Source organism: Ursus americanus, chromosome 23 (genome assembly GCF_024610735.1).
Source record: "Ursus americanus isolate L20-20 chromosome 23, mUrsAme1.1.p, whole genome shotgun sequence".
Lineage (NCBI taxonomy): Eukaryota > Metazoa > Chordata > Mammalia > Carnivora > Ursidae > Ursus > Ursus americanus.
In genome coordinates this window covers 4652445-4774340 of record NC_142149.1, presented here as the reverse complement: position 1 = coordinate 4774340, position 121896 = coordinate 4652445, and the positions used below count along the sequence as shown (strand labels likewise).

At 54.4% G+C, this 121896-nt stretch overlaps 1 protein-coding gene across 1 annotated transcript; it reads left to right on the top strand.

The window, feature by feature from the left end:
- Nucleotides 1-14388: 14388 nt before the first annotated feature.
- On the top strand, nucleotides 14389-83416 carry MGAT5B (alpha-1,6-mannosylglycoprotein 6-beta-N-acetylglucosaminyltransferase B). The gene is made up of 17 exons (XM_045814373.2): nucleotides 14389-15049; nucleotides 18718-18830; nucleotides 27674-27821; nucleotides 41348-41463; nucleotides 41980-42053; nucleotides 43031-43201; nucleotides 43967-44131; nucleotides 44867-45036; nucleotides 59799-59930; nucleotides 61284-61417; nucleotides 65342-65472; nucleotides 72939-73094; nucleotides 74074-74220; nucleotides 74382-74498; nucleotides 79840-79914; nucleotides 81132-81388; nucleotides 81854-83416. The coding sequence occupies exons 1-17, from the start codon at nucleotides 14982-14984 to the stop codon at nucleotides 82050-82052; spliced, it is 2373 nt and encodes a 790-aa protein (XP_045670329.1). The 5' UTR covers nucleotides 14389-14981; the 3' UTR covers nucleotides 82053-83416.
- The last annotated feature ends 38480 nt before the right edge of the window (nucleotides 83417-121896 follow it).

Sequence of the window (121896 nt, the reverse complement as noted above, 5' to 3'; positions counted from 1 at the left end):
GGGAAGCAGCACTATCCTGATTCCACAGATGGCAAAGTGAAGCCCCTGACAAGGTATTTGCTCTTGGTTTCACAGTAAGTGACTGAACCGGGATTTGAAAAAATTAGTCATTAAAGACAACAGTTAATACATACTAACTGTAAAAAAAAAAAAAATTGGAAAATGAAAAAATTGTCATTTAAGATTTTGGAATATTTCCTTTGCCCCCAAACTTAATTTATATAATTTGGATCATTACAGTGGGGAGAGGATTTGAACCCAGAGCTGGGTCACAGCGACAGCCTAGGCTGTGTCTGCTGGTGGCGGCGGAGGGTGATTCCTTGTGAGGAAGGGGCGTCTGCCTGTGCTGCCTCCTGTCTCCGGAGCGTCCAGGAGCAAGACCTGTAGACTGTTACAGGCTGAGCTATGTCCCTCCAAGATTCATATGCGGAAGCCCCAGCCCCCAGGGCCTCAACTGTGACTATAGCTGGAGACGGGGTCTCGAGGAGGTGACCGCGCTCAAACAAGGCCCATGGGGGGGGGGGGTCCTCCTGCCATGTGACCGGTGTCCTTACAGGAGGTGAATCTGGGAGACGCCAGGGGTGCTCGTGCTCACGGGAAGGACCCTGAGAGGACGGGGCGAGAAGGCTGCATCTGCATGCCAGAGAGAGAGGCCTCCAGAGAGGGCCACCCTGCCCAGGCCGGGACCTTGGACTTGCAGCCTCCAGGAGCACCAGAGAATAAATGTCTGGTTAGGCACCGCCCCCCCAACCCTGGTCGGCGGTACTTTGTGTGGGAGCCCCAGCAGAGGAATCCACTGTGTCTGATTCCCTCTGTGGGAACACGTACGAGTGGGGTGGGGACCTCAGCTGACCCGGGCTGTTTCCCTGTGGGGGATCTGTGGGGTGATGGCTGTGACGTCACAAGAAGCAGCAGGGGCCTGGCCTTAGAACCCAGCTCGGGGCCTGCCCCTGGGGCCACCACCTTTGCCCTGAGCTCAAGGTGCCAGGAAGCAGCTCAGAGCCTTCCAGGCACGGGGCCCGGGGCCCGGGAGTGTGTCCTCCCCAGCTACAAAGCTCTGACCCTGCCGAAATGGCTGTGCTGGCCCAGACCCCTGAGAGCAGTTCTATTCCCACTGAAGAGTTCAGCCCGACCTTGGAAGTGGGCCAGTGCCGATGAGACCTGGATCTGGAATCGGCAGAAAGCCCATTGCTGCTCTCACTCCTGGTCCAGGCAGCCGGCTGGGGTGGGAGGGTATGTGTGCGGAGGGACAGGGAGCCCCCTCCCCTTGCTGCCTCCCAGCTTTTCAAGGACACCTGGGAAAAGGCACGGTCATGCAGCCTACTAAGTGGCTGCTGGGCATTGTTCCTGGCTCCTGGCTCTGCCTTCTTAACGACCACATTGACCTGAGCTGAGCGTCCTTCCTGTCTCCTGGTTATCGCGTTGAGCTACTGCCCATTTCTTCCCCCTTGTGGTCTACACTTCCGCGCCTCCCATTCTCTCCTCAGCCTGCTCCAGTCCCCTTCAGCCTTCAGTGGCTGGCCCTGTCAGCGCTATCTCCCACGGAGACTCCTGCTTCTAGAGCACCACGTTTTCTGGGTTTCCTTGCTGGCCACGCCCTCCTTCCATGGTTCCTGGTGCTGGCTGCCCCAGACTTGGCCCCTGACAGGCCCCTCTGCCCCCCTAGCACTGCCCCATAGAGCTTTCTGCGATGCAGGGGGAGATCTCTCCCCACTGTGCATGTCGGAGCCCCGAGCCACGTGTACACTTGTGAGTGGCCACAACTGAGGTTTTCTTCCCACTTCATTTGAATTAATTTAAATGTAACGAGCTGCAGTGGCTGCGGCTCCCCTCGTTAGGGACAGTGCTACTCTAGGGGTCTTTAAACACCCGCTGCTGTCTTCCAGATCTCGACTCCCTGCACTGACGCCTGCCCTGGGCTCCCTGGCGGGCACACAGGGTTTACCAAGCCAAAACTCTCGATCTCAGTCCCTTTTCTCAGATAAGCCACCGAGCACCACACTGCTTACTGCCATGCTCAGGAGGCGTATTCGTTCCTTGTTTCTCTTGCTCTTAACATCTCAGCCCTGAGAGGGGCTCTTCCCTCCAGACATATCCTCAACCACCACTTCCATCCTCCCCAGCTGGCCTCCCTGTCTCCCTTGCGTCCCTCCTCTACCCAGCAGCCTGAGCGATCTGTCTAGAGCATGAATCCTAGCTCCTCGCTCCCGCAACTCCAAAGGCACCAGAAAAGTCCACCTTTGGACCATGGCCGACAAGCCTGCCTGGGATCTGGCCTGCCTGCTTCTCAACCCACCCCACCTCCTTTTACTGCCCCCCTTGGGTGCTGTGGCCTTTCTTTGTGCCAGCCTCACGGCCAGGACTTCTGCTCAGGACCCTCTTCCCCTCGCTTCAGGCTGAGGTCACCTCCTCAGGGGGAGCTTGTCCCCCCAAACGCAGCCCATGGCCTTCTTCAGAGAGCACGCAGGCCCTGAGATGGGACATGTGCCTGGCTGCCCTGTGGGGAAACTAAGTCTGAGCTCTGGCTCATCTTTGGGCTCCCAGTAAAAATATTGGAGTGGCCCAGGGTCCAGTTCCCACTCTCTCTCCCTCTCTGCACCCCTGCTGGCTTGGCCCTACCCTCACTGCCCGGGGATACTTCCCTGGTCCCGGTTTCTTCCTGGTTTCCCTCTTTTGGGCAGAGGGTAGAAGGAAACATGGAGGCTAAGGTTCCTGAGTAAGAGAAGTCCGCATCGTCATTGTTCCAGAGCTGAAGTTGGGACTTGCCGTTCATGCTGGGTCCTGCAAGGGGGTCCCACTCTGCTCTATTACTTGGCCTGGCCCCACCCCGACCAGACACGTCTTTGGGAGTATTTCCTGTTAGACCCAGTGGGTCCAGGGTGCCTGGATTAGTCCTTTGGTCTCTTTAGGTTTCAGACACCTCCTCTTGTAGCTCAGGGAACAAAGTCAGCTGTTCTTGGGGAGCAGGGCTGACCTGCCCTCACCAGGTTGGAGCTGGTGGCCAGCTCTCCTCTGTTAGAGGGCGGAGTGGGTGTGCTTTGATCAGGGGCCATCTGGGGCTTTAGACCCAGGTCTGTCCTGAGCCAAATGTGAGGAATTTGGCTGCAGTCTGCCTGCTTCGGCTGCCCCCTCCCCTCATTACAGAGCCTGGTAGCAGCAAACCCAAACTTCCCTGTGAGCACAGTCCCACCCTAATTATAAGGCAGGAGAGTGCCTGCTCTCCTCAGCTCTGACTTTAATTTCTCTAATTATAGCTGAGCCTCTGAGCAGTATTTCCCCTTTAATCTGCTTAATGCAGGCACACACTCCCCCCTCCCCAGCCCCCATCCTTGGCTTCTAACTTTAACCCCTTTGCTGCTGGGGGGCAGTTTCCTGAGTGGGCACCTGTTATGGGCTGAATCGTGCTCCCCTCCCTGGATTCACATATCAAAGCCCTAACCCCCAGCACTTCAGGGTGTGAAGTGGAGGTGGGTTTTTAAAGAGGAGATTAAGTTAAAATGAGATCATTAGGGTGGGCCTGAATCCAATATGACTGATGTCTTTGTAAGAATGAAATTAGGACAAAGACGGACACAGAGGGCAGACCATATGAAGGTCCTACAAACCAAGGACAGAGGCCTCAGAAGAAACCAACCCTGCCCACAGCTTGATTTCAGACTTCTGGCCTCCAGAACTCTGAGCAAATAGATTTCTGGTTTTTAAGCTGCCCTGTCTGCAGTCCTTTGTTATGGTGGCCCTAGGAGACCGATCCAGCACTAGAGGCCACTGCCTGAGAAGCTTCCTCCCTCTAAGGAAGGTCACCCAGGAGGGGCCAGGCTTCAGGACCCACCTGTGGTCAGTTGGTCAGATGGAGCTGGGCCTTCTCCTCTGGCCTGGCCTCAAAGTGCCAGTTCAGAGAGGAGACGTTCAGTTATGCATCCCTGCTGGTCCATGCATGCAGGGGTGAGGCGTGCCCGCAAGAGTATGCATACAGTGTTCTGTTCCTTTGTGTGTCTGTGTTGGCGTGTTTACCAATGGGAAAGACAGGTCAAGCTTAGCGTTAAGACCAAATTCCCCGCCTCTACCCCACGGAGCATGCAGGGCGCCCTTGCTTGCTTTCTTAAAAATACCAAACAAACCCAACTTTATTGAAGTATAGCTTTCAAAATGAAAATGCACACGTTATAAGTGTGTCAACCAATGTATTCACCTTGTCACCAACACCATAATCAAAATATATTTTTCCAGCCTTATTGAGGTATAATTGGCAAATAAAATTATAATATTTTTAGAGTGTGTGGTGTAATGATTTATTTGTACATTGTGAAAGACTTTCCGTTAATTCATCCCGTCACATGTTTACCTTTTTTCCATAAGAACACTTACGTTCTCCTAGCAAATTTCAACTATACAAGACAGTGTTACCAACTAGAGTTACCATGTTATACATTAGATCCTCAGACCTTATGACTTACTCATCTTATAACTGGAAGTTTGTACCATTTACCAACCTCTCCCTATTTCCCCCACCCCCCGGCTCTGGTATCCACCTGTCTACTCTCTGTATCTTTGAATTCGGTGTCTTCCTTCTTTTCTAGATGCTGCATGTAAATGATACCATGCCGTGTGTGTCTTTCTCTGTCTGCTTATGTCCCTCAGCGTCATGCCCTGAAGGGGCACCCATATTGTTGCAAACGGCTGGATTTCCTTTTGTAAAGGCTGAAATGATGCTCCGCTGTGCGTGTCTATGTGTGTATAGATATAGTAGTTTCTTTCCATTCATCTGCTGATAGACGCTGGGGTTGTTGCTACACCTTGGCCATTGGGATTAGCGCTACAACGAACATGGAGTATAGCCGCAGTGATTTCGTTCCCTTTGGAAGTGGGATCGCTGGATCATATCGTAGAGAGGTTTCATTTCTTGAGGACTCTCTGTACTGTTTCCCAGTTTGCATCCCCACCAGCAGCAGGTTGCTTTTCTCCACGTCCGGGCCAGTGCTTGTTGTCTCTTGTTGGTGATGACCACACTAACAGGCCTGGGGCGACGTCTCCTGTGGTTTTGATTTTCATTTCCCTGACGATGAGGGATGCTGAGCACCTTTTCATGGACCTGTTGGCCATTTGTGTGTCTCCTTTGGAAAAATGTCTCTTCGGGTCCTTGGCCCATTTTTAAATTGGGTTATTTTTAAATTGAATTAAAACATTTTCTTTTTCGCTCCCGAGTTGTAGGAGTTCCTGGATATTAACCCCTTACTGAATATGTGGTTTGCAAATATTCTCTCCCATTCTGTAGGCTGTCTTTTCCCTGTGTTGACAGTTTCCTTCGCCGTGCACAAGCTGTTTCAATTGCTGTGGTCACCTTGCTTATTTTTGCTTTTGCTGCCTTTGCTCTCATAGCGTGCCATTCTATAAGGATGTCAGAAAATCAATCCGTGTCTGGTCAGGGCAGGCGCGGCCGAGCTCGGCTGGCGTTCCTCATGCTTCCTTGAATGTGGCTGTCCCAGACAATCTGTTCCGTGATGAGAGAATGAGGAGCAGAGATTGTGTGGAGCTGAGGAACGAGGCCCGGCACCCGGCAGGCCAGGTGCTGTCTGGGACTCTGAGTCATACGGTTGCCACCATTCCCCACGGTCACAGTCGTGCCCGTTGGGTACTCCCATTGGTGGAGACCTTCTGGAGGTCACTGCCAGATTGTTACGCTCTACTTGCATCGTGGGTCAAGAGGAGAGGAAGGGAGTCTCGCCCTTGACCGTGCACTCCCTGGTGCACTCACCCTCAAGACGAATCACGGGCGACCAGATGTATGACAGAGGAGGGGAGGGGGTGCGGATGTGGCGGCAAGATACCAGGCAGACTTCCCGTGGGACAGGTTGGAAGCTACAGCCCTGGGAGAGGGTGATGAAGTGAGCTGGGAAGGCCTAAAGAGAAAGGGTGTGGCCGGGCCCATAGCCTGGAGCTGCCCACAGTTACCGTGCGTGGGGAGCACGGTTTTTGCCCTGGGGCACTCCTGTCCTAACAGTGGAGAAAGGCTGGGTGGCCCCCAAAGAGTAGACTGTCTACCCCCTGCCTGACTACTCACTGGGATGTTGAGCAGTTCTGTGAGGGTGACTCCCTACGATGCCCTTCTGAGACGGCATTCTGAATTCTGCCACTGCAGTCCTCACCTGGACAGCCCCTTCTGGTCTTCCATGACTGGTCTGCTAAAGGGGGTCTAAGTTTTCAGACCATTGGCAGCCAAGGGAACCCATAAATACAGCACACACCAATTCCTGTTTTGGATCCAGACAGTTTTTACTGGATTCCCATTTAGTCTCTTTATTTCTCCTGGGTTCTCCTGGGGTTTGGGATCCCTGAGACTGCCCCCACATTCGGCGACTCCCTGGAAGGACTCGCAGGACTCAGCATGTAGTTGTACCCATGGCTAAGATTTATTGCAGCAAAAGGACACGCAGCAGCGTCAGCAGAGGAGAGAAGGCCCAGGCAGAGCCCGAAGAAATGTGGGCACAGGCTTCTGCTGCTCCCTTGCTCCTGGGAGGGGGCACAAGAGCAACGAAAGACACAGCAAGGGATGTGATGTGTCTGCCCAGGGATACCTACCGGAGACCCAGCTCCCAAGGTTTTTACTGGGGGCTGGTCATGTAAGCATCTCTGCTGAGCAACTGCCCAAATTCCAGCCTCCTATAAGCAAAGCAGGTGTTCGTCATAAACCACACTGTACAAACAGTGTAGGCACAGTAAACCACCCTTATCAGTTAGGGAAGGGAGGGAATGGTTCAAGCGCTAAGTGCCCAGAGGCCAGCTCCATACCACCTTTGCAAGCAGGACCTTCTAAAGATAGCTGCAAGCACCGAGTCAGGCCCCTCAGATGGCTAATCTCTTCTGCCCTAGTCTTCTTTCTCTAACAACAACTGACTGAACCTCAGCTCCCTCTCTTCCTCAACCAGCCGTGACCCCGGCTGCCCTGCTCTCTGCCGTGGAAACCTCCGTCATACTTTAGACACAGCTGTTGAATGGGGATTGCAGGGGGATTGAAAACTTCCCCCTCTACTAGTTATTCTTCTGTCTTCAGTGCCGGCTGTTAATTTACAGCTGTATGCATACCATTTCTACCACACTGGCTACATTTCCCTAACGAATACCTCCGTAACAGGGTCTTTGCTTTGGAGGCTTGGAGTCTTTCTTGAGGGAGGTTCTAGCCTGTGAGAGAATGACTCCTTTCTCCATCTCTTCCAGATGCCTTCCCCAAGCCTTCAGGTGACAGAACTGTAAGGTGCCTAGGTTAGTTTTCTATTGCTGTGTGTTCAAACAACGTGCAGAATGGAAGGAGACACAAGAAACTGGTACTGTCAGTTGTCTCCGTGGAAGGTACAGGATGCCTGGGGGGCAGGGCTGGAAGGGAGATAATGTGTACCCTTTGAGATCCTTTTAAATTTTGTACCATATGCAAATATTACTTTTCCAAACAAAATTTTAACTGCAACAATTAAGAGGAAGAGGAGGAGGGAAAAAGGAAGAGAATAAATAGGAGAAGGAGAAGGGGATGAGGAGGAGGAAGAGGAAGAAGCAGAAGGGGGAGGGAAAGGAGAAGAAGGAGGAGGAAGAGAAGGAGGCAGAGGAGCAAGAGGGGAAGGAGGAGGAGAGATGGGGCGCCTGGGTGGCTCAGTCGGTTAAGTGTCTGCCTTCAGCTTGGGTCATGATCCCAAGGTTCTGGGATCAAGTCCCTCATCGGGCTCCTTGCTCAGCAGGGAGCCTGCTTTTCCCTCTGCGTGCTGCTCCCCCTGCTTGTGCTCACATTCTCTCTGACAAATAAATAAATAAAACATTAAAAAAAAAAAAAAGAGGAAGAGCAGCACTATTCCCAAGTGTCCATCTACAAATGAATGGATAAACAAAATGTGGTCCATCCATACAATGGAATATTATTTGGCCATAAAAAGGAATGGAGTTTTGATACACACTACAATATGGATGAACTTTGAAAACACGCTGAGTGAAAGAGATCAGTCACAAAAGAGCACATATTGTATGATTCTGCTTGTCTAAAATATCCAGAATAGGCAAAGCCATGGAGACAGAAAGCAGATGAGTGGTTCCTGAGGGCTGGGGGAGGAGAGAATGGAAAGTGACTGCTTAGAGGATATGAGTTCTTCTTTTGGGGTGATGAAGTGTTTGGGAATGAGGCAGAGATGGTGTTTGTACCATGAAGTACATGTACTAAATGCCACTGGATTGTATATTTGATACAGTTATAAGTGGCTAATTTTATATCATGTGAATTTCACTTCGATTTCAAAAAGAAGAGAACATAAGCCAGAAAGATCCAGCTCAGCAGGAAGGGCTCTGTCCATATACCGTGGATTCTGGAGGGACCGGATTCTGGGTGCCCTGACCAAGTGCACGCTGTAGTCCAGTGTCTCTGCTCATTGCCTGTTGGGCATCTGGCTTTCCTGGGTTCCAGAGGCTAACTGGGGGTATGTCAGTAGGACACCTCTACCATGCAAGTTAAATGTAGTGGTGTCCCATGGTCAACCAAAATAGCACTTAGGGGCAAACTCTGAACAATGCCCTACAAATAATGATTTTCAAAATGCACATGGGAATGGTAAGGTCTGTCATTAACCTCAGGCTTGCAGCATCTTCAGGCTGGGTGGCTTGCAGATGGATCGTGTGGGGGGGTGCCAGCATTGCTCAAGGAGCCCACTGCAAGTCTGAGCCTACCTCAGTTCCCTCAGCTCAGTGCCTGCTTTCTCTAAGAGACAGGAAGAAAGAGTATATTCATCTCCATTGGTGAGGCTGAAGGACTATGTTGAACCTGGTTGATAAACTGATCAAATTAGGAGAACGGGGGCATCAGTGCCAGGTGGGCAGACCCTGCTGGCTGCAAGAAGGTTTCCTGCCATCCAGGTTTAGGTTCTAGCTGTTCAAGGGAGAGACGGCCCTCGAGCCCTCGGGCCCCACGATCTTGTCGACTCCTCCCCTGGCCAAGGACAGACGTACTCTCAGGGCACCCTGGGACAGGGATGCATTTTTTTGTGGAGGCTCTGGGGAGAGTCCATTTCCTTGCTTTTTTCAGCTTCTAGAAGCCACCTGCATTCATTGGCTCGTGGTCCCTTCCTCCATCTTCAGCAATGGCCAGTACAAGTCTTTCTCATGTCTCATCACTCTGACACTGACTCCGGCTGCCTCCCCCTTCCGTATTTAGGGACCCTTTTGATTACATTAGGTCCACTCAGATAATCCAGGGTGATCTCCCTATTTTATGGTCAGCTGATTAGCAAACTTTTTTTTTTTTTTAAGATTTTATTTATTTATTTGAGAGAGAGAGCACAAGAAGGGGGGAGGGCAGAGGGAGAGGGAGAAGCAGGCTCCCTGCTCAGCCTGATGCGGGGCTTGATCTCAGGACCCTGGGATCATGACCTGAGCCAATGGCAGATGCTTCACCGACTGAGCCCCCCAGGCATCCCTAACATCCTCAACTCCATCTGCAACCTAAATCCCCCTTTGCCATGTTATGTGACATAATCACAGATTCCGGGGATCAGGATGTGACCATCTTTGGAAGACTGTGATTCTGCTAACCCCGCGTGACTGCTCCACTGATCTGTGGTGCAGGAGAAACTGTCCAGAAAGAAAGGGGGTCATTTTTTTCAAGTTCCCCTGTGCAACAAATTTAAGTTAAACAGCCATGTAAATATGGTAACATATTTAAAATCCCTGAGTCACTTCCTGGCACATAGTAGGTGTTCAGTAAATAAGATCTCATGATTATGTTCAATGAAGGGCTGGCCTGTGTCTCCAGTGCTGGGATGGGGCCCATGTTGGAGGGTCCCCTGTCTCATCTGTCTCCAGCTTCTCTGCCTCCCCGTGCACTTGTGCACACACGCGCGCACATACATACACACACACACACAGACACACACAGACACAGACATAGCAGCTAACTTCCCCGCAGAACAGGGAAAGTCCCATAGCTCTGCTTCCAGCTCCCACAAGCTGTGTGGCAGAATGGCCTTCTGGCATAAATAAAAATAAACCCCAGACGCTGCTTTTCAATCAGAGGATTAGCCTAAATGTTGTGAAACAGAAAGCATGAAATATGCATTGGAGAAACAGCTCTCCCCGCTCCTCGGCCTCCTTGCATGGCTCCAGGCGGCTGGCGGCTGTGTGGGGCTGCTTCTTCCCACCCGACGAGGCCGTTGATGATTTGTGCACAGTGTCAGTAAATGCTGTTATGACATTATTAATGCTCCGCACTCCGGCACAGGACAATGGCCTATTGCCTCTTAATGTGCTGTCTGCGGCTGCGGTCGCAGCGCATTAAGTGAGGATTTCAAACACCGTGAACTGTTTGTTTCCTTCTTTCCTCTTCCCGCCCAGGCCCTGTCTGTGAGCTCAGAAGCAACCTTGAAGCCTTGAGAAGGTGGGGGTGGCGGTCAAGTCTCTGATGCCCAAGAGGCTTCGGCGGGGCTGGCAAGGGGCCTGTGGGGAACCCTCGTGTGCACCCTGGAGTGTTGACCTTCCTCCAGGGGCAGCGAGGGGTGTTGGTAGTGGGGGCTGGCCCCGGAGAAACCGGGCTGGCTGGGCTCGCAGGGCTGGTGGGCTCCCTGCTTTGCCCTCTGCCGACACCCCAGGAGACCCGGATGGCACACCTCCAGTGAATCTTATTGGTCTTGCATAATGTTCTAAAAATATTGAGTCCACATTTTACAATTATGCGACTGCACGTGGGAAGTCCAGATTTCTTACTCTTGAAATAACTGGGCCCACACAAAGCAACAGTGCATATCCCTCTGGGGACCTCTAGTCCTTGGCACTGCCTAACCACTGTGGCCACTTTCTACTAGGTTCCTGTAGTAGGCGGAACAGTGTGCCCCCCCCCCCCATTCAGGTTCACCTGGAGCCTTGGAACATAATCTTGTTTGGAAAGAGGATCTGTGCAGAATGTAATTCATTAAGATGAGGTCATACTGGAGTAAGGTGGGCCCTAATCCAATGACTGGTGTCCTTCTAAGAAGAGGAGAGGACGTGGAGAGACACACATGGAGAGAAGGCCGTGTGATGTTAGAGGAGAGATTGGGGAATGCAGCTGCCAGCCAAGGAATGCCAAGGATCTCTGGCCCCCTCCGGACACCAGCAGAGAGGCACAGGCCAGACTCTCCTTCAGGGCCTCCACAAGGAACCGACTCTGCCAAACCCTTGATTTAGAACTTCTGGCCGCCAGAACTGTGGGAGAACCAGTTGCTCTTGTTTTAAGCCCCCTGACTGTGGTAGTTTGTTATCGTAGATCTAGGAGATGACTAGAGCCCCTTCCCTTCTTTGCCTGGCCTACCCTAGGGGTTTTGAGTACGACACCCCTGCACAGTGTACATCACATGCTTCCCCCAAATCCCTTCTCCAGAGTCCTGCTCCCCCTTTCTGGACAGAGCCCCTCCAGCCCGGCCAGGACCTCCTGCTGCTTGGGGCTTCTGAGCCTCCAGCCAGGCAGGCCCATGCAGAGGGCAGCGGGGGAGAGCCAGGAAGTGCCATATTCTGAGTGCCCAGGCTGATGCAGTCTGTGCCCTGATGCCCACGATGGGCTAGCCCATGGTTCTGTTTGTAGCCTCAAGAGAGAAAGAGTGAAAAGGGGATGTTTTTGGAATCTGGCATGACCAGCCGCATCAGTCCTTGGATGTGCCCCCAATTCCTGCTCCCCTAATCTCTTCTAGCTTGCGTAGGGTGACTCTGGTTTCTTCTCAGAAGGTCATGGCTATTTATCTAGAACCATGTTCCCCATCCTGGCCAGTTATGTTGGCAGAACCTGTGGCATTAAAAAAACAAATGTGCCCAGGCCCCAACTGTGGTACGGAATCAAGGTAGGAGTTTCTGTCCTGTTAGGTTCTGCAGGGGGTTCTGCTGAGTCTGGGCTGAGAACTCTGGCCTGGAGGGCAGGGTCTTAGCTTGGGTTCCCTGGAAGCAGGTTCTCAGACGAGGATGCAAATGCCTGTAGTTTATTTCGGAGGTGACCCCAGGAGCGTGGATAGAAGAGTAGGGGCTGAGGCAAGGAGGGGAAGAAAGCCAGCACGGGGTGTGCAACAGAGCCAGCCGCCACAATGGGCAGCTGGAGCTCACTCTTCACTGGGGAACCCTGGGAGCCAATGTGGAACGTGCCGGAGCCTCCCACCTGAGGGGGAGGGAAATGGGTCTCTGTCTGTTCCTCGAGGGCTGCTTCCGGGGCGTTAGTTCCCTGGCACTTCTGTCTTGCTCTTGCATGTTCGAGCATATGCCCACAGCCAGCAACAAAGCCTCAGGCAGTGTTGCATGTGTCGTCGGTGTCTGCCCTTTAGCCCGCAGAGCTGGATGCCCAAGGAAAGGGTGGGGCACCGACAGTGTCCACCGCAGGGAGACAGTAACAGGAAAAATAGCAACTGCTGCCGTGCGAGGGCTCATAGGCGCCAGGCAGCGGGCTGCTTACACACCCCATCCGGTGCCTTTTCATGTCCCCCTGGGAGTCAGGCTCTTAAGAGCCCAATTGATGGCCAAGGAAACTGAGGCACAAAGACAGTGTACTTGCGGTGGCACGACTAGGGATTCACAAACTTCCTCCTAATGTCTACAACAGACAGCAAGCAGGACCACTTACGCTGATCTTTACCATAGATGAGAGGCCGACAAGAGGGGAACAGTCTGAAAGGAGGCAGCTGGGTGGTCTGGCTCGGAGAATATCTTACTGTCTGCCCCATGCCTCCCTGCCTGGCCGCTGCCCGCTGTCAAATGTCAGCAGGCACCTTCCCCTGCCTACCTCACAGCCCACGTGCTAGAGGGCAAGGCCCAGAGGGCATGGAGAAGACCCACTCCCACCTTCTGAGCCAAACCATGAGAGGCACATGGCTGTGCCTCTTCTCCCTTTTGGCCTAAAGTGCCAAAAGCACGAACACCCCGTCCCCCACTCCCCCCTGCCCCGAGGTTATACAGAGACACACAATTGGAAGGGCCATTTCATTCCCGAGGGTAGATATGACTTTCACCTTGACATCCAGGGTTTAAATTAGTGCCTGGGTGTGTGGCAGGTGTGGGCCCGGCAGAGACCCCTGCCCTCAGATAGCTCCTGGGCCAGCCTGCCACGATGCCCGTTTCCCGCCACCATTCGTCATTCCTCTACACGGAGGCATGGTCAGCATGTCCTTGTTCGATGCAGATTTGTTACCTAGCTGGAGTAACACATCAATCCACCAACACCAATCCCTCATCGGTTTTCACATTAGCAGAGAGCAAGGCGAGATAATGGAACACGGGACAGGTGAATTTTGATGAAGAAGGAGCGGGAAGATCAGGAGCATGAGTCATCGCTGGTGAGAAATGGCTCAGAAGTGGGGCGAGGAGGTGGGCTAGCAGAGGGGATGGGGGTGAGGGCCCCAGCTGGATGGGGCCAGGGCCAGGTGGATGAAAACAAAGGTTTTCTCCTCCAAAGCCAGGCTGCAGAATCACTGCTGGGAATGGAAAGACCCTCAGGGTCATCCACGTCCTTTTACACGTGGCCTGAGGCCTTGGGCTCTTCTTAGCAAAATGCTTCCATGTCTGTGCTTGGTTAAGCTCTGGTCCGGCAAGTGCTGTTTCTGCCTGAGTGCTTTCTCAAATGCGGGCCTGGCTGTGGTAGCTGCCCTGCTTGGTGCGCCCTGAGAAGCCGCTGACCCCCCTCTGCAGTGGCAGGCACCTCTCCAAAGTCAGGAAGTGGAGGAGGTTGGGGTAGAGGGCATGCAAATGCTTTGTAGAGTTGGAAAGAGCCTTAGCTAACTTCAGGTCACTCTCATTCCATAGAGGAGAACCCGAGGCTCTGTAGTCTCCCTGACTTGCAGGCGTCTGCCACTGGTGAATGGAGGATCTGAGACTAGAACCCGGGTCCACACAGCGCGCCCTGGCTTCTGGGCTCAGTGGAAGAGCCCGAACAGTGCAAGAGGCGGAGTTGGAACTCAGCTCAGTAAGTATAGGGGAGCCACGGCAGTTTCTTCCAGAGAGGGCCAGAGGAAGCTGGTGTGAAGGGACGGGGCAGAAGCCCACGGGGTGGGGGGGTGAGAGTGAGGCAGCGACCGGAGGAAGGCGGAGGGTCTTCGCCCAGAGCTGAACTTTTCTGTGCTCCGCAGGGGCCAAAGCGGCCCTCGGCCCTTGGGACTGGTGGCACGCGGGTTCCCCCCGAAAGCGGGGCTGGGGACGTTACACAGCTGGAGGGAAGCACAGGGACCCCCGCCCCACGGTACACGGGCCGGGAGAGCGCGCTACCGGGCCGCAGCCACGGGGTGGCGCCGGCGCGCCGAGGAAGCGCGGCGGCCGCTTCTGGGCCGCCCCAGCAGCGGCTCGGCCGCCTCCTCCGAGGAAACAATGCGGCGCCTCCCGGCGTAGCGCGGCGCGGCGCGGGGCCGGACGCCGGACGCCGGACGCCGGACACCCGACACCCGAGCGCGGGCAGCCGAGCGAGCGGGCGGCAGAGTGGGCGCGGGGCGCCCTCGCCGAGAGCCATGGGCGCGGCGCGGTGCCGGGCCGGGGAGCGGCGCGACCCGGAGGCGCGAGGGGCCGGGGCGCGGGCCCGGGGCCGCCTCTAGCCGGCACCGAGGGCGCGGGCCCGGGGATGAGGGCGCCCGCGGCGGGGAGCCCGTCTGCGCGTCGCGGCGCCGTCCCGCCCAGCGAGCGAGCCCGAGCAGGCAGACGCACGGCCGGCGGTCGGGGGGCGCGCCGCCTCCCGGCCCCAAAAATGTGAAGCGGGGAGGGCGGAGACGCAGAGACGGCCCGGCTGGGCGCCCTCGCCGCCCTCCGGCAGCCGCGCCGCTCCCCTTCCCCGCCCGCCGAGGCCGTGTCGACCCCGCGGGCCGTGACCAGAGCAGCGAAGCCGCCGAGACCCCGCGCCCCACCCCCGCCTCGCTCGGACCCGACTTCGGCCCGCAGCGGGTTCGCGGCCCGGACGCGGCGGGAGCAGGGGCCGGGACGGTGCGTCCGGCCTCGCCCGCGGCTCCTCGCCCAGACAAGTTTGAACAATGATCACAGTCAACCCCGATGGAAAGATAATGGTCAGAAGATGCCTGGTCACCCTGAGACCCTTTCGGTAAAGTTCTCTTCCGGTTGGTGTGGGGAGGTCTTTTTCTCCGAGGGGGCGCGGGGTAGGGGTGGGAGAGGTCGTTCCCCGGGAGGGTACCTGTCCCAGTGGCAGAGGGGACGGTTCGGGCTTCAGCCCTTGTGGTGGCCGTGGGGCTGTGAAAGGGATGGAGCCGAGGTTCGGGTTCGGGTGGGGAGGGGTGGGCGATCTGAGACGTGTCTCGAGTTGCTCTAGGTTGGAGAGGACTCGGGATGTGAGGGTGGAAATGGGGGCAGAAAGCGCTCAGGTTGTGGTGCTGGGCCTCGGCCCAGGGCGCCCTTTTCCTGCCCCTTCCCTCTTTGCAGACGGCCCCCCGCCCCCGGCGGCGAAGTTAGTGCGCTGTGCAGGGCGGCACCCCTGCCCGGCGCGCGCGTTGAGCCCTGGCTTGAGCCCTCCACCCGTGCCGCCCCTCTGCCCCCGCCTTCTGCTCGCACTCCCCTTCTCGCCGCGGGGTGCAGGCCTGGCTCCAACGGGAAGGTGCCCGAGATTGGAGCAAGGACCGCTCCCAGCCCTTCTGCTGGGAATTCAACCCTGGATCGCTGGCCCTGCAGAGTTGGTAGCAGGGGCGGCGCTGTGGAGCGCCAGGGCAGCGGGAGCCGGGACCTCCCGAACCTGGAGGCGGGGTGGAGGCAAAGACCGATCTCCCCCACCCCAAACTCGGAGGCCAAGGCTAGGCAGGGCTGGGGCCACGCGGGGCTGGCTGCTCCCTGTTGAACCCATCCTAGCCCTCCACCCCCCCGCCCCCCGGGCAGCTCCCTCCTTTCCCTGGAGCCCGCCTGCTGCCGGGGTTGGGGAGGAGATGCTAAGCGATGGGTGCGTAGCGGGGTGGGAGAACCACCTTGCCCAGGGGGCTGGGTGGCAGAGGGTGCTGAGGGAGGGGTGGGGGTTGCACTCTGGTTGGGGCCACAGGTGGGGTGTGGGTGCGTTCCAGTCCGCTGGGGCAGGAAGTGGGCTGGCAGAGGCACTGGGGTTTGGGCTGCGGAAGGGGCAGGTTTTGAGGCCCCGCCCCTGCCAGGCCCCCGCTGGTCTCCTTCTCAGCCCCAGCACCTCCTGGGTGGGCTGGGCCTGGTGTGTGGAGCTGAGGAGACAGCTTTCACAATGGCCAGGGTCATGATGGACCGCCCCGGTCTGGAGGGTGCGGGCGGAGAGGATTGTAGAGCTGGCGGTGCCGAGGGTAGGGCCTTGGACAGGAGACAGGGAGGTGGCTGGAGCTGACATGGGAAGTGGGGCGGTAAGCGGGCTTCTCTGGAAAGGGCCTTACTTCTCCAGGGAAATCCTCGAATCCCAGGCTGACGCTGACCATTTAGAGGGTCTTCTTCCCAAGTCTGCCATGCCATGTCGACCCCGCCCTCCAAGTCATGGGAGGGCCAGCCAACTGGGGTGTCCAGCTTTGGCTGGATATTTTTTGGTGCAACTGGAGGCGGCGGCGGGAGCCAGCACCACGGACAGCACCCACTCCCCAGAGCTGCTTCCCTCTGGGGTCCTGGCTCTTTTAGGCTTTTATCTGAAGGCAGGATTCAGAGGGGGGATTACATAGGTTCCCCTTCTCTCAAGTTGTGTATCTTTACCTAGGGTCTCCCTAGGCTGCCCAGAGACCCACAGCCACCAGTGGAGTCTTTGTGTCCCCTTCAGATGGAGGGGGACCAGCCTCCCACCATGTCACCTCTACTTGTTAGTTTTTAAGAACAGACTGGGGGCCCTGTTCCCTCTGTTTTCCCTCTGGCAGGACCCTTATTCTGTAGTTGCTCCTAGAACGTTGCTTGAATAGATACATGGGTGGACGAAACCATTTTAATTTGGATCTACTGTCAGTGGCCCTTGGATCGAGGTCGGGCAGAGAGAGATGCCGATGAGGTGTGTTGGGGACTTCAGATTCCGGGCTAAAAGTGTAGACCCCTTTCTCATAGCAGGTGTTTGGACCTTGCAGCCCAGGTCCCTAGCTCTAAATATAGTCCCATAGCTATGGAGAGGGTTTGGAGTGTGAGGGACAATAAACTTGAGGAATCCGTCCTTGTCCTCAGGCTGGGAGGACGAATAGCTGATTCCCTCAGGATCTTCCTCGGTGTGCCACCACCGACCTCCTCCACCGTTTTTCTGGCTGCTGTCCTGAGAGCAGCCTGGCTTCATCTTGGGATCCCAGGGCCCTGTCCCCAAGAGTGGTGGACTTCAGTGAGGGGGTCCTCAGAGGTGAGGGAGCAGTGTCTCTTGTGCTGTCTCGCCTGTCCTCCCTGTCATCTCCCGGGGGAAGCCCTCAATGCTTTCTCTGCTTTGGGGGTTCTGCACACTTTCTAGTTTAATCTCTAACAGCTTCATTTAAATATGGGGTGGGAATTTTGTTGTGCTTTTATTTTCTCCTGCAATTGTGTGTTTTCTTTAATGGGCCAAGTTTAATTAAATACTGCTTTGCCGGCTTCAGAAATGAAGATTAAAGTGCATAAAGTGGATCTTGCATGGAGATACAAATGAATGTAAGGTCGAGGGTGGCGGGTGGAGGTGAGAGGGTTGGAGGCCTCTCGCATGATCTGTGGGGGCTCCTGTGGTTCGCCTGGCTCCATATCAGATGGGCTTTCTCACCCTGACCAGGATGGGGGGCTGCCCTTTCAGCCCTGACAGCTTTGCAAGTCCTCTGATACATTCAAGGTCCCAGAACAGCGTCCACCTCTGGCCTCCCCAGAGCGGTGCTGGTTAGCTCAGTTCTCCTGTTTGGGACCCAGCACCTGGTATGGAAGCAGCAGGAGCCGGGGATTCCCTGGTGTCCCCCTGGGGCTACCCCAGTGCCCAGCACCTGGGACATAATCAACTGTGTGTTGAAGGAATGAGCAAGAGTCCTGTTTTGGCCGCTCTCCTGATCCATGCCCCGGATGACACCCCACGCACAGGTGTCCACTCACTCTGACCAGTCCGGTGCAGACAACTACTATGTGCCTGCATGGTAAAGATGTGGGTTAGGGAGAATCTGGGCCCTGCCCTTGTAGATCTTACCCTCTGGTAGGGATGGGGGCGCACCCACCACCCCCCTCGAACATGATAAAGAGGTGTTCAAGCCAGCTCATAACTGATCGCTGTCATGCAGGCAAGACCTGTGTGCACAGTGCTGAACCAGACCCAGGTGACTGATGGGATCCAGGAGGGTTTTGTCCGGACCAATTACTTGTCCTCTGGCTGGCATCAGCACCTGCTGTTTCCATCTATACCACTGGTTCTCAAACTTCAGCATGTATCAGGACTGCCTGGAGAGCTTGTTAAAACACGCTGCTTGTACCACCCCCAGAGTGTCTGATTCAGTAAGCCTAGGATTGGAGCCCAAGATTTTGCATTTCTAACAGTTCCAAGGTGATGCCAGTGCTGCTGGTCTGGGGATCACACCTTGAGGACCCCTGTTAATGAGCCAGGCTCTGTCCGAAGGCTGGAGCTTGCCCGAGCTATGCCTGTCTCATTGTCCCTTGGGGTTTTGTGTGAGACTCATGGCCAGCTCCTTGTAGTCGAGCTCTCTTCATTCTGAGCTCAGCCCTGGATGTTTGTTCCCCCATCCATCCACTCCATCCTCACTCCCTCACCCACTCATTGGTACAGAGCCCTTTCTGGATGGGGGTGCATGCCACTGACCTGTCTCTGACCTGCCCTGTTGCTCTCTGCAGGCTCTTTGTCCTGGGTATCGGCTTCTTCTCCCTCTGCTTCCTGATGACGTCTCTGGGAAGCCAGTTCTCTGCCCGGCGCCCGGGGGACTCCCCCTTCACCATCCGCACAGAAGGTATCTCGGCGGGGAGAGGGGAGGCAGAAACGGATGCAGGCATTTGTGGGTTGAGGAGAAGAAGGCCTTTGAACCTAGCATCTCAAGGGACTCTCTGGGGCTCTGTCCCAAGGATCCAGGTCACCTCATCTATGGACGTGGGAATGGAGAGGGGCCTTGGCTTAGGCTGTGTGACCCTGCGTGCTGCTTTGGCTTTGGTTCTGGCTGTGATCGTCGGGCTTCTTCTGGCCCAGACTCTCCGTCCAGGGAAGGGCCTCTGAGGCAGGGCTTCCCAGGCATCAGAAGAGGCTGCTTGAGTTGAATGTGGAGAGGAGTGTTCCTGAATATGACACTTGTCCCTTTGAGACACAGTACTCTGTGCTTTTGACCCAGGCTGTGGCCACAGCCGAGGGGGTGGGAGAAGAGGGAGAGGGCAGGCCTGGCCATGGGCTCACGTGTCTTATCTCTGAGCTCTTGGGACACAGTCCAGACCTCTGTGGCTCCTTGCCCACGTGACACTTGTGAGGCGGTGGAATGGGCTTTCAGAGCACGGGCTTTGGGGACCAGATGGACCTGGTTTGTACCCTGGTTCATCATCTACCAGCTGTGTGCCATTGGCCAAGTCACTTAACTCACCTACAGAGAAGGATTGAATGAGCTCACAGCATGGGGGTGTGATGGGGTCCAGGCCTGGGAGACCTCCTGAAGATGGGCCCTCCTCCCTTCTCTTTCTACTCAGTGAAGAACAGCAAACAGTACAGAGTCCTGCTTAGCGGGTCATGGGGGCTCTTCCTGTCACAGTGGGAACGAGGGACACAGGATGGTGGGACAGCTGGGGCAAATAGGGTTTCTAGAACTCTTCAGTGGGCTGGCTTGGTGGGTCCTCCCCTGCTACTCTGGGGGCGTCTCTGGTTGAAGTCCACTTTCTCAAGCCCCCAGGTCCCAGCTGTGTGGCTCCCCTGTTTCCAGTGGCAAATACACCCTCAAGGAGCATGGGCTGTCATCTTGGGTGGGTGCTCTGAGGGGCTCTTGTCGTGCCATCTGCCGTCTCATCATTAGAATCATTGCTTTGGCTTAACGTGTACGTCTTTAAACTTGCAAAGATCCTGGCAGGAATTTCACATTTATTAGTCATTCAAGCCTGAGTGTAACTTAACATACCCCACCTCTGACTCGTAGAGGCGCGTCAGTCTCTCTGAGCTTCAGTTTTCCCCTCTGATAAATGGGGACGGTACCTCTGTGCCCGGGATTGTCACGAGTCGTGTTAAGATAACACGTATGAAGGGGCTTGAGCAGCACCTGGCAAATAGTACAGGCTCCATCAATATTTATTGGATGTGTTCAGTCCGAGATGGGGACACTGCAGAAAAGGTTGTTGAGGGAAAAGGACTGAGGAGATGCTGGGATTTCTGGATAGGAGATGGGTGTGAATCGAGGCTAGGAGAGGGGGTGGGGCAGTTGTGAAGGCGCACTTGAGGGGCAGCTTGGGGAGGGGTACTGGGCGTCAAGGGTGGGCGGGTGGATGATGGGGGACGTGGAGTGTGAGGAGATGGGGTGTAGGGAGCGAGACTCAAGCCACTTATGGAGGGGGGGCGTGTCTGCCTGGGTGGCTGCTACGGGGGGCTCGAGGAAGCCGGACCTCCAGAAAGGTCAGGGATCCAAGGGATGGGAATTGGGGGCTGGGGGAGGAGGGGTGTCTGGCTGGGCTCTGGTTCTTGTGCTCCTCTCCCTGTGGGGGATGGGGCCAGTGGCCCAGAGTACAAGGGGCTTGTGGGAGCCCTGCCAAGCCGTGCACGTGCAGTTTTGCCTGGTAGTGGAGGTAGGAGTCCAGCTCCAACCAGATCTGTGTCTTAAGGGTGGGCAGAGGGGAGAGGCCTTGCCCAAGGTCACGCAGTTAGATGAGAGGCATGCGTGTGTGCATGCGTGTGTGTGCGTGTGTGCACGTGTGCCCGTGTGCCGTGTACGTGTACAGCGTAATATCCACAAACCGAACGCATCAAGAAGCAGAACCTGCCCTGGACCGAGAAACAGCACGTGATCCACCCCCAGAGGTGCCCTCATGGCTCCTCCCACTCGTTACTTCCCCAGGATGTGAGGACCGTGACTTCTCACAGAGCTCTGCCTGTTTGTCAGGCTTTCTGAGAATGGTATCACGTAGTGGCTTTTCTTTTGTGTGTGCCCTTTCCCCTCGCAGTGTTACGTCTGTGAGTCATGCATGTCGTGCTGTGTGGTTGTGGACATTTGTCTTCACTGCTGTTGTGTGAATTCCATAGTGAGATGCGTCATGTGATGTTTATCCACTCGACGGGTGGTGGACATTTGGTTGTTTCCGGTTTGGGGCTGTGTGGCTCGTGCTGCTGGGAGCGTTCTGGTACCCATCTTCTGGTGGACACACGCAGGCCTTTCTGTTGCGTACGCAGGAGAGTGAAGTTCCGGGTCTCCTGTCTGTCGTGACATCCGTTCTCAGAGTGGGTTCAGCCAACTCAAAGCCTTCTCGCATTTCCGGGTCCCTAGGCTGGAAGCTAAGCGCCTAGGATGTGGAACTAAAGGGGGCCAGGGGGAGACGGACGGGGAGGAAGGCCTCAGACTTCCGGAGAACTGACCCTGTCTCAGTCCAAATCCCAATTCTCTTCGCCCCCCACCCCCCCAGTTTTTTTCATGCCGTTGGATTAAGTCGATTTTTTTTGGAGAGACCCAAAGCAGGGACTTGGAAGAGCCCCACGTTTACATTGTGGGTTTAAAATCCTGATCCTGCAAAACACGCCTCCTCCAGAGACACCCCCACACTGTGCCTGGAGCAGCCCTGCAGGAAACTGGGGAGGTGCCAGCATTTCTGCCTAGGAGGCACCTGAGCGAGGGACTAGTGCTGGAAGGGGGGCAGGTGGAAGGGGCCTGGGGAGGGAGACTGGAGGTCACAGATGGGGGTTGGATTGTTGCATTGCATTAGTTCGCCATATCTGTGCTGCCCCAGGGCAGAATCGACAGAAGGAAACTCAGGAAGTCCCTGCCATCTAGGAAAACAAAACAAAAAAATGCTTGCATTGGTCAACAAAACCATCTGAGCACAAATGGGAGAAACAGTCTGTCGTGTCCTGGCCTGTCAAGCTTGTGAGGGAAGTGGGTCCCCCCAGGACGAGGCTGGGGAGGGCTGGGGAGAAGAAGGGTGTTCTCTAAAGGGAGGAGGACCTACCATAGCCTCTGTGGACTGTAGTCTCCCAGAGGAGACTCTGGATTCCCCTCGAGGCCAGTTTATATTTGGTGATAAAGTTCTCTAGTTTGGGGATAAAAATGTGACAGACATCTTCTATACTCCACACACTTGTCTTAAGATTCCGGAGGGGGAAGGAGGCTGACAGGAAGCATGGCTCAGAGAAGTCTAACCTAATTCCCTCTTGCTGCAGGTCGGCCTGACTTGGGCCTTGGGGGAGGGTTTTCTCTCCCAGAGAGGGAGGGCTTTTTGCATGCCCCCTCACCAGACCCCAGTCCCTCCTCCCTGCCTCCTGGCTCTACTTCCCCTCTCTTGTCCTAAGGAGGAACTTGTTTCCCTCTTAGGGACAGGGAGTGGGATGTGAAGTTGTGTCTGAGGCCTCTCTCCTGATGTTGCTGCAGATTCCCCGAACTTGCGTGCTCGGCTGTTCCCGGATCTCTGTCTTGTCTGGAAGAAGCAGAGGTCAGAGGCTGTCTCTGGGGAGAGGCCTGCAGGCGGGAGGGCCTTGGTTCAGCTGCACGTGGCTGCCCTGACGTTACCCTGTGGCCTGGCCTTGCCAGACCTTCCTGCCCGCAGCTGGGATTCAAACCTGGGGAATATCAGAAAAAGATTTCCTTGCTCTGTGGCTGTCTCTGGCCTTGGACCCTGGTGCTAGGGAGCTCTTCCCCTCAGAGGCTGGTGATGGATGGGTAGGTCAGGGCCCAGGGCCTGTCCGTGTCTCCTCTGCTGCCCAGAGCCCAGTGGCCTCAGCTGGCTTCTGTGGTGGCTGTGTGCAGAGGGACAGATGTGCTCATTTCTCCAGCTGTGCAAACACTAAGTCACAGCCCCTGCCTCAAGGGCCAGGGAGGTCTCTCTTACCTGGCGAGGTGGGGGCTCCTTCAATTTCTGGGAACCAACAAGAAAGGGTTGGGGTGGGGACAAGGCAGGGGACAAGGGAGGATTGGAGAGACAGACAGACAAGCAGGTCTGTGTCTGGAGGGGAGGGGCCTGGGTGGGCAGTGAAGCCCCTCTGTCTGTAGGGGGGGGTGAGGAGTGGGGTGGGGGTGGGGAGCCATTTGTATCTCTCGGTGCTCCGGCTTTCCTTATTTATATGGAAATATGGAGGGAATGCTTGTGAGTCCTGAGATGTGTTGCTGGGGCTTCACATTAAATACATTTCAATTTAGCCGACACCAGGAGCGGTGAGGTGACTCAGGGCAAGCCACGGTGAGCTTGCTCCGCTGACAGTCAGGGGCGGGTGGTGGCCTCGGGGAGCACGTCCTGCGGGAAGCTCCTCGGGAGGAGGGGGCAGCTTCCAGCCTGCGCCATCTGCAACCTGCAGGGGCCGCCCTGAACCCCGGGGAACCGGGGAGGGTCTCATGGTCTTGGTCCCATCTGATGGAGGTGTCCTTACAAACCCATCCGAGGGGGCAGTGCGTCTCTTTAGCCGCGTCCGTAATCCCTTGGGTGTTCTCTTTCTGTTGACGTTTTTAAAGAATTGGCTTAACCCCTCCTATGAGGGGCGATCCAGAGCCCACGTAGCTCCAAGGACTCTCGGGGGGGGGGGGTTTGTGTGTCCCTCTCGCTCTCAGCTCCTGCTTCTATGAACTATCCTGCTCAGTGTCTCCCCTCCTGTGTCCTCTGTGTCCCCAGCATTGACCTAGTGGGAAGGGCACCCTTTCCCCCAATTCCTGGCACAGAGTGGATATGATAGCGTGGGGGCCGGGACCACTGCTCAGCACAGCAAGCAGATGCCAGTTCCCTCTTGCATCCCTGCAGCTGGAGACCCTCCCACCCCCACCCTGCATGGCCACTCTGGCTGCCCTGCCAGTCCGGGCCTCTGAACCCCTGTGCCTTGTTCTCTCTCCTCTTCTTCCAGGTTGAACCAGGAATCTCCAGTCTCCCTACTTGAATATGCAGAGTCATTTAACTTTCTGTTTGTCTCACTGCTCTGGGCATCTAGACTCCAGATTCTGCTCCGGCCCACCCAGGGTTTAGTAAAACAAAACTGAGCTCCCTCCCTAAGGGGATTCTGCCAGCTTTTATAGAAGCAGTTCTCTCCTCTCATGGTACCCTAATCTCTAGAGAGGCAATTAGGGCAAGAGGCAAAACAGGAGTCCCAGCCCAAAGAACCTCAGGGTTCAGTAAGTCCAGCGCCCTCATTTTATAGGAGGAGGAACTGAGGCCCAGAGATAGAAAGTGGCATGTCCATCCATCCCAACCCATGTGGCTCATGACAGAGCTGGTGGAGTGCCGGCTTTGTCACTCCCACTCCAGCCTGTCCCAGGCCCAGTCCTGCCCCAGCTCTGCTTGGCTTCTGGGGTCCTGCAGCTCTTGGCCCGATGGGGCCGTTATTGGCCCCCGCAGCTGTTTTGCAGCCTGTGCTGCGGGGCTGGGAGCATGTGTGGGGCGGGGGGAGGCTGTGTCAGTGAGGTTCCAGGGAGGGGCTCAGGCAGTGAAGGGGAGTGAAGGAAGCTGGAGATGAGCTCAGACATAGGGGCAGCAGTGTGGCAGGGCAGGGTGCCAGGCCTGAGACATTCCAGGGGGCATAGCATTGCTGCAACAGCAGCGATGTGGGCTCAGCATCGCCGGGGTGATGCATCTGCAGGAGCAAGCTGCTGCCCAGACTCTGTGGTCCAACTGGGCCTGGGTGCTCTGGCTCTGACTTAGGGTGTCTCCAGCTGTGGTCTCACTCTCCTTTTCTCATGCCGTGTCTTTGGGGAAGGGACCACCCCAGCCTGAGCTGTGAGCATTGGCTCATCAGGGCTGCCCAGGGAGGCCGAGCAGGCTGTGCACTGCACAACTCCAGGAGGGTTACCAAGCAGAGGCCAGGTCAGATCATCTGATGTTCCCCTACTTTTCTAGCTGAGATGATGGGAAACCCCCCCGCCCCCACACGTTGTTTTACTCTGTGCTCCAAGCACTAGTTGAAAGGCAGGTATTACATTTGGATGGATAATGGGCTTGGGTGGGGGTCTCAGGGTTGAGAATGATTTGAAAGACTAACCATCACCCCCAACTCTGTGGAGTTGAAAGAGAGAGGGAGCTATTTATATCTTCTTGGATTGATTGACTAACTGGTTGAGTACTGAGCAAGTGGGGTGAGGCAGAGCAGTGGGAGAAACTTACTTCACTTAACACAATGATGAAATTTCCCAATCCTGACTGGTTTGTTAAAAATCTACCCTGTTTTCTGAGCAGGGAAAGTGGGAAGACTGCTAGTTATTTCAGCTACTGATGTGGAGATGGGGTAGAGACAGTGTTTCCGTCCTTCCTCTAGTTGTGCATTTTTCACCAACACCTGACCCCACCCCTTCTCATTCTTGGGCAACTGAGTGTGTGTGTGTGTGTGTGTGTGTGTGTGTGTGTGTGTATGTTGGAGCCAGGGATCCTAGCTTTTGTAAGGAAACAGCAGCCCGCCCCCCATTGCTCCGGATTCTGTGGCATGTAAGTGGGCTCCTGGTGGCCTCCCTTCTGACCTCAGGTGGACTCAGTTGGCAGGGGAACCCAGCCAGGAGGTGACTTAGTCAATGAGAGAAAGTGGTGGTAGCCACTGGACCGGGCTGGACCCAGAGCCAGGCGTATAGGGGACAAGCAAAGCGGAAATGTCACAAGCAGCCTTGGTGACGTGAACCCTGTATTTGCCCCCCCCCCTTCAGCTCAGTCCTAAGCTTGGAGCAGGGGAGACCAGCCCCTCGGGCCTCCTCTCTTCTCCCCACCTCTGCCCCTGGGTCCCTGTGGCTTGCCATGCTCTCTTCTGCCCCTTCCTGGCACTGTGACAATGGACGGCAGACAGGACCTGGTATTGTTGACTTGAGTTAGGGACCCAGAGTCTGATAGCGTTGCCATGACTGTCCCTTGGCCACAGAGCCTCATGGGGGGTGGGGGTTGGTGGCAGAGGCAGGCGAGAGCCTCTCTGAGCTCACTGGGCCCCAGCCCCTTCTTTGCAGAGAAGTATATGGGGCTGGTGCCCCAGCCCTTGGCCCCCGTGATTCCTGTGGGCATGGGCCAACTTGTGGCTGCTGGGGATGGTGGTTCTTTACCGAGGGCTTCTTGTAGCCACTGCAGCTGGCTGGCCACCCCGCGGCAGGTGGGAAGTAGCAGGAGCCGGCTGTTTCTGTGAGCTACCCTGAAGCAGTGACGGCAGGAGACCGTGTGTGTGGCCCAGCTCCCTCGCCCCCAGGGGGAGAACTCCGGGGCAGACTTGGCACCAGCTGGTCTCCCCAGTTTGGTGACTTGCCCTCTCTGGGCTGCCTCCCCCTCCTTGTGTCACCTCCTCACTCCCTCACAGGGTTTTCCTCCCAAATACATGACTTGCCCTCAAACCCTTGTCTTGGGGTTTGCTTCTGGGGAACCCAACCTAAGACCCTCCTCCCCCGCCCCGCCCCGAAGCCATTGGAAGCATTCAGGTCTCCATGACATGGCTTATTTGCTGTGAGAGGTTCAGAGCCAGCCCTGGGGGGTTGCAGGGAGCCAAGTTGGGGATTGCAGGGCCTGGACCTGAGTATCTGTGGACCATTTGGAGGGGCTGTTAAAATCTTCACATGAGGGTCCCTGGGTGGCTCAGTCAGTGAAGCGTCTGCCTTTAGCTCAGGTCATGATCCCAGGGCCCTGAGATCAAGCCCCACGTGCGTCGGCCTCCCTGCTCAGTGGGGAGTCTGCTTCTCCCTCTGTCCCTCCCCCCTGCTCGTGCTCACTCTCTCTCTCTCTCTCTCTGTCTCACAAAAATTAATAAATAAAATCTTTAAAAAAAAACTTCACATGATTTGATTGAAAAGAAAGACAGGGACCACTCTCCCACCCTGGCGTGCGTGGTGCCAATGGTCAGGAATGACTAGAAAGGAAATCATGGAGAATCTCGCTGCTTTATGCGATCTTGGTTGAAGCCCCTTATTTTCATTTGATTTTATTCTTCACAAGGTCTCCCTTGCCCCTCAGCCCAGGAACCGATCTTTGGGAACCCAGAGGCCAGCTCAGAGTCTGGACAAATTCACGATGGTTTTCTATGCTGGTGGGTCCGGGAGAGTGGAGTGAGGAAGGAGTCTGGTGGGGCCCAGAGGCTGGCAGGAGAGCAGCAGGGCCCGGAGAACAGCCCCTTGAACATGGATTCACAGCCTCTCCTGTGCATGCACACCACGCGGGTGGCGAGAGAGTGCAGGGTCCTGGGCCCCGGGCCCTAGAGATGTGAATCGGCAGATAGAGACTAGGGCCTGAGAATCTGCATTTTAACAGCCTGGCCAGGAGATTCAGGTGCGGAGTGGATGCTTGACTGCACTTTTGGAAGCCCTGATCCAGAAGTCCTGTCTGGACCTAGGCGCTGGGGGGCCCTGGGGTTCCTGCCCGCTCCCCTGCCCTGGCCCTTCCCTGTCTTCTCACAGACTTGAGATTAGGTCTAAGACTTCATTTTGCAGGGACGAAACAGAGGTCCAGAGACGTTAAGATGATCTTAGTGTCACCCAGCTGGTAGGGAGCACGGTTGGCCCAGGGATCTGTAACCCAACACAACAAATGGGGGATTTCCTGTCTTGCAGGGGTGAGGGGTGGGGTGGGCTCACCCTCCTGACCCCTCCTTTGCCTGGGAAAGTGGGAGTGGGGCTGGATTCGGAGAGCCAGCAGGCGGCTTCAGGTGGCCCGCAGGCTGCGGCTGAGCCTGACTGTGCCCGCGCTCTGTCCGCAGTGCTGGGAGGGCCGGAGTCCCGCGGCGTCCTGCGCAAGATGAGCGACCTGCTGGAGCTGATGGTGAAGCGCATGGACACGCTGGCCAGACTGGAGAACGGCAGTGAGCTGCACCGGGCTGCTGGCGACGGGCACTTCGCTGTGGACAGGTCAGGGGTACACGGAGGGGGAGGGGCACCTGGGGTGGGGAGGGGGGACCAGGTGGGTGGTGCACCTGGGTGCAGCCTCAAAATGCACTCTCAGAGTTGGAGGGGCACTATCGGTCAGCCCCCTTTTTTCTAACCCGGCGAAAACGTTGAAGAGCACAGAAGGCACGCAGTTAATACAACCCAGAGCGCATTTCCACCGCCATATTTCACGGCTGTCAACATTTTGTCATGTTGGTGGCCTGACGTCCTTTCTCCCTTTTAAAATAAAAATCACAGACAAAAGCTGGAGGGCCCTTTACCTGCTTCCCCCTGGAGACAAGTGCCTTCTGAGTTAGGTGTCCGTTCTTCCAGTCCACAGTAACCGTTGGCGTACGCGTCTTTTATACGCAAACACCATAAACCCGCGGTGGGGGGTGTTCACGGGCTGCACACGAGTGGCCTCCCACAGTGCATTTCCTGCACCTGCGTTGTTCACTCGACTCGACAGTTTTGAGCTCTGTCCACGTCGACAGTCACGTGTGGGTGTGCGTGTGGTTGGGATGGCCCAGCAGTTGTCCGTCCTCTGCCGATGGGCCTGGGCCATTTTTGCCGGAAAGAATTTCTTGGTATTCGTTCTAAATGTTCCCATACTGAGTCTAGGAGGCCCAAAGATCTCCAAGCGTTGGTGCCATGGTCCCACGTGCCTTAGCAGTGGCCCCCGGAGCCCTTGGTGTGAAGCCAGTGATCTGGAACCCCGGAGAAGGAGGACGGGTGAAGTCAGGGCCATCCCGATGGGGAGTCTTGGCTGTGGAGGGAGGGGCTTTCCGCCCACCCACCCCAGGGAGACGAGCTCCACCGGAGCTCTTTTCAATGTCGGGGTGCTTTCTGAGGTGGGTTTGCTCCATGTGTCCTGACCGCGAAAAAGTAAGTTTGAAACCCACACTTTACACGATTTAGGAAAAGCTATACCTTGGCCGGTGTGACTTGTTAGAAGTGTTCTACTGCTGAAAATTATAGTTGAAATCCACACCTCTACACAGTTTGTAGGAAAGCTGTAGCTTCGGCCAATATGGAAAAGCCAAGGCTCCAGGCCTTCCCTGTCTGGAGTTTGACGGAGTCAAGGTTAAAGTGTTGGCGGCCAGTCCTGGTCATGGTGGGACCCTGGCTGGCATGGGGAAGGGGGTGTGTGTGACAGACCCCTCCTTTGGACCGGCGGGGGGGTCCTTTGTCCCGTAGCCTGCCTAGGCTGGGCTGCTGGCCATGGCAGCCACCTGACACTGGCCCTGCTGATCGGATATCCTAGAGGCCCAGTCCGGTCGCCGGATGTCAACGTGACTACCTTCATATTAGTGGCATCTACCAAAAGCTCACCGAAGGCCTGGCGTCATCCTTACTGCGTTTCCTCCGTGGTGTCATCGGTCCCACCCCCGCTTTATGGGCGCTTCCATCTCCGCCACATCGAGGAGGGAACTGAGGCCCAGAGAATTCAGGAACTCACCTGAAGTTGCCCAGCTGCTGAGGGGCTGGGCCCGGTTCTGGGCCGAGGCCGGCAACTCCAGAGCCATGTTTCTAACCGCTGCGCTCGTGGTAGCCATCCACTAAACTCGCAGCTGTGGGCGGGTTAGTTTTGGTTCCTTTGCAAGACTTTGCAGATCAATTAATTCACAGCTCAGGGGGGATACCCTTCATTAGCTCTTTGCCTTGATTTTCTTGGTTTGGAAAATGTAGGCCCTGACATGGCGTTGTGGGGCCTGGATTACACGCGACGATAGTGTCAGGAACCTCTCCCCGTGCTTGGCTCCTGAGAGGGCTGCGTGGCCGTGTGCCAGATAGCTGCTCTCTCACCATCCCAGGATGAGTACCTGACAGAGCAAACTAAACCCATCCATCCATGAAATAGGTCTTGGACCTACTAAGTGCCAGGCACGGCCACTTGTGTTGGGGGCCCAGTGATGAGCCTTGTCCTCACTCCTGTGGAGAAGATGGGCAGTAACCGAGAAACAGAAATGAGTGAGACAAGGTCAGATACTGATGCCTGTTCTGAAGGGTTAGGGGCGGGTGCCAAGGAAGGGACTAGTCGCACAGGGCAGTCTGGGAAACCCTTTCTGAGCTGGTGATATTTAAACTAGATTCTAAATAATGGAAAGGAGACAGCCACACGAGGAGCTGGGAGTAGAGAATTTGAAGTAGAGTGTGCAACAAGTGCAAAGGCCCTGGGGTAGGAGTAAGCTTGGCATGTTAGAGGAAAAGACCAACGTGAAAGCCAACATGGCAGAGTGGGGTGAGGGACAGGTGGCGTAGGGCTTTGTCAGCTGTGGCAAGTACTTGGGACACTATTCTGAGAGGTTTGGGAGTTTGCCAGAGGGCTTACAATCAGGGAATGATAGGATTTGGCTTCTTTTTTTAAAAGATAGCTCCAACTGCTGTGTGAAGAAGGGAAGCAGGGGAGCTGGTGGTAGAAATGGGGAGAGGGAGGTAAAAGGATTGGGCTCCCCTGAAGTTCCCTCTGGGGCACGAGATCATTTTCTCCTCTGTGTGCAGAGTCCGTCTTTCTCTCTGCTGTCTGTGTCCCTCTAATCCAGCCCCTCCTCACCCTCATGGCATCCTTTGCCCTCTCCCACCTGCCCCAGCTGTGCTGCCACCTCCCTGGGCTGCTGACCCAGCCTCAGTCCACAGGGCTGCTCACCAGGGTGAGGGCGAGGACCAGCCCACTCTCCATTCACGAACCATCCTGCTGTGGGCGGCAGAGCTGAGGGTCAGGTGGCCCGCATTTTTGGGTGGGGAGAGCTACTGTCAGCTTGTTCAACCGCCGCCGCTCTGGTTTCTTCCAGTCCTGGCCTCTCCCTCCCTCCTTCTCCTGCCCTGCCCTTCATCTCCTTCGGAGGGGAGTCCGCACCACCTCCTAGCTCCATCCCGGGAAATCGCAGCAATCCATCAAGAGCAGCAGAGCCCATCAAACCCCATAGGCAAAGCCATAAATTTCAGGGACATTGTTGCTTCTGGTTTCAGGGACAGAAATGGTGGGTGTGTCCAGGGCACGTGGGGGGACTGCTTGCTCATTCCTCGCCTGTGTGCAAACGCTCCAGCCCCTGCCCCACCTTAACCCCCTGGATTGACCTACCTGGGCTAGGCAGGTGGGAGTCCTGCAGTGCGTGCTGCTGTGTTTCCAGCAAACTCTGTTCACCCGCACTTGGATTCCTCACTTTGAAATGATCCGTGGCCTAAACAACCCCCACTGTCCTCCTCCTGCCCTGCTGGAAGCTTCTGGACTGTTGCCTCCTACCGGTGGTTGCTATGTCCTCAGGGAGAGCAAATTTGCCTTTTTAGCCTAGGAGAACCTAATTAGGGGTTATTTGCAGATTTGCTGCAAATGGCATCATATTATGTATCCTAAAGCCAAACAGTAATGATCTCTGGATTTCCCATAAGGCTTTTCTGTAGCAGCAAAGACGACTTAACATTTCAGGCTGTTTTCATTCGAGTCAAATATGAGTCCATATCTGCTGGACACTTCTGTGTGTGGAGTCCGGGCCAGGGTTTCTGGAGCCCTGTTCTCAGAGGGACCCTGCTGGGGAGGGGCAGCCGGCCCCTGGCTGTGTGCTCAGTGAGAGAGTTGTGACAGCAGGGCTGTGTTGGAGTATCCGTGCTCTCAGCAGTGAGGGACGGACTCGGGTCTGAATCCTGGCTGCTAACTGGCTGGGTGGCCAGCGGCATGTGATGTGACTTCTCTGAACCCCACTGTCCTCATCTGTCAGTGAGAGAGAACACTGAGGAGAGGGGGGACCCTGCCTCCCCCTCCAGCCCCCCGCCCCAGCCCTGTGGTTTCTCTCCCTTCCCCGCTGGGGGAGCAGAGAGAGAAGGGGCGAGCTGACCATGTTTGGGAGGGCCTAGGACCCCCAGGGAGGAGAGGGAGTTTGGGGTGAGCCTGCTGGAAGGGGGGGGCATTTCAACAAAGTAGAATGAGCCAGGTGTTCCAGACAGAGGCAATGAGCAAAACCACCTGTAAAGCTCAGATGTGGGAGGAGAGGCTGGAGGGCCTGGTGAGTGAGGGAGAGCGAACCCCAAACTTGAGGGCTGTGAAGACTGTCTTCAGACTCTAGACTCCCCGGTTTGTGTCTTCAGTCTCAAATATCCACACGCCCACCTACCTGGGTGTCCTGGGAACAATTCAGATGCAGTGTCTTCTGGACACACCTAAGCCTCACTTCTCCCCAGCCCTCCCTCCCCAGGCCATGCCAGTCCCATCATTTCCGTTGCCCAGACCCCCGACTTCAGAGTCAGCCTTGACCCTTCTGTCTCTCATTTGTCCCCACCTTCAGAATGTGCCCAGAATCCCACCTCTCCCCACTGCCCACCATCCCTGCCCTTCTCTCACTGATTCCCAACTCAGCAGCCAGAAAGATTACTTTAAAATACCAATTTGATCAGAAACCTCTCCTGTTCCCCACCTCCCCCATAGCTCCCTATCACCCAGTGGCCTGTGACCCCCATGTGCCCAGCCTGGTTGTCTGTCTGGCTCCTCCCCTGCTCTCTTCCCACTTGCTCCCTGGGCTTTAGCCCACCAGCCTCCTCATTGTTCCTGTAGCACAGTGGTCTCCCTCTGGCCACGGGGCCTTTGCACAGGCTGTGCCCTCTGCCTGGAATGCTCTTTCCTCAGATCTGGCCAGGTGAAATAATTAGTTTTCTTCCTCTCATGGTTTTCTCCCTCCCCTTCCTCCAGTTTTTGCTCAAGTGTCACCCACGAGTCTTTTCCTGAGGACCTATTTCAAATTGCACCCCCTCGCCCAGATTCTCCATCCCTTTTCGTTCATCACCACCTCACTCTGTGTGTTTTCATGATTGGCTTGTTCACTGTCTGTCTCCCGAGCTGGGACGGGTGCTCTGCGAGGGCAGAGATTTTGCCTGTCTGATTTCTGGAGCCCAGAGTTCAATAAGTACTTGTGGGAGGAAGAAAGGGAGAGAGGGAGGAAGGGAGGAGAGGTAGTGCACGCCCTTGGGTGCTCTGTTAAATGTGAATCTGGGGAGTCGTGCCTATGCCACCGTGCGCGGCAGGACAGCAAGACAGAAGCCAGGTGCGTCCTGGTCACCCCTGCCCTGGACGAGTTTGTGTTCTGGAAGAGGAGGAGTCTGGCCCATCCGGGAGTGCCGGCTACTGCTGCATGGCCTGTAACGACCTGGTTGTTTCATGCTGGAAATCCATCTTAGGAAAAGAATCTTAACTTAGAAACGGGTTTATGAACATCTTGATCATTGATGCCTTTTTTATAGTGTCCAAAAATTTGAGCAGCGGGGCTCCTGGCTGGCTCTGTCGGTGGTGTGTGCAGCTCTTGATCTTGGGGCTGTGAGTTTGAGCCCCATGTTGGGTGTAGAGATGACTTAAAATAAAATAAAATCTTTAAAAAACCCCACAAAGTTGGAGCAACAGTTTAAATGTCCACCAGCGAGGAACCAGCACGCAGACCGTGGCGCCTCTGCTGGGCGTGGCTTATGCCACCACGAATAGGATGTTGGCAGGGACACGCGGGGATCGTAGTGGTAAGTGCCGATGTGAAGAGCAGGTTATGTAATTGTGAGCAGAGTTGAATTCCAAGTGGACAGAAGGCAGTGAAAGTAAAGTAACAATAAACAGTGCAGCAAATCGATTCTTGTCCGTGGGTAACGGGATGAGGGTTTTTCCAATTTTTTAAAAAAACTAAAAAATGCTTCTAGACTTTCTTGGCCACCTGTGGCTTGAGCGAAGAGCCTCTGGGGTCTGCCTCTGAGAGTGGGGGGCGGGGCAGGGGACACGTAACATGGGAAGGCAACTTTGGGGGCTGCTTTGAAAGGCTTGCCTCAATTACATCACACCCTATGCAGGGCCCCTCCCTAACAGGACAGCCTCTGGGTGGAGGTCGGGGCGCTGGTCTGGCCCCCGCGCTGGAGAGAGAGCCCAGACTGGTGGGGAGGGATGGGTGTAGCTGGGTGACAACATCAGTTAGTCGTCCAGGGTGGAAACCTAGCAAATTTGAGGGTAAATGTGAACGCGTTAAACGTCCTAACAAAGACAAAGATTTTCCGCATCCAACTATTCCCCGCTTGTAAGAAAGGCAGGGCTCACCTGTACGGTAGGATGTCAGTGTGTCTTAAGTAAAATATACATACGAGATGTTTAACAAAATCCTCCAGGGGAAAGCCAGGCCCTGGGGTGTGGGGGCTGCTGCCTGGCTCCTGTGTCCCCCAGCCCAGCTTCAGTACCCGGCTTTGTCCCACTCGTGGGGCACTGATCCCTTCCCCAAGTGCTGCAACCGCACGTGGCTCGACTCTGGCTGTGTTCCTGTCCACACTGGGGAGACGACCCCTCTAGCTGTCTGTCCGTCTGTCTACTAGAAATGTGTACGTATGGTTGTGTATGTGTAGGTCTCGGTACAAGAGAGATAAGTGCTCTCTGCTCTTGCTTGGGGAGGGGCTGGCAGATCCCCAGTCGTGTTCGGAGCCCCCCACGGCCTCCCGGGCTCTGGGTGGGGGTGAAGGGGGCCGAAGAAGCTGAGGAGGAGAGCCGCGAAGTTGCAGGGAAGGCTGGACACTGGGGCTAGAGTTTCTTACGTCCCATGTGGTGTGTGTGAGAGAACAGACAGAGAGACAGTCACAGAGAGAACATGTCTCCCTGCCCACAACACTCGTGTCTGGGTCTCCGGTGAGCGTGTCTGTGGGCACCTGTGTGCAGAGTGTCTGTGTTTTAAAAGGAAAGCGAATGGTTTCATAATAAAATAACAACTACTCCCAGCAAGCATGCTGGCCAGCTGTGCGGAAATCGATACTCTGTTAATTGAATGCAACCCTCATAAATCATGGGAGGAGCACGAAATTAAACCACCTTCCCCCAGGCATCCAGGAGAGCTTGTTCAAGGGGCCCGGGAATGAGGGCCAAGTGGGTGATTGCCTCAGGGGCTAAGTGGAGGGGATGACTGGAGCCGGGCCCAAGGGGAAGGAGCCACGGGGCCCTGGCCCTGGGTGGTGGAGGGAGCAGAGCATCCTTTGACTGACTGTGGTGTTGGCTGCCTCTTTGGGGGGCCCTGGGGCAGTGGCCAGAGGCTGTCTGCAACAGGGGTGGCCTTGGGGGCCAGCCAGCTCCAGGAGGCCACCTGTGCTCGGGCAGGAGGGGCTGGTGGTCCGTCTGTGGGTGCACGGTAAGGGATGCTTGGGCAAGAGAACTTTGAATACCATGGATACTAGAGTATCTCTCTGAGTGGCTCCCCAGGGGTGGGGAGTGGGGTGACCAGAGGTCTGGCTTGGCCTTCTTTCACTTCTCAAGTAAGAAACGATTGGTGGGATGCCTCGTGTTTAACAGGTGTGCAGAAATCACAGGCCCATGTCCCGAGCTCAGGTGTGCCTCACTACTTTGCAAATGCAGCAGGACGGAGCAAGGCCTGGCACAGAGGGTCAGCGTCTGAGTCCCTGCCCTGTCCCCAGCCCACACGTGACTTCAAGGACATCACCGATGTCATTTGGTCTTTTCCTGGCCAGTTTCCCCTCCATACGATAAGAGGTGGGGCTGGCAGGGCTCCGAGGTGTGCTAATCCCTAACCCCAGGCCGTTCTCAGGGCCACCGTGCCCCCATAGAGGCCACGGGATGGCTTTGGGTGCACCGAGGGGGTGGCTCCACCAAGCCAGGCAGGTAAGAGCCCCTGGTGTGGGGGGCACCTGTTAGCCCTCTTCCTGTGGGGCCAGGGCAGGGGTGGCCTCCTCAGGAAGTGCCAGTGCATCCCGGGACATGGTTTTCCCTCTTCCCACCTCTGTCCTATCCGCTCTTGGCAGACTTTGTGTCTCAGGCCGGCTCGGGCTACTCGCGCACGTTTGCTGGGAGAGAGAGGGCAGGGTCTCTTCCAGCCAGCACCATGCCTGGGTGGCCCTGGCTTCCAGGGGTCTGTGTTGCAGAGCTGGCCGAAGCAGCAGCACTAATAGTTCATGGCAATCATGTATAATAAAAGCAGCCCCTCTCTATTAGGGACTGACTGTGTACTTCGACCTTGACCGGCGGTCCAAAGAGGAAGGTCCTAGCCAGGCCTGTGATGCACAGACGAGGTAACAGGGCTCAGGCAAGGAAAGGCCTGGCCCAGATTGTAGACCTGGAGGGGTCAGTGCCCAGCCTGTGCGCTGTGCACAGCCCTGTGTTCCCGAGAGCCGTGGCAACCACGGGACTACCACGTTTGTTGGGGGTGGGGTGTGAAAAGGTCCTGTGATTCTTCGTGGAGTGTCTGCCCAGCTGGGGGGGATGGGTGGGACCCATCTGACCAGAAGCCCCGCTGGCCCTAAGAGCTTCCTGATAATGCAGAAGGCCCCCATCTTTTCTGCCCCTGCCTGGCACCCACGGCTTACAGGTTGGGGGCAAGAACCTCACTCTCCTCTTGCTGACCGTGCTGTGGGGAGCAGCCAGGCCTGGCTCAGGAACGACCCATGGTTATAGGGTGAAGGGCAAAGACAGCCGGCCCTCTTCCCGCCTCTCCCAGACATGGCCCTGGGTCTCCGCTACGCACACTCAGGCCGCCCCTTCACCAGCCCACCCGGGCTTATCTGGCTTACCCACCAAATGCACTCACCAAAGATAAAACAGGAAAGGAATACAAACAGGTAGGAAGGATTAGGGGCCCTCAGTCACCTGCACCAGCAGGGAGAAGACTGGGTGCATTGTTCCCGCGACCCCCCTGCCTGGCAGACACAGTGCCAGGTCTGGACAGGCCTGGAATAGGCCCTGCAGGTTTAAGAGTGGTGTTGACCGGGAGATGCCTTCTGCTGGAGCTCTTGCAGCCTTTGCCGCCTGCCAGGGGTACTGAGGACTCCACCCCCATGACGTCACTCCCTAGGTCAAGGCCGTGGTCCTGCTGTCCTGCCCCCGCACCCATCCTTAGGCACAGACCCCTTGCAGGTGAACTGGGACCTGATTTTTCAGGTGGCCCTGAGCAAGTAACTCAGACTTGCTGTGCCTTGGTTTCCCCCTCTGGACAGTGGGGCCATTAGAAAGAACCATGACGTTGTTGAGAGAATTGCCTGGGGCCCCATCGGCTGGAGGCAGCTGCACCCCGACTTCTTAGTCTAGTCCCCTTCTTCGATCTTCCCAGGCCATGGCCCTGCTGTGGTCTGCGGTCTTGCGGCACCTGCTCTCGCCGTCGGTTTTTAAAGAGTATTCCGGGAGAGAGAACTAGTCACAGATTATTTGAAAGTAGAAAGTGCTGCCCAAATGCTAAGTCCAGTGTAATCACAGGGACGCAGGTCATTCCGTGTTGATCAGGCTGAGCTCGTGGAATTGGACAGATGCCAGCTGCACTATTCAGAGCCCCTACCAGCGATGCTCCCCGGGAAATGCATAGCGTGTGAAAACCCGCCAAAACCGGAAGTGCTTTGTTCTGTGGTCAGACATACGGAACTCCCTTTTGGGGACGGGGTGACTGCCGTAGAAAGGGAATGAACGCATCTCGAGTGTTTATTGAGCGTCTGCTCTGTGCTGAGCACGTGATATTCGGCCTTATGTCTATTCCTTGGAGTCCCTCTGTGAGGTAATTGAGGTTATTCCCCTGTTACAGGAGCTGACCCCTGAGTTCAGAGAGGTTAGGTAACTTGCTCAAGGTCACACAGCTGTCCAGTGGAGTCAGGATTTGAATCCAGGACCTCTGACTCTGAGGCCCTCGCTCTTCCCAATCTCTGAATAACGTGGAGAGTCCCCCGCCGGGACTTGAGATGTCAAGGGCGTCTCCAGCTGTTCTTCGTCTCCGGTGAAAGTAGCAGCAGGTGAAGCTCGGGCTTCAGCAAGTGGCGCATGTTGGAGAGAAGTTTCTGACAGCAGGGGCCTTGCAGAACCTGGACTTGCTCTCTCTCTCTCTCTTTTTTTTTTAAATTTTATTTATTTACTTGAGAGAGAGAGGGAGAGAGAACACAGAGGCAGAGGGAGAAGCAGGCTCCCTGCCAGCAGGGAGCCCGATGCGGGGCTCTATCCCAGGACCCCTGGGATCATGACCTGAGCCACAGGCAGACGCTTCACTGACGGAGTCACCCAGGCACCTTAACCGTCTCTCCTTTCGTGATGGACTAAAAACCGTTTTCCCTCGGTTCTGCAGACCGTGATGCATTAGTTTCCTCAGGCTGCTGTAAAAAATGGCCACAGACTGGATGTTTTAAAACAATAAAAATGATCTTCTCTCTCCGTGCTGGGGGCTGAAGTCTGAAATCCGGGTATCAGCAAGGCCCTGTTCCTTCGGAAGCCTCCAGGGGAGGGTCCTTCCCTGCCTCTTCCAGTTCCCGGTGGCTCAGGCATCCCCTGGCTTGTGGCCGCATCCCTGCAGTCTCTGTCCCTGCCGTCCCGTGGCCGTGGCGCCCTTCCCCAGCGCGTCTTCTCATGGCCTTCTCCTAAGGACACCAGCAACTGAACTGAGGCCCAGCCTGATTCAGCATGACCTCATCTCAACTAATTACATTCCTAAAGACCCTATTTCCAAATAAGGTCACATTTTGCGGTTCTGGGTAGATGTGAATCTCGGGGGACGGGGACGTTACTCAGCCCAGCACAGGGATGGAGCTCTGGGCACATGGCCCATGCTGGGCAGTGCCAGGCTCCATCCGAAAGCGTGTTCCTGTCCTTGAGGACTCAGGACTCTACTGGGGGTTTCGTTTCCCCTTCCGTCCTTCCTTCCTTCCTTCCTTCCTTCCTTCCTTCCTTCCTTCCTTCCTTCCTGATTTTATTTTTGGGACAGCTGGGTGGCTCAATCGGTTAAGCGTCTGTCATTGGCTCAAGTCATAATCTCAGGGTCCTGGGATTGAGCCCCACGTCAGGCTCCCTGCTCAGTGGGAAACCTGCTTCTCCGTCTCCCTCTGCCGCTGCTCATGTGCTTTCTCTCAAATAAATAAATAAAAATGTTTAAAAGATTTTATTTCTAAGTAATCTTTATACCCAATGTAGGGCTCACACCTACAGCCCCAAAATCAAGAGTCACATGCTTCATCGCCTGAGCCAGCCAGGCGCCCCAGGACTCCACTGGGGGTCTCAAGCCGGCCCCTCACAAGCACATCCCATCATGGAGGGAGACTCAGAAGTGATCTGGCTTCCGAAGGGTGGATGGAGCAGAGTTTCCAGAGAGAGGCACCTTCAGGAAGCTTGAAGTGGGGTTCCTTCCAACGTTTCCAGGAAACTGACAGAACCCCCACTCATCCCTGACAAGGGTTGTTTGTGCTCTGGGGTCTCTGGTTAGAAGTTGGGAGGGGTACCTGCCCCTTCCCTGCTCGGGGGCATCCCCGTTGCTCCTCGACCGCCCATGCTCAGCACCAACCTTGACCTGGCAGTCGTGAGCTTCTGGCCTTCCACACGGTGGCCGCCTCCTGCGGTCAGTGGAATGTTCTTTCCAGGCAGAGGAGTGTCCATCCTGTCCCTGCAGGTCAACAGGGAAAGCAGCTCCAAAACGCTCGCTTGGGACTGACCGCAGAGCCCAACAGACATCAGGGACGTCGGGTTCATTCTCTGGCTCAAGGCAGGCATCCTCCGCGGGTACCTATCACCCCCCACGGGTGAAGTCTGGCTCTCGAGGAGAAAGTTCCCTTGGACGTCTCAACAGGCTGTGGCCCTCACAGACCACAGTGTGTAAACAGAGCAGCAGCATGTCCCTGGTTTTAACTTTTCACAGAGGAGCTGAGTGGGGGAAATATGTCTACAAGCCTCCTCCAGGGGCGATAATGAGGAAAGGTAGAGAAGCCAAACCCCTCTGGCTGCAGCTTCATCACACCAAGCGTTGGCAGTAGGGGCCTGCCCGGGCAGGACTCCATTTTTAGAGGAGGACACTGAGGCACAGAGAGGCTAAGTGACTTCCCCAGGGTCACACAGCTCCTAAGAGGCAGATCTTCAGCTCTTCTCCCGTTTTACCATAAACTGGAGAGATGCTGACCTCTCTGTTCCCCACAGCATTCCTCGGCTGTCTGAAGACCAAGGAAAAGTAACCCTACTTTCTTCTGTCTGAGGACTTTTTGAGCAAAAGAAGCATCATCTTTTAGTCCCCTCCTACTTATTTGTAATCTCATAGAAGGCTGCTGTGGCTGAATTGTGTCCTCCAAAAAGATATGTTGACATCTGACACTGCCTAATCCAGTGACAGGGTCCCTTTAAAATGAGGGAATTTGGACGCACGCAGAAGGCCAAGTGATGGCAGAGATGGGGTGACACACCCCACTAGCCGAGGCTGGCTGGCCCCACCAGAAGCTGGGGAGAGTCTTCCCCCCTCCCTTCCTCCCAGAAGGAACCCACCCTGCTGACATCTGGATTTCGAACTTCTGGCCTGCAGGACTGCGAGAGAATAAATTTGTGGTGGTGTGTTACGGTGGCTACAGGAATCCAGTACAAAAGCATATGCCGTCTTCCATTAGTTTTTTATTTGTGTTTGAGAATGTTGACGGGATTGTGTGCGTGTGTGTATGGACATGCATGTATGTGTGTCGAGGGCTCATCTGCCCCTTCCTGCCACTTTCTTCCTTCTGTTGCCACCCAGCCCATGTCTGCCTTGCCCCACCTGTCTCCCACACCCTCTGTGGATGGGGCCACCGCCTGTCCTCTCCTCTCGGAAGGCCGCGGTGGGAGGGCACGGTGGCCCGAGGGTGCAGGCGGCCGTCACCACCGTGCTTTCCCTGGTGGACAGATCACCCGAGAGGAGTCCTCCCTCCTATACTTCCCATTTTGTGCGGCGATAAAGCCCCCATCCTTGTAAAGTGGTAGATGGAGCCTAAACAAGGCGCGCAGAGCCAGACGGCGCGGTGTGAATCCAAGGAACGGAATGAGTGTGTCGGGAAGAGCAGGCAACTTCCGGAGAAAGCCCACGCAGCGGCCGAGTGGGGACCTTCTCGACACGGGCCTTCGCAATGAGATAAATCCTGCATATGATGTCTCATAAACGTCTCTGAGAGTTGAGTAGTAATCAACACCAGGAAATAAATTCTCCAAAAATAAAGGCAACGCGAGTATCGGTGGTGGGTGGAGGGCTGTGATGTTTGTGGCAGTAAATGCTTTTAAGATCCTGGGAAGAATTCATGCTCAGGAGCCCAACAGTAATTTCTTAGAGGCTTCATAGCTGGCAGGTCCCCAGGCTGCTTTGGGTGGAATTTATTTGGGCACAATATAGCCCCTCTGGGAGGAAACAGAGAACAGGCTCAGGGCAGCCGGCCGTGCCCGGGAAAGGGCCCCCATCGCCTGGGGGGGGTCCCAGCCCGATCCCGCCCAGGCTCTCGAATAGAAGCCCTCTGCCTGCTTTAGCCTCTGTCGCTGCCCCTCAGCACGCGGGGCGCACGCACGTGGGATGAGCGTGCAGACACGCCTGGTGCACGCGCGTGTCGTGTGCAGTGGGTGGTTAGGGAGCCCCTCCAGCTGCGGGGGGGCCGCGCCTCCAAGCCCAGCATCGTCTGTCCATCACTGTGTTTTGGTTCGTGGCAGAGCGGCGTCTGGGCGCTGGGAGCGCTCACACCCGCTGTCCTTGCTCATCTGCTGAGGCCCCCCAGCATGAGCCCCGTGGCGGCTGCGTGCTCACCCTGGCTTCTCTCCCCAGGTTTCCCCCTGGGGCCGGCCTCATGGAGCGGATCCAGGCCATCGCGCAGAACGTGTCGGACATCGCGGTGAAGGTGGACCAGATCCTGCGCCACAGCCTGCTCTTGCACGGCAAGGGTGGGGCCCAGGGCACCCCCTGCCCCCAGGAGGCCAGTGTACCGGCCCTGACTGCTCCCCACGCCACCTCTCCCGGCTCCGGCCTCAGGCTCTGAGCCGGGTGACTTGGGGTTCACCCCACTGTGACCTGGTGTGAGAAAGAGGTCCCAGAGTCCCCGGGCCCTCCCCTCCTTTTTTCTTGACGTGGGGAGCAGTAGGCTGGGGTCCCCCCCTAAGAGGGTAACATTTGGGTGGGTGTGTGACGTCTGCCTATCCAGACTCTGGTCCATGGCCATTCAAGCCGGCTCCTCACTGGTTCCAAAGCTCATATGGAGGGTGGGGGCCAGTGGCAGAGGGGGGAAACCCAGGCTTGGGGACTCCCTGACAGGTGGCCTTTTAGGTGAGAAAACTCAGGGGAGGGAGGGCAGTGTGAGCTCCTGAGCTAACCCCTCCCATCGCAGACCAGGCCTCTCTCACACTTCCCTGGGCTCCTCTCTAGACCCAGGTCCTCAGCAAGCTGACCTTCTCCCCCTGCAGTGTCTGAAGGCCGGCGGGACCAGTGTGAGGCTCCCAGTGACCCCAAGTTCCCTGACTGTTCAGGGAAGGTGGAGGTGAGGCCTGGGGCTGAGGGATGGGGGTAGAGGTGACTGGGGGGGTAGGCTCCCCTTTGGGGACCCTGCCTCCAAACTAGCTCTGAGGTTCTGGCAGGGATGTCTGCTGGTGAGGACTTCTCTGACCAGCCCCTAACCCTGGTTCCTGCTGGCAGAGGTCAGCTTCGGGGAGACTGCCTCTGTGCTTGGGCCATCTGCCTGGCCCACAAACCCACATTGCCTGGGATGATCACATTCCAGTGTTTTTAGTACTTTCTTACAGCAAACTGTTAATAACACCAATAGCAACCTGCATCCCAACAAATTCAGACACAGACTGGATCTCTTGAGTGGGCCTGACTCCCCATCCCTCCCCATCCTTGCAACCAGCTGGACTGAGAAAGCCCCCTGGCCCCTCCTCTGGGGGCTCACTTCCAGGGGCCTGTGGCTGCATGAAGTCTGTCCATCTGGGAATGCAGTCCATGGCATAAAAGCCAGCTCCTCTCTGGTTCTGAACTCCCTAAGAGGGTGGAGCAGCGGCCCGGCGCACCCCTTCCTCGGTGACATGTGGGGATCACTGTGGATGGGGCCCCTCTGGCTCCAGCCCTTGTGTCCTGACCTTGGCCTCAACCAGATCCTGCTCCCGATGGAGACCAACCAGGCCCCGGGCTGCTGCATCCCCCACTGTTTGCCCCGGAGCTTTCCCTGAGTGTCGTGACCTGGCCTGGTTCTGCCGGGGTCCTCCTCTTTCTGGGCCTGGGGGACGATGGTCCTGCTCAGCCTTTCCCGAGTTCTCAGTGGCCAGGACACAGGGCCAGGTCGTGGGGCTCTGGTGCAGACTCTGTCTTCTCTGCTTCTGGCCCTTGCTGCATCTAAGTGTGTGCCCCAGAGGCCCTGTTCTGAGGGACCTGCAAAGAGCCTGCCGTGGGTGTGGGTGTGGGTGTGGGTGTGGGTGGGGCTGGTGCCAGCGCCCTGGCCTAGGCTGGCCCTCTCCACAGTGGATGCGTGCCCGTTGGACCTCTGACCCCTGCTACGCCTTCTTCGGGGTGGACGGCACCGAGTGCTCCTTCCTCATCTACCTCAGTGAGGTTGAGTGGTTCTGCCCCCCGCTGCCCTGGAGGAACCAGACGGCCACCCAGATGGCCCCCAAGCCCCTCCCCAAAGTCCAGGTAGGCCTGGGAAGTGGGTGGGCCCGTGAGGGGCTGGTGGACAGGTCAGCTGGCCTCCTCAGGTGGGGCATCCTTAAGGGACAGCAGGAGGAGCCCTTTGCCCCTGGTAAAATGAGGCCAGCCAGCTGTGCCTGGTGGGGGGCGTCCCAGCCTGCCAGCCTTCTGGGGCTGCTGCAAAGCTCGGCCTACTTGAGGGGCAAGCTGGGGCCCTGGAGGCACCCCCTAAACGGACTAGAATAATAGGAACAGTAGCTATCGCTCCTGGAAGGCTTCCAGATACTTTATTTGTACTTAAACCTCCCCGCAGTCCCTTATGCGACCACACTGAGCAGATGGCAAGTCTGAGGTCTGGGGAGTGCAGTTAATTTGTTCAAGGCATCCGGTTACTCCAGCTCCACTGAAAGGTGGCCTGGCCTCCCTGCTGTCCGAGCGCCAGCTCTGACCACCACCCTCGCTGCCTCTGTGTAGCAGCTGAGACCCCTGGGGACTGTCATCGCTGACCACCTCCCAAAGGGCTTGGGACAGAAGGATGACCAGAGCTGGGCCAGGACAGACCAGTTTGGCTTGGGGGGTTAGTGTTGGTGGGTGAGAGCAGGGCTCCCTGACTGTGGGGGCCGGTGGGCCTTTAGAAAGGGCAGGAGAAGCTAGAGTAGGCCCCAGCCTCCCGGGGAGGGTGTCAACCCCTGTTCCCAGGGCAGCAGGTGACAGTGGTGGTGTGGCTTTGGGCCTGAGGGCCAGAGAACCCAGGTCTGGGCCCCCCTCCAGGCAGTTTTCCGGAGCAACCTGTCCCACCTCCTGGAGCTGATGGGCAGTGGGAAGGAGTCTCTAATCTTCATGAAGAAACGGACCAAGCGGCTCACGGCCCAGTGGGCGCTGGCTGCCCAGCGGCTGGCACGGAAACTGGGAAGCGTCTGGAGGGACCAGAAGCAGGTACTGGTTCTCTGTGCATTCAGGGATCTGTGCTCTGAGAGCTTAGGAAATGAGCTCAGGGCCCCAGGCCTCCAAGTGGGCACCAGGTCTGCCCTTGAAAAGGTTTTATTGAGTTTATTTGAATTTCAGCTGGGGCGAGGGAGGCAGAGTCAGGATAGATGTATGTGGTGGCCCCTGGCCCTGTTCAGGTTTGGGGAAAAATGTCTACATTCTGTAGACATCTTGTTCTTTTCAGGCAGAAAAGTCATGGCATTTGCCTGGAATATTGGGAATAATATAACGTGTTTTGGGGAGGTTTGTAGGTCCATCCATCCATCTGTCCATCAATCCGTCCACCCACCCACCCATCCATCATCCATCCATCATCCATCCATCCTCCATCCATCCATCCATCCGTCCATCCATCCATGTAATAAGTATTTACCTGACTCTCACATCACCCTGTTTATTTCTTTCAGAGTCCCTATCATTTCATGAAATTATCTCTTGTCTGTGTTTACTGTTGTCTACCTCTTCCATCTGGAACGTAAGCGCCTTGAGGGCGGGGTGTGACCATCTTGTTCACTTTGATCCCCAGTGCCCAGTGTGGTCACTCTGCCTTTTGGTCCCCCTGCTGGTGCCAGAGAGCGCCTGCCCAGGCATAGCCTGGAGACAGTGACTGCTGCTGGCTGGGTCCCCCTGGGGGTAGCAGGGCAATGCTGCTTCTCCTCCACGCTGACCCTTTGTCCTCCCCAGATCCTTGTTCACATCGGCTTCCTGACGGAGGAGTCTGGTGACGTGTTCAGCCCAAGGGTGCTAAAGGGCGGGCCTCTGGGGGAGATGGTGCAGTGGGCAGACATCTTGGCTACTCTCTACGTCCTGGGCCATGGCCTGCGGATCACAGTGTCCCTGAAGGAGCTGCAGAGGTGAGTGCTGGGGGAGGGGAGGAGAGGAAGGGGAACCTACCCCAGGAGCCCCTGCTCTACCTGCAGGTCCCTGGGAGGCTTCCTGGTATACTGTGGATAGTGACGTTCCTCATTTCCTCTTCCTCCTCCATGTTGATGCCTGGTCATAGTTGGGATGTACCAGGGAAGCATATTTGCATAGTGCTGTTCAAACGTCCTTTTCTCCATCTTGGGCCAATAGGTGTCCTAGTGTTTGTGCTCAGGGGCTGACAAATACTGGTTTATGAAATTGAGCCATGTCATGTAGATGGCATCCTCTCTGCCTGTCGTCTTGGTGGGCTTGGTGCAACCTTGGGGTTTTTCTTCTGGAATTGGGCTCCTTCCTGGACCTATTCTGGGAGCTGGTAAGACCTGGAGGGTGGTGAGGTTGGCCAGTAATGCCTGTCTCTTCCCTGATGCTTGCCTTTCCAGAGTCCCCCTGATGTTCTTGGAGGAGGGAGAGGGGGTAGGAGTGTGTGTGTGTGTGTGTGTGTGTGTGTGTGTGTGTGTGTGTGCACGCACACCTGCATGCAAGTCTGGTCAGGTTTGACTGCTATATTTACAGGATATAGAAGTACAGACAGTTTTCCTTCATTTACTTATTAATGTTTATTATATGTTATTTGATACACACAAAAATGTCTGTAACAGGTGTTATTAGGAAGTGCAAGAATAGGGTGTTCTCCCATAATTTGCCATCCAATTTAAAGAAAGAATATTCCCAGGACTCTTGTGCCCACCTGGTGCCCCTTCTCTCATCAATCCCTCTGCCTCCCGCTAGAGGAAACTTGCAACCTGGATTTTGTGTTAATATTTCTTTGCTTTTAAATAAGATTTTTAAAAAAAAATACTCAGGTATCCATAAACAGTATGTGGTTTAGTTTTATTTTGGTTTGCTTTGAGCTTTGTATAAATGGCATCTCTGCTATGTGACGTTTGAGACTTGCTTTCTTCACCCATTATTATGTTTCTAAGATTCATTCGTGTTGTTCCCTGTAGCTCTATTTTATTCATTTTCACTGCCGTTTGAGATTTCATTTTGTAGATGGTCTGTCATTATTTTTCAGTTTTTCCTAATTGTGGACATTTCCCCCCTGCTTTTGTAAGTTATTTTGAGTGACACTGTGTAGGCATTCCTGTACCTGGGGTACCGCTGTCACAGTTTCTCTTGGGTAGAGACGGAGTCTCTCTTCCGTATAGACTAAGGTGCACAATTGCTTTGACTAAGGATGTGTGAAAATTCAACATTATAAGCTAATGTCACTTGTTTTCCTACGTGATGGCACCAACTCAGCCCCACCACTTGGAGGTTCCCAGTGGCTGTGTTGTCACATGCTAGGGTTATTACACTTCCTAATGGAGGGTGTCGTGATATCTCGTTATGTGATTAACTTAACTTGCATTTCCCTGACAACTGATGAGACCCAGTGTTCTGTCCTATGCTTGTTCTTTCCTCTTGATGAAATGCCCATTCATGTCATTTGCCCACTTTTCTGCTGGGTTGTTTATGTTTTCCTTATTGAGTTGTAGGTGTTCTTTATATATGATGGGTATAAATCCCTTGCAACTTATATCTGTTTAAAAATCGTCTCCTAATTTGTGGCTTGTCTTTGTCATTTCTTTCTTTCTTTTTTTCCTGAGGAATAGAAGGCCTTAATTTAATGTAATCAAAGTCATTGATTTTTTTTTCCTTATGGTTAGGGGTTTGTGCTTTGTGGTTTTCTATTCTTCTTTCTCACAGGGCATGACTCAGGAAGGCCCCAGAGTTGTTGCCTACAAATGGACTTTTCTTCATCAGCCCATTAACTTACCCGAGGGTGGTTTTCAAGCTAAAATGTGATTCTTGTCCAGAGCCCGCCCGTCATCTTGATGGTCTGTTGGTTCTAAATGTCTCTCTCTGATCAGCATTTTGTCCTGGCCATGAATGCTGATGCTCTGTAGCACAGGAGTGTTGGAGAGAGGAGGATGCTGATGGGGACAAAGCCATTGACAGTCTTAGGCAGCTACTCGGCCTCTGCAGTTTCGCTCTGCAAGTCAGAGTCTGCCAGTAACTCGAGTAGCACTTCTCATGGCCTCGATCGGAGGGCAGTACTAGGACCAGCTATATTGCATAGGGGGAGGCCACTAAATGACCTAGTGGTTTGAAGGTTTTTATTCCCGTGGCTTGCAGTTCATACCACTGGAGTCATTCTTTCAGGCTGATGCACTTCTCCAGTAGGCCTAGGAAAGCTGAAAAGTGTCTTCAGAGAGAAACAGTATATATATAAGAAGATCCACTTCGAAGGGGGAGAAGGTGACAGGGACTAACTCGGGGCTGCACGGTTGCGGCCGTGTTGGGAAGCACAATCCCAGGTTGGGGGCAGCAGGTTCTGGGGGAAGAGGTGCCACCTGGGAATAGCACATCCCCTTCCCCCCCCAGTCTGGCTGAATGTCACCTGAGTGGGAAGGAACTGGGCAGGGAGCTGTCCCCATGTGCTGGTGCTGAACCTGTCGAAGAGCTACTCAGCGCTGGGAGAGGGAACCAGCATGTCCCTCCCTCTGGCTCTCACCCTGGTGGCGTTTTGTCGTCAGACCAAGCTGTTCACATTGTGCAGGTCACTTCAGCGCTGAGTGTGCCCACTTGCCACCCGCCAGCGCACACTGTTGCTCACCGCCAGCTCCCTCTGAGCAGAGGACACAGATGCATCAATACTGTGGAGTAGAGTGCTGCTAATGTTTGCAATGATGAGAAGAAGCATCTTTGCCTGGCCTTGAAGCTTCCTACAGGAAAGTCAAATAGGGTGAGGGTGAGGAGGAGAAAAGAGAAAAGGGACCCAGGGTCTGGGAAGTCAAGGAGGTCTTGGGCATAGTCCGGGGCTGTGGGTAGCCACAAGCCAGACCTGCCTAGGGCAGAGCAGCAAGCAAGGGTCTAGGGGCCCTTGTCCCCTAGGTCACCAGGGCCCCCAAGATGCAGTGGGAAGACGCCTGGGGGTGAGGGCTGTCTGGACTCCTCATCCCAGGCTCTGCCACACACAAAGTCCCCTGTGAGCATGGAGCGTCCTATCAGCATTGCTGACACCTTGACCTGCCTCAAGGTTAGATGAATTCATGTTTATCAAACTGCATTCAGCTTGATTCCTCCCTTCTGGCCACGCATTTTCTGGGGCCAGAGACGTGAGAACTTCCTTCCTTTACTGCTCCCTGTGGGAAGGCTTCTCCCATGCATTTGTGACGGCCCAGCCACCACACTGAGAGAATCATCCCTCTGTGAGAGAGCAGGTATTCGACAAGCCTCCTTAAGAGATGGGAACTTAACTCAGTGACTCAGCTTCTCATCCCATGCTGGGGTGTCTCCTGTCTCAGCCCTCACCCCGAGTCCTTACCTGCCCAGAGCACTTCCTCCTCTGGCCACTTCCAGGGTGTGGCACTGAGCCTGTGTTTACTGAGGCTGCCATTGCTCATAATGGGGCCAGAGCAGTGAAGATGGGGGTCACTGCACCCAGGAGGTCTTGAAGGTGAGGCCCTTGTGTAAAGTACCAAGATCTGAAATACCTCTTGCTGCTTTTCCTTTACAGCACCCGTGTACCCACATATACACACATGCACATGCGTGCATGCACCCATGTACAACCACATATGCATACCCATGCTTGTGTGCACTGCTCATGCGTGCAAACACACGTGCCCATCCCTACACAAGGCTCCCACACACCCCTGTGCACGACATGCAGCACACTGCACATGCACGCACAGGTGTGTGCACACACACTCTCACACTCACACACCCCACACAGACTCCGCATCTTCTCGCCAACATGTCACTTCATGCCAGGCTCATGTGGGTCTGAAATTTCCAGAAGCAGGGGCTCCAGGGAGAGGTTACCTCATCTCTGATTTGCAGTTTGTTGAATGGGCAGACCCTGGGCTGTGCCCAGACAGCTCTTTCCTTGGTCCCCAGTGGCGTGTGGGTGCGGGTGAATGCTCTTGCTCAGACAGGGCAGAGTTGTTGTAAACAGCCCAGATACCTCAGGGAACAGCCTCATGAAGGGGTTTCTAAATCTGTATCTGAAGCAATTTCAAGACAACTAAAAGAATAAAAACAGAAAAAAGAAAACCACCTTCCCCAGGAGACATAATACAGTTATGTCTACAAAATTAACAGCATCAGCTCTGGTTGGAATACATTTCAGGTGGGGATTCTTACCCCCACTCCAGCTGCAGAGCAGCCTTAGAAAACATACCGACATTTGGGTCCCGCTCTTGGTGTCTCTATCTAATGGGTCTGGAGTGGGGGCCCACGTATCAAGCTCTCAAAGCTCCCCAGGTGATCTAATGAGCAGTGAAGGTTGACAAATGGAAAAATTGGTGCTGTGGCTTTTATAAGCCTCCCCTGGGATCCCCCACCCCCAGCTTCTGGGCTGCTGTGGGGTTGGAACATTGGCCTTCTTGGCTTGTTCTCAAGAGCTGTCCTCTGTGTCCCTGCTGCAGGTCCTGAGAGTGGGATTAGGGCCTGGGGTTTGGGCTCAGGTCCCTAGAAGACTCATAGAAAGCATGTGTGGATCCCTCCTAAGCCCACATTTGCATACCTGAAAGCCCCCAAAGTAGCCTTGGTTGCAGGGAGTGGGCTGAGGAGGCACCCCTTGGAAGTGGCCCAGATAGTGGGGCCTCTCACGCCTCACCCAGGGCACCAGGGCACCAGGTTCCATGCCCTTTCTTGCATGTACTCTTCCCCTGCGACAGATGTAGTCCAGGCCTGTGAGCTCCTCAAGCTCCTGCCAGGACCACCCCAACGCTACCTAAATGCAGTCCTTTCCTTCCAGTGGAGATTTCGATATAGGTGTCTATCAGTTAGCTAGGGCTGCTGTAGCAAGGCACCACATACTGGGTGCTTGACAACAGAAATGGGTTGTCTCACAGTCTGGAGGCCAGAAGTCCAAGATCAAGGTGTCAGCAGGGTTGTGCCTCCTGAGGCTGTGAGGGAGAATCTGTCGCGGACTCTCCCCTGGCTTCTGGTGGTTTGCCGGGGATTTTGGGTGTTCGCTGGCTTGTGAAGCGTCATCCCGCTCTCTGCCTTCGTCCTCACGTGGCCTTCTCTCTGTGTATGTGTCTGTGTCCAACTCCCCCCTCTTATAAGAACGCGCCGTATTGGATTAGGACACATCCTAATGACAAGAACGCGCCATACTGGGTTAGGACACATCCTAATGACCTCATTTCCATTTGATTACCTCTTCAACGGCCCTGTCTGGGGATAAAGCCGCATTCTGAGATACTAGGGGTCAGGACTCCGACCTAAATTCTGGGGGGACACGATGCAACCCATAGCAAGATGGTGACCTTCTGAGCCTGGAAAGGGGTCACGGGCAGAGATCCCACTGAACGCACTCATGGCGTTGCTGTGGGTGCCGCAGGAGGAAGAGAGTCATCCGGAGCCTCACCTCCCAGCCTTAGGGAGCCATTGCGTGCAGGCAGGTTAACTGGAAAGTAGGTCAATGAGAGATGATGGCGAGCCCAATTTGGAGTCTCAGCCTGGCTTCTGTGACAGAAGCGTCTCCCTGGTCTGGCTAAATGACCTGTCCAGGGGAAGGCAGCGGGACAGAGATGCTGCCGCTGGGCGTGCGCTGTGGTTTGTCACAGATGTTCACGGCAGATGTCTTGGCCACTGTCTAAGCAACAAGGCTGGACAGATGAGACGCCTTTCTCTGTTCCTCGTAGTTTGGTGTTTTAATTGACCAGCTCACTGGAGTGATGTTTGGGGCAAAGCACAGAGCCCACATCTGGCTTTGCTGCTGCAGGATGTTTCTGGGGTGAGAGGTGGTAGCGGGAACAACGAGCTCAGTGATGGGACTGGGACTGTGGGGGGGAGGGGCGGGGGGGCAAGGGGGACTGCAGGGGCGGGGCTTCAGGGGCGGAACTTCAGTGGGTGTCACAGCCCTGCCCCCGCCCACCGCTCTCCTGGAAGGGGAGGCGGGGCCAGATCCCTTGTCGGCTGCACCCCGACTGGGCCCTCAGGAATGCCCCATCCACAGTGGGCATTTTAAATTAAGCCTTTCCTGCCTGGCCAGAATCGGCGGTGCTCATTAATTTTATTTGCATAATTTCAAGCATCATTAATAGTACATGGCATGAGGAAAAATTACTGAGCTCTTCCTCCATCCATGAGTGAAATTGGGTTTAGTAGAAAATTAGTTGACTTAACTGGCAAATGATGAAAGCTTGAGAGGAGAATGTTTAAATAGGATGAGGAGGGAAAACTCTTGGTCGTCAAGCACGGGGACCTGGTGGAAATCAGTCTCCTGGCGTTTTTGTTTGATCGGTGCTGTTGTTTGTCCAAGGGAAATACTGGGGAGGGTCCCCGGAGAGTAAGGGAGGCAGGGACCACATCCCCGTCCTTGAGTGCAGCCCAACCCTCTGGGAGCCAGGCCGGCAGGCCTCTGGGTGTCACCAGCTCTGACTGGCTCAGACTGGCCTGAACCAGGCTGAGCTAGCCGGCTCAAAGCAGTCACCGGTGGACAGCGCCCGCCCTTCTCAGAGGGGGGAGGAAGAGAACAGCGCAGGGGGAAGACCTGGAATTTGTGGGTTCAGACACACTGAATTAGAGGTGCCCACGTGGAGGCAGCTGGTGATGGGCCTGCCACTCAGAATGGAGACAGCGCGTTGGCAGGTGGCACCGCTGAACACAAGTGTGATTAAGTTGCCAAGCGATGGGAAGGCCTGAGAGCAAAGCCTTAAGGAAGGGCAACAGAGGCCTGGCAGAGGAGGCTGGGGAGTGGCCAGAAGGGTGGAGCCGTGGGTGCCAATGGAGAAGGAGGTTGTGGCCAGTGATGTCAAATGCTCACGCCAAGTAAGAAGGGGACTGAAAATTGCCCAACTAATTTGGCCACGTAGAAGTCATTGTTGACCCTAGAGTGACCCAGCTTGGTTGAGTTTTGGGGACACATGCCAGAGATGGGTGGGTTGTAGGCTGAGGGGGAGGCTGGCGAGGTAGCAGCAAGGGTGATGAGAGGCTTCGGCCTGGGGGAGCCTGGCTGCAAGGAGAGCAGAGGCCCAGGGAGGTGTGTGAGTTTCCTGGGGCTGCCAGAACAAAGTGCTGCAAAGTGGGGTGCTTTATTGTCTCAGGGCTGTGGACGCCAGATGCCTGCCTTGCTGCAACGGTGGGCTGGCTGGTCCGGAGGCTGTGAGCAGAACCTCTTGTAGGTTCCGGCGGCCGCGGGCTCATCGGTGGCCGCCTTCTCCTGTGTGTGTCTGTGTCTGTGTCCAATTCCCCTCTCATTGGGACACCGCCGTACTGGATTAGGGCCCGCCCTAAATGACCTCATCTTAAGCTCATCATCTGCAAAGACCTTCTCAAAGACCTTCTTTCCAAAGAAGGTCACACTCCCAGGTACTGGAGTTAGGACTTCAACACCTTTTGGGGGAACACAGTTCATCCCGTAGCAGGAGGTTTGCTTGTTTACTTTCAGGGTGGGAGTGCCGATGTGTACATGCTCGTGCAAAGGAGCCCGAGAGAGGGCAGGTGACGATGTAGGAGGGGGATAGCGTGGTGCCTGGCGGCGGCCCCAGAGGAAGGCCCCGGGAAGACGGGGAGGAGAGCCTCATGGGGCGGGGGTGCTGGCATCTGCAGGGAGTGACGTGGAGGGCGGGAATGTGAGGACAGCGGACAAGACAGACACATCCCCTGGGGCTCCACCTGGATTTGTGATGTGTTATCCCTTGGGAAAAAAATTTTGAACCAAATATGGCAAAATGTTAAGACTTGACAAGGCTGGGCAGTGGGAATACAGGGCATTCATTATATCGCCGTATTATTTTCTACAATTTTCTGGATGCTTTGGAACATTTTATAATATCTGAAGTACATAGATGAGAAATAGGGAGGACGAGCCCATCTAGCACGTTTGCGCTTAGCATACTCCTGTAAACAGTGGTTGCTTCTCTTCGCCACACATTCCAGCCCCACGTTCCAAGCAGCAGCATGAGAGGCAAATGCTTAATTTATGCTAAAAAAACTCCGTCTCCTCTCCCCTCTCCTTTTTCCTTCTCCTTCCTTGGATTCCAAGGAGGCGTTTTAATCTCCTGTGTAGCGGGATCAGGGTCTGCATCGCTGAACGCCATGGAGGTGGGGACCTCTGCTGGGGGGCCTAAGCCGCGCTGGCCCCCATCCTTCATCCCCCCTCAGAGTCCAGGGGAGATGTTTCCTTGCTAGCCCCCCCCCCCGCCGCCTCCCCCTCCATGCTGCACTGAACCACAGGGAGTGGGAATCTGTTTCTTACAAGTCTGACCAAGTCTTGACATTGGCCAACAAACATGACTGCACAGATGCAGTGGCCCAAGTCACCTTTCCCAGCTCTGGCCTTGTCTACACCAGGGCGAGAGGGCTGCAGGGGAAGAGATATTTAATAGAAGACCCGCGGGGAGTGAGGTTAGAAATGAGGCACAGGCTGCCTTCTGAGGCTTTTGAAGGAAGGGTAACGAGGCAGGATTTGTTTCTGGGAAGAAGCATGAGCATGTCTTCAAGTCCTGGGGGCTATGGGTTCTCCCAAGGGAGGTGGGGTCCAGTGTTCTCTCCCCACCAAATACAGAGAAAGGGGAGATCTTGTCAGGCAGCAGCTGGAGAACAGGTAGGTGGACCGGGCTGGCCTGGGCATTAGAAGCCGTCAGCTATCTCGATTATAACCTGCACTGGGCCTGGAAACCACCGTCCTGCTACCTTTAAGGCAGAAAAACGTGTTTTGCGCTCAGCCTTCATTGGACATTTGTTATGTAAATTGGGGCCTGTCTGCAAGGAACAAGGCAGGGAACAGCCAAAGGGATGTGTTCCGATTCCCTGACCACATCCGCGCTGCGCTGGGAGCTGGAGGGAGTCTGTGGTTTCATCTAGCCCCCCCGCCCCCGCCCCCCCCCCCCGGAGCGGCGGCCCTATTCTTAGCCCTGACTTTGCATCGTAGGAAGGAATGCTGGGGAAGAAGGTGTCAGCTTTGGACACTGGTCCCAGTGCAGGCTGCGCGGGGTGGGAGGAATATGCTGCTCTCTGCGTTTCCCTTTTAGAAACCTCCGGCCTCTGCTCCTTTTTGCCCTTTGACTAAGGAGCACATTCTGGCTGCCTGGTGGCTCAGGAACGAGAGTGCGTCCTGGGCAAGAGAAGAAAATACTGCAGGACAATAGAATTCTATTCTCTTTGGTGATCCTGGCATCCCTTCCGGAGCAGTTCCTTAGCTGCCCGGTTAACTCTCTGGGGCCCTTTCTTTCTGCCCCCTTTGCTCTTGGGCAGAGGCAGTGGCCTGCTCCAGAAACAGGCCATGGGAGAGAGACAGGGGCAATTTCACAGAGCTCAGGAGACAGGTACCGGATGGGGTCAGCGGCATAACAAACATCCGGGGAGGCCAAAAAGTCCTGGGCTGCCCCAGCCAGTGTGCTCCCAGCAATGAGATGGGTCTAGAAGAGCAGACGTTCCCTGCGTGCACTTAGCACCTGGAGCCAAGGATCTCTGAGCACTTTGTGAGAATTCTTTTTAATTAGGTCCTTCCCACACAGAGAAGAGAGGGAGGGAGAGAGAGAATAATTTGTTCCAGAATTTGAGCACTACCTGGAGAGATTATTTCCAGCCATAGACCAAAGGCACAGGGAGAAATAAAGCCAGAGAATTTTTAGCCTAGAAGGGACCGTGGAGATCCGTCCGAGCGTCCTGTTATGGGAGTGGAGGCGGAACCAGAACAGTCTGACGCCGGTGCAAGGCCACCCAGCAAGTTCGTGCTGGGGCCCAGGAGTGATTTCCATGGTGCCAGCTGAACTCAGTGTTTTGATTTCTAGCGAAGGATTTTTTTCTTTTTTCTTTTTCTTTTTTTAAAGATTTATTTATTTATCTTAGAGAGAGAAAGTGAGGGGAGGGGCAGAGGGAGAGAGAAAATCTCCAGCAGGCTCCCCACTGAGCACAGAGCACAGAGCCCAGTGCAGGGCTCGATCCCACGACCCTGGGATCATGACCTGAGCTGAAATCAAGAGTCAGACATTCAACCGACTGAGCCACCCAGGCTCCCTGAGGATTTGTTTTTTCAGTTGATCATAGACTGTGTTTTCCCTGCCTCCTTGTCCCATCTACCCATCCTACCTTTTAATCTTTTAGCAAAGAGTAACCGAGTCTCCCCTTCTCTGGGTATGTGCTGTGCCCTGACATTATGGCCAGCTGGGAGGCCAGGGGGTGCTAGAGAAGATGGGGACACGGAGTATCCTTGCGGGGGTGGGCATGGGCCCCTGCGTATGAACAGTTTGGCTTTTAAAAAAATTTGTAGTCAAATACACGTAACAACGTTTACTCTCCTAACCATTTCTAAGTGTGTGGTTTGGTGGTATTAAGTTCATTCATGACGTTATGCAACCATCACTGTCATCCCTCCCCAGGACTTTCTCCCCTCCCAAACCGAAACTCCGTCCCTATTAAACACTAACTCCCCAGTGCCCCCCACCCCGGGGCTGGCTCTTACGGGTGGATTAATTTGGGTTGGGTGTGGGGGCCCCGTGATAGCCAGGTGAGCTATAGAAAAGCACTGTTTTCCAAGGTCACCCCTTCCCCCACCCCTTTCGTCCTGTGTTCAGGCTCCCACGCAGGTGGCCCGGGGACATTTGGAAATACACTCCAGCCACCCGATTTGGCAATTCCATGTAGACGCCCCCGTCCTTCCCACGCATGGTGTAGGGTGGCGGGCAGCGCCGGGCAGATGTGCGTGAGGCCCCCGGACAGGGAGCTGCTCTCTGTCCCGGCTAGACTCACCCACCCAGGGGCCCCACGGTGTGCTGGGGCTGGGGCGGCTCTGCGGTGTCCCCTCTCCCCCTGACACAGCCGTGGGCGAAGAGTCCGAAGGGGAATGAGGAACTTGGCATTGGAATTAAGAAGCCGTCTAGACGGGGGCCCTTGGAGGCGTCAGCACGGAACGTGGATTTGTAGGGCCGAGGCTCTGTGGGCACCTTTGGCTGAAGGCTGTCAGGAGACGGCATTTTTCAGCTCACGTCACTGCTCCCACCAACCACTTCGCGTAAAATTGCCCATAAAAGCGAGCTGAAATTACAAGCAATGAAACCACAGCCCCCTTCCCGTGGCCGACCCTCTCCACTGCCCTCCGGGCAGCTCCGGGTCCCTGTGAGGCAGCTGTAGATGTTTCTCTCCCCTGAAGTCGCTTTAAATGGAAAACCCTTGTTTTCTAGGGCTGGGAACCCGGGCGGTCCCTCTTTAACTCCTCCTGGGAGGGGTACCTGCAGTCTTTGGGCCAGTTTCTGTCTCCTCTCCTTCCTGTGGGATGGCTTTGCAGGGCACACAGGGCCACTGGTGTCCCTGTCCCGAGGTGTCCCAGGAGACTGCTCGCTGCCCCCCCCCCCAAGAGCCAAGAGCCGAGACGCCCATCAGCCTTGAGCACCCCTCACCGGCCGTCTCTCTCCAGATATGCTTTCCTTGGCCACATCTTCAGCTTTCAAACCAGTTTTTCCTGAGGGGGTTTACCTGATTCATTGGTTTGTTCATTTGTTCCTGAACATAGCAGGTGCTTGTTGGCCCAGGTCCGGTCCCGGCTCTGGGCTTTCAAAGATGCCCTGGCCCTGTCCTCATGGGCCCCCGTGGTAAGAAGGTGACTCCAGACAGTGCAGGGCAGGGATGGAAGCAAGCAGTGGGGTAGCACAGGGGCTGCACATCTCTGTGACCAGGGGTCCAAGGAAGGCTTCCTGAAGGAGGAGGCAAGGACCAGGAAGTGAGAAGTCTTCTGGGAGGGATTAGAACCAGGTTTACATTGTGGAAAGATCTCTCTAGAAAAGAGACAAGACTGGAGGGACACAGAGCAGAGAGGAAATTATTTCAAGATTTGAGGTGAGAAATGACAGGGCCTTAGTTTCGGGGTGGTGTGTGGATAGCATCGGAGGGTCAGGAAGGAGTGGCCGGGCCCAGAAATTCAGAAGGCAGAACGGATGATGGGAGGAAATGATAATTAGTGCGACTGTCCCTTGCCGCGCCTCAGTTGATCCTACCAGGAACCCTGTGAGGGAGCCATTTTTATTGGTCTGTTGCTGAAGAGAAAAATGAAACTCCAGGAGGCTTAAGACTCCTCCGGGGTTAGCAACAGAGCTGGAACTGGAGCCCTATCTCTGCTGGCAGCCAGGGCTCGGATTTCAGGGATGGCACTGTGGTTCCACCATCCGCCGTCCTACCGTCTGTGGCCTGGCTGGCCCGGGGAGGCAGGAGAGCTCAGTGGGCGGGAGTGTGGGCTCCGGAGCCCGACTGCCTGGGTTCCAGTCCCAGCTCCACAGCTTCCTGGCTGTGCAATCCTGGGTAAATTACTAACCCTCTCTGTTTCCTCATCTGTAAAGGGGGGAGCAGGATAAGAATGGGTCTGATCTTGTAGGGTGGTGGCCCAGATGAAAGGACTGAATGAATTAATAAACTGAACGTGTGTAGAATGGTTCCTGTGTTCAACATTTTAGCCCCCCAGATGACGAAGATGGTGGCGCGTGCCTGAGAACATCAGGGCGGGGTCTCTCTCCCAGGGGAGAGCGGCTCATCTGGCCTCTCGGTGGTCCTGGGCTTTGGGACCGAGTCCAGGGCTGTGGGCAGTTTTGGGTCAACAGAAGGAAGGCCGCACGATTTTGTTGGCACCACACCTGGCCACGGAGGGACACGTTGCCTGGAAACCAACCGGAAGTGTAACGTGGACAAGCAGCCCTGTTACCGTGCAAGTAGCAACAAGCCAACCCACCCACCGCTGCTGCTTTCAGAATTGTTAGTCCATTTTCCCAGGCCCAGTTCCCTGTGGGCGGAGCAGCCCCCTCTTCCCGGTTTCTGCAAGGAAGGGGCGGCGGACTCATTTTGTCCTTCTGCCCGTGGCTCTGCTCTGAGTGGAGGGAAGCGGGGAAGGGGATGGTGTCTGTCTGTACCTGTGGTTCCCGTAGCCCAGAGCAAAGACGTTGCTCCTTTGTGGGGGCATCAGTCTTACCGGAGGAGTTTGGGGGTGAGAGAAAGCCCGTGCTTGAATAGGGATGTAGGGACGTCCTACAGAGTAGAATGCAAAATCTGCACACTTCAGAATATCACCAAATATTTCATGAAGTCTCCAGGCTGTGGGAGCTGTTTCCTGTGATGGCTCCAGACCCCTGCGGTCTGGGCTCGTTCTCCTTTCCTTTCTGGGCATTTCCACAAAAAAAAACCCTCACGAAGCCTGCCCTGCCTTTGAAGTCCTGGAGCATCCCATGTGCTGGTGTGGTTGGAGAGAGGGGACGCGTGGCGGCTGGACGAGGAGGGAGGGAGCCCTTGGCCACTGTTCTGTATCCAGATTAGAAATTTGAGACGCTGCTTATTAGGTTTTTGCGTTCTCCTCTTGGCACTTAGCAGCCAAGGTTCTAACCTGGCAGGGGGAGCTGGGTGAGGCTGGGGTGCACTGGCTGGTGGAGAGCGAGCAGGCACAGGGAAAGCCCCTCCCTCCCCCTCCGCTACCCTTCTCTGCAGGGCACGGCCAACCCCTGATGCTTCAATTCCAATCACACATCACACACAGCCTCCCCTGCCGTCTTTCCATCATGGCCTTGTCATCTGGTTACCATAAACCTCGGGCAGTGTGCTCGGGGGACAGTGTGCACAGCGCCCCCTCCCCAGCTTCTGACGGTGATGTGCAGAGCATGAGCAGAGAGAGCGCAAAGACGTCCAGGCTGGTACTTTTCCACCTGGCTTGAACGGGCTCTAGGAGCCCGAGGTGTGACCCAGGGAGCCATCCATCGTGGCCCTTTGCTGTTGATGAGCCAGTGACCTTGTCAGAGCTCCTCCCCCACCCTGCCTGAGTCTGCTCTTCACATGGACCCCTGAAGGGGCTCACTGGGAGGTCTCCTGGACCCGTTCCAGTGCAGGCATCTGGACCACGAGTCCAAGGGAGATGGGAATTCAGGGGAGGCGGGTGGCTGCTGTCGGGTCCCCAAAGAAGGGGGGGGGGCTTTTCTACTCCCTGCCTGGCTCAGGGGCTCAGTACGGACTTACTGAACGGGCAATCTACATGTTTCCTCATCCCCTCAGAGGGGTGGGTCGTCAGGCCAAGCCGGGGCTCCTGGATGGTGGGCAGGGGGGGTTCCGGGCAAAGGAATTTACACTAGCAGCTGTGGCCGTGTCCTCTAGGCTCCAGAGAGATGACCCAAAGGCTCTGGCACTGGGTCACGAGAGGTAAACTTGTGTACATGACCTGGTAGGCAGGGTGACCCTGTGGGGCAGGGCTGGGCGTCTCCATGGGCCATGAGCCAGTCAGCAGAGCGGAATTCTATCTCTGATGCAGGGCTCTCTGCTCCAAACACTGAAGCCTCACTAAGGACCATAGTGAGCATTTGTGGTAATTTGCGAACACTAGGTAAAGGTGCCCCCTCTGGGCAGACACAGCCCTGCAGGGAGCACATTTGTGCAGATTAACGAAAAGTGCTCCTTCCACCTGGTGGGTAGCCCAGGCCAGGGGCACAGCTTGGCAAGCTAGGCCGTGCTGGATCTCAGTCCTGCTTCCTCTCATTGGAGTCTCTTGTGCAGTGAAAAACCTACACAACTGGACATGGCCACCCCATTCACTTCCTTTCCCAGTCTGCCAGCGCTCATGTGCCAACCCCACATTCCTTTACAGTGCCCCCTCCCCCATGTTCATCCTGGGCTATAAGGACTGGGGTGGTTCCCGGTGCCCCAGACGCAGGGCTGGTTGGGAAGGTGGGTTTCTGAGCCCTTGGGGCCCTCTTGGGGCTCAGACTCTAAAGGGCTCTTCTCTCAGTAACTTAGGGGTGCCGCCAGGCCGGGGGAACTGCCCGCTCACCATGCCCCTGCCTTTCGACCTCATCTACACCGACTACCACGGCCTGCAGCAGATGAAGCAGCACATGGGGCTGTCCTTCAAGAAGTACCGGTAGGAGGGTGCGGGCGGGTGGTGCCCCATCCCATGCCTCCCCTCACGCCCTGCCGGCTGGTCCCCAGGTTGGGGAGACTGCCTCGTCCTGGGTTCTGGGGCGGGCAAGGCTCGCCCTGCCTCTGTTTTCCCCCTCCCCCATGACTGTCCTTCCCCAAGGAGCTCTGCCTCCCGCTAACTCGGACTGGGAGTCGCTTCAGTGCCCCTCTGCGGCAGGGCAGGCTGGGGCGGGGCTCGGAGGTTACCTGGATAGGGGTGGGCAGGGGAATGGCAGGGAGGAGTGGAAGGAATGAGACACTCGACTGGGGCATGACCTTGGCTTGTGGAGGCTCAACACCCTCCTCCTCCCTCCACCCCACCCCACCCCCGGTCTGGAGGAAGGCCAATGGCATCCCTCCTAGTCTGTGCAAGAGCAGGATACGGGGTTTAGTTTAGCACATAGAGCCCTGCTATTTATTACATTTGCTCCAGTCCCATTGACTATCCCACATGATTTTATTAGGAAAAAAAGTGACAGGCGGTGTTATTGCTTTTATTATTAATGTGTGTTCTTCATGCACTCGGTGCCTCCGCCTCCCACCTCCTGCCCCTTCTCTGGGGAAGTAGTGCCGACCTCAGCAGTCTGTGGACAATTCTGGGTCACCGGGAAGGATGTGGGGTGAGGAGGGAGCTCCTTGGGGGGCTGTCTGAGTCTCCGCTGTTTCCTCCGAGCACCCACGCCCGGGGGTGGGACGGATGTAGGGGAGGTTTTGGGGCGGCGCCAGAGCCTCTGCCCCTCTGGGAGGTGCATCTAAGGAGGCCAGGCTTGATTGCAGAGGACGCTTCAAAGCACTGCCTTCCCAAAGACGGGCCTGTGGCCGGGGCTCGTCCCCCAGGGCCCCGCCCTTCTGCACGCAGCCCAGATAGGCCAGGGGCATCCTCGGGGTGTCAGGTTCTTGGGCAGGGCGGCTATGAACTCGAATTTCTGCTGCTGTCTGCTCAGGAAAGTGCAAATCCTACAGGGGGGAGGAACCCCCACTCCAGGCAGTGCCCCTTCCTAGGCTCCCTTGGGGCAGCCCTAATAACTAAGTTTCTGAGTGAATGGTCCGTGGTTCAGGCGTAGCCACACAACCCCGAGACAGCTGGGCTGTGGTTATCCTCAGTCTGCAGATGGTGAAGCTGGCCCAGAGAGGTTAAGGTGCATGCCTGTGGCCACACGGCTGGGTAATGTCTGAGCCCAAGCTCTGACCACACATTGCCGGACCCGGCCAGCGGCTGGTGCCAGCACTCACGCTGGGGCAGCCCAGCCCAGGGAGACACGAGACGTTGCTGACCCTGGTTCCTTGTATCCCCCCACCCCGGGGCGGGGAGCAGGTGCCGAATCCGGGTCATTGACACCTTCGGGACGGAGCCTGCATACAACCATGAGGAGTACGCCACGCTGCACGGCTACCGGACCAACTGGGGCTACTGGAACCTCCACCCCAAGCAGTTCATGACCATGTTCCGTGAGTGTCCCGGCCGCGGGGTATGGGTGGGGCAGGGGCAGATGGGGCCTCCTCATGGTCTCAGGGGTGCACGGCAGGAGGCACGGTCTCCTGGCTTTCCTTCCTGCTGGTGTGGGAGTGGGACGGGCCCAGGCACCTGCCCGCTCCAGGAAAGCCTGGCTCGCCCATCAGCGAATGCCTGAGCCAGAGAGGAAGTGTCTTGCGGTGTCTGGGGAGCAGCCTGGGTGGGGCTTCCAGACTGGTTTACGAGAAACATGGTGACCTTTCCAGCACATAAGGACGTGGCCTTTGCCTCCAGCATCACAGGCCGCTCTCAGAGAGCTGCTGAGCGCACCTTCCAGAACAAAGAGGATTCAGTGACCTTATAGAAAGAGAGGCCAGAAGTACACTGGAGAGTTTTAGGGGGTGGCAAAGGGGCAGAACGGGCAGGCTCTTCTAAGTGGAGGGAACAGATGAAGTGAAGACAGATGTGGAGAGAACTGGAAGGTGCTGGAAATGCACGAGCTCCAGTAGGCTCCAGCACTGGGGATAATGGAAAGTGAGGCTGGGGGCTGGGGCCCCTGGGGAAACCCTCTGACGATGGGCGTCAGGCAAGGGATGCCATTTAGGGCCGAGCTTTAGCTATTATTAGTGAGACTCTGAGATACGTACAGGCACTGACTTGCCCCCTTACGTGCAGGGTGCTGAAAATAATCCTTTCTTGACAACTAAGGGTCAATTCTCGCTCTTTCTGTGGTGCACGAGCCTTCGGGGACGGCGGAGGTGTGCAGAGCTGGGTGCCCTTGCTAAGTGGCCCCTTCCCCTGTCACTGTTTGATGTGGGGCTTTCTCTCCTCGCTGGAAGGCTGTCCGCTGTCACATTTAATTGTCGGCACCACATCCGCCTCCAGCAGCGTCTTGCACATCTAATTTGTGGCTCTTTGAAGGCTCTGGGTCAGAAAGCCAGATAAGCACCTTTTGTTAGGATGTGTCTAAATTAAGAGCCAACTGAGCAGGGTCCCGAGGAACTAACTGCTCGGAAGTAAAGTATCTAGTCTTTATTTAGCCTGTCAAATTAATGCCCCTCTTTGGGACACTTAGGGTCCTTTTTTGTCTTACTCTCCAGGTTCTAGGAGAATATTAGAGGCAGATGCAATTTCTGGACACATAAGTAATGGCTTGATTGGATTCCAGAAGGCTGGGGAGGTGGGCCATTCCTCAGAGCCCAGAGGAGGGACGTGAGGCCCAGAGGACTGAGGTCACGTGGCTCTCTGGGGACCAGACTCTGGAGGGAAGGAGGTGGGGTTAGTGGTGGGGATGGTGCAGGCAGTGTAACCAGCATATCTGATGGCGGAGAGCAGAGGTGGGGACAGAGCATGGTCAGTTAGCTTACAGGGGAAGCATCAAGCTGTGAGGCTGGCAAGGAGGACATGGTGGATCTGGGGGCAGAGAGTGGGGTCTTCTAGCTCTGGTTCCTGAATTTATGCCAGATATCATAATTCAAGAGTCGCTGTAGATTCTTGAGCCAGGGAATGTCACGGAGAAAAAGGGTTGTTTTTTGTGTTTGTTTGTTTTTAAGATTTTATTTCTCTATTTGAGGGGCGGGGGGGAGGAGCAGAGGGAGACGGACAAGCAGACTCCATGCTGGAACCCGATGCAGGGCTCAATCTCACGACCCTGAGATCACAACCTGAGCCGAAATCAAGAGTCGGATGCCCAACTGACTGAGCCCCCCGGGCGCCCTGAGAGAAGGGTTTTTGGGGCACATTTTTCTGGAAGATTGCAGAGGACCAGAGGGGTGGTGGTATAGGAGGGGGAAGCAGGGGAGGGGGCGGTAAGCGGCTTCTGCAATAATCTACACTGGGAAAATGAGCACTTACGTGGGGTAGGACCCACTGGGTTTGCAGTTCCAAACCTGGCAAACTCCTACTCATCCTCTAAAACCCCAACCCAAATATCTCATTTACTGACTGCCACTTTCACCGATTCCCTCATCTGCTGTTGCTCCTTCAGCTCTGTTTTTATACCTGTTAAATCCAATTCTATAAAAGCGTATGTTGAAGTATGTTACAGTTATTTGCTTGTACATTTATTCCTCCCTGATAGATTATGAACCACTCAAAAGGGGCCACTGATTGGTTTATCTTTATCTCCCTGGAGCCTATCAAGGTCCTCAGAAAATGTTAATTGATTGAGTAAATTAAAGAAACAGAACAAAAAAGGAAGAGAGGGGCTTGCCAGTTTTAATGATATACCGAGTCCAGGAAGAATTCATCAGCAGACCTGTTTCCCCATCTAGCCAGGTGGTTTCCCCAGTGAGCTAAGTGGGAGGCTGGCTGCCTCTCCCAGCCTCTCCTTTGCCCGCAGAGCTGGGAGCTCTTTGCTTGAGGGTCCCTGTTATTTTAACCGATTGGATATTTCCCTGTCCCACGCCCACCAGTTTAGTTAACTGGGCAGAGCTGGTAGAATGAGGGCTTCTTTAGCTCGGTGGATAGGGAGGCCTTGGCATGCAGGAAAGAGGCCTGGGGGCAGCCCCAGCTGGAGCCCGGGGGTGGGCAGGGAAGGGGTCTGGGCAGGCAAACTGGTGAGGGAGGGTCTGGTCTGCCCTGCTGGGCCCCCTCCCCGGCCTGGGCAAAGCCTCCTGAAACAGGAGAGCTGCCCACACCCTGACCATCAGAAGTAACTCCAGGTCTCCGGGCCCCTCCTTATGCTCTTGAAGCTCTAGAAGAAAGGTCATTTTCTTCTGCGGTCAGCAAAGGCCCGTCCTTGCAGCTGGACTTTCAGACCCAAGAATCCGTGAGCTTTCTGGGGCACTTAGGCAGGAAAGCTTCACTTCTGTGATGCTGCGGACATTGATGATGACTTTTATGGGTAGAAATACTATGTTAAATCTATGCATTTGATTGAGGTATATACAGCTCAATTTCAGAAATGCTAAAATGTGGAAACGTGCATCTGAAATGGAGAAATAGGGTATTTGGCCTCAGGGCTGTTTTGGGCAATCAAGGCCATGTGGCCTCCACCAGCCTACTCAGCACAGCCTCCCCAACCCAGGAGGGCAGAGTAGACTTCACTGGGTTTAACAACATTCTATTCAAGGTCCTGGACATAGATGGGAAGGACCCTGTGCTTTGCAAACCTATGGCAGGTGTATGGTGGCTGACAGAGCTAATTAGCATGGCCGAGGAATAGGAGGACGGGCTAAGACGCATTCCCTGCTCCCTGTGTGCTGGGTTCTGGGAACAAGTGAGTAGGTCTTGCCGGTTTTAATGATATACGAAGTCCAGGAAGGAATTCGTGAGCAGACCTGTTTCCCCATCTAGCCAGTGTGGGCTGTAGTGTAGCAGAGACAGAACCACGGGGGTGGAGCCACAGAGGGAGCCACCGGACCCCATGCAGAGCATTTTCTCATCCGAGTAAAGGGAGGAGGGCACTCCAGGCAGAGGGAACAGCAGGGGCAAACACTTGGGGGTGGGGAAATTGAGGATGTGTCCACACGTTCCTGAGCGGGTGCGCCAGGCTCTTCCAGGTGCTGGGGACACAGAAGTGAGCGAATCAGAGGCCCTGCCCTTATGGGGCTTATATTCTGACACCAACAAATGATCCATTAGATATATGATATCATGTTTGGTCCGTGAGTGCAGGCTAAGGGACAGAGAGTGACCAGGGCCAGGGAGGACCTTTCTGCAAACAAGCAAGGGGGCTGGATGACCTCCCGGCTTTCCCTCTGCCCGAGGCTTTGTGACAGTCTCTGGGAGAAGGAGATGCCCGGGGCCGGGACACCGATGGGTGCTCTTCCCGTCCTCCACCAGACCCCATACCTCCCAGCCCCCTTCCCCCTTCCTTGTCAAACAGGGCTCCCTCTGATGGGGCCTGTCTAGGTAGACCTGGGGCACAGCCTTGGCTGTGTGGCAGCCCCCTTCCTGACCCCGTGGTCTGGCTGTAGCTCACACCCCGGACAACTCCTTCATGGGTTTCGTGTCCGAGGAGCTCAACGAGACGGAGAAGCAGCTCATCAAAGGTGGCAAGGCCAGCAACATGGCCGTGGTGTACGGCAAGGAGGCGAGTATCTGGAAGGTAAGCGCCGCCCCCGGGAACTCCCACCTCCAGGATTTGGCTCTGTCCACCACCCTCAGCTCCGGATGCCAAAATGTCCCCCACTGATGTGTCGGAAAAGAGAGGTCCCTAACTGCCCCTGAAAAGACCCAGCCTGGGGGCTACTAACCTGCCCCTGCCCCCCCCCCCCCCCCCCCCCCCGCTCTGCGACAAACCCAGATGTCCTTTATCAAGGACTGTGACCTAACCCGCCACCCTCCCTAGGACCGCATCGATAAACACTGAGCCTGGCAAGGGGGCTTGGGCAAGACTTGGGGCCTCTGAGGGATGGGAGGCAGTGCAGAAGGCAGGAGAGGCTTAGAACCCCATCTTCAGGGCGGGGTCCCCGGAGAAGCGGTCCCCGCACGGGGGGTTAGGCGCTCAGTGCTCACTGACCTGTTCTCTCTCTTCTTTTCTCTGTGCCCTCCTGGCAACGAGGCAGCTCCAGGTAGGGTGCCTGCATGCCACGCGCTCCCCCTGCTCCCCTCTGCTCTCAGTAGGGTGTCCCCTGGGGTGCTCTCGAGTCCTCTGACCCGGCGGGGTGCAGGGGGAGGGGTGGGAGGTCATTCTCATGTGATGTGAAAGGAGCAGGCTACGACGGGAGCCCAGGGCGCTGGGGAAGGCGGTGGCACGGACTGTGTCTGCTTTTACCAGAAAACACTGCTAGGGAACTGCCCCGGGAGAGTGAGAGGTTATGAAGTCTGGGAAGACAAAGGCTTTATCTCTAGCTCCGGGGCCTCTGTGATAGCCGGGAGCACCACTGCTCTGCAAGAGACCTCAAAGCAACTGCTTCCCCAGAAAAACATCTTTGCTCTGGTCTTTGCGACTGGAGGAAGTCGGAGGTGGCTGGATGAAGAGGATGAGGGGAGCACCCTGGGACCGATGCAGCCCGGAGTTCAGGGGACCTGCAGGCAGGGAAGTGGAGGAGGCAGGATGACGGAGGTCCTCATGGGGGCAGCGGCTGGATCAGGGCGAGCGTTTGGGTGAATTTTGTGCCAAGGCGGCCTGTCTTATTGTGGGTCCCCAGAAAGCAGGCCTTGAGGCTCAGGCCTGGGTGCTATTTTATGAAAGCATGTGGCTTGGGGGCAGGAGTGGGATACGGGAGAGAGGCAGACTGCCCTTGCCACTGGAGGAAACAGGCCAGACTTCAGAAGGGCCTTCTGGGGGGAACAGGGGGGCTTTTCAGTTGGCAGGTTGCAACCCACGGATAAATCGTGAAATTGGCTCAGAGCTCTGGGTTTTTTCTCCTCAGCTTTACTAATTTATACTTGATGGGAAAATTATGTATTCTTAAAGTGTACAACATGACGGCTCGATACACATATATATTAAGAAATGAGCACCGTGATCAAGCTGCCTAACACACCGTCACCCCACAGTCATCTGTGCGCGTGCGCGCGCGCGCGCGCGCGCTGAGAACACTGGAGATCCGCTATTCTCTTGGCAAATTTCAAGTATACAATACAGTATTTTTTTTTAAGATTTTATTTATTTATTTGACAGAGAGACAGCCAGTGAGAGAGGGAACACAAGCAGGGGGAGCAGCAGAGGAAGAAGCAGGCTTCCACCAGAGCAGGGAGCCTGATGCGGGGCTCGATCCCAGGACCCTGGGATCACGCCCTGAGCCGAAGGCAGACGCGTAACGCCTGAGCCCCCCAGGCGCCCCACAATACAGTATTTTTAACCACAATCACCATGCTGTTCATTAGATCCCTAAACTTACTCTTCATACAACTGAAAGTTTGTCCCTTTGACCAACCTCTCCCCGTTTGTGCAGCCCCAGCCCCTGGCGACTACCGTTCTGCTTTGTTTCTATGAGTTCCACTCTTTCAGGGTCCACATATAAGTGGGATCACGCCGTATTTGACTTTTCCTAACTTAGAGAGTCTCAGCCTTTTAAAATGAAGTAGAATACCAGAAGGGATAGCAGAAGACCTTCTAGGTATTAAGGGTAAATATTGTTTTAAGATTTTATTTTTCTTGAGTAATCTCTACACCCAACGTGGGGCTCGAACTCACAACCCTGAGATCAAGAGTCGCGTGCTCCACTGACTGAGCCAGCCAGGCGCCCCAAGAGTAAATATTGTTTTGTGAAACTTAAAGTTTACATAGATGCATGCATACACATGTGCCTATGTGCATACATGCACACGTACACATGCATACATGCATACACAATGCACACACGCATGCACACATACATACATGCACAGGTGCGTGAATACATACATGCACACGTGTGCACACATACACGTGCATACACGCATACCTGTACACACGGGCATACATGCACACGTACACACATGTGCACACATGCATACACGTGTGTACATGCACACATACATGCACGTGTGCACACACATGCATGCATGCACACACATGCATGCACACACACATGCATGCATATATATGCGTGTATGTAAAAAAAGGTTGCTGAACAGTATATACAACATGAACCCATTTGTGCATGTGTTTTAAGGAAAATGTCAATATGCTTTGAATGCATAAAAGGTCTGAGAAGGTACACAAGAAACTGCCCACAGCAGCTGCCTCCGGTGATGGGATGAGGAAGCTGATGTTGATGGGCGTGTGGAGCTGTTCTCTCCACACGTCACTTACTGGCTTGATTTTTCTCCTGTGAGCCTGTTTAGTTTCACGCTGTGTTGTCCTTTTACGTTTAGTGTGATCTCTGGTACATCGGCTTGGAATCTACCATTTCACTGGGTGATCTCTGTTTCTTTTTCTTGACTGTTCCATGTTCTTTTCCCTCTCATGCTGTCTTTTACACTGATCTGTATTTTGAGTTCACCCCCCTTCACTCATTATACTCTCTCCTGGGCTTGTGGTGGCTGCAGTGAAGACGACAGCATGCATCCTTGACTTGCAAAAGTCTCGTATAAATCAGTACGTTTCCCTTTTATTGGATAACAAAAGAACCTTCAAATGCTTTAATTACATCCCCCCAGCTTATGTGCTCTCATTTTATTTTGATTTCCTGAGATGCCCTCACTTCACCCTTATTCTTAGTGGGTATGTTCCCTGTGTACAGAATTCTAGCTTGGCGGTTCCTTTCTTTCAGTGTTAAGAAAATACTCTGTTGTCTTCTGGCCTCTGTGAGCCTTGTTGTTCCTTCACAGGTAATTTGTCTTCTTTCTCTGCTCACTGTTAAGACCTCGTGTGTTTGGTTTTCAGACGACTTACCATGGCGTGCCTCCGTGTGGTTTTCTCTGGATTTCTCCTACGTGGCATTTGTAGATCTTTTCGAATCTGTGGTTTGATCTGTCATTGGTCTTAGAACATTTTCAGTTAGTATCCCTCTAAGTATTGATTCTGCTCTAGTCTCTGTGCCTCTGGGACCCTATTTCTGCATACATTAGACTCCAACATTCCCCCCCCACCCCCGTCTCTTACATTCTTTTCTGTGATTTCCACCCCTCCTCTGGGCTTCATTCTGGATGTTTTCTTTTGTTCTTTCGCTAAATGAATTCTCTCTTCAGCTGGGTCCAATCTGCTGTGAAATCTGTCCATTCAGTTCTTAATTTCAGCCACTAGATTTCTTTCTTCTAGCACTTCCATTTGGTTTCAAACCTTATCTTCTATTTCCTTGACTACATTCAGCAGATTTATCTTGAAGTCTGTATCTGGTAATTCCAGCTTCCAGATCTCCTACAGATCTGTTTTTATTGTCTGTGTCTCTTGGGTTTTTTTTTTTTTAAAGATTTATTTATTTATTTGAGAAAGAGTGCAAGCAAGCTGGTGAAGAGCAGAGGGAGAAGAAGAGAGAGAATCCACAAGCAGAGTCCCTGCTGAGCCTGACACAGGGCTCGATCTCCCGACCCTGAGATCATGACCTGAGCAGAAACCAGGAGTCAGCTGTTCAACCAGCTGAGCAACCCAGGAGCCCCTTTGACTCTTGGGTTTTAATCATATTGTCATGTACCTGATTTTTCTAAAAATCAAGGTGTTTAAATTTTTTCTTTAAGAATCTGTTTTTAACAGGCTTTACTGAGGTATAATTGACATGCATATACTACACATGTCTCACATATGTAATTGATAAGTTCCAACATACATACATACCTGTGAAACCATCGCCACAGGCAGGACGGCGGCATCCACTGCTCCCAGGGTCCCTTCTTCCCACCTCTCCCCTCCTCCCCGCCAGACAGCCCATGATCTGCTTTCTGTCACCATACGTTAGTCCTCATTTTCTATAATTTTATATAAACGGACTCACATGGTATATACTCATTTTTTGTCTGGGTTTTCTCAGAGTATAATTATTTCAAGATTCATCCATGCTGTTGCATGTATCAATTCTTGATTCCTTTTTATGGCTGCATACTTCCTGCATTGCATCGAATTCCATCGTATCCCACCACACCTTTTTCATCTGTTCACCTGTTCGTGGACATTGGGGTTGTTTTCAGTATTTGGCTGTTACAAATAAAGCTGTTATGAACATTCATGTACAAACGTTTCTACCGACATACGCTTTCATTTCTCTTGGGTAAATACCTAGGCATGGAATGGCTGGATCATACGGTAGAACTAGGTTGCACATTTTAGGAAAAGCGGTCGTACTATTTTACGATGCTACCAGTAATGTACGAGAGTTCCAGTTCTGTTACAAAGTCATCAATACTTGCATGGTCCAGCTTTTCCGTTCGAGAAGTCCTGTAGATGCGCGATGGTATCTTAGGGTTTCAGCTTGTAGCTCCCTATGACTGATGATGGCGAAGATATTTTTGTGTGCTCATTTGTCTTCCCTATGTCTTTTTTTGGGCAAAGTGTCTTTTCAAAATGTTTGTCCATTTAAAGAATTGGGTTGTTTTCTTACTATTGAGTTGTTAGAGTTTTGTACACATTCTGAATATCAGTCTTTTATCAAATATATGCTTGGTAAATAGTCTCTGTCTGTGGCTTGTCTTTCTCTTAACAGCATCGTTCAAAGAGCAAAGCTCTTCATTGTAATGAAGTCCAGTGTTTTATGGATTAGGCTTCTCGTGTCATGTCTAAGAAATCTTTGCCTAACCCAAGGTCACTAAAGGTTTTTCTTCTGTGCTTTCTTCTTTAAGTTTTATAGTTTCACATTTTACATTGAAGTCTCTGGTCCATTTTGAATTAACTTTTATATATGATACAAAGTACAGATTGAAGTTCTGGTTCTTTTCCCTTTTTTGCATGTGGATACGCGATGTTCTGTGACCATCGGTTGAAAAAAACTGTCCTCCGTCCCCTGAAATGTCTTTGCACCTTTGTCAAAAATCAGTTGACCATGCGTGTGTGGGTCTGTTTCCGGACTCTGTTCTATTGCACTGATCTATCTGCCTTGATGCCAGCAGCAGACCGCCTTGATTACTGTAGTTTTGCAGTAAGTCTTGAAATTAGGTATAGAAATCTGTCTGCTTTCTTCTTTCTCAAAGTTGTTCCTTCTAAGCCTGCTGGGGTTTTGATTGCGATTTCATTGTTTTTTGTTTTGTTTTGGAGTTCTGGAAAATGAATATAAAAAATTGTAAAAATAATTTGGGGATGGTGCCCTCTTCTTCCAGAGAGGATTTTATTTTTACTCTTAGCTTGTGGTTGGGGCTTCAGAAATCTTGGATCACCTTCATCGTGATAGGGATTGAGACTATTTAAAACTGATTCAGCCCCAGGGGTGCCTGGGTGGCCCCATCAGTCAAGCATCTGACTCTTGGTTTGGGCTCAGGTCCTGTTCTCAGGGTCCTGGGATCCAGCCCCGCATCAGGCTCTGTGCTCAGTGCGGAGTCTGCTTCAGATTCTTTCTCCTTCTGCCCCTCCTGCTTGTGCTTTCGCTCTCTCTCTCTCTAAAACAAATAAGTAAAACTTAAAAAAAAAAAAAAAAGACACCCCCCCACACACAAAAACACAGACTCAGCCTCCGTAGGGGCTTCTCTAGGTCCGGCCAACCCTTTCTCCCAGCGTGTAATTCCTTAGAGTTCCAACTGAGAATATGGAGTTTCCATCAGGGTCCCCCCTTGGCAGACCCTGAACTCTCACTTGTCCTCCAGCTGTACAGGGCGACTAGAAGCTCTGCTCAGGCTCCTTGATGCTGACCCTGGAGTTAGCAGGTGCCCTCCGGGGGGAAGGGGGAACGCTGACCCCAGCACCAGCCTCCACGATCTCCTTCCCTTCTTCTCCCAGATCTTGGCCTTGTAATTCCTCACGCTTTCTTAGATTTTCACTACCTTCACGGAAATTTTTGTATTTCCCCGTCTTTCCTGGTTGTTCTCAGAGGCAGGGCTAGTCTGCATTTCCCACTACACCATTACCCGAAGAGGAAGGCCTCCTTATGAAAAATGTATACTGTTGGAGTTTCAAAATGTGAATTGTTAATTATTCTGATGTCCACTGATAACATTCTTCAAGAGCTGTGGTTTACAGACTGAACTTGGGCTCAAGCTCCTTGTTGTCGTGTTGTCTGACCTCATGGCTAGCCAGCAGGACAGGGAGAACCTGGCTGCTTTTTTTCTGACCTGTTGGTCTGCTGGGGACTAGCCCTACGTGAAAAAGCCCCTCCCCGCCCCAGTCTTCTCTTTGATTTTGTAGCTCCTTTCTTTTCAGCGTATCTCTTCTTCTCTTCTGGGAGTCTTAAAAGCCCCCAGGAAGTAGAACCCAGTGGCAGATCCCAGGCTTATCCCTAATGAGGTCCTACACTGACCACAGCTCCTGGCTCAGGGCTCTGGCCATGGGGCCAGACGGGTGCCCGGGGGTGGAGCTGTTCGCCATTCCCCCTTGCTCTGCCTCCCATTGTCCTCTTCCCCTGACGCTGGGCCTGTTTCCAACGCTCTGGGTGGGCAGAAAGTAGAGCATGGATGTGGGACTAGAGTCTGAAGGGGCTGAGTGGAGGGTTTTCACTCACAGGTGTCCTCCGTAAGGACGAGGGCTCCGTCTTCTCCCAGCTGTGCTCCCAGCAGTGAGCTCCGTGCCAGCACATAGCAAGCGCTCGATAAGAATGTGCTACGTGGATGCAGGGAGGGAGAGGAGGGGCGAGTGGGTAGGAGGAAGGAGCAGATGAATGGACAGATGGGGCGAGGGACGCATGCCTGTGTGGAAGGGCGGAGGGATCGACGGGTGGATGAGATGATCTCGGCCCCACAGCTCCTCACATGGCCTCGGAGAGCACCCTCGGCTCAGGGAGGCCGAGCTGCTTCATTCGGGTGCATTTACATGTGGGTCCCCACAGGGTTTCTTTGCAGAGAAATCAGTTCCATGACTAAAAATAGCCTAGTCCAACCTCGGCAGCTCACCGGTGAAGAAAATGAGGACCAGAGAGGAGAGGGGCCTTGCCCAGGCTCCCACAGCCGGCTGAAGGCCGACCTAAGACCGGCCCCGCGTTTTCTGATTCCAGACCGGGGTGTTTCCGCGGACAGCTCTGCGCTCCACAGTTGGGGCGAGGCTCCCATCTGCACCCCGTCCTCTTCCAGGGGAAGGAGAAGTTCCTGGGCATCCTGAACAAGTACATGGAGATCCACGGCACCGTGTACTATGAGAGCCAGCGGCCCCCCGAGGTCCCGGCCTTCGTGAAGAATCACGGCCTCTTGCCACAGCCCGAGTTCCAGCAGCTGCTGCGCAAGGCCAAAGTGAGCCCCGCGCCCGCACCGTCCTCACCCCAGCCTGGCCACAGACCACGTGGCCCCCTCCACACCTGCCACCGGGGCTCGTGGCCCCTTCCACGTGTAGACCTGCCTCAGCCTGCTCTGCTGCCCTGAGCCTCACGTGCAGGCTTCCTGGGGTCGAGGCAGAGCCGGGGCAGAGGGGTCTGCACAGGGCCCGCAGAGCCGAGGCTCAGCAATGGGGAAGAGGAAGCAGGCTGCCCTCCTCGCCCCCCCCAGTACCAGGGCAGCTCAGCGGACTCCTGGGCCAGGCCTAGCTTTTGGAACTGCTGAAGGGTTGGTAGGGCAGGCTGAGGGCGTGTCCCGGCTGGAGTGCATGAGTCTGCTGACTGCTTCTGGAAGTGCTGTGCTGTATTCCTGGAGCAGCAGCTGGCACAGTGGGCATGACTCTGCTGTTGGGCCCTGAGGGGTCAGCTGAGGCCAGAGGGTCCTCTCCTGATATAGCCATAGCTCTTTCCTCAGGCTTCCTAGATATGTGTATATGTGTGTTGGGGCAGCAGGAGAGACTGTGCAGTGAGCAACCTGAACAACCTTACAGAGCAGCCCTGGGTTCAGAATCATTTATTGATTGCCTTCTGGGGGCCAGCCCTGTGAGCACTCCTGGCATGAGTTAGTTGCTGGCTAATTGTTTTTAGGATGAGTAAAGTTCCTTTAAGTTTAGCTGTACGTATGGGTCTGAAGCCTCTGAGCTTGAGATCCTTCTCTTTTCCCCTCCAGAATCAGAGCCCGCTAGAGCAGGAAGAGGCCACTGATACTACCTAATCAGACCTCATCATTTCACAAATGGGGAAACTGAGGCCCAGAGAGGGGAGGTGCATGCCATGGCAGCCTACCGGTCTGGGCAATCTTTTCAGCCCCGACCACCTCCCGTGAATGTCCCAGCCCTGGCTTCCTGGGGCTCTGGTGCCCAGCCTTCCCTGACCATCATGCCACCTCACTTCCTCAGCTCTTCATAGGCTTCGGCTTCCCTTATGAGGGCCCCGCGCCCCTGGAGGCCATCGCCAACGGCTGTGTCTTCCTGCAGTCCCGCTTCAGCCCGCCCCACAGCTCCCTCAACCACGAGTTCTTCCGAGGCAAGCCCACCTCCAGAGAGGTGAGTGGGGAGGGTCTGAGGTGGGGACCCCTGCAGTCCCTGGAAGAGGGAGACAGACAGGAGTGAAGGGACAGACGGGACAAGTGGGTGGGGGGCCTCCCCTTAGCGCAGGTTGGCCTGGCAGGCACAGGGAGAAGCTCCTGCTCTCTCCGCCCGGCCAGGTGTTCTCCCAGCACCCCTACGCAGAGAACTTCATCGGCAAGCCCCATGTGTGGACCGTCGACTACAACAACTCGGAGGAGTTTGAAGCAGCCATCAAGGCCATCATGAGAACCCAGGTGAGGCTCAGATGCACTCAGGACTGCCGTTAGCCGCTACTGGAGGTCTTAGCTCTAAGTAGAAAAAGACGCCCCTCTTGGTGAATTCACACTCGCAGGCCTGGGTTGGCAAACTCGATGGGGGGTCCCCACTTACCAGCTTGAGTTTGGGGGTGGGGGAAAGGAGAGGCAGGGAAGTGCCTTTGTGCTGTGAGCAACCTGCACAACCTTACATGGCAGCCCTGGATCCAGAATCATTTATTAAGCACCTTCGGAGGCTAAGCCCCATGAGCACTCTTAGCACAAGTTAGGTGCTGAGTAAATGTTTCCAGGATTAGTGCAGGGAGGTTCGTGGAACTTTGCTGGTGGTGTGGGCCTGTGGCCTTTTGACAGCATATTTTAAACTCTACATGTACATACAGGTCATTTGGGGATCTTGTTGAAGTGCAGGTTTGGATTCAGCCATTCTGGGGTGGGGCTGAAATCTTGCATTTCTCCTGAGGTCTGGGGTGGTGTCAGGCCTAGGGCCACCCTTTGAGTAGCAAGGGGGAAGAATTTTCTGGGTTTCCTTCAGCAGGTAGGTGGGTGTTGGCATGTGCAGGTGCACATGTGTGGGTAGGGGGAGGGCAAGGAGGGGCTTGTGCAGCCTATCTCCTCGGCAGCCCCCTTTGTGGCTTCTGATGGCCCCTCGTGCTCTTCTCTTCATTTTGGAAAGGGGTCAGGCCATGCAAACGGTGCTCTGCTCGCCACGATCCCTCTGGACCCGCCTATTGCTCTAGCTTGGACACGAGGCTGAACAAAGATCACCAGCCCTGCGGGTGTCCCCTTCCTTGCCCAGCCCCACGGGCAGGGAGTGTGTCCTCCCAGGGAGGGGGAGTTTGTACCGCTCAGGGTGAACTTCTGGGTCTGGGGCAGACCTGGAGAGCCTTGGTCTTGGCGGGCCGCCACAAGGAAGTGACGTGATAGACAGGCTCCTTGTGCAGAGGAGAGCCACCCCCGGGAGGACACAGCTGGCCAGTGTGTCTGCTGCCCCAGGGGAGCTGGGGGCACTGCCAGGCTCAAGGGCAGAGACTAGCGGGGATAGACACCCTGCAGGGGGACTTACCAGCTTAGCTTTGGGGCCAGAGCCCTTGCCGGTTTTCCTGACCCTGAGGCAGGCTTGCATTTTTTTTAAGACTCCCCTGCCCCACATTCACTATCACTCACTCCCACTCGGGACCCCCAGCCTTGGCCCCCACCCCTGCGGATGCCCCCAGAAAATCCCTACCTACCTCGCCTGCTCCCTTCCTCCACTGACCACACCCTCGTCCTTCTGTCTGGGGGTGAGTGTTTGGTCTAGTGAATTGCCCAGAAGAACATTCGCTGTGTCATAGCCTCCGCCCATCTTTAGTTGTAACAGATGTGGCCAGGTTGACCTGCAGAGTGGCTGAGCCCCCGGACCCTCCCTGAGCACTGGGGGGCGACCTCCCCTCCTTAATCATCAGCTTGAGCAGATCTCTACTGTGAGTTCCTCCAGGTCACGGACTGTCTTAGATTCGTTCCTCCAGGAGGTGACCCCGGGCACAAGCCGTTTATTTGGGAAGTGATCCCAGGAAGGAGGGTCCTGGAGTGACAAAGTGAGACAGTGTGCTGTGGAGTAGGTCACCCCTGCCGGCACCTGGCTCAGTGCTGGTGGGGACCTCTGACGGATGGGATAGGTCACATCCCAGATTGTCCTGCCTGAGAATCGAGTCAACCAAGGGTGTTTATCTCCAGCTCTGTCCATCACTGGCTGGGGGCTGCACGTGGGGACCCTCGATGGGCTGAACAAGACAGTCCTTGGGTGAGGGGCTCTCCTGGTGGCCTCAGGACAGAAGAAAAAAGCCGCTGCTGAAAACTGACCAACCCCAGCCCCAAGCGGTGGCACAGCACCCTACATCCAGGGTGGACGCTGCACCGAAGGCCCCCCAACAAGGCAGATCGCTACCCTGGAGGGGCCCCCCACCCCGCATCCTCCTCCCGCTCCTTCTCCCCTCCCCTTGAAAAGCAAACCTCCGAGGCTTCTGTCCCGGGGACGAGGACGGGGTGGACGGGAGACCAGCAAGGTTTTTGCCCACCCCCAGGGCTCAGGTCTGGCCCAACAGATCTCAGCAAGACCTGGTGCTGGGCTAAAGGAGCACGAGCCCGGCCCTGCGGGGAGCACGTTGCCACCGCAGAGCACAGCCGGGCTGCGCAGGAGCCTGCAAGTGAGCGCGCCCATGCGTTCGCGTGTTCTTTATGGTCGGACACACGAGAAATCGCTGACAGCGCCTGCCCTGGGGAAGGGCCTGGGTGTCTGGGGTGGGAGGAAACTTACTTTTCATTAGTTTTCCTTTTGGTTTTTTTTTTTTTTTTACACGAACATCTGTTTAATTTTGTTAATTAGTTAAAAAATTACAGTAACAAAAGGGTCAAGGAACCAAGATTTTGCAGATCTGCCGAGCTGAGACTTGCAGGTGGGCCCCAAACCTGCTCACCCCGCTGACTTCAGCCCCTTCAGGGGTCCCACCCTTCCTCTCAGGCAGTTCACCCCTTACCCAGGAATCACCTGAGGTGGTTAAAATACAGGTCCTGGGCCCGTCTTCTATTTTTTTAATATATTTTTTAAACATTTTAAAAAAAGATTTTATTTACGTATTTGAGAGAGAGAGAGATCACGAGCAAGGGGGAGGGGTAGAGGGAGAAGCAGACTCTCCGCTGAGCAGGGAACCCGACTCAGGACTTGATCTCAGGACCCCGAGATCATGACCCAAGCCGAAGGCAGACCCTTCACCGACTGAGCCACCCAGGTGCCCCCCTCCCGTCCTCTGATTTTGAGGGACCCCGCGTGGCCTTGGCATCTGTATTTTCAGCAAGCGGCCTGGGCCGCTCTCTCTTTTTTTTTTTTTTTAAGATTTTATTTATTTATTTGGCAGAGAGAGACAGCCAGCGAGAGAGGGAACACACACAGGGGGAGTGGGAGAGGAAGAAGCAGGCTCCCAGCAGAGGAGCCTGATGTGGGGCTGGATCCCAGATCGCTGGGATCACGCCCTGAGCCAAAGGCAGAAGCTTAATGACTAAGCCACCCAGGTGCCCCCTGGGCCACTCTCCTAATCCTATTTTGGAGAACTGATTGAGGGCCGGTGTCAGGGGACACAGCTTGTTCTGCAAGTCCTGGGGCCTTTCATGGGGAGAGGGAGGGAGAGAGACGAGGCACAGGGAGGAGCTGAGAGAGACCTGCTGTCCCCCCACGCAGGGTGGGTGGGTTTGCCGTTGGCACCTCTCTGTGGGGGGGAGGCCAGGCCAGCAGCTGCCCGCCCCCTCGCTCCCCCGCTCATGACTGGCACCTGCAGCCCATCGAGACTGATGACTGTTCACACCTGTAACTAGGCCTAATGAGGGTAATTTCCAGGTAGGCGGCTCCTCCAGTGGAGGTTCACGGCAGGTGGGACGCGGCTGGCTGCTGCAAATTACCCGTGACAGTGACGGGGGGCTACAAAGCGCGGCGGGAGTGGCTGAGGGAGGGGTGCTGCCGTGGGACAGGCAGAGTGACCTTTGGAGGGGAGCTCTCTCCTCTGGGGGGTTATCTATAGCCAGGGCTGGAAGTCGTGCACCCCGGGGGAGCAGCTGGCTGCCGGCGCCGTCGTGGCCGCGGGCCTAGCTCGGGACCCAGCGGTGCACAGCGCGGGGCTGGAAAGGCCGCCATGCGGCTGTGCTGCGCACTGGTGGCTGGATGAAGGCCCTGGGGTTCTCTGGGAATCCGGGACTGCCCCCGGATCAAGAACAGCCGCTCACAGTGGGAACTGGGGCCAGGCCACATGGGTGGGCTCTTGTCCCAAGAACCTTCCGGTGACCTGAACCCATTTTAGGGGGAGCAGCGGTGGCTGCTGAGCAGTCCTCCTCAGCCCCGGGGTCGGGAGTGCCCCCAGCAGAGGGCCCAGGCTGGGCCTCCAGGCTTCGAGGTGGGGTCTGCAGGAAGCAGGACCCGCCCGGCGCACCTGTCCGGGCCTCTGATGCTGCCCGGCTCTGGTGACGGGGAGGGAGGCCGCTCCCTCTCGGGCACAAGGGCTAGATCACGCTACCTGGGCCGCTGGCAGGAGAAGGGCGTAAATGGGAATCGGGCTGGGCCAGGTGTGCCCACCCCCCCACAGCATACACAGACACACGTAGATATGTCTGTACACACGTATGCACACAGCACATACGTACACAACACACACACGTACACAGATATGGATGCGTACACACTGTCATGCACGCACATGTACACACACACACGACACTCACACCCGTACACATAGACGTGCATGCACATGCACAAAACAGATATGTATACACACAAGCCAGCATATATGCACACACGCGTGCACACACACGTGCACACGCGTGCACACACACACTGGGGAGATGGGAGGGTGAAGGCCCAGTCTGTCCCTGTCCAGCCACGGGTTCCCTCCAGGGTGGCTGTGTGCGGGGTGGGGTCAACAGGGAGGGCTTGGTCAGGTACAAAGAGTGCAGGGGAGGTGGGGTACCCACTTACAGGAGGCGGACACCCCCTTTCACGCTTCTCCCTATTCTCCTTGCTCCTCAGGCCCCAGCTCCTCAACCCACCTGCTCCCAGCCACCCCCAGTGCGGGCTGTCTTGGAACCGTTAGCTGCTTAGACGGTCTGTGGCCTCCGCTGGGGGTGCGTGTGTTCGGTCCTTCCCAGGGGCCCAGCCTGGCGGGAAGCCTTATAGATGCATCTCATGCCATCTGGCGGGGAGTTGCCCCTGTGTTCCTTTTCGTGAACACTCTACGTTCTGGGCCGAATACAGGCAGAGCTGGAGATGCTGTTTCTTGAGCACCTTCTGTATACCGGGCACTAGGCCGGGCAGTGGGCTCAATGGTGGAGGAGTCACAGTCCAGTTCTCAAGGGTCCTGTCACCCGGGAGACGCGAGGGATAAATCAGGAATAATGACACAGGTGCTGGAGGAATTCTTGGGTGCCGCGAAGGAAAGTGGTCCAGTAACGGGTGGGGCTGGGGCTCAGGGATCGCTTTCTGGAGGTGTCGCCTAAGGGGGGGGTGTGAATCCATCTGGCTGGCTGTGGGAAGAGCAGGCATCAGAGCCTAGGAGGGGATGGGGCTGAGCTTTAGGGAAAGGGGTGTGCAGCTGGGAAGGGGGTGGGAGGGAGTGGGATGATCCCAGGGTCACTGGAGGGTGTACCAGGGATCTGAGTGGAGGGGCCAGGTCGATGGGGTGACGGACTCCCTGGGCACACCAGATTTCTGCGCCCAGTGCTGAGCATGGCCAGCCCGCAACAGCCAGGTCTAGGGGGCCCCGGGGTGCCTCCTGCCCCATGTGTCTGCCCATCTCTCCCACAGGTAGACCCCTACCTGCCCTACGAGTACACCTGTGAGGGGATGCTGGAGCGGATCCATGCCTACATCCAGCACCAAGTAGGTGGGCCCTCCACTCTCTGCCCCAGGGATGGGGGGGCTACCCCACACCCCAAAAGACCTGAGGAGGGGGCCAAGCCAATTCCATTGTCTGAGGAAGCTCTCCCCTCCAGGGCTCTGTGCCCCTTAACCTCCTTCTCCTCCTGCACCTGTTTCCGTCCCCCTGGAGACGCTTGGGAGTGGGGGTGGAGAAGCAGGGCAGTTGTGCTCCACTCCTGCTCAAAGACCAGGTTGGGGGGCGCTGGGTCTCCTGCTCTAGAACCCAGCCCATGCCACAGCACAGAAACACAATGACTGTTATTTTGATAAAGAAGTTGCTTAAAAGTTTGGTAACTGATTGAGTGACTGGTTGGTACGGAAGCCACCCCCCACCCCGGGATGAGCAGGTGAGACTGTGGGGGATGTAGACTCGTTGCTGAGAACCCAGGGGATCTTAGCCTCCAGAGGGCCCACAGGTGGCTTTTCTAGGCTTGGGGCTTCTGGGGCTGACGGCTGGGAGTGGCAGGACCTGGCTGGGCCGCGGGACTACGTGTCCATTGCTTTCTAACTACTTGACATCCAGACAGCCTGTGGCCTGTGTCTGCCCCTTGTCCCCCAACATTGAGGGCTGGAGAGTGGTTCTAGACCATTGCTTTATGGACAGGAACACTAGGCCCCCAGCAGGGAGGGCTGGGTGGGACCAGAGCCAGACCCCGGGACTCTCAGCCCCCAGCCACCCCCAGGGATGTCATCATGAAGCTCACAGAAACATTTGCCGGGCCCCGCACGTGGTTCCTGGGCTGACCCCTGCAAGGAGAGCCCCTCAGGGCAGCTGCAGCCCCTGTCCCCTCCGCACTAGGGCGCATGGGCCTCGGGGTAGAAACTCTGCGCCTAACTGAAGTGTGGCCGGCGCTGAGGCCGTGCGGGGCGGGTGGCTCTCAGGCTGGCCTGAGTTCAAACCCTGCCTCTGTCATCCAGCTGTGAGGCCCTGTGCAGGTTCCGTGACCTCTCTGAGCCTCCGTTTCCCCTCATAAGATAGCTAGAGACATATTAATACGGTTCTGGTGGGGTGCTTCGGGGAATAGATGACATCATGCACGGAGGCCGCCTGGCATTCTGCAGGCTCCCAACCTGGCGTGACTGCAGTCATGGCGAGTCCACACCCCCCCCCCCCCCCCGGTGTCAGCCAGTGGCATCTGCATCTCCTTTCCGGGCTAACACAGCTTTCCTCCCGCCAGGACTTCTGTGCAGCCCCCGGCCCTGCCCCACTAGGGGCCCGAGCCCCACCGAGCCCCTTCGTCCTGGCCCCCAACGCCACCCACCTGGAGTGGGCCCAGAATGCCAGCTTGGACCCTGGGGCTTGGCCCCCAGCACACTCCCTCCGGGCCTGGCTGGCCACCGCTGGAAGGGCCTGCACGGACGCCTGCCTGGACCACGGGCTGATTTGCGAGCCATCCTTCTTCCCCTTCCTCAACAGCCAGGACGCCTTCCAGAAGTAAGTGAGCCCCCCTCCCCCACCCGCCTTCCTGGGCTGGCCCAGCCTCGCTCACCTGCAGCTCCTTACCCCATAACTGCCCTGTCCCCAGCCCTGCCGCCGGCGGGGGTTTAATGCTCTTCTGTGAGTCAGGACGAACCCAGAAGGGACCTTCCGGACAGGTGTCCATGTCACGGCTGCCACCCTCTTGGTGAGGCCTCAGCCCCTGCTCACCCCCACCCCTCCCTCAGCCTCTGGCTAGCCTGTCCGGGCATCTTCTAGGCCCAGGGTTCCTCCTGGTGGGTCAGCCTGCAACCCAGCCCAGCCCCCCTCCCGTCCTCTCTCTCAGCCGGGGAAGGAGCTGCGGCCCGGGGTTGGTCCCGGTGCCCCCTAGAAACATCTTCCCTGCTGGGATGGGATGTGCCAGGGAGGGGTGGGGGCTGTCCCAGGCTGGGGCCGTGACCGCAGCCCGCGGTGCCCGCCCAGGCTGCAGGTGCCCTGTGACAGCACGGAGTCGGAGATGAACCACCTGTACCCGGCCTTCGCCCAGCCCGGCCGCGAGTGCTTCCTGCAGAAGGAGCCGCTCCTGTTCAGCTGCGCGGGCGCCAGCGCCAAGTACCACCGGCTGTGCCCCTGCCGGGACTTCCGCAAGGGCCAGGTGGCCTTGTGCCGGGACTGTCTGTGAGGCCGGCCCCCGTCGGCCCTCCCTGCCACAGGAGAAAGCACCAGCAGATTCCCAGCTCCAGCAACCCGCCCGCCCCTCGACGCCCCCGCTGGAGCTTCCTTCCTTGGCCGGGAAGTGCACGGAGCAGACTCGTGCACGGGACTGGGGCGGGCCACTCATCCACGGCTGGCCGGGTGCCGACGGCTCCTCAACCTCGTCCCCGGGCTCGTGGCAGCGTCGTGGCCAAGCAGCTGTGGGGTTGGTGAGAGGGCCCCACTGGCAGGAGCAGGTGGTCTGAGGCCCCTCGCTTTGTGCAAGGCCAGTTCTGGACCAGACTGAGGGCCCTGGTCCTTCGAAGGCCCGGGATGGGGCCTCAGAATGTACAGGGAGGGAGCAGGGGCAGTGTGCCCGATGGCCCGATGAAGGGTCCCGGGAGAGGGGGTGACATGTGAGGGCTCAGTCTTGTCCCTCTGCGGTTGTTTGGGGTATGGACAAAAGGGACAAGGGACTGGGGCACCCTGTTCATGCCTGCTCATGCCTCCTCTCAGCCCTACCCCTCCTGCCTTCGCACACTCCTCCTCCCTTCTATACTTGGGGGGCACAGCAGGGGTGGGGGGCCACCTAGCCCCTGGGCTGAACTGTTTCCCTCTCCTGCTTGCTGCAGCTCTCTCTCCACTTTGGGCTTCTCCCGAAACTCATCTTGGCATGATTGCAATTCCAGGCCATGGATTTGTCCCCAGAGCCTCGGTCCCCGCCCAGCAGGCTCCGGAACCCCACCCCCCAGCATCTCTTGTAGGCAAAGGCTTGGGATGGAGCTTCGGCCCCATGGCACGCCCAGCCCAGCTCCTGGCGTCCCAGGCCCGCTAGCCCCCAGGTAGCCCCCACCCCCTCGATGCTGCCCGTCCCCTACCTCCAGCTTCCTCCAGCCTCAAACCACCTCTGGACCCAACCATCATCTCTGTGTGGCATGCCTGTCCCGAACCCAGGATGCCCCCTCCCCTCCTCCCCGTGCCCAGAGCCCCGCCTGATGAAGCAGGTCGGGCCTTCAGAGACACTGCCACCCCACCCCGTTTTATAATCCCACCCACCCCGTCCCCCACGGGGCAAACCCCTCACCCCCAGGCCTGCCCCTCCACCCTGCCAGGAAGGCAGCTCAGGCCCTGAGAGCTGGGAGAGGGGAGCCAGCCCTTGTGGGGCTGAGGCAGGGGCCCTCCCACCCAAGACCCCTCTCTGGGCCTGGGTGGCCCCCTGCGGCCGCAGAAGCTCAGCGGTCACCAAGGACCTGACCTGTCGGGGGAAAGCAATAGAGACACACTTTTCTCTCTCTCTTTTTTTAAAGATTTATTTCTTGAAATAATAAATATTTTATTGGGATGTGAGGTGCAGAGGAGGACTGTGCTGTTTTCATCTTTTGCTGGGATGTCCCGGGCTGGGGGTGGGTGGCTGTCTTGGGGCCTCCGGCCCCTGCTGTGTATCGTCACAGGGTGCCTGGGTCTGCAAAGCTGGAGCTCTCTGGGTCAGGCTACCCGAGGGAAGTCCCTGCGGGGGCCCTGTGCCATGGCTCCAGGGACCCTGCTTGACAAGCAGGGCTGTCCGGTTCTGTTCCCCTCAGGCTGGCCTCTGTGAGGTCAGAGAGCCTGAGCCAGATCGTGATAAATCCTAGCTGATGCTTACTGGGCCTTTACTGCCCTTCACACACCGGGCTGGGAGTTGGACACAGAATGTGTCACTTCATGCCTTCGATTGTGTTATCAGGTAGGTACTGTTATGTCCCCCTTATAGTTGAGAAAACGGAGGCACAGAGAGTTTAAGTAACTTGCCCAAGGGCACACAGCTTATAAGCAGTGAGGTGGGGAAGAGGAGCGATCATTTCGAAGTTGCTGTGAAGATCAAATGACCCAACAGGGTGACAGCCCAGCCCGGGGCCCCGCCCGCAGCCCTGCTCAGTTCTCTGTGATCCTCTGTGGGCAGGGACTTCCTTCCAGCCGGGGGTCCTGCGAAGCGACGCTCTTGCAGCCCCACCCACCAGTCTCGACCACGAGGGTACCATTCGGTGTTCCATCTATTTTTAATTGATTTTTAATTTGCAGTTCCCCGATGGCATCGAACGCAAAGCATCTTTCCATAGGCTTACTTGCCATTTGCGTGTCTCCTCTGTGAGGTGTCTCTTCAGGTCGTCTGCCCCGTTCTTAATCAATTTTCTTACTGTTGGGTTTTCCGAACCCTGGCAAGCTTTGAACTCAGGCGGGGTGGGGGCAGAGGGTGTGGGGCGCTGGCTGGTAGGAAGAGAAGGAGAAGCAGGCCCGGGGGACAGCCTGCAGCCTGGACGTAGGACCAGATGCCTGGGGGAGGCTGTAGGTTCTCCGCCCCCCCGGACTGGTGCTGCCCCCCCCTTCAGTGCTCTGCTCCCCACCCACCACTGAACAGCAGAGGAGATAACAGGTCCAAGCCGGCCTCTCCACCACCCTGCCAGGTGATGTCATCCTCCCCCACCCCTCCCCGCTTACAGGTGATGTAACAGGTCTGATGAAATCCCTCACCGGCCGGAATCACCTGGGGAACGGCAGCCACGCCCCCCCCCCCCCCGGGCTGCCTCCGCCCCAGGAAACCTGCGTCTCTGAGCAGGGATGGGCATCTGGAGTTTTAAAAAGCTCTCCTCCAGGTGTTTCTACCGAGCATCTGATGTGAACCACTGGGCTGACATCAAGACGGGGTAGCTCCTCTCTGCGCCCCCACCTCCCAGCTCAGCTCTCAGAGGGTCCGATCAGGCTGATGACCTGCTTGTACCGAGCTTTCGAAGCCCTGCCCCTTGATGACCCAGGGCCCCCGGGGCTGCAGCCAATGAGCCTGGAAACGAGGAGGGAGGAGGCTGCGTCCAGCCTGGGGCAAAGAAGGTACACAGGCCTCAGCTGTCTCTGAGACAGTCCCAAGTTCAAGGGCAGGAGAGAGAGCCGGGAGGCTGTAGGACAGCATCCTTCCCCAGAACCGGGGAGGCTGGAGGGTGGCAGAGAGGGCAGGTGTTAGGAATGAGTTGGACAGTTAGGGAGTCAGGGCCAGGGTCCCCAACAAGAAGATACGGAGTCAGGACGGCTAAAATAAAACACTGCTGACATCCTGTTTCGCAGCTTAGACAGGATCTCACTGACATTCTGCTTTGCAGCCTTTGCAGAAATGACTTCGGCAAAACGTCCTAAAATAAGGCAATGAACCACAAAATCGTTTGTCAATATCACGGGCAAAGAGCAGGTAAGACCCAAGCCCTCCGACGTCAGCAAAAAAAGACCATTAGCACGTGGACATGAAACTAATAGGTAGACCAACACGTGACCAAAGCCCTGATTGGCACGACTCAGCACACCCTGACTGCTTAAGAAAGTTCTGCAAAAGAGCTCATAAAAGCCCCTAAGCTTAGAAACTCCAAGGGCAACCCACTCGGGTGCCCCCCCAGGAGCTTTGTACTCCTGCTCAATGAACGCTTCGCTGCCCACCACTCTTCACCTGGCCTAACCTCTTCATTCTTGGAAGTGGCGTGACCAAGACCCGAGGGCACTCAGGGGACAGAGATCCTGTAACACAAGGTCCCCTCTGTCTCTGCAGAAGCCTGGGAGGCATTGCCCATTTGGTTTCTTCTCTTGGTCACCAAGGTACGCTCTCAGCAGGGGCTGGGCCGGGTGGGACTGGAGGCAGAGAGCCAGAACCTGGGGGCCTTCCCCATGTCCTAGCACCGCGGCTGCTCCCCTTCCCTTTGGCCAACTCCAAAGGCCCCTCAAAATCCCAACCCGCTGCTGCGGGACCCCACCCAACTCCACTTCCTGTCCCTCCTGCCTGAGATGAGGGAAACGATCCTAAGACCCAGTGGGGTTGAGGAAGAAGCCAGGTCGGGCGGGTCCAGGTCAGGGTGCAAGGAGCGTGATGAAGCAGGTGTGAGTGGCTGGCGGCGGCTGGGCTGCGAGGCTCAGGACCGCCTCCAGGTGCTCCGGGTTCAAGGCGCTCCAGGTTCAAGGCGCTCCTCACCCCTTTCCTGCAGGTGAGAACCGTCAGGCTCCCGGCCTGCCGCTGCCCAGACCGGACGCCAGGTAGTCTGACCCCCAAGCCTGGAGGGCCTTCTCCGGGCCACAGCTGCTGGGGGGGGCAGGCCACCCTCCCCTCCAGACACGCACAAACACCCTCACACGGGCCCCGGGGCCTCGGGGAGCAGCACCCAGGCCCTGGGAGCAGCAGGGGGACGGGCCTGGAGACTTCCCAGGTGGATTCTGGGACTGTCACCCTCCCGCTGACTCAGCCTTAGATCACCTCCCGCTGACTCTGCTAAAAATAGCCCAGCCCCGATTTCGGCGCATACTTGAATATTGGGCTCAGGAGACTCGTGATGCTGGAGAAACAGTGCGGCCGGTTCTTCCCACGTGGAGTGTGAAGTGAGCAGAACAGAGGCCACTGGCTTCCCGGGTCAACTCTCAGCTGCCCGGCCACCAGCCACCCCCTCCTTGCAGACTCTTTGTCGGGATCCCTGGGGCAGGCATGGGCTTGGGCATTTGGCTTTTGGAGTTTCAGGCTGGGGCAAGGCGGTGAGGGCTCCTCGGGAGTACACGGGACACCCCCGGATGCTCCCTACCCTTGCCCCAGGTCCCCCTCGGTCCCTTAGACTCCCTCACCTGTGCCCACCCCATTCTGGGGTCCTCAGAAGGTAGGAGTGGAGGGGCGGGTAGAGGTTGTGAATTCCCAGCCTTGCCTACAGCTGGATCTGGGTCTCATTTCCCAACTTGTTCCCTGTCCCATCATTCAGTCATTCAACAAACATTCCCCCAGCACAAGTGTTCGCCGTGACGCTTGGCCCAGAGGGTGCAAAGTCTCCCATCCAGAGCCTGTGTCTTGGGCACCAGGTCTAGCCTGGGCCTGCTGGGGTTCCCTGGCCTTCCTGAATCTGCTAACACTTCTTTTTCATCCATTCTGGAAACACCTCAGCCTGCAGCTCTCCCTGTTTTGCCTCTTCCACCAAAACAGACCAGCCTCCTCGCCTCGCTGTCCTGGTACTCGGTATGTCTTCTGCTTTCTCCTTTCACGAGGCTGTAGTCCGCAAGGGCCTGGGTTCTCCACCCCGATCTCAAGTCCACACCCCTCGTCCCCATGGAGGGCTCAACATCCAAACCCCTGGCCCCGGGGCCTGCCTGCACGGCCACACTCACACGCTCACCATCTGGCTTTCAAATCTCTGGTTTCGTTTGGGCCTCTGCGGGGGGCCCCTCCTTCCTGCAAGCCCAGCTCTGCCCTCACCCGGACACTGCTGTCCGTGGTGTTCCTGTTATTTTCTGGTGTTTTAAGAAGAAAAGCTTTCCATGGGCTCCTGGCTCGTCCAGTTGGCAGATTATCCAACTCTTCATCTTGGGGTTCTGAGTTCGAGCCCCACGTTGGGTGTAGAGATTACCTAAAAATAAAATCTTTAAAAAAAAAAAAAAGAGGGGCGCCTGGGTGGCACAGCGGTTAAGCGTCTGCCTTCGGCTCAGGGCGTGATCCCGGGGTTGTGGGATCGAGCCCCACATCAGGCTCTTCCGCTGTGAGCCTGCTTCTTCCTCTCCCACTCCCCCTGCTTGTGTTCCCTCCCTTGCTGGCTGTCTCTATCTCTGTCGAATAAATAAATAAAATCTTTAAAAAAAATAAAATAAAATAAAAAATTTAAAAAAAAAGAAAGAAAGAAAATAAAAGCTTTTCAATTACCTAGGCTGATATGGGATTAAGTTGGAAAACTTCCAAGGGGGACTTACATTTAAAAAGTGGGTTTCTAATTGAAAAAATGACATGCGTGCACACACACACACACACAACTTGGGCCTTGGAATCAGCCGGCCGTGGGCTCAAACCTTGTCTTTGACCCTTGTCGCTAGCTGCGACCCTGAGCAGTCAGCGGGTCTGAGCCTTAGCCCGTCAGGTAGGGAAGTGCAGATAATACGTGTGAGTGTTACTTGCCTATCACGGCCACAAACTCAGTATCACAAAACAACACTAATGTCTTATTGTATGATTATTATGTATTATCTTTTAATCAAAGTCCAAAACGGGTCTCACAGCTGAAACAAGGTATCAGCAGGGCCATGCTCCTTCTGGAACCTCTGGGGGAGAGTCCGCGTCCTTGCCTTTTCCACCTGCTAGGGCCCACCTGCGTCCCTTGGCTTGTGGCCCTTTCCTCCATCTTCAAAGCCGACAGTGGCTGGTGGAGTCTTGCTCATATCTCCTCACTCTGACGCTGACCCTCCTGCCTCCTCCTTCTGCCTATAAGACTGCTGTGATTACATCGTACCCACCAGATAATCCAGGAGGATCTCCCTATTTTCAGGTCAGCTGATGAACAATTTAAATTCTGCAACCTTAATTCTTCTCCACCATGCATATCAGTCTGGGTTCCCCAGAGAAACAGGTGTGTGTACATTTATAGATGTCTACACACGCACGTAAAGAGAAAGATTTATTTTAAGAAATTGGCTCACGTGACTAGAGAGACTGTACGAAAGTCTGCAGAGTGGGCTCTCAGGCTGGAGACCCAGGGAAGAGCTGATGCTGTAGTTCGAGTCTGAAGGCCATCTGCTGGCAGAATTTTCTCTCTCAGGGGAGATCAGTCTTTTGTTCTACTCAGGACTTCAACTGATTGGATGAGGCCCACCCACATCCTGGAGGGCAATCTGCTTTACTCAAAGTCTACCTATTGAAATGTTAATCTCATCCAAAAACAGCCTTATAGAAACATCCAAAATAATGTTTGACCACATATCTGGGCACTGTGGCCCAGTAAAACTGACACACAAAATTAACCATCACATGATCTAGCATAATTAGTCACAGGTCCCAGGGATTAGGATATGGACATCTTGGGGGGGGGGGGGCGTTATTCTGGTGACCATAACTACCTCTGTATTAGGGTTCTCTCTCTCTCTATATATATATATATATAATTTATTATCACGAATTGACTCCCATGATTGAGGAGACTGCCAGTAGGGCCAATGGTATAGTGACTGTCTGAGTCCAAAGGCCTGAGAACCACATGAGTGTAAGTTTTGGTCCAAAACCCAGCAGACTCAAGACCCAAGAAGAGGCAATGTTTCGGTTCAGGTCTTAAGGCAGAAAAAGACCAGTATCCCAGCTCAAGGTAGTCAGTCAGGAGGAGCTCCCCCCTTACTCACAGAAGGGTCAGACTTTCTGTTTTTTTCAGGCCCTCAACTGATTAGATGAGGCCCACCTGCATTGGGGGAGGGCCATCTGCTTTACTCTGTTTACCAATTCAAATGTCAAATGTCTCCTCCACAAACACTCTCACAGGCACACTCAGAATAATGTTTGGCCAAAAATCTGGGCACCCGGTGGCCCAGGCAAGTTGATACATGCAGTTAACCAGCACACCTCCTGGAGGGGAAGGTTTGAATCCCGTCACACACCAGGGTGCTGGGGCTAGCTCCCAGCGGCTTGCAGAGGTGGTCGTTAGACTTTCAGGACTTTTACAAGCCAGTTGCTAAATCATTGAAATCTTGGAACCGGCCATGGTGGGAGTGTTTATACTGTGGAAATCGGCCTGTGCTACACATTAGAACTTTTATGTCTTATTTGCATTGTTTTCCTGAGAGTGGGTTTATCCCACATGCAAGGTAGCCTCGGCCACTGTTCAGCAAGTGGTGATTCTCTGCTCTTTCCCCCTTTGGCCGAAGCCAAAAATCCTGGCTTCACGCAGGAAAGCAGCTCTCTGCGGGTGGAGGGCGCTGGGGTTGCCCGCCCGGCCCGCCCCACTCCCCCTTGCCTTCTCTCCTCCCGCGGTCCGGAGGTCCCGGCTGCACCCAGCCTGCTCTCTCGCCACCTGGTCGGGGCCCACACAGGCAGCTCCCAGAGCCCCATTCACCCGAGGCGCTGACGGGCAACACGCTGCTGCGGGCCAAGCAAGGCCCTGCCTCCCCCCCGGCCACTCTCAGGAAAATACTTTTTTTTTTTTTAAATATTTTATTTATTTATTCGACAGAGAGAGAGACAGCCAGAGAGAGAGGGAACACAAGCAGGGGGAGTGGGAGAGGAATTAGCAGGCTCATAGTGGAGGAGCCTGATGTGGGGCTCGATCCCATAACGCCGGGATCACGCCCTAAGCCAAAGGCTGATGCTTAACCGCTGTGCCACCCAGGCGCCCCTCAGGAAAATACTTAATAATAATTAACGAATAAACTGTGTTTGAGAGCCGTTTACCACAAAAAGCCTCAGGGTACATTGTACTCACACACGATTAAAAGTGGCATCTTTTAAACATTGATGTGAAACAAAAAAGCCGGCTCGGCTGCCCAGTGCGGGCGCCCCCACATCTCCCTCTGATCCCGACATGGCAGGAGCTCCTGGAAAGGTGGGAGCGAGGGTCCTCATCAGGAGGGTCAGGGCGTGGCCAGAAAGTGAGGGAAGGGCCCAGGGCAGTGGGGGTCCCAGCGATCAGAGTGGGTCTTCAGGTCTGAGAGGGCTGGTGGCTGTGGCCACCCTCCACGAAGGGGCAGGACAAAGCCCCTGGTGCCGAGCTCAGACCATGTGGCCCCTGTGTGCCGGCTGTGGGCAAAGGGAGGTCTTCCCGCCTTAGAGCCAATGCCCTGTGCTCCTTCTCTAGCCAGTGACGGTGATTCATCCACAGAACCCCCCAGGTGTCGAGCACTGTTCTGGGAGTACAGCTGTCCACAAAAGAAGGTGCCTGATGTCATGGAGCTTCTATCGCACCTGGTAGAACACAGACAGTAAACTGATAGTTAAGCCCTGTTACAGAGAAAACCTCTGGCAAGGAGGAGAGGGAGGATGGAAGATGGGAGGGTGGTTACAGGTTTATAAGAAGACCTCTCACTGGGATGACATTTGGGCACGAAGCTTGAGGAAGTGAGCCAAAAGGAAGAGGATCCCAGGTAGAAGGAAGAGCCTGTGCAAAGGCCCTGAGGCAGTTGCAAGATGGAGGAAAGACACTAGCATGGGTGCAGCAGAGCCAGAGAGTGGGAGACTGGTGATCAGACTCTGTTGTCTCTACAGACCACCCGAAACTCCAGCCCCGGGCTGGCTCTGGATTAGACCCCTTGAGGTATACTGGTTGATCCCCACACGGAGAGGCATTTGAATGGCAGGGAAAAGTGCTGTAATTAGAACCCTTGCTGGGGCTTCTGGTGATCGGCCAGGTGGGGGACCGCACCCTAAGAACCTGGGCATCCCAGGCTTGAACAAGGACAGGTGGAGCCTAGAGAATCCTTCCCTCTGCACCTCCTGCCTCTCCACCAGCTCCTGAGGTCAGTCTGGGAGGCACCTTCCCCTAGGGATTGCCTCCTTCTCTCTCCAGCCGGGTCCTTGGCTCGCTTCCCTGGCTACATCAGCCTTATTCTTTTCCTCTCAAGGCCCCTTGGGAAAACCCGCTACAGGACGCCGTGAGTCACTCTGGGTAATGACTGCCTCCTTTCCCTTCTCTTGGGGGAAAGGATGGAATTAACAGGGGACATGAGGGCACCAGGCCCCTTGCAGAGATCAGCCATGAGAATGCAGCCCATCTGCACCTGCCCTGCTTGCTCGCTCGCTTTCTCTGAAGTCAGGAGACGCTTATCCTGCGCCCCAAATAAAGGTAATGCAAGCTTGTTGGGATGACACTGAGGACCCCCAAGTTCTGCCAGGAAGTAGTAAAAGGGATTAGAGGGTGTCCGCACCTGCTAGAGTGGTCGTTTGGCTGTCCCCAAAGGGGTTTGTGCTGAGGGCTGCAGACCCAACCTCCCTGATTCTCCGTCATCAGTAAGCACACTCCTGGGCCCAGGACAGTGCTGCTGTTTTGAGAATCCTACCTCTAGGCACCTGGGTGGCTCATTCGGTTAACTGGTTAAGCGTCTGACTCTTGGTTTCAGCTCAGATCATGATCTCAGCGTCGTGAGATGAACTCTGCGTCGGGCCCCGCGCTAAGTACGGTCTACTTGTCCTTCTTCCTCTACTCCCTCACCCCTCACATTTTCTCTCTCTCTCCCAAATTAATAAATAAAATCTTTTTAAAAAAGAATGCTACCTCCCGGAGAAGGCTGGAAGCAGGACAGGCGACATCTAGTTGGGAGGTGGCGTGGCATCGGACAGGAAATAAAGGAAAAGCAAAACATTTTGGCCAGGTTCTCGGCCTCTTTGTGTCCTACAATTAAAATTACCTTTTGATAAAGGAAACAAAGTTGGTTCTAGCCCAGAAAGTGTAAGGGTCATCTCTAATTTTGGAAACTTCCAAACAGCTTGCTTGGCCTTTGGGGTCGTTGTTTCCATTCATCCTGCTATCCATCCATCCGTCCATCCGTCCGTCCGTCCATCCATCCATCCGTCCATCCATCCATCCATCCATTAATTAAAAAGCAATGACTAAGTGCACAGCCAAAGCCAAGCACTATGTGTTAAGCCCTCAAGACGTAGCTTTGTCCCCTCTGTCCCTGGAGAAGGAGGGCTCACGCAAGTGTTTAATGCTCCAGCAGAATTACAATGATGAAAAGCACACGCTGCAATTCAGGTTTCCGCTGAAAGTATTAATTTCCTGGTTTTAATTATTCAAAAGAAATTAATGAAAATGCGAGAGGAATCTCAAAGGAGCCTCTAACCAGCGGGGGTGGGCAGAGACAGAGGCAAGTGGCACAAAGTGGAGTCTAGGGAATTGGGTGAACTCAGAGGCCAAGGGCCCCAGCACCTATGCGCAACCCAGCCAGGCTGTGAGCTTCCGAAGGGCGGGGACCCTCCTGCACCAACCCAAGGTGGAGTTTGCTCATCCATTCGGGGGTGGGGGGCGGGGAATGCACTGCTGCCCATCTCTGCCAGCCGCTATGCCAGAAGCTGGGGAGAGGACACCCAGCCCTGCCCTCAGGGAGGGGTGGACGAGGGGCTCTCCCATCTCACCGTAAGAGCTGCAGCCCTGGTGCGATGATAACACGGAGCAGGGGGTCTTCGTTGAGTCCAGAAGACTGAATTATTGAGGGGTGGGCAGCCCCGGGGCTTGGGGCATGGGGAGAGTAGCTACCAAGGGAGGTGGCGTCCCAGGAAAGAAGAGGATCAGAGCTTGGGGGCGGATGATTCTGAGAGTGGAGAAACCTGGGTCCCAGACGTATGTCAGGCTCCCAGAAGGGATGGCACGCAGATGTGAGGACAGCTCCCCAGAGCCCCGCAAAGGAGTACCCATACGCAAGCTTAGCTCCAGGCATACCGCTGTCTTTGAACGGACCCGGAGGATCCTGGATGATGAGCGTTTCCATGGGAACCACGTGGGGATAGAGATGGGGGCTTCCCCACTCTTGTGTGACGTCTGAGAAGGTGGGGGGCACACAAAAGTGGCCAAGTCCAAACTTCATGCTCAGAAGCAGGGTTTGGAGTAAGGTTTAACTTGATTTAGCAAAATGTTGTCTATATCAAAGAGAATGAGAGGACAAGTCATAGACTGGAAGAAAATATTTGCAAAAGGCACATGTGGTAAAAGACTGTGATCCAAAATATACAAAGAACTCTTACGACTCAACAATAAGAATATGAACACACCTTCCTCGTTGTCCTTGGTTCTCTGCTGTGATTTTAAGTAGCAGTTCCTTGCTCACAGGCCGTTGGATTTCGAGATTTCCTTTTAAAGTTGTTGGGGGTTTTTTGTCTGTCTTTTGGTTTTTGTTTTTTTTAAATCAGGGCTTTTAGATGCCTCCCTGGACTCACTACCACTGTTGCCCATCACTGGTCCTGCTTCTTCCCGAGAAGGGGATCACTTCTCTGATTGGCGGACTGGCACCAGGAGCCTGCGTTCCAGCTACAAGGATGTCTGGGAAATCAACCAGGGCATTGCCCACTTCTGCCAAAGGTGGGATGTTCCCAGCCTAAGGAGGGAGTCAGATGCTAGGCAGCCAAAAACAATGACAAATGTCTACAGCCCTTCACATAGAAACTTTGGAAAATCTGGACCAGTACAGGCAAGCAAGTAAAAACCACCTATCTTCCCTCTACTGCTAATTTTAGCATATTTCTTCCCAAATATTCTGTGCGTACATGGATATGGTTGCATAGCTGATAACATCTCATCTCTGTGGTTTTGTTTCTAGTCCTTCTTCCTGAAGGGTAGCAGAGTATGCCATTCCGAATTTGCCACTTTGGCATAAGCATTATTTTGAGCTGAAGGCGATTGCGAAGAAGCAGACGCAAGAAAACCTCTCTGCTCTCTCCCTGTTTGCCTAAAAGCAGGACGTGAATGTGTAAAGGTGTTCCCCTCCCTTCCCTCTCCCAGGAAGGACAGAAGTTAATCACCAGAGACACTCCAGACCCTCCCCAGCCTAGAGAGGCACCAAACGAGTCTGGCTAACCTCGCCGAGGCCAGCCCTCTGTCTGCCATTGGTTGCCTCTGATATTTGCTTTCCCACCATTTACTGCCCTTAGAAGCTTAGAGACCTTGGTCTTGTCACTTCTCTACGGATTCATTGTTGGTTTGTTAAAATGCTGTGTAAGCCTGAATTCCAACCCCTTTGAGCTACTCCTCACTGGGTACTCCCATAAGTTAATAAACTCCGGCTCGTTCTCCTTGTGAATCTGCCTTCCAACATTCTGACATAGAGGCCCCAGCTGGAGACCCGAGGAGGCTTTTCTTCCCTGCGTTCCTTAATAGTCTATCACAAGCATTTTACTTTGTCCTTAGAAAGGCTTGGTTGATGTTATTTTCTTTCTTGTGTGTGTGTGTGTTATTTTCTTTTGTAAAGATTTAATTAATTTATTTGAAAGAGAGAGAGAGCACGAGTTGGGGTGAGAGGGGCAGGGGGAGAAGGACAAGCAGACTCCCTACTGAGCGTGGAGCCCAACAGGTCTCGATCCCAGGACCCCGAAACCTTGACCTGAGCTGAAGTCAGACGCTTCACCGACTGAGGCACCCAGGGACCCCAATGGTTGATGTTATTTTCAATAGCTGTATAATGTGGCATCCTTCAGGGAAGTTATGATAGAATTCTAAATATGGAGCCTAGGCTGCAGCCCAGGAAGGCTTCTCAAGCCCCAGCTTGTGGCGGGAGGGGAGGGTCTAGAGCTATCACCTCAGTTCCCCATTCTCACCACCTCCGGGCGTTTAAAGGGAGGTGAGCTCCAAGAGCTGGTCCCGGCTCGAGGAGGCCACGCCCAAGGCAGTGAGGGACGTGGACGGGTCAAAGGGCACCGAGGCAGCGAGACCTGAGTCCAGAGGCAGGAGAGCTCTGTGGGCCGTGCTGGGCAGGGCAGCTGGGATTTGCGCTGTGCCCGACGGGGAGGGCCACCAGATTCCCTGCACACCGAGGCTCAGTGCCGTGGGGGGGAGAAACCGGGCTCCGAAGAAGGGCAGACCTGAGCTGGACTCCTACCTTCTGTGTGACTCCATGCTCTGGCCGGCAATGTGGGCACTTCCATGGCGCCCATGTCCTGGGGCTGTTGAGTGGACCCCAGCGTCTTCCCGGTGACCCGGTGTCTAAGTCTTGTTTTTGTGGTAACGGCATCCCTGTTAGACACGTCTCTCCCCTGGGAGACCTTCTTGGTGGCACATGATCCAAACCATATCTGAAGTCCCTGCCCCCCCACCCCCAGGACCCTCTCTCCGAGAGTGACATGGGACAGAAAGTGGTTCCGACTCAGGGGTAGGGCTGCAGCCGCTCCAGCCCCTTCCTTCTCCCCCACCTGGCTCTCCAGCCTCCCCGCAGGCTCTGAGCTACCAGCTCAGGCTCCCGAGTCTGCCTAAACCCGCAGGGACTGGTGATCGTGGGTAACCAATGAGTATCAACTGCGAGTAATTACCGCTGCGAGGGTTCCGACAGGCAGTGTGGTCATTGAAAGACTGAACACACAGATGGACAATAGCCAGACTGGACGCAAAAACAGAACTCTAACCCACCACCCAAGCAGCCAGCCCGGGAAGCCAACCCGCTGCCGGAGGTCTAAAGGGCAGGAAACCGGCCTGACGGCTGCAGGTCGGCCTTGGGGGAAGCCCGGCCACCCTCTCCAGCAACCAAGCCAGGAGCCAAACCCAAACCCCTGTTTCCGATCAGCCCTGAACAGCCAGGGCTTGATTAATAACCGTCAGCTCCCCTGATTTTTGTGCCCTCTTCCAACTTAGGACCAACCAGAGAAAGCCAAGTATAAGCCTCTAACCTATCTCATAGGAAGCCTGGAGCCTAGTTTGCCCACCGCCAGCCTCCACCAGCCTCCACCAGCCCCCGCCAGCCTCCACCAGCCTCCATCAGGTGCACCTGAGGCCTCCCTTCTGTTCCACCAGGAAGCTTTTCACTCCCCTGCCTGCCTTCGAGTTTCTGCCAAGACGAAAGTGATGGGGCTCCAGCAAACTGAATCTTGAATCGATAGTATTTGCCTGCTCTCGTGTGGTTGATCGCCATTTATTTCCACATTATTTTCTACGAAAACTTAGACAGCATTTACCGGGTTCACAGTCACCCTGCGTCAATTAACTCTTCCATGCAGAGAAAGATCTTGGAATGAGCAAGAAAGGCAACCAACAAAAAACCCCACCCTATAGCTAGGTGTCCTGTCTGGATCGGCTGTGGGGTCGTCTCGGCTTTTTGGTCATCTTTGAGCTATTTTATGACTCTGTATATTGGAGAAAACAGATAAAAATGCAGATCATCCTCGTAGGTAAAAACGCACACGACTGAGTTTGGCGGCACGCGGCGGACTTTGCCTTGTGGCCGGTTTGCTTGTGTTGGTGCATTCACTGCAGTTTTCCTGACAGTCTGCGTGCCTACGTTCTTTAAATTCTCCTTTGAACCGGTTGTAACGTCTTGGTTCCCTCATGAACTGATGAGTTCAAGAAAATCTTTGACACACGTTCATTTCCTATTTGATGGAGCTGTGACTTTGCCTTTCTAAAAATTATCCTTTAGCCATGTCCCACAGTTTTGGAGGAGGGTACTATTAGAATTGCTCATGTTATAGGGGAAGAACCTGGGGCACAGAGAGGTTAAGTCGTTTGCAGAAGGGCACACAGCTGGAGCCAGGCTTTGGCTGTAGGAATCTGGCTTTAGAATCCACGTGCCTGTGAGAACACTTGAGCTCTGTTACTTATTAGCTGACCCCACAACATGGGTACGATATTTACAGACGAGAACAGGGAAGCACAGAGCGGTAAGTAACACATCCCAGGCCCTGATGTTACTACGTAGCTGATTTTACAACAGCACAGCTGTCCCCAGAGGTGCTGGTGTGAGGGTACTGGGGGAAGCACTGATTGAATATTAATACAGATGGTGGCTAGCATTTATGCAGGGCTTTCTAAGTGCCAGATCCTGAGCCAAGAGCTATACCCCGATCGTGTCATTTACCCCTCGCAATGGCCCTACAAGGCAAATAATTTTTTAAAAATAATTTATTTTATTTTTTAAGTAATCTCTGTACCCAACGTGGGGCTCAAACCCATGAACCCAAGATCAAGAATCGCAAAGGCAGATAATTTTATTATCCCATTTTACAGATCAGGAGACTTGGAGGGGGGAGGAAATTGGGTCTCTCTTCATCTCTGGATTTATTTGGGACTGAGCTTTGCAAGCCGAGCTGCTGCCACCAGGACCCCATTGGGGTCTGCCTTCAGATCTGCTGTGCGTGCCCCTGGGCTCCTTGATACCCCACCCTCCAGCCCTGGCCTCCCCAACTCCACCCCAAAGACTCAGTCCCTTGACTTCAGAGAGCTGGAGACCTAGCACAGACTGACCTCCCCGGCTGACCTCCCCAACTGGGCTGGGCTTTGGGACCCCCCCCCCCTGAAAATCTGCTACTTATCCAGAGGGGGCAGGAGTCCGGTCTCCTGGGCCCCGTGAGGGGAGGCGGAGGTTCAGGGATCGGAGGTGCCTGGGGCCTCATCTGTATACCAGGGAGTGTCAAGCTAACTGAAATGAGCCGAAGAGCTGCAGGGCTGGGGGTCCCGGGGGGGGGGGGGCGGGGCAGAGCAGCCAGGCTCCCAGGCCGCTGCTGTGTTACGAGGTATTAACGAGGAAAAAACTCCGGAGCAGCCGCTTCGTTTGCAAGGGAAATGACTTGACAGGAGCCCTTCATTTGCAATCTTTGGGCTCAGAGGTTTGATTCGCTTCTGAGGAAAAGGTCCCTCCTGTTTTACGCATGAGGAGCTGTGCTGGGGCGCCGGGGGACCCCATCGGCCCCAGGCCCGCTCCCACCCGTTCCTTCTCTCCCTCCCAGGTGGGGTAAGGAGCAGAGGGGTCTGGGCGAGAGGTTCCCAGAGGAGCCTCCCCTTCGTGGTGAGGATGGAAATTTCCCAGAGCAACGCTTCCCCCTGCTCGTCTGTGAAGTGGGAACTGTAAGATCTCCGTCCTGAGGCTTAGGGGGAGGGTAATGAGCTCAGCAGGCAGGTGCCTGGCTTGCAGCGGGAACCAATTTCGGTGCCAGCCACCTGCCTAGTGACTCTGTGGAAGCCCCTACCCCCCCCAGACCTACCCCCCTCCACTTCTCCCGGCCCCTCCCTGTGCTACCTCGGACCCAGACCACCCCCTTGGGGCACTGGGGACACACTTCTGCTGGGAAAGCAAGGGAGGTGGGGGCGCAGAGCTGGTGCTTGTCACAAGTGATCTCTCGGACCACTTGGAGGGACGATGTCCCTTTAAAAGTTGGACATTACTTTTTGGTCCTTTTCTTTCACATCCTTCCTCCCTTCCTTGGGTTTCTTCCACCTTCTGTAAGGCTGCATTTGCGAGACCCCTTGCTCTGCAAATGTGATACAATGCCGGTTAAGCCCTGCTGGAGCCACACGCCTGGCTGGGGCAGCGGCCCGGGGTAGGCAGCCAGCAGGGCCAGGCAGGTGACAGCGGACTGCTCCAGAATCTTGACCGACAACAATGTGGCTGTCTCAGGACACTGGCTGGGGAGGTGGGGGATGCCCAGGATTCGCCCTCCAAAATTCCTGAGGGTCACAACCGTGGCCCTGGGAATGCCCAGGCTGGGGGTCTCGTGAGCTCAGCCTCTGGGGCTCGGCTGCCCCTCAGGGATGAGCCAGGCTGTGGCGAAGGTGGGAATCCCGTCTCTGTGTGTAGGGCACCTCTCAGACCTGGGTTCAAGTCCGGCTCTGCCACTTACCAGCTGGTGGTCTCGGACAAGTTCCTTAAGCCCCGAGACTCAGTTTTCTCATTAGAAGATTGGGGATGGGGAGGCCCGGGTGGCTCAGTCAGTTCAGCATCTGCCTTCAGCTCAGGTCATGATCCCAGGGTCCTGGAATCGAGCCCTGTATGGGGCTCCCTGCTCAGTGGGGAGTCTGCTTCTCTTTCTCTCCCTCTGCCCCCGCCCCTGCTCATGCTCTCGCTCTAATAAATTTTTAAAATCTTAAAAAAAAAAAAAGAAGTTTGGGGATGATCGTCCCTACCGGAAAGGGTTGCTGGGAAAGTAGGGGTCACGTAGCTAATGCGTGTGACCGCCGTGGGTCTTCAGGTCGCAGCAGCTACTCCTCGGACACGCAGCAGATGGTGTTTCCTGCGGACTGGGAGCGGACTGGGAGGGACTGGGAGGGACTGGGAGCGGACTGGGAGGGAACAGCTCTGCCTCAGGCTCAGCCTCCACCCCCTCCGCCCCCCCCCCACACCCACCCCCGCGGCAGATCTCATCTCCTTCCTCCTGCAGCCCCAAGTGAGGCTCTAACTGAGGGGTAGGGGTGACCGGGAAGAGCGGAAGGAGCCGGTTGCCGCCCCACAGCTGTCCCAGGAGCGGTCAGATTGTTTCCCGGGAGCCCCTCTTCAAGGGCATCGACACCCCTGGAGTAAGCCCAGTGTTCACAGTTTTCCTGGGACACAAACATGGGTGGGGGTCGAGGACACGGAGCCTGGGTGCTCCAGCTCCCCTGCTGCCTGGTGCGGACTTCCCTGGTTTCTAAGGCCGGGCTGTGTTGCCCTGTGGTGACTGTGTTGCCCAGTGGTAAGGGTCCTGCAGGGACCTGCGGACGCTGCAGAGCCGTTAGCGTCCGAACCTTCAAGTCGAAGGGGCCGATAGCCGGAATTCGGGTTCCACCTTTCCCTAGTCACATGAATGGCAAGTTACTTAATTTTTCTTTTCTTTCTTTCTTTTTTTTTTTTTTAAGATTTTATTTATTCATTTGACAGAGATAGAGACAGCCAGCAAGAGAGGGAACACAAGCAGGGGGAGTGAGAGAGGAAGAAGCAGGCTCATAGCGGAGGAGCCCGATATGGGGCTCGATCCCAGAATGCCGGGATCACGCCCTGAGCCGAAAGCAGACGCTTAACGACTGCACCACCCAGGCGCCCCAAATTTTTCTATGTCTCAGTTTTAAACTATAAGGTGGGAATATGAGAAATAACAAAAAATAAATGGGATAAAGCATATGAATAACTGTGCCTGGTGTGTTGCAGGCATCCATAAATGTTCAATTTCATTTGTGTTCAGAGAGCCTCGATTTCCTCCAAGCCCTTGTTCAATGTGGGGTGAGGCTTCCATGTTGAGGACCATGCACGTGAGCATCTTCCAAGACCTCACTGAAATGCAAGGGTATGAGCAGGAAAGGGATACACCCACAGCAGCAAAGAGCCCTGGGGGCTGGGGGTCCCCGGTCCCTGGCAGAGACAGTGTCGTTGGGCTTCGCTGGTGGAAGGCTCTGTGGCCCGGACTATGCTGATGGAGCCGCAGAGCTACGGGGGAGCAGCTGGCCACAGACAGAGCCCCCCAGAGAGTCTGCACTCAGGTTGACAGATGTGGTAATACACAAGAGAACTCAGCTGCTGAGGACAGGGGAGTCACAGAAGGTCTGCCTAAGAGACACCGCGCCAGTGGTAGCGGACCCTCCCTCCTCCTCTACCTTTCACCCAACCTGAACCTAGAAGCCTCCTTGATAAAGAAGTTGGAACAACTGTTGGAGAAGCTAAGCCACTGAGCTGCAAGGCCACCAGTGGGATGGTGGCCTCCAGGAGGATACTGTAAAGCCCTCCCATCCAGCACTGGGAGGTGGCGGTGGGGCTTTCATAAATACAGCCTGCCCTTACCCTGGCCTATACAGCATTCTCGCTCCAGAGGGAATAGGGAGGCACATTGACCCAAAAGCAGAGGAAACACCAACTTGCCACCCGGGCCTCTTCTGTTATACGTGATGAGCCAAAGTCTCGTCAGGCCCTTGAGGAGGGCCACTAGCCTGAAGGGAGACTCAGGAGAACAACAAAGACACTGGCCAGAGGACACAGAGATGATTCGTGGGAGGGCAAATAGCATTCAAAGCCTCTGTTGAATATATTCAGAGAGATTAGAGAAGATGTTCTGTTTATGTAACAAGAACTCAATTTGGTTAGGGAGAAAAAGACCAGAGAACAGCTAAAAGAGCTCTTGAGATTAAAAAAAAAATTATATATATATATATATATATATATATATATATATATATATATATATATATATATGCTTGCTAAAATTAAAAGTCTAATAGAAGCACTAGAAAATAAATCATCTCAAAATGCAGAACTAGCCTCAACAGGTGGGGAACATAAAAGCAAAGAGAAACAGGCCCAATAAAGAAAGGTGAGTCAGACTAGCACTTCACTACTTATCAGTGAAACCAGATGCTCGGAGAAAATGGAACATTCCTTCCATGTTCTAAGGGAAAATTTTTCCCAATCTAGAATTCTATACCTAGTTAAACTGTCAATAAACCTTAGAGCAGAATAAAGACATTTCATACATGGAAGGACACAATTTATCTTCAACATAGTTGCTGCATGATATAATTCAGAGAAGTCAGAAAATAAATAAAGAGGAACATACAGGATCCAGAAAACTAGATCTAATCTAGAAGAGGAGTCAAGGGAAGTTTCAAGGTTAGAGTGACCCGCTCGTTCGGGGTGGCTTCCTTGTTTTCAGCACTAAAATGCTTACGACCTTTAAGCCTAGAAACCAGGCTGGTTGATCACCCTAGGCCCAGAGACAGTCAGTCAAGATTGCCACTCAATGAACAAATATACAGAGATCGAGGTTTCCTGGGGGAAGGGGTGTTCTGCAGAATTTATAGTATGATACAGACATGATTAAAGTCAAACTACGGATAAAGCAGACGACGCTTGGTTGCAGTTCAGGGGCAGATTATAGATGTTAAGAACTTTGTGGGGCGCCTGGGTGGCACAGTGGTTAAGCGTCTGCCTTCGGCTCAGGGCGTGATCCCGGCGATCTGGGATCGAGCCCCACATCAGGCTCTTCCACTATGAGCCTGCTTCTTCCTCTCCCACTCCCCCTGCTTGTGTTCCCTCTCTCGCTGGCTGTCTCTATCTCTGTCAAATAAATAAATAAAATCTTTAAAAAAAAAAAAGATGTTAAGAACTTTGTAAAAATTAAAATGTGGTTGTCAGAAGGAGTGGGAGAGATTATGGGGAGAAAGGGGGTGGCTGTGACAAAGTAGGATCGAGAGAAACTATTGACTGTGATGCAACACGAAACAGGTCCACGTGGTAGAGTTCAAAGGTGCTCAACAGAACCAAAATAATAATAATGACAATGACAGCAATAAAACAACAACAGCAATCACTTTGGAACTTTGAGAGGCAGAGGGGGAAGAGAGGGAGGCGAGCTAAATCCCTCATGTTCATCGCAGAAAGCCAATGAAGTCTTCAAAGGAGTCATGAAACAGAAAATCTCTGCGAAGCACATATCTGATAAAGAACTTGTATCTAGGACATATACAAAGGACTCTCATAACTCATAATAATAAGACGAAAGCAATCGATTGGCCAATTAAAAAAATGGCAAAAGTTTTGAACAGACACTTGACCAAAGGAAAAATGCAGCTGGCCAACAGCACATGAAGACTCTCAATCATGATCGTAAGTCATCACAGAAATTCAGATCTGAACTACAATGAGGTACCCTTACACCCTGTCAGAACGGCCGACGTTAACAGGAATGACAAAACCAGGTTTCGGTGAGGACACGGCAACGGGGACTCTCATGCACAGCTGGTGGAAGCACGAGAACGTACCACTGCTCTGGAACCATCCATCTGGACGTTTCTTATGGAGTCAAGCACATGTTTCGCATGAACCCGGCATCCATTCCTAGGCATCTATTCAAAAAAAATGAAAATCTATGTTGGCATAGATACTTGTATGAGAATGTTTATAAGCAACTTTTGTACGAAAAACGGGAAACAATGCCAAAGCCCGTCAAGTGGAGAATGAAGCAACAAAGGGTGGTGTGGTCGTGTAGCCACACAGTGGGCCCTACACGGCAACAAAGTGGCAAGAACGCCCGTCTGCCCAAGAACGCGGCGAGTGTCAGAGCGCTCCGCTCTGCGTCTTGGTCGTGGTAGGGGCTACGTGACTGCATGTACTTGTCAAAACTCATAGAGCAGGACATGCAGAAAGTGTGAATTTTACTGTATTTCGTTACACTTCGAGAACCTGTCTTAGGAAAAAGCTGTTATAGACTTAGTCCCACATTCTAGAGAAATCCAGTCCTCAGGGGCTCTGGGCTGTAGCCCTTTGCCCTGTCCTCGTACAGGCAGACCGTTGTGTTCTGTTCTGGGCAGCACTCTCCCTCGTTGTCCGTGTAAAGGGTTATTAATTTGTTGGAATAAATAATGCATGCAAATGATATAAAATTCAACAGGTACAAAGGTTGTGCAGTAAAAATTATGTCTTCCTGCTCCCCTTCTTCCCCGTAACCCATCCTCTCCGGAGGGATGTTAAGAAATAGCAGCGTTATTCTTTTTTACGAGCATTTTCCGTAGGCTTCCAGAGGTGCTCTTAGAAGAGTGTGTGTGTGTGTGTGTGTGTGTGTGCAGATACAGAGATGGCATATATAGACAGATGTCTATCTCTGAATAGATCTTCCTTCCTGCCTTCCTTTCTTTCACCCAAATGAGCTCACATCATACTCGTCCGGCAACCTCGCTATTTTTTTAGCAAGGCGGAGGGGCGGAGGCGGAGGGAGAAGCAGTCTCCTCGCTGAACAGGGAACCCAGCACCAGCCTCGATCCCAGGACCCCAGGATCATGACCTGAGCCGAAGGCAGACGCTTCACCGCCTGAGCCACTCACGTACCCCATCAACATTGCTATTTTTTAATTTAACATTAAATCTCAGAGATTGCTGGGGCACCTGAGTGGCTCAGTCAGTTAAGCATCCAACTCTTAATTTTGGCTCAGGTCATGATCTCAGGGTCCTAGGATCCAGTCCTGGGTCAGGCTCCACACTCAGTGGGGAGTCTGCTTGGATTCGCTCCCTCTCCCTCCACCATGCCCTGGCTCACACACTTTCTCTCTCTCTCTCTCAAATCAATCAATCAATAAATAAATCTTAAAAAAAAAAATCTCAGCGACTGCTCCATTCAAATACATCCACGGTTGCCCCATCCTTTGTAAAAGCACCATAATTAACTTCTCCAATTCTTTACTGATCAATGTTGGTTTCCAATACTTTTCTCTTATAAGCAACAATGCCACAAACGCCTTGGTGTCCATGTGCTAGGTGTCAAAGTTTAATTTTTTAATTTTTTTAAAGATTTATTTATTTGAGAGAAGGAGAGAGCACAAGTGGTGGAGAGGGAGAAGGAGGGTGCCCATCAAGCAGGGAGCCTGATGCAGGACTTGATTTTTAAAAAGTGATTATATATCTGAGACTCACTGAACTTATTAACGAAGGAACCACTGGTTAAGTCGGTTCAAAGAAAATTCAAGAGCCTGGATACATACAGGCACGGAGGGAAACCTGGAATAAGACGACCGTGTCAGGTACGACGCTGGTTTACATCCTCTGGGGTAATGAAGCTGTAACCTTTGGGATTAGCTTTTCTACAGGACAGAAATCATTTGCATCTCTCCCAGACAAAATTCATTTGAATTGTTATTAGACAAGAATCCTTTGCAAAGCTTACAGGTTTCTACAAGTTGACGTCTGCCCTTCGGAGTTGCAAAATACCCTGATAAGTAGTAAAAAGTAGGTCAAATCAAGGTGCAAACGTTCGTGTGGGCGTGGCACACAACGTCCCAGCAGGAACTGAAAGGACATTTCCCAGTTGCGGGTTATTTTTCTTAACGTGGGACAGCTGCGGGACACACTGCCAGTGGCCTCGCTCGGTCCAAGGGTGCAGGCTTTATCATTTCCGTAGATACCGCCTGGAGCTCGGACAAGACAGGCTGCCCCTGCGATCCCCCGGCTCCCTGGAATCATCGCGTCCATTGGGATGCCGAGGGTTACGTGCTGCCACGTGGCCTCTGTTGTTGTGAGGGGGCGGAGAGTGGGGTCCTCTCCACCACCCCACTGCTGCCAGCTCACCCGTGGGGCAGTGGCCTTCCCACTCCCAGCCCTGGCTCCCAGAGAAGTCACCACTGTGCCTTCTAGTGCCGCCAGCATGCTCTTACCAGCACCTTCCTGCGCTCCCGGAAACCTGTGCCTTCTGGGCCCTGATGTGGACCACGCTCACCTGGCGGGTTGGGGCCCTTCCTGGGTGTTACCTCCTCGAACGCGCCCACGTCTCTGGCTCCTGACCGCTCCTTCCCTTGTCTGCGTGGAGTTCTGGCATTTCTAGCTCCCTTGGCGTGGGCATCCCCTTCTCGTGCTTCCAGGGCTGTCCCAATCGTGTTTGCCTCTCCTGGGCTCCTTGCTACGGGGCTGATTCCCAAGTCCTGGAAGAGTCTCCCTCCCCAGCGGTGTGTTGCCCCTACTTGATTAGACACCTGCGGCACCCCGTTCCCTGTGCGCTTGTCTGGCTCCTGCAGGGAGAGGCACACCGGCCTCCCCACTTTCTCTGGGGTGGGATCCTTTGCCTCTGTGTCCTCAGCTGGGCTGTACTGCAACCTGACCCTGCCTCTTGGTGGCCAGGAGGGGTGGTGGGGGCAGTTTCTGAAAGGGATGCCTGTTGTTTGGCAGGGAAGAGGCCCTTACGTTTTCTTCAAGTCCAGGCAGGGGTGGAGGGGGACGGTGGTGTCAGCCGTTAGCAGCGAGGTGTGGGCCCCTCTGCAGGCTCAGAGAGTTTGGGGGGAATCTTGGATTCAAGATTTTGAGGAACATCAATCCAGATATGCCTTTCCCGTGTATCAGGGTCCCCTTCTTCCCAGCCAGGGCCCTGAGCTTGGCATGGCCTATCTTTCCGGATTGAGAGGTTAGCCTTCTAGGGAGTTCTCCTACTCTTAGGGTTAAGTCCTGGGTTTCCTGAGGTCTTAATCCAAGACATGAGCTCCCCTAGGGGAACCATCCACTGTTTACTCTTTTCTTTTCTCTGTTTTTTCCCACAGCACCGCTGTCCCTGTTTGTTAAGTGTCCTCCCGTGGTTCTCCAATGGCAGGTCTATTACACCAGTGGGCGCCTGCTCCCCCTGCAGTGCCAGTTCACTGCGAGGAAAATTTTAACAAGTTTTGTTACCCGTGCCAAGATCTGTCTGTGCCCCACCCACTCCTGCTGTTGGGGGCCACGTTGCCAACCAGATGGTAGATGACCAAGGTCCAAAATCTACCCAAGCGTGGGCATTTTGGGGCCACTCCTGGCACCCACTGTCACAGCTTGGGTTCCCCAGGAGGCAGACTGTGAGTCAGAGTTAGCATCGCATGGGTAATCTGGGGTGCTCTTGGGATCTCGCCGACATGATGGTATCTGGAGGCGGGGCCTTTGGGAAGTCATGAGGTCATGAGGGTGGGGCCTCGTGCATGGGATTAGCACCCTTATCAGGGGAGGCCAGAGCTCACTCTCTTTCTGCATTGTGAGGACACAAGAAAGAGGCCTTCTGCCACCTGCAAGGGGGTCCTCCTCAGAACCCAGCCCAGCTGGCACCCTGATCTCTGACCTCCAGCCTCCAGAGCCCTGAGAATAAATGTTGCGGATAAGCCACCCCGTCTATGGAAATTGTTACAGCAGCTGGAACAGACTAACAGACGTCTCAGGATGGAGGACGGTGCAAGGAACCCAGGCTCTGGGGAGGAGGGTTTGGCCTTCCTCGTTGGCAAAGAATCCCGGCTGATGGCACACCCAGGGGCTGACAGCACACAGCAGGTGGGGCTTCCCGCAAACCGTCTGTCCCAGTTCCCAGAACACTTGTCACATGGTGTACGCTGGTATGTGCGCTCACAGCAGGGCGCGTGTGAGCAAGGAGAGTGTGTGCTGTGTTCCTGCACTCAGGCTGGGCGGGGTGCAGGGGTGGGAGACCCCAGCCCAAGCTCAGAGAGAAATCACGACTCTGCCCGCAGCACTTCATGCTGAGAGGGTCGAGGGTCGGCTGGGAGGCCGGACGCCCCGCAGAGAGTGAGTCTCAAACCCGAGTGGGGGAGGGAATGCCCCTCGCCTGTCCTAACCTTTGACATGTGCTCATAACCAAGTGGTCAGAAAAGGTATTTTCTGGGGCGCCTGGGTGGCTCAGGCAGTTGGGCGCCTGCCTTTGGCTCAGGTCAATGTCCCGGAGTCCTGGGATCCAGCCCCATGTCGGGCTCTCTGCTCGGCGGGGAGTCTGCTTCTCTCTCTCCCTCTGCCACTCCCCCTGCTTGTGCTCTTTCTGTCAAATAAGAATAAAAATAAAAATTAAAAAAGGGTATTTTCTGGAACAGTTCAGGTTAAAGAAGTACCGGTCAGGCTTTTGAAACAGCCTTCCTGAGAAGGCAGGAGAACAGACCCACTGGTCACCTCACCATGCAGGAACATGGGGCACCCGCAGTGACCAGGTCACTCAGCCCTTGCGGGAAACAGCAGCTCGGATCCCAGATGTGTGGGACCCATTGGATCCGGGTTGTAAAGAGAAGTCAAGTCCATCTTGGGGAAGGCAGAGAACAGGCAGGAAAATCAAACCCCCAAATCCCTATACTTACCGAACCAAAAATTAAGGCCTTGGATTCCCCCCTTCTACTTGAGAATGCATTTAAATGAAAAAGATGAAAGGAGCCTGGATCCCATGGCCCGCCCCCTGGCCGCTCTCCCCAGCCTGGGCTCCCGCTCTTCCTGGGTCCTCTGCCTTTCCTTCGACTAGCCACGCCCCCCCCGCCCCGCCCCGGACTGGGCGCAACCACAGCGCCTCTCGGGAGCATCGCCCAGACAGCTATGAGCGTTAAGTCACATCCTGTTATGCATTTAACAGCTCTCCTTTATTGAAAAGAATAAAAGCTCATGAGCAGAAATAGAAAATGCTGCAAAAATATATATCCGTTAATATAATAGTTGAAATTGCAAGGGTTTCACAAAACCGCGGCAGAAGGATGTCATCCTGGCGACCCTGCGTCAGGGCTGCTCTTTGCTGGGTCAGAAGCAAACAGCTTCCAGCTCCACCCCACACTCCCCGCCAAGATCATTTTGAGTCCAGGGGGACTCCACCAGTGCAGGAGGGGGATCCCTGAAACTCGGGAGTGAGTCCGGATTTTATGAATTGAATTCAATTTCCAATGCCCCAGGGGTGCTTGCTGTTCAACAGAAAATTCAGGCACAGTAAAAAGAAATGATTGTAATGCAAATAAGTCCTCTCCATTCTTTTTTTTTTGTTTTTTTTGTAAATCTGATTTTTGCTTTTCTCTGTGTTTAGAGCTGGGACAGGTGTCTGTGAGGGAAGCAGGGGCCTGGGTGGGTCGCGATCCAGGTGAATGCTCCAGGTAACATCTTCTGTGGGGAAGATACTGACGGGCTTTGAGATCCGGAAGCCCTCAGGTCAAGGGAACCAGCTGGCCTATGCTGAGGATGTGGCCTTTGTCCCGTGACCCCTGAGGGATGGTTTAGCAGAGCCCTGCTGCTTCCCTTAGCGTCCCTCTTCTCTAACCTGACTGTCCTTGTCCGGAGCCTTCCTGGCCTCCGGGACCAGCTTGCTTCCTCCCAGTTCCATCTGTGCACTGTCCTACACGGACTTACCCCCCATAAGCCATCCCTGGCAACTCAGGACCACACTTAGACCCAGGCAAGATCCTGGGCCCCAATTTTAGCAGTCCCCACTCTGATCCTCTCTGGGGAAACCCTCCCCTAGCCCAGGGAGTCTCCCCAGAGTTGCGCCAAATTTTACAGGTTAAGGGCCCATCCTCTGCAAGACTGCCCTCACTTCAGACACCCGCTGCAAGTTTGGGGGTCACCAGGCCACCCTCACTTCTTTTTTTTTTTTTTAAGATTTTATTTATTTATTTGAGGGGGGAGGGGCAGAGGGAAAAGCAGACTCGCCGCCGAGCCCGATGCGAGGCTCGATCTCAGGACCCTAAGATCACGACCTGAGTCAAAACCGAGAGTCGGACACCCAACCGACGAAGCCCCCCCCCCCCCCCCCCCCGCTACCTTCACTTCTAATTAGCTGGCTGCCAACTCAGGGGCTCCAATACCCCACAATGTTTAATAATTCACTGGAACGGCTTACAGAACTCAGGAAGGCGCTCAACTTCTGTTTATCGTCCAATTATAGCAAAGGGATGCAAATCGGAACCAGCCACAGGGAGAGACACTTAGGGCGAAGTCTGTGAGGGCCCAGGTGGGAAGCTTCTGTTACCCTCAAGACCATGTTACCCTCCCCGCACGCAGCCACACAACAGACGTTCTGCTGAGCACCGCCCGCCAGGGAAGCTCACTTGTGCCTCGGGGTCCAAAATTTTTATGGCAATTCCATTACGGAGCTAGAGCTCCGTCTCCAGCCCCTCCCCTTCCCAGGAGCTGGGCTCCAATCTTGTGGTCGGTCGGCGGCATGACCAGCCTCGATCCTGAGGCACCCTGTTGGCACAGACTCTCCGGGACGGTTGGAGGGACCAGCCACGAGTCACAGAGACATTGGTATCACTCGGAAAATTCCAGCATTTTATAGGTGACCTCCCAAGAACCAGGGACAAAGGCCAGACAATTCTTGATTACACAGAGTCCATGGAACCAAAAGGACGTGCCCGATGCCCCCCTCTAGACCATGCTCTGGAACTTGGGGCCCTGGAAGTTCCGCCCACCCCCAGGCCTGGCCTTCTGCAGGTGGGCGGGCATACACAGCCCTTGTTGCAGGGGGCATGGCCCAGGCTGGGATGTGGGTGGGGGTGGGAAGGAAAAGGTGGAAGGCCTGGCTGCCTCTCCTGGTACCACCATGTTCCAGCACAGCAGTCCGAAAATTCTGAACTTGAACCTGGCCTTTGAGGTGTTCTAAGCCCTATCATCCAGGTAGGAAAATAGACCAGAACATGTTTTATTGAAAGGTTTGTTAGCTTGACTTAGAATTTGGAAATGCTCAGACCTGACATGTGGTACGTCCCTCTACACTCTGGTCCTGGGGCCCCCCAGATGGGGGTTCCCTTTGCCCCAGGGTTGAGTCTAAGCCCTGGGGGGAGGCACCAAGCTCCAGTGTTTATTTCCCGTCTCGTCTCTTGCCTCCCCTGCCACCCCCAGCTCCTACCCTAGGTCCGGCCTCACCCCCTGTCTGGCAGCTTCCCCAAAGTACCAAGATACCAAAGCTCCCCAGTTCGCTCACGTCATCCCTGAACTAGGAAGCCCCCCGGCCACCCCCTGACCGCACATCGAAGCAGCTGGGAGCTCAGGCAGCCCCCACAGGGCTCTGGCCATCCTTCATTGCTCCTCTGTCTGACCAGCTCCCAGACCAGCCATCCCTGGGGACAGGAGTCACCTCCTTCACCTGTGTGTGCCCCCCCCACCATGGGGTGCTGTCGGGAGGTGCTCTGGGCCGTTCGTGTCACGGGAGGCAGGAGGGAGAAGCTGATAGAAATTGATGCGAACATCTTCGGGGGGCCAGCCAGTGCCTGGCTTTCGGGCCTTTCCTGAAAGGGACTGAGTGTGAGTCAAGTTCTCTGGGCTCTGGGGATGGAGGGCATGGGCCGTGCACCCCAGCGGAGCTGGAAGACTGAGCCTCAAGCCCCAGGTCCTGGGACAGGGTGCCGGAGACTGCGAAGCAGGAGGGGAAGGCCCTTTGGGGTTCTGGGACTGCAGTCTTGCCTCAAGAGCCACAGAGGCGGGCTTCTTTCCGCCTTTCCTTTGGGGCTTCGCTTTTCCTCTCTACTTTGCATCTTCCTCAGATCAAAGGAAAATCACCACCAGTTTTGCATAACCGTGAAGGCTCGGCAGTTGCCAGAAAAGCCCTCTGAGGCCTCCCATCCCCAACCCCCAGCCTTAGGGAGCTCGTTCCCCCTAGCTCGTTCTGGGGGTTGGTGGATGTTTATTTGTTTAAAGGCACAGCCCACACACGTGCGCAGCCCCCCCGGAGAGCTGGAATGGGAGGCATCGTGCAAACGCGGCGGCTGGAGAGACTGGGAGCAGGGAGCCCAGAGGTCCCAGGCAATTGTCCGCACTGACTGCGCACCCATGCCCCCCTCACTCGGAAATGGTGGGAGGAGAATGGGAGAGACCGTGGTCATTTCAACCTGGGACTTGCTGCCGAGGTCAGCCCCATCCACCATCCTTCCCTACAAATTAATAGTGCGGCCCCATCCCTGTCACCGTAGCAACCACAACCCCCCCCCGTGTTTTTGTGATCACGAAATGGAATTTATGGATGTACCATTCAGTGAACTCTTCTCCAGACAAATAGATCTTGGAAAGAAATTACCAGAAGCCCAGCACCTCCAAATGAGTCTTTGTTTCCAGGAGAACATTTCAATTGGCTGATGAGAGACCTGGAAACCACTGCAGGAAAGGACAGATATTAATTAAGGAATGTTCCAGAAGTTGCCCTGGCCACAGCGGAGGAGTGGGCTTTGTGGATCCCACACACAGTGCCTGGCACTGCAATTAACCCAGAGCCCTCCAGAAATCTCAGAGACAATGAGGTTTTCTTTTTCTCCTACTCTCCCACCATCTTGGGCTTGACTTCAATATTTCCCACCTCAAATTGCCTTCCTGGGCTCCTGTCCCTGGGAGGGACGCCATGTGCAGAGCAAATGTAGCTCAAAAGGAGAAAATGCCGGAGGCCCAAACCACAGACTGCCTGACGGGTCCATGGAGGTTCCTCCAAGCAGGCAGGAGGCTAAAGAAACTTCTCCCATTTAGTCACAACACTCCAGGACTCGGCCGCAGAGAAAACCTCCCGATTCTCCAGGCATACTTTTTACACAAATGAAAAAAGAAAAAAGTATTTTTTCCCCAAATCTGTAAGTAATTCAGATCCCCAGTAGAAAAACTGCAAAATAGAGAAAAACACACGGACCAAAGCAAAGCCAATTATCAGACCTACGCCCACCCAAATAACCACCACCAGTGCTCTGCAGAGTATCTCCAGGCCTGCTCCTAGTCATAATGTCCTTGTTGACTCTTGTCAACGCAGCTCTTGCTTATCTGTGTCTCCCTCCGCCCCTTAGCCATCTTCCCACACCCCAGGATAAAAAGGCTGGCAAATGCCATGGCTTCTCGGCAACCTCTCTTAGGGGACAGCCCCGTGGCCACTTCAGGTCACGGACACAGCCCATGATACTAGTCACATTCCCCAACTGACCTTGGCTCTTCCCCTCCCCCAGCTCAGACTGTTCCAGGCCAGAGGCCAGCAGTGCGGAGGAGGTGGGAGCGTGGCCCACACAGCGGAAGGTTCAAGGGACCTCTCTGGGGTCTCTTCTCTAAGGGCACGAATCCCATTCACGGGGCTCTACACTCATGACCTACTCAGCTCTCAAAGACCTCACCTTCAAATGCCATCACCTTCGGGTTGCGTTGTCAACAGATGAGTTTTGGAGAGACAAAAGCATTCCATCTAGAGCATTCTTTCTACATATAAAATGGGGACACGATGGTGGTTACATTTATGGAGTGCTCACCGTGTGGCCGACACCATGGTAAACAGCAGGGGATTAGCTCGCTGCCCCCTCACAACCGGGAGTCAGGCGCTGTGCGGAGAAGCGTCCACCTCACCCAGCAAGGGGTCTGGCCTCTGCCCGTGGCTACCGAGACGTGATCTCTGGGCCCCTACAATGTCCCATCTCGTGGGCCTACTTTTTCTAAATATGGCCCTAGCAATATTTTCAGTCCCATGTACTCTTCCAGAATCTGGCCACCCCACATCAGGAGGCGAGATCTATTTCCCTCCCCTTGAACCCGGGCGGACCTGTGAGCAGAATGATTCCAAACTGATGCTGTGTGACTTCTGAGACTAGATCACGGCTCCCACTCAGTTTGGTGCAGTCTCTGCCAGTCCTGGTGGCCACCGTGGAAACTGGAAATGTGGCTCGTGGGACTCAGCGGCTGAACTTGAAACTTTATTTAATTTTATTTTTTTAATTTATTTTTTTAAAGATTTTATTTATTTGATGGAGAGAAAGACAGCCAGCGAGAGAGGGAGCACAAGCAGGGGGAGTGGGAGAGGGAGGAGCAGGCTCCCAGCGGAGCATGGAGCCCGATGTGGGGCTCGATCCCAGGACCCTGGGATCACGCCGAGCCGAAGGCAGACGCTTAATGACTGAGCGACCCAGGCACCCTGAAACTTTATTTAATTTTAATTGGATTTCATTGAAATTGCCACATATGGTACCTTCTCGCACTCTCTCTCCATTGGCCTCTGGAGCCCTGAGCTACCAAGTAAAAGGTGCCGGGCTGTGGAAACCATGTGGATGGGGGAGCCTGGGTGGCTCAGTCAGTTAAGCATCTGCCTTCAGCTCGGGTCATGATCCCAGGGTCCTGGGATAGAGCCCCGTGTTGGGTTCCTTGGTCAGTGGGGCGTCTGCTTCTCCCCCTGCCTCTGCCTGCCACTCCCCCTGCTTGTGCTCTCTCTCTGTCAAGTAAATAAATAAAATCTTAAAAAAGGAAGGAAGGAAGGAAGGAAGGAAGAAGAAAGAAAGAAAGAAAGAAAGAAAGAAAGAAAGAAAGAAAGAAAGAAAGAAAGACCACGTGGAGAGACACAAAAAGATAAGGACTCCTGGGAGCCCCAACTGCCGGCAGCTAGCCTAGATGTGCGAACACCAGTCTTTCCAATGCTTGCAGCTCCACCCCTGCCTGACAGCCACCATATGAAAGATCCCAGGAAGAGCCCCCTAGCTAGGCCCAGTCAGTCCCCAGGACTGTGAGCGACAACGCTAAGTAAGGTTGTTCTGAGCCACTAAGTTTTGGGGTGATTCGCTATGCAGCAATAGACAACCAGAAGAGGAAGTAAAAACCGCAAGAGATTACATGCTAGACTGTCCCGTTACCCAGCAATACCCACTGCCCCCTCCTTCAGCAGAATATGGCCCACTGTCTGGTTTTATAAATAAAGTTTTATTGGTGCACACATTCATTTACATGCGTCCATGCCTGCTTTCTCACTAAAACGGCAGAGTCGAGCGGCCGTGACAGAGACCATGCAGCCGCAGTATAAAATATTTACCACATGGCCCTCAGGGAAGTTTGCCAAGTTCTGACGTAGGGGATTACATTTCCCCGCTTTGTGAAGCCATCGGCTTCCAGGTGACCTGCTCCAGCCAATGGACTGTGAGCAGAATGACTGGGTCACCTCCCTATGGAAGCTTTGAGAAGCAGCTCGCACTTCGTGCCTGGTTTTCTCTTGCTTTGAGGGAAGCCCCCTGCGGTCTGGGCAGAGGCCGCTGTGTCAGCCTGGGTCCTGGAGCAAAGATAAGTCTGTATTCGTTTCCCGCGGCTGCCGTACCGAAGTGCCACAGACTTAGAACAACAGAGTTTCTTTTCTCACAGTCTGGAGGCCAGAAGTCAGAACTCAGGGTGTCCCAGGGCTGTGCCCCCTCCGAAGGCTCTAGGGAAGCCCCCTTCCTTGCCCCCTCCAGCCCCTGGTGTTGCCTGACTCTAGACTCTGCCTCCGTCACCTCCAGCCGGGCTGGAGCTGCCGGGGACGGGCACTCGGCACAAGCTAAAACTGAGAGTCGGGGTGGTTTGCACATAACAACACAGCCTTGCTGAGTGACACTAAACGTGCAGCGACACGGAGGACAGCGGGGGGGTCTGCCTCGGAGCACGGGGGCGCTGGGTGTGGCCCGCGACCAGGTGACTTCAATGATGGCAAGAGGCCACACCGCACCACTGAGCAATGCCCCGGGGGTGGAAGGCTTGGCTTTGCAATATTTGAAACAACCTGATTTCCTTCCACCACTGTTCTTTCTTTTTTTTTTCCAGTGTCAATTACAATTTTAAGAATCGAAAGGTGAGCTGTAAGTTGGGGTTCTCTGGGGCAAAGCAGAGACCATTTGACATGGCTTTGGGAAGAAACTTTGACCTCCTTCCCTCCGTCCCACGCAAACAGAAACCCCTCCTCCTGACAGTTCCTGCTCCGAACCACAGTCAGCCGCCAGCTTTGTCCTACCTGAGCGCGGGACCTGGCTGGAGACCAAACCCGCTGCACCTGCAAGACCGCGGAGCTGCCTGATTTACATATAGATTTCCCAGGGCAGGGAGGTGCCCAGCGTTTTCCTGATGAGGCACGTTTGTTCTTGATTTTCTGATTACCCCCAGGTCAGGTTGATTGCGCAGGGTGTTTTGAGGACAGCTTTCTGGGTTTGGGGGAAGTTTCTGGCACCGGATGAGAATTTAACAATGGAAGTCGGTGATCTTTGGGGGGTGCTGGTCAGATGCACTGACTGGGGGATTCCTTTTAGGCATCTGTGCGTAGTCAAAACATTCTTTGTAAGGAGCAGGGGAGAAGACGAACTTCCATTCCTTCCCTTCCACGTTCCAGAATCACCACCTGAAAAACAAGCTTCCTCTGCCCCACCTCCCTCCGGTGTCTTCTTACCTTCTTACCTCTTCCTTCCTTTGGCTGATTTTGCAACCCTCTTCGGAGGCTGGGCTGGTCAGCTTAATGAACCTCACAGGTTTGCCACCAGGTGAACACTATACCATTAGCTGCCTGTTTCACAACCATATTCTTGTCCTGATGAAGGCTCACTATCTCTCCCATGAAATCCTGTTTCAAGAGCCCCCATTCTGGACTTGAAGTACGGAACAGTTACTGAGCAGTGACGCTGGAGATGTGGCAGCTTGGCGACAGCCGCCTCTCCTGTCTCCTCTGCTTGATTGGAGATCGGAAGTGGGCAACTTTCCATTTTATGAGAAACTGATGCCTTCCCCCCAGCGCTTTTCCAGCTCTCTGTGAAGCTCTCCCTCCGGTGTCCTCTTTCCGGCCCGAATTCTAGAGCCGTGGGTCACACTGTGCTCCCTGGGGGCCAGGATGGTCTGCAGGCTGGGTCTCTGCCCGAGGGAGGTGGGTTGCCTGGCCAGACGTGGTGCTGACCTAAGGTAACCACAGTTCTGACTCCCAAGAGGTCGTGCTACAGTTGAAGAGATACCAGTTAGACACAGGGCGTCTGCTCTTTGGAGGGGTCTCTCCAATCGCTCTACTTGATTTGCCTGTGTAAGTAGGCCCTTCCCTAGCCTCACACTGGGCCTCCCCAACTCCACCCCTATAGAGACTGCCCCAGCGGCCACTCAGCCCATGAGTCGCTCCCTCATGATCTACCCTCCTTCCCCCTGGCTGGCCCTCGTCCCTCCCTCCAACCTCCCCCATCTAAGGGCTCTTTGAAACATGTGTGTCTATGTAAGAAACAGGTGGAGGACAGGTGAATGGAGGAGAGAAGGGCTTCCAGCCACATAGCAGACCAAGGGAATGGGGGCTTTTCTCTCCCCTCTTCTAGTGCAAAAATAAGCAGAACAAAATACACCACCAACACCACCAAATGGTTTTCATAATGAATATTCACACTCAAAAGAAAGAGAGGAAAGTCCTCAGGGTGGGAAATAGAGGGTTAAAGGCTGGAGCAGGAAAGCAGAGGCCAGCACACTGACACTCCTCAGATCTGGTGATGGGGGCTGCGGTTCTAGCACGGGGACCCGAGGTGCCATCTGGTGCTCACTCAAGGTGAAGGAGCTGGAATGGAGCCCCAGCTTACAGCCTGGAGTCTTCAAGAGCAGCAGACGGCACAGGGGGGGCTAGCAAAACTCCACCTACTGGGCCAGGGGTTAGGGATTTGGATAGAAAATACCTCAACTGTCAGAAATCAAAACCCTGTCCCCCAAACGGGAGCAAGGTGTGATGTTACACTGAGAGGTGGAAAAAGTCCAAGTCACAAGAGCAACATAAAAACTGTTCCCGAACCATTTAAACACCTGAGCCCTGGCAGGAGAAGATACAAAATTGCTCCACGGGGACAATTTTGCGACCTAAAGCATACCAGACCCACGGGGCTGGGGCAAACACTCTCCTCTGAACCCACGAAGGAAAACTTACCGAACGCATACATAAACCACCCCAAAAAGGAGACGTTAGAAGTAACAAAACAAGAATCAGCTCCCCAATAACTGGAATTCATAGAAAATCTTATAAACCTTAAAAAAAATTGCTAGTCAGAGCATATCTAAAACAGCAGAGAATTGCACTCTGTCACGGGCACTACGCGGCACAACCACAGACAAGTCCATAGAATAAAGAGAGGAGGCTCTTTTATAGAGGAAAGGGAATGCTGGGAGGGCTGTTGTAAACAGAAAGTCCATTGAAATACAATGGGAATTGTATGTATGGGGGCTTCTCATTGGCTGGGCTGTAGTTGCCTCTCATTGGCTGAGCTGTGATGATCTCTCATTGGCTGAGCTGTGCCAGTCTCTAGTTGGCTGGGCTGTAACCTTTTTCTCATTGGCTGGGCTGTGACTCTCTCATTGGCTAGGCTGTGACTTTCTCATTGGCTGGGCTGTGACCATCCCTCATTAGTTGAGCTATGACACTCTCTCATTGGCTGGGCTGTGACTGTCTCTCACTGGCTGGGCTATTGCTAGGGCAGGAGAAAAACTTCCTCCCTCTTGCTGGGATAGCAAAGTAGTAGCTACGGTAGTAAGGACTTGTGCCCGAGCTCTTTTCCTGTTGGGCCCACAATGGACAAGAGTGGTAGAAAGTGAGAGCTTTCTCTGCAGCCTCTGGGCGCCAATCTAAATGAGGTTTCCTTTTATTAATTTTCACAGTCTGAACACCTGAAATAGAATAAAAATGTATTTAAAATGATATGGGAAGTTAGGGGCGCCTGGGTGGCACAGCGGTTGGGCGTCTGCCTTCAGCTCAGGGCGTGATCCCGGCGTTCTGGGATCGAGCCCCACATCAGGCTCCTCCGCTGGGAGCCTGCTTCTTCCTCTCCCGCTCCCCCTGCTTGTGTTCCCTCTCTCACTGGCTGTCTCTATCTCTGTCAAAATAAATAAATAAAATCTTTTTTAAAAAAATGATATGGGAAGTTAAAGAAGGAATTGGGCAGAATCAGACATTTTGAAAAGAATGAGTGGACATAAAAAATTATCAAGTAGGCCTAGAAGTAAAAATATCTTCATTGAAATTATAAACTAAATTTATGAGATAAATGGAGGTAACAACACTAAAGAGAGAATTCGAGAAATAGAAGATAATTAGAAGGAAATCATCCCAAATGCAGCACAGAGATACGAAAAGATGAAAAGTAAGAAAACGCAATTAAGAACCGTGGCCAGGGGCGCCTGGGTGGCACAGCGGTTAAGCGTCTGCCTTCGGCTCAGGGCGTGATCCCGGTGTTACGGGATCGATCCCCACGTCAGGCTCCTCCGCTGTGAGCCTGCTTCTTCCTCTCCCACTCCCCCCTGCTTGTGTTCCCTCTCTCGCTGGCTGTCTCTATCCTGTCGAATAAATAAATAAAATCTTTAAAAAAAAAAAAAAAAAGAACCGTGGACAATAGGATGGGGAGGTGGAACGTCCATTTTATGGTCTAGAAGAAAATAAAGATGGGGGTGGGGGCAAATTCAAAATGAACAAGTGATGGGATTTTTCCGTAATCAAAGGAATGAGTCATTAGAGCGAAGTGTCACATTATCCAAACAGGATAAGTAAAAAGAAATACACAGCTAGACTCACTGTGGAGAAATTAGAAAGCGTCGAAGACACAGAGATCTTAAAAGCAACCAGAGAGATAAGACCACCTAGCTGAAACAAATGACAATTGGATTGACAGAACGCTCAGCATCACCAATGGACGCCAGAAGACAGTGCTATCCTGTTGGCAAAGTACTGAGGGGCTATGTTATCCCAGATTATATGTCCAGCTAAACTGTCCTCCAAAAGTCAGGGCTGTCATAGATTTTCAGATAGAAACAAAAGAGAGTCTACTGAGAGCTCCCCTCTACTTGCTAGATGGGATGCTGCCTGACTCATGAATCACATGGTAAAAGCCAATTAGATCGGCAAATTATTATTATTTTTATTATTTACTTATTTAAGCGAGAGATAGAGAGCACGAGCAGGGAGGAGGGGCAGAGGGAGAGGGACAGACTCCCTGCTGATCAGGGAGCCCAATGTTTGACTTGATCCCAGGACCCTGGGATCATGACCTGAGCCAAAAGCAGGCACTCTACCGACTGAGCTACCCAGGCACCCAGATCTTCAAATTAAAAAAAAGAAAAGAAAAGAAAAGAAAAGAAAAGAAAAGAAAAGAAAAGAGTCTACTATTCATGGATCCTCACTGAAAGAACTTCAGTTATAGTGATAATTAAATCCAAAAGGGTTTAAATGATAGTCAACCTAATAAACATTGACTATAATTAATAATAATATCAATAATTACAATTGTGCTGAATCAATGCAGTTAAAAACAAAGTGAAACTAAAATGCTAGCCAACAATAATATGCGAAGTGGGAGGGAAATTGGAGAAGAGACTTAAGTAAGATAATAAACCAAAGTCCAAATATATCAGTTAAGTCCAAATATGTTAATAATTATGATAATAGTAAATGTATTAAACCTGCTTGTTAATTACAGAGACTAACTGGATGAAAAAATTTATCCATACAAAAGATTTTTAGATACAACGCAACTCAAACAACACAGAGAGGTTGAAAATAAAGGTTAAAAATATGTATTAAAAAAAAGCTTTTATGTATACATAAAACATATGCATACATAAAATATCTACAAAAGAAAGTAGTAAGAATGTTACTCACAAAGGAGTCCTTAAGACAAAAAGTGTTTACTCACTAATAAAAAAATAATAATTCTTTAAGAAAATATTCCGATGCTGAAATTCCATGCCTCTATTTGGTCTCAAATATAGAAAGTAAAATCGCAAAAGGAACCAACAACTCACATCCACAGAGGAAAATTCTAGCACGTCTCTGTCAGAAAATCCTAGCTTGATTTGAACCTCGTAATTAACAAGCTTGATCCTGATGTACACGTGCGCTAAGTATTCTTTTCAAACTCGAATCTGACATTTAACAAAACTGAATTCGATATTAGGTTGCAAAGGAAGTTTCAACTGATAACATACTGGCCGCCTCCTGACACTAAAAAATAAGATGAGAAATCCCAAGTGTTTGCAAGCTGGAAAGCATGCTTCTCAATAATTCAGAGGAGAAAGCGTAAGAAAAAGTCTCAAGTATTTACAACTAAGACAGGGAAAGGATAAGATTTCCAAACACGGACAAAAGCAGCAATAAAAGTAAATAGTCATTAGGAAGTAATAGGTGAAAACTAACGAAGTATTTAACACAAGAAATGGGAAAAAATACCAGAAAAAAATGTTTAATGGGAGGAAGGAAATACTAAAGATAAGTACAGAAATTAGCGAAACAGGAAATTTGCAAAAGAAAGAATTAACAAATGCACAGTTTATTCTCCAAGAAGACAAAGTGAATAAACTTTTGGAAATAAAGATTCCAGGGGCGCCTGGGTGGCGCAGTCGTTGGGCGTCTGCCTTCGGCTCAGGGCGTGATCCTGGCATTCCGGGATCGAGTCCCACATCGGGCTCCTCGGCTGGGAGCCTGCTTCTTCCTCTCCCTCTCCCTTGCTGTGTTCCCTCTCTCGCTGGCTGTCTCTCTGTCACATAAATAAATAAAATCTTTAAAAAAAAAAAAAGATTGCAAAAAAAAAAAGGAAATCACGAAAGAATTTCATCAGGAACGCAAAGGAAGACATAACCATACAGTAGAGTTCTTTAGCAAAATAAGCAGTATGAACAACTTTATGTCGAAAAGATTTAAGAGTTGTAAAAGATGAAGCAGATGCATAGAAAAAATAAAAATGATCAGAATGATCTCAGAAAGTAACAGAAAACCTGGAAGCGTTTAGGACAGTAAGTCAGCAGGCATAAATCTACTTGCAAAAAAGCATCAGACCAGACAATATTACAAGCAAGTTTTACCAAGCCTTCAAGGAACACGTAACCCCTGCGTGATGCAAATTGTTCCATAGAAATTTCCTTTGCGGAAATACAGGACAGGGGCAAGAGGAGGGGCTCCCCAGCTCCTTTTATAAGGGTAGCAGAATTTTGATGCCTAAAACAGGCAGAAACAGTACCTACAAGGAAAATAGGAACACAGATGTACAAATCCTATATCGAAATTAGCAAACCAAATCCAGTAGTCTATATATAAATACTTTATCGTGAGAGCGCAGTCGTTAACTCAGGAATATAAGACAGTTGAACACTGAAATGTCTGCTGAAGTAATTCAGCACATTAAAAGATTAAAGGAGAAAGTCCATATATATAATCACCTTATTCGATGCAGAGAAGGCATTTGATAAAATGCAATATCCACTCGTGATTTTTTAAAGAACTGAGAATAGACAGAAATTTTCGTAAACTGATAAGAAACACCTACCAAAAGCATCTCAGACTTAATGATAAACCATTAGAGTTATTTTCCTTAAAGGCAAGAACAAGGTGAGGATTCTTGTTCCGTCATTTTGATTCTGTATTTTACCAGGATCTTCAGCTAAGTTAACATGTTAAAAAAAAAATTACTTTGGGTAAAATTTCGTTGCATTTAATTGGTATCAGTACAAATTGATAGTGACTTCAACCAAATGGAAGTTTCTTCCTCACGTGAGCTTCTGAAGGTGCTCCAGGGCCAACACCGATGAGCCATGAGGTTGTCCCGAGACCCAGGTCCCGTTGGTCTCAGTGTTTCACCGTCCCTGGAGCGCCGTCCTCCTCCCGAGCTCCGCGTGCCTGCCACTATGTCTGCAGACGAAGGTCCGGGAACTGCCAACACTACTTTGAAAAAGCCGGACGAGACGCTTGCCCTCCCAGATGTACG

Bases quoted from the DNA above. Each gene is read 5' to 3' on its own strand.
- MGAT5B (XM_045814373.2), top strand. From the start codon at position 14,982: ATGATCACAGTCAACCCCGATGGAAAGATAATGGTCAGAAGATGCCTG. The intron at 27,822-41,347 runs GTCAGGGGTACA...TTCTCTCCCCAG, and splicing joins GGGCACTTCGCTGTGGACAG to GTTTCCCCCTGGGGCCGGCC. The intron at 79,915-81,131 runs GTAGGTGGGCCC...TCCTCCCGCCAG, and splicing joins ATGCCTACATCCAGCACCAA to GACTTCTGTGCAGCCCCCGG.